This window comes from Garra rufa, chromosome 15, assembly GCF_049309525.1.
Source record: "Garra rufa chromosome 15, GarRuf1.0, whole genome shotgun sequence".
Classification (NCBI taxonomy): Eukaryota; Metazoa; Chordata; class Actinopteri; order Cypriniformes; family Cyprinidae; genus Garra; species Garra rufa.
This window is the reverse complement of record NC_133375.1, coordinates 2,101,338-2,223,770: the sequence shown is the minus strand read 5'-3', so window position 1 is coordinate 2,223,770 and position 122,433 is coordinate 2,101,338. Positions and strand designations below refer to the sequence as shown.

Genomic DNA, 122,433 nt, shown 5'->3' with positions numbered 1-122,433 from the left:
AGAAAGAAAATATAAATAAAAATGTAAAAAATATAAGAAAGAAAGAAACGGTTTTACACAGTTTTCGTGCAGCAATACAAATGTAAAATAAATATATATATATATTTACCATTTTTGGGTGAGTAAAATGTATAAAATCAAACAAATTACATATGAACACATCCCTCTGTAAAAAACTTCAGGATATAGACAGGAATAAAGAAAAGTTTGGTGTGTGTAAGTGTTACTGAAATGGAGATTTATGGCTCAGTGTAGGAGAAAAAACTCATTTTGAGAAAACAGCCTTTAAAAATATGGATTGTTATTGAAATCTATTGACACAAATAGATAAAGTGCAATAAAAGAAACACTTAACATTGTCTTTTGGGTGTTTTCTTGCCACTAGTCTGAAAAAACACTTTCACTGTTATGAAAAAGCAAAATCTTAAATTTGACAGATGCATGAAAAAACTGTGTTTTTGCCTGCAGTGTCTCCCCTTAAAAGATACGTTTTCTTATAAACTAAATAAAAAAGAAAGAATGAAAATTTAACAAGACTATCAGTACAAAGAAATATTTTTGTGCTGCTATACAAATGCAGTGGTATTCAAATCATAATGAAAGACGGGTCAAATGCCACTGTCATCTTGTGTGGCACCTTGTTTTTTGTCTTTCTGTTTTTGTACGTCCTTCTATCCCTCGACCGTGTTTCAATACACAAATGCAGCCATCCTTTGGAAGCAGGGCAGAAATGAGGTCTGGGGGTGAGGGGCATCATTACAAGGGTTTGGTTTATCTCCATCTTAACCGAGCAGAACGAGGTATGCCTTCCCAATCTGACCCACGCTGAGCCAAAGAATCCACTCTGAATGGGCGACAGGGAAACAGCATGTCGTTTGGTACAAAAGCACGGTTAGAAACAATTAGTTCCTCAGGCGGAGGTTTGATTTAGGTGGTTAATTGTGGGTGGGAAGTGGAGGCTCAGTCAGAGGTAGGCCGAGAGGCCCAGGCACGGGCGAGAGCTAAGCGACGGAGTCAGGGTTTGACAATGGCTGCCTTTCTTTCACATTCAGGTGCGACAAAGCAGGTATGTTAAAAGACTTAATCCCACATTCAGACCCCTGACAGGACAAGAGAGGCCTTTCACACAGGAAGGTGGTGCGTTTGTGTTTCAGGTATGTCCTCTCCTCCCATTCTCGCTCTGCACCTAAACTCCCATCTCGCAAGACAGAAAAACAATTTGCAAAGCATTTGCATTTCCTAAAGGAAATAGTAGTGGCTGCAAGGCAGCAATGTAATGTTGTTGTGGGTTTTGATTCCGCCGATTGTGAGTTGTTGTCGTTGTCTTGAAACTCACATGTCTTGTCTTCTGTCGGTCGTACAGGAATCAACACATAGTCTCATTTGCCATGTTAAAGTGTTTCTACAAAACATACATTTACTTACTTAAAGGAGTAGTTCACTTCCGGAACAAAAAATTACAGATAATTTAATCCCTTGTCATCCAAGATGTTCATGTCTTTCTTTCTTCAGTGGTAAAGATTTTTTTTTTTTCTTTTTTTGAGGAAAACATTTCAGGATTTCTCTCTATATAGTGGACTTCTATGGTGCCCATGAGTTTGAACTTCCAAAATGCAGTCTAAATGCAGCTTCAAAGGGCTCTAAATGATCCCAGCCGAGGAAGAAAGGTTGTATCTAGCAAAACGATCGGTTATTTTCTAAAATAAATGTACAATTTATGTACTTTTTAACCTCAAATGCTCATCTCGTCTAGCTCTGTGTGTGCATTGTATATTCCGATTCAAGACAGTTAGGGTATGTCAAAAAACTCATTTTATTTTATTTTCTCCTCCAACTTCAAAATCGTCCTACATCATGGTTTTACTTTTTTTTGTAAAAGCCATTTGACCTTCTTTGCATGTTCACTTTGTAAACACAGGGTTGGTACTTCTGCAGCGATGTAGAATGATTTTGAAGTTGGAAGAGAAAATGAGATGGAAGTTTTTTGAAATACCCTAACGGTCTTAGATAGAGCTAGAAAATCGAGCATTTGAGGTTAAAAAGTATAAAAATTATTAATTAAATATGATTGTTTTGCTCTATAAGACCTTTCTTCCTTGGCTGGGATCATTTAGAGGCCTTTAAAGCTGCATTTTGGAAGTTCAAACTCTGGGGCACCATAGAAGTCCACTATATGGAGAGAAATCCTGAAATGTTTTCTTGAAAAGCTATTTCTTTACGACTGAAGAAAGAAAGACATGAACATCTTGGATGACAAGAGGGTGAGTACATTATCTGTAAATTTTTGTTCTGAAAGTAAACTTTAAAAAAAAAAAAAGTACATTACTGATGTATTTTACAATACTAACGTATTAAAGTCACCTAAAATGTAAATTATTTACTTATAAACAACTTTACAGACTTACAAATGAATATTACATTTTATATCTTTTTATAACCACTATAAAATAAGTAGGTTTAGGTTTGGGGTTAGGTTAAGGGGTCTAAACATCTGAATAGCTCATCGACAAAATGGTAAAAATGCATTGATACAAATACACTATATTGCCCTTCTAATGAACAGGTTTGACTACTGTAGTAATTTCCATGAGTACAAATCTTAATGTTTAGGCAAATAATGGTATTCTAGGGGATTGTGTGCTTCTAATTTTACACAAACAGTTTTGACAGGACACTCTTCAATTCTAACATGACAATGTCTCTGTATAAGGGAAGGTTCAAAAAGAAATAATTGATTCAGTCAGTGTGGATGAACTTGACTGGTCTGCAGAAAGCAAAGTCCTAATCTTAGCTGAACACCTTTAAGTGTGACTTTAAATGCAAACCTTGAGCCAAAAACTCATCACCAAACACCAATGACTTTTACATACACTATATGGACAAAAGTATTGGGACACCCCATCTTTAGAACAGAAAAAGGCACTTCCAAATCTGTGGCAATTCATGCATTTATATATTGTACTTCCATCTCAGTTGCAACTGATTTGGAAGTGTCAAAAATGACTGTACCTAAAGTTACAAGTGTCAAATTGGTGTTTGGTGATGAGTTTTTTGCTCAAGGTCTGCATTTAAAGTCACTCCAGAAGTGTTCAGCTGGGATTAGGACTTTGCTTTCTGCAGACCAGTCAAATTCTTCCATATTGACAGAATCAGTCATTTCTTTTTGAACCTTGCACTGAACCACTGATGTCACATCACATGGATTATTTAACAATGTCCTTACTACCTTTCTGGGTCTTGAACATGTCAGTTGTGTTGCTGTCTATGCAGAGTCAGAAAGCTCTTGGACTCCATCAAAAATATCTTAATTTGTGTTCTGAAGATGAATGAAGGTCTTACATGTTTGAAAGAACATGAGGGTGAGTAATTAATAGCAAATTTTAAATTTTTGGGTGAACTAGCCCTTTAAATCTGTTCGCAAATCAGATGTAGATGTTCTTAAGTCAGGTCAGAGTGTGTCTTCAGCTAACAATTCACTGAATTCAAAAGTTTGATAAAAAAAAAAAAATGTTTAATTCAATGTGATACTTGCCATTTCTTTGTAATTATTTCAAGGGAAACCTAAGCTGGCTCTTCCACACTTGATCTTATCAAACTTTCTGAATGCTGTCTAAATACTTAGTCATACAGAGCTGAACACAGAAAGATGTGAATCTGTGTTGCACAGAACCTGATCTTATAGCTTTACCTGTAGCAGCAAATTCTCTCTCTCTCTCTCTCTCTCTCTTCAATTGAGTCTTTTCCTCTCTTTTTTTCCTCCAGTCAGGCTTCACATACTAAGTACCCCTTACACTGAAATATCACCTGCTCTCTGCTCCTTTAATCACTTGACTTTGCATTCCTTCATGCAATTTAGGAAAGCCTTTCGTTTACAGGTAGAAGCAAAGAATTTCCAAAACAAAAACGTGAAGCAATCCATGCAAGCCACAACTGACATCAGGTCCTCAGCAGAATCCTCTCTGCACTCAGTCATCATTTTGTCTCAAGTGTGACACTACTAGCGTTACTTTACGGTAATCAGGAATAATTAGTATAATATTTGTGTCTCCACTCCTAGTGGCACCAAATGGAACTGCAAACACAATGACTTTTATTAAACAAGTTTCCAAACTCACCTATGTCTTCCATTTTTCGTACTGACAGACAACCCTTCTTTAAAGTGATAGTTCAAGCAAAAATAAAAATTTGATGTTTATCTGCTTATCCAAGATTTAGGTGACTTTGTTTCTTCAGTAGAATACAAAGATTTTTAACTCAAACCGTTGCAGGCGGCCTCAAGACCTCAATGTATCATCATGAAGCACAGGGTTTAATTTGGTTTTGTCTGTATATGTTTTTTTACTCTTAAAGATTTGGTAACCATTGACTGCCATTATATGACTGACAGACTGCAACGGTTTGAGTTAAAAATCTTTGTTTGTGTTCTACTGAAGTCACCTCCATCTTGGATGCCCTGGGGTTAAGCAGATAAACATCAAATATTCATTTTTGGGTGAACTATCCCTTTAAAGTCACTCAGAGGCTGCATCCAAAATTGCATACTTCCCTACTATACATTAATCAACATTTGGTGGATCAAAACCTTTAATCACCCTTTCGTGGATCAACACCTATAAACCTTTAAAGTTGTCCTAAAACCTAAAACCAAAATGTGTTCTTGTCTTAGGATAATTTATTTAACATTTTTGATCCACTATATAGTACGAGAAAAACAGTATGCAAAAAGAGTAGTATGTCACAATAGTCATAAAAGGTCTTCAAGGTTAAGTGTTAAAATATAAATGATTCGAATTCTCCAAAAAGTGTAAATACAGTGGCTCTCTGGTGTTTTTAAAAGGTTATTTTACCCAAAAATGACAATTCTGTCAATAAATATCCTCCCTCATGTTGTTCCAAACCCCCAAGACCTACGTTTATCTTCGAATTACGATATTTTTTATGAAATCTGAGAGCTTTCTGACCCTGCATAGACAGCAAGGCAACTGACACGTTGAAGGCCCAGACAGGTAGCAAGGACATTGTTAAAATAGACCATGTAACATCAGTAATTCAACCTTAATTTTATGAAGCTACAAGAATACGTTTTGTGTGCAAAGAAGAAAAACATCTTTATTCAACACTTTCTTCTCCTATGTGTCAGTCTTTGACTGCCTTGAATGTTTGAGTTGCTTTTCTGTCTATGCAGGATCAGAAAGCTCTCAGATTTCATCAAAAAGTCTTAATTTGTTTACTGAAGATAAACAAACGTCTTACAGGTTTGAAACAACATGAGAGTGAGTAAATAATGACAGAATTTTCATTTTTAGATGAACTATACTTTTAAAAACACCAGAGAGCCACTGGTCGTGGCCAAAAGTTTTGAGAATTACATGAATATTGGAAATTGGAAAAGTTGCTGCTTACGTTTTTATAATAGCAATCTGCATATACTCCAGAATGTTATGAAGAGTGATCAGATGAATTGCATAGTCCTTCTTTGCCATAAAAATGAACTTAATCCCGAAAAAAACTTTCCACTGCATTTCATTGCTGTCATTAAAGGACCTGCTGAGATCATTTCAGTATCGTCTTGTTAACTCAGGTGAGAATGTTGACCAGCACAAGGCTGGAGATCATTATGTCAGGCTGATTGGGTTAGAATGGCAGACTTGACATGTTAAAAGGAGGGTGATGCTTGAAATCATTGTTTTTCCATTGTTAACCATGGTGACCTGCAAAGAAACGCGTGCAGCCATCATTGCGTTGCATAAAAATGACTTCACAGGCAAGGATATTGTGGCTACTAAGATTGCACCTAAATCAACAATTTATAGGATCATCAAGAACTTCAAGGAAAGAGGTTCAGTTCTTGTTAGGAAGGCTTCAGGGCGTCCCAAAAAGTCCAGCAAGCGCCAGGATGGTCTCCTAAAGAGGATTCAGCTGCGGGATCGGAGTGCCACCAGTGCAGAGCTTGCTCAGGAATGGCAGCAGGCAGGTGTGAGCGCATCTGAACGCACAGTGAGGCCAAGACTTTTGGAAGATGGCCTGGTGTCAAGAAGGGCAGCAAAGAAGCCACTTCTCTCCAAAAAAAAACAAACATCAGGGACAGATTGATCTTCTGCAAAAAGTATGGCGAATGGACTGCTGAGGACTGGGGCAAAGTCATATTCTCTGATGGAGCCTCTTTCCGATTATTTGGGGCATCTGGAAAAAGGCTTGTCCGGAGAAGAAAAGGTGAGCGCTACCATCAGTCCTGTGTCATGCCAACAGTAAAGCATCCTGAGACCATTCATGTGTGGGGTTGCTTCTCATCCAAGGGAGTGGGCTCACTCATAATTTTGCCCAAAAACACAGCCATGAATAAAGAATGGTACCAAAACACCCTCCAACAGCAACATCCTCCAACAATCCAGCAACAGTTTGGTGAAGAACAATGCATTTTCCAGCACGATGGAGCACCGTGCCATAAGGCAAAAGTGATAACTAAGTGGCTCGGGGACCAAAACATTGAAATTTTGGGTCCATGGCCTGGAAACTCCCCAGATCTTAATCCCATTGAGAACTTGTGGTCAATCCTCAAGAGGCGGGTGGACAAACAAAAACCCACTAATTCTGACAAACTCCAAGAAGTGATTATGAAAGAATGGGTTGCTATCAGTCAGGATTTGGCCCAGAAGTTGATTGAGAGCATGCCCAGTCGAATTGCAGAGGTCCTGAAAAAGAAGGGCCAACACTGTAAATACTTTTTTGTAAATACACTGACTCTTTGCATAAATGTCATGTAATTGTCGATAAAAGCCTTTGAAATGTATGAAGTGCTTGTAATTATATTTCAGTACATCACAGAAACAACTGAAACAAAAGCAGTTTAGTAGCAAACTTTGTGAAAACTAATATTTGAGTCATTCTCAAAACTTTTGGCCACGACTTTATCCAAACTTTACCTTGAAGAAGCTGGAATTGAATTAACCCTTGTGCGACCTTATGGACATTTTTGTCCATTTCAGTTTTATTTTTTGTTATAAGTGTGCCTGGGTTAATGCCAACTGCATAAATTTTGGCTCAAGTGTTTAATTTTATTGAAATTTTAATATTTCACCCTCATTTCATTCAAAAAAATCAGTTTTACCCTCTGTACAAAAAATACTCACACTCAGGACCTTAAGGAAAAAAATGTCCACATTGAAGCATTTTAACACAGGGCCATTTGACTATAAAACGATGCAATATTTGCTAATAGGGATTCATTCTATCAGCAAGGCTTCAAATTTTATATTTTTACCATTATTTACTAGATATAGCCATTTTTTTAAATTTGGCATATATATATATATATATATATATATATATATATATATATATATATATATATATATATATACCTATATATGTATATATATTTAAATCTAACACTGCATAACAAATATAAATGCCTCAAAATTATAGTTGTTGTTTTTCACTGACACTCCAAGAATGTAATAAGCAAAGAAATAAATTCTGCTTATCATTTAGTATATGGAAATTAACTACTATTTTAAATTTTTTCATAAAAAAAACACCTGTGGCATTATGCAAACAAACAAGCATTTAAAGGGTTACAATTCTGAAAATTAATGAATGTTTGGTATCTATGGATAGAACAGATGCTTGTTTAAAAATCGACATCAGTGAAAGTGGAGAAAAATATTAATAAATCATATTTTTATGACAGTTCTTGGGAATGGACATTTTTGTCCATTTTGCACCTATGTGTAACTTTTTTTTTAACGCACAAGGGTTAAAATGGCCACCATCTACCGGAAGTTGAACTGAATTGACAGAAAGAGGAATTTACCAAATTTCAATTTAACGAAATTCAACACAGCAGAGAAACTTTATTATTCACTAATGTTTAAAAGTTTGGAGTTGGTACAATTTCTAAATGTGTTTGAAATGTCTTTAAAGCTCACCAAGGCCCAAGACTACTTATTTTATCAAAATATAGCAAAATCCCTCTATATTAAATTTTCAGTGCCTTGTTTTTAAGTTTTTAGCCCACTGAGGCCTTCTTGAGACCCCTGGTAGGACAGAGGCCCACAGGACACCAGGCCCCATCCTTGTCACCAACTGAGACTTCAATAGGTCCAAACATCAAATGTCCTGTGACATTAATGAAGTATTTCTCCTGCGATAAGTGATGGCGTCATCAGTCATGAAAAGTTCTTAAAACGCTCATTGATCAGCGTAATGGCGTAATAACCCCATTAACATTTCTGACTGTTGATTCATGCTTTCACGGCTTATCAATCTCGCCACATCAAGCCGTGCGGCTCACCAGCTCCTATTGTGTGCACAGTCTCACGTCTGTGTTGTGGCTTCCAGTTACAAAGCGTGTGTTGGGGATGGGAGAGAGGCGTTTTCTCTGTCCTGGAATGCACCGTTCGGCAGAGCTGCCCCCCCCCACGCCCCAGTCCCTGTCGGGTCGGCCGGCTGGCAGTCCGTCCACGGACGTTGAACTGTGGGTGACACCGGAGTAGGAGAAACTCTCTGGAGGTGGGCAGGGGGGTGCAGATACACGCTTGTTTTATTGCCTGAACAGAGCGGGGGGAAGAACACAAATGGCACCGAGGTGAAGAGGTCAGGAACATAATTCTGAAATGCACAGATAAATCAGAGAATGCAAGCACAGACAGAGCTGCTTCAAACACCTGATGTTTCCTTTGCAAACAGATCGGCCCGCTGCCCCCCACCAGAGCTGGCACCTACCGCCAGCTTTCTCCGTTTCTCCGCGCGCAAAGTCACCGTCGCTCACGTAACCCCAAAACACAGAGTCGGTCAGAAAATGCACACATTCCAAAAACAGCAAACAGGCCAGTGTTACGCATCACTTGGGTCAGGGCAACATGGGGACATTCACACCTTGTTAAGTTTTACTACTTGTGCATTTGTTTGGCCCAGTTCTCTATTGCCCCCTTTGATGTAAACTGCGGCTGCTGTAGCCGCAGGGAAACGAACAGAAGATCAGTCGAGCCGGCTGCATTGAGACAAAACAAAGAGGAATGTACTGCAAAAGACTCCATTTGAACTGTAATATACTGTCCGGGGTAGACAAGGCTGTGTGACAATTAGAATTCTAGTTCCTGGATTTGAATTGAGCTTGAAACAGGCTACAGGATTTGAATTTAAGTAAAAATAATTAAAATTACATGTACATTTAGACATTTAGCAGACACTTTTATCCCAAGTGAAAAAAGAAAACAAGTAGATAGAATAGAAAAGAATAGAGAATTCTGGTGTTAGAGGGTGATTTTTTAAATAAATAAAAAATGAGTATATACAATAGAAATAGAAATAGAATAGAGAGTGCTTGTGTTAAAGGGTCATGTTTTTTTTGTAGAAACAGAACAGAAACAGAATAAAGAGTGTAGATTATCACTCTTTTAAATAAATAAAACAAAAAGTAAGTAGAATAGAAATAGAATAGAACATGTTGAGGGTCAAGTTTTAATAACAAAATAAAAAGAAAACCGAAGTTAGAATAGAAATAGAATAGAGAGTGCAAGTGTTAGAGGGTCAAGGTTTTTATAAAATATAAAGAAAAGTAAGTAGAAAAGAAATAGAATTAAGAGTGTAAAGTATGTTTTTTAATAAATAAAGCAGAGTAAGTAGAATAGAAATATACTGCACAAAAAAATAAAGGTGAACACTTTTTTGTACATCGTGTTGGTTAAGTGTTCCCTTTTTTTAGCAGTATAGAATAGTAGGTGTATGGGTCAAGTTTTTATAATAAAATAAAAAGAAAAGTAAGTAGAAAAGAAATAGAATAAAGAGTGTAGAGTATCGCTTTTTTAATAAAAAAGCAAAATTTAAGTAGAATAAAAATAGAACAAAAAGTGTTGAGGGTCAAGTTTTTATAACAAAATCAAAAGAAAACAGAAGTTAGAATAGAAATAGAATAGAGAGTGCATGTGTTAGATGGTCAAGGTTTTTATAAAATATAAAGAAAAGTAGAAAAGAAATAGAATAGAAGGTGTAGAGGGTCAAGTTTTTGTAAATAAAATAAAAAGAAACCAGTGGTTAGAATGGAAAAAGAGAGTGCAAGTGTTAGAAGGTCAGGTTTTTTTATTAAATAAAAAGAAAAGTAAGTAGAAAAGAAATAGAATAAAGAGTAGAGTATAACTTTTTTAATAAATAAAGCAAAAACAGAAATAGAATAAAAAGTGTTGAGGGTCAAGGTTTTATAATAAAATAAAATAAAACAGTAGTTAGAATAGAAATAAAATAGAGAGTGCTTGTGTTAGAGGGTCAAGGTTTTTATTAAATAAAAAAGTAAGTAGAAAAGAAATAGAATAAAGAGAGAAGAGAATAACTTTTTTAATAAATAAAGCAAAAAGTAAGTGGAATAGAAATAGAATAAAAAGTGTTGAGGGTCAAGTTTTTATATAAAAAAATAAAACAGGAGTTAGAATAGAAATAGAATAGAGAGTGCAAGTGTTAAAGGGTCAAGATTTTTATTAAATAAAAAGTAAGTGGAAAAGAAATAGAATAAAGAGTGTAAAGTATCATGTTTAAATAAATAAAGTAGAGTAAGTAGAATTGAAATAGAACAGAAGGGTCACGATTTTATAATAAAATAAAAAGAAAACAGTGGTTAGAATGGAAACAGAATAGAGAGGGCAAGTGTTAGAGAGTCAAGTTTTATTTTTAAATAAATAAAGAGAAAACGAGTAAATAGAAATTAAATAAATTAAAATACATTAATAATTAATAATAATTAAATGTAAAAAATATATATTAAATTTAAAGAAATGTGTATAACTGTTGTAAGTATTGTTTAATTATACATCAGATATTAATGTATATAAAAAGTGACAGTATAACATTTATAATTTATGAATTTTATTTCTGATAAATGGGGTTACTTAGAATAGAAAAATGTATCAGTTTCTACAAAGTTTCTTTTTTCTTTTTTTTCTTTTTTACAATTTGTTCTTTATTTTTTATATGTGACCCTCCATGGACCAAAAAAGCAGTCATAAGTAGTACAGGCATATTTGTAGCAATAGCCAACAATATATGGGTCAAAATTATCAAATATTATTTTATGCCAAAAATCAGGATATTAAGTAAAGATCATGTTCCATGAAGATATTTTGGAAATTTCCTACCTTAAACATATCAAAACTTATTTTTTTATTAGTAACATGCATTGTTAAGAACTTCATTTGGACAACTTTAAAAGTGATTTTCTCAATATTTAGATTTTTTGCACCCTTAGACTCCGGATTTTCAAATAGTTTTATATCTCAGCCAAATATTTCCCTATGCTTCAATGGAAAGCTTATTTATTCACCTTTCAGATGATAAACAAATTTCAGTTTAAAGAAATTGACCATTATGACTGGTTTTGTGGTCCAGGGTCACATGCAATTCACTTTCTTTCTTTTTTTTTTTTTTGTTATTTGGACACACTGAAATTAAAATAGAGATTTTATGTGTGACTTTCTTTTTTGTGGTCCCTGGAGTCCAACAATGTTTTGTTCTTCAAAATATCTTCTTTAACCTCCCAAAGAAAAAAGGGTGAGCAAACGATTCACAATTTTATTCTTAGATGACATACTATTGGCCTCAATTATATATGTTTCAGCACTTAACAATTGCATTACACAGCTTTGAGATATAAACTCATAACTAAAAGCTTTTATGTTGCATTAGCAGTTACTAGATACAAGAGAAAGAGAGGCTGGTGCCTAGAGGTCTTTCAAGGCCATAATTCATCTTTAACTACAAGTAACTACAAATCAAAATGTTATCTATGTAGAAGCAGCTCAGATCTTTTTTTTCTGTCCATGAAGTCATACTCAGGTCCTTGTGGTGGCCGAGGGTCTGTGAGGTTTCAAGACTGAGCTTTCTAAATCCTTGTCCTACTGAGCCCCAAATTATCTCAGAGCGACAGCACACACCCCATCCGCACACGCTGACCCCTGCAGAGAGTGTAAACACGCTCACCTGGATCACACTCAGCCCACTTCAAAAGAGAGATGCCGTCTGTCTTAAAACATGAAAACACAACGAGTAAAACAACTGTTTAGCCATCAGCCAGTTTTATAACTTTGTAATGTTTATTAATCTTTTTATCTTGTCATTTTTACTAAAAAGCACAGCAGAACTGAGTAATACTATTAGAATTTACTCACTTTTGTCTTTAATAAAGCTGCACTTTAGATCAACGACAGTGAGTAATTATAATGACATTGATTTAGCGCAAACTAATTTTATTCATCTGTGGTTGTAAATAAAAAAGGTCATGAGGTTTGGTTTCTGACTCATGTCAACTAAGTGACAAGCATCATGTAAGATGGTAAAAGAGAGCAGTTGTTCAGCAATAATGGCCTCTTGTGGACAGATCATGCATTGCAACCTAATCGATTGTCAAACTGATCCAGATCAGGTGTAGAGATAGCATTTGATCACAAAATCAAGTGCAATGCTTTTCTACTTTCTTTAGACGTGTGGTATTATCTTATCTTTTTTTTTTTTTCTTATTGTTACATTAGAGGTTTATGGGTCATTCCTGGCATTGTCACTTTAGAGAGATGAGGTCAGGGTCCAAATGCAGGGGAAGAAATAATTTAATTAAAGTGCCCCTATTATGCCTTTTCAAATATGATATTTCATGTAGTGTGTCATGTAGCTGTATGTGAACATAAACTATCTGTAAAGTTGTGACGCCGACAGTGCACGACAAATGAAGTTTTTGTCTATCAAAAAAAAGAGTCGGCTCACATTCGCCTAAACGAGTCGTCAGCAATTCGAATCTTTTTCTGTTACGGCCACACGTCACGAACTACACATTTGCGTAATTTCCGCCCACGTTCTATGTCGCGAACAACTTGCCCGCCCCGCCCGTACATTTTCACGTGGATTACATCATGTCAAGAAGACGCTGTATCCCGCGCTGTGAGAGTAAATTTGTTTTATATGCCCCTCCGAAAGAGTAATCTACAAAAGAATGAGTGGTTAACATTAATTTTTTCAACAACACCTCAGCAGTACAATTCCAATCTTGTGTTGTGTTCGCGTCATTTTACTGATGACTGCTTTTCCAATCTTGGGGAGTAACGTTACAACACGGGATTCACCAAACGCTTGGTTTTAAAAAATGGATCAGTGCCCAGTTTATTTGGACCGGCTTGCTCCTCTGAACTTCTACCTGTAAATATGATTAATAATTGATGATTGTATTTTCTAGCGATCGTTCAAAATACGTCTTTGTGTACGTTATGGTGTGTAACAACCCCGCACATGTCTTGGTAACCGGCTAACTTGCGTTTCTGTAGTTCTGTTGTTCAGCTGTGAGTGCAATGTAGTCTAAAAATTGTGATTAATGCAGCTTGACTGTCTGTCTGCCTTATTAGTTTAAGTAATGATAATGATAAACGATGGCTTAACGCAGTGTTATGCATTATACAATGTTGAAGTTCACAACGTAGAGGTGTGCCGGTTCGCTTACAAAAGCAAATTGCAAGCACTTTTAACAGGTAACATATGACACCCACTGAGAAACGTCCTGCTCCAGTTGTGCTTACGAAACAGTTTCTTGTCGATGTGCCACTTCAACCGTTTCATCGTCAGACTCCGGCTCGAATTGATAGGGTAAAATCGAGGCTATCTTTTCTATGCATTAACAGGTCTCCGCAGCTGTCATTCAGTTATGCCAATGGGCGTTTCGTTTTTGCGCTGTAGCGGTAGACCAATCTAAAAGGACTGCGCCATCTGACCAATCACAGCAGTGAGGGCTCACGGAAAGGAGGGGTTTAGAGAGACTGATTCTTCAAACTGCTTCACACGAGTCATTTACGAATCATTTAGAAACGGGGTAAAATTAAATCTAATTTTGGAGAACACTAAAGTGTTTTTTGAACTTGCATACATGTAAACCTGTTTTAAGAGACTGATACAACAATTTTAACTACCTTTAAAATGGCATAATAGGGGCACTTTAAACAAAACACAAACCAAACACAACAAAAGGCCAACACGGCACAAACACGACTTGAAGACAGGATCTGGGAAACACAGAGACAGACAGTACCGAAGACAATGCAGCCAGAATGAGGAGTGGGAGATGTGCAGCTTTATAGTCCGTAGTAATTGTGAACAGGTGTGGGTGAGATGTGTAATGATCCAAATGCAGGTGTACACAATCAGGGGAGTGAAGTGTGTGAGGAAGTAAGACAGCGACATCGTGTGGAGGAGGGAAAAGCTGCAGCCCAGAGTCATGACAGTACCCCCTCTCTACGGAACGGCTCCCAGACGTTCCATAAGTCTGGAAGGCGGTGGAAAGGGGGAACGGTGAAACAGGGGGAGGGATGGCGGGCCAGGTCCGTGCAGCAGAGGAACGTGAGCGGACACGGCCGCCAGAGGAACGTGGGCGGACATGGCCGCAAGAGGAACGTGAGCTGGCCTCGCCGCCAGAGGAACGTGAGCTGGCCTCGTCGCCAGAGGAACGTGAGCTGGCCTCGCCGCCAGAGGAACGTCAGCTGGCACCGCCGCGTCAGGAACAGAGAGAGCGGTCACCGCCTCGTCAGGAACAGAGAGAGCGGTCTCCGCCGCGTCAGGAACAGAGAGAGCGGTCACCGCCGCGTCAGGAACAGAGAGAGCGGTCGCCGCCGCTTCGGGAACCAAGATAGCGGTCACCGCCACTTCGGGAACCGAGATAGCGGACGCCGCCGCCTCGGGCACAGAGTGAGTGGTCATTGCCGCTTCGGAGATAGAGAGAGCGGACGCCGCCACTTCGGGAACAGAGAGAGCGGTCGCCGCCGCTTCAGGAACAGAGAGAGCGGCCGCCGCCGCATCAGGACCAGAGATAGCGGTTGCCGCCGTTTCGGGAACAGAGAGAGCGGTTGCCGCCGCTTCGGGAACAGAGAGAGCAGGACGCCGCCGCATCAGGAACAGAGATAGCGGTCGCCACCGCTTCGGGAACAGAGATAGCGGACGCCGCCGCATCAGGAACAGAGATAGCGGTCGCCGCCGCTTCGGGAACAGAGATAGCAGACGCCGCCACATCAGGAACAGAGATAGCGGTCGCTGCCGCTACGGGAACAGAGATAGCGGACGCCGCCACATCAGGAACAGAGATAGCGGTCGCTGCCGCTACGGGAACAGAGAGAGCGGACGCCGCCGCTTCGGGAACAGAGATAGCGGTTGCCGCCGCTTCGGGAACAGAGAGAGCAGACGCCGCCGCATCAGGAACAGAGATAGCGGTCGCCGCCGCTTCGGGAACAGAGATAGCAGACGCCGCCACATCAGGAACAGAGATAGCGGTCGCTGCCGCTACGGGAACAGAGATAGCGGACGCCGCCACATCAGGAACAGAGATAGCGGTCGCTGCCGCTACGGGAACAGAGATAGCAGACGCCGCCACATCAGGAACAGAGATAGCGGTCGCTGCCGCTACGGGAACAGAGATAGCGGACGCCGCCACATCAGGAACAGAGTGGACGGACGCCGCCGCTACGGGAACAGAGTGGGCGGACGCCGCCACATCAGGAACAGAGATAGCGGTCGCCTCCGCTTTGGGAACAGAGATAGCGGACGCCGCCACATCAGGAACAGAGATAGCGGTCGCCGCCACATCAGGAACAGAGATAGCGGTCGCCGCCACATCAGAAACAGAGATAGCGGTCGCCGCCACATCAGGAACAGAGATAGCGGACGCCGCCACATCAGGAACAGAGTGGGCGGACGCCGCCGCTACGGGAACAGAGTGGGCGGACGCCGCCACATCAGGAACAGAGATAGCGGTCGCCTCCGCTTTGGGAACAGAGATAGCGGACGCCGCCACATCAGGAACAGAGATAGCGGACGCCGCCACATCAGGAACAGAGATAGCGGTCGCCGCCACATCAGGAACAGAGATAGCGGTCGCCGCCACATCAGGAACAGAGATAGCGGTCGCCGCCACATCAGGAACAGAGATAGCGGACGCCGCCACGTCAGGAACAGAGATAGCGGTCGCCGCCGCTTCGGGAACAGAGTGGGCGGACGCCGCCGCAGGAACGTCAGCGGGCACCGCCATCGCAGGAACGCCAGCGGGCACCGCCGCCACAGGACCATGAGTTGGCATCGCCGCCAGAGGAACATCAGCGGGCCTCGCCGCCACAGGAACATGAGTTGGCATCGCCGCCAGAGGAACATCAGCGGGCACCGCCGCCACAGGAACATGAGTTGGCACCGCCGCCAGAGGAACATCAGCGGGCACCGCCGCCACAGGAACATGAGTTGGCATCGCCGCCACAGGAACATGAGTTGGCATCGCCGCCAGAGGAACATCAGCGGGCACCGCCGCCACAGGAACATGAGTTGGCATCGCCGCCAGAGGAACATGAGTTGGCATCGCCGCCAGAGGAACATCAGCGGGCACCGCCGCCACAGGAACATGAGTTGGCATCGCCGCCAGAGGAACATCAGCGGGCACCGCCGCCACAGGAACAGAGATAGCGGTCGCCGCCACATCAGGAACAGAGATAGCGGTCGCCGCCACATCAGGAACAGAGATAGCGGACGCCGCCACGTCAGGAACAGAGATAGCGGTCGCCGCCGCTTCGGGAACAGAGTGGGCGGCCGCCGCCGCAGGAACGTCAGCGGGCACCGCCATCGCAGGAACGCCAGCGGGCACCGCCGCCACAGGACCATGAGTTGGCATCGCCGCCAGAGGAACATCAGCGGGCCTCGCCGCCACAGGAACATGAGTTGGCATCACCGCCAGAGGAACATCAGCGGGCACCGCCGCCACAGGAACATGAGTTGGCACCGCCGCCAGAGGAACATCAGCGGGCACCGCCGCCACAGGAACATGAGTTGGCATCGCCGCCACAGGAACATGAGTTGGCATCGCCGCCAGAGGAACATCAGCGGGCACCGCCGCCACAGGAACATGAGTTGGCATCGCCGCCAGAGGAACATGAGTTGGCATCGCCGCCAGAGGAACATCAGCAGGCACCGCCGCCACAGGAACATGAGTTGGCATCGCCGCCACAGGAACATGAGTTGGCATCGCCGCCAGAGGAACATCAGCGGGCACCGCTGCCACAGGAACATGAGTTGGCATCGCCGCCAGAGGAACATCAGCGGCTGCAATCCCCCGAAAGTATGCCTCCCGTGCCGCCGCCGCCAAGTGAACGTCCATCGACGCCAGAGAAGTGTAAATGGTCGCCATCCATTCAGGCATAGCGTGAGCGGACGCAGCCGCATCGGGCACGGACATAGCGGTCGCCGCCGCTTCGGGAACAGAGTGAGCGTTCGCCGCCGCTTCTGGAACAGAGTGAGCGGGCATCGCCGATTTGAAAAAAAAATACTTCCCCACTGGACCCCTTTGTGCTGGCTGCATTCTGTCACGTTAGAGAGATGAGGTCAGGGTCCAAATGCAGGGGAAGAAATAATTTAATTAAACAAAACACAAACCAAACACAACAAAAGGCCAACACGGCACAAACACGACTTGAAGACAGGATCTGGGAAACACAGAGACAGACAGTACCGAAGACAATGCAGCCAGAATGAGGAGTGGGAGATGTGCAGCTTTATAGTCCGTAGTAATTGTGAACAGGTGTGGGTGAGATGTGTAATGATCCAAATGCAGGTGTACACAATCAGGGGAGTGAAGTGTGTGAGGAAGGAAGACAGCGACATCGTGTGGAGGAGGGAAAAGCTGCAGCCCAGAGTCATGACAGGCATTCGTTGCCTTTTGTGTCCCCAGAAAAGATCATAATATTATTGCCTTAAAAATTTCAACAACATTAATTTTAAAGTTGTCTTTGACATAAATAACACATTTTATTTTAAGCATATGTTTTTTTAATATGTAATTCTAAACATTTTACAGCCTTTTAAACCACTAAATATTACCATTCCCATGTCCCCAGGCATGTGTCTGCCATTTTGATGATGAATACAACACTTAATATGAGTGATTTTTTTCATGTTGTTTGGTATATCAGTAATAGTTTTCTCTGAGAGAAATAAGAGCCTCTGATTTCCAATCTGATGTAGTCAACTTACAGGTATGTGCCAAAAAAAAAATTAGAATATCGAGGGAAAGTCCATTTATTTCAACAATTTGTTTCAAATAGTGAAACTTGTTTGTTATTATATTGTTATATTAGTTCACTACACACAAAGTGAAATATTTCAAGTCTTTATTTGTTAAAATGTCGATGATTATGGATTAAAGACAAAAAAACAACAAAAACAAATCTCAAATTTCATGTGACCAATAAAAAAATTATCTTAAACACATGTTGGCCTTCTGAAAAGTGTGTTAATGTACTGTATTATGTCCTCAGTACTTTGTTGGGCCTCCTTTTGCACTAATTACAGCATCAAGGTGGCGTGGCATAGAGGCGATCAGCCTTTGACACAGTTGAGGTGTTATGGTAGCCCAAGTTGCTTTGATATTGGCCTTCAGCTCGTCTGCATTTCGGGGTCTCTGTTCCCTCATCTTCCTTTTGACAATACCCCATAGATTTTCAATGGGGTTTAAGTCAGGCGAGTTTGCCGGCCAATCAAGTACAGTTATTCCATGGCTATTAAACCAGGTACTGGTAGTTTTGCCTTTGTGGGCAGGTGCCAAATCCTGCTGGAAAATAAAACTATCATCTCCAAAATGCTTGTTGGCAGCAAATTTCCTGGTAGACAGCTGCGTTGACTGTGGACTTGATAAAAGACAATGGACCCACACCAGCAGATGACATGGCTCCCCTAACCATCACTGACTGTGGAAAATTCACACTGAACTTTAAGCAGCTTGACTTTTGTGCCTGTCCGATCTTTCTCCAGACTCTGGGACCTTGATTTCCAAATAAAATGCAAAATTTGCTTTCATCTGAAAACAGGACTTGATGCTCTGACACCAGCCTCAGTCCACTTCTTATGAAGCTCCACCAGATTTCTAAACCGCCCTTGCTTGACAATCCTCTCAAGGCTACGGTCATCCCTGTCACATGTGCACCTTTTCCGGCCACATTTTCCCTTCCTCTTAACACTCTGTTAATATACTTCGATACTGTGCTATGTGAGCATCCAGCTTCTTTGGCAATTGTCTTTTGAGACTTTTCCTCCTTATGGAGGGTGTCAATGATGGTCTTCTGCACAACCGTCAAGTCAGCAGTCTTCCCCATGATTCATTTGTTTCTTTTTGAAGCAAATTAACCCTAACCCTAAAAATTAAACATGTGAGAAATTATTTTGGTCAACTTTAGGTATAAATTAAAGGATCTATTTACTAAATGTGTCTACCCTGTTATATTTTGACGTAAAATCAGCCATTACGCTAAATCTGAGCAAAAAAAGAAAAAATGCTAAAACATAAGGTCTGTCAAATAAAAAATGTATATAGAATAATGTTTTTTTCTTAATGCTACTAAGAATATTCACCTTAACAGGTTGGACATGTTGAAGTTTACCACATAAGAATGGTGAGATAAAATAAGTAAAAACAGACAAACTTTTTTTCCCCTCCAATTGTTATAAGTTGCGTGCAGGACGGACGAGACGTAGACAGGATATCAATAACAATATATATTTAATAAAGTCTTCAGTAGATCAGACAGGATCACGGAGAACTTCCACACACACAGTGACAACGTTAAGGACCGACGATTAACTGAAAACAGAGACAGACTTTTAAAGTGTGACTAGGTGATTAAACACAGGTGACACAGATGACTAATAATTACAAGGACTGGTGCAGGGAATAACAATGACGATGGGCTAAACCAAATGACATCAAAATGACAGGGGGGAGACCAAATGGGAGAAACCAAAGACCAAAACAGACAAGAATGTAACATTACACCCCCCTCCGAATAGGCGCGTCCTCGCGCCATAGAAAACAGACTAGAGGGGCGGCAAAACAGAAAAACAGAGTCAATAAAGGAGGAGGCATGGGCTGAGGATGCAACCCCGGGAAGGGGACCAAAACAAAAGTCAACATAGTCCATGGGGGCGACGACGGAGGGAGGAGCCAGGGAGGAAACAGGAGGAATCCAGGGCAGGAGGAACCGACCCAGACCGCAGCCATGATGACGGACCACTGTGGAGCCGACGGAGGGAGGAACCATGGTGGAAGAAGGCGTGTCGACTCCATGGGGCCGACCGACAGAGGCGGAGCAGGAGCCCGAGGCGGAGACGGAGAGCCAAAGATCCAGGGTGACGCCGAGGATCCGGAGGGCCAAGGCGGAACAGGAGGCTCTGGCGGCCGAGGCGGAGGCGGAGATCCGGAGGTCCGCGGCGGAGCTGGAGCGACAGAGGATGGAGGCTGTGCCCGCAGGAAGGAGGAGTCCCAAGGAGCCGGTGGGACGGCGTGACGAGGCGCAGCCGGAGGAGCAGAGTCCTGAGGTGACGATGGGGTGACGACTGACCAGGGCGGAGCTGAAAAGACGATGGAGCCCGGTGGAGCTGGTGGACCGACGGGCGACGATGTAGACGAGGGCGCTGAGAGCCGTAGTGGAGCCGCAGGGTCGAAGGGCCGAGGCGGAGTCCTGGACTCGGAGGCTGGAGGCGGAGCAGAGGGATCCTCCAGCCGAGACGCCGATGGAAGCTGGCAGCCCCGCGGCGAGCCCACTGCACAGGTGTTGGGCTGAGGGTGAGCTGAGGGGCTGTCAGGGGACAGCGGCGGCCAGGCAGACATGGATGTAGATGACAGAGGGTGGGTGGGTGGGAATTCCAGGCAGACAGATGGTTCGGTGAAAAAGTCAATAAGATCCTCAGAGTTATTTGCTGAAACTTCTGAAAAGTCTATGAGATCCCCAGAATGATGCTCAAGCTCACCCCCAGTGGTGCAGTGGGCAGGGCTCTCTATCGCCCTCTCTTGCTCCACGTGAAAATCCACCGTCGCAGATGTTGTAGTCGGCTCTCGCACCTGGTCCGATGGGTCAGGCTCTGGCTCTGTCGCTCTCGGCTCTGGCTCCATCGTCGGTGGGCTCGGGCTGCAACTCCGCTTGTCGGGGTGATGTTTGGCTGGGTTCTGGGGCTGGTGTCATCCTCCGCGTCCAACGAAGATCTGCTGGACACCAGCACCCACACGATGTAATCAGCGATGCTCTCTCGAGGACCTTCCCCCGGACAGCTGCGCCTTGATGGTGTCGTTTAATCCGTTGCGGAAGAACGTGCATAAGCAGCTGTCCGGGTAATGTGTTGATGGGGCGAGGAACACAAAGTCTCTGATGTGGTCCTCGAGAGAGCGATCCCCCTGCTCCAGGAGAATGATTCGCACAGCGGGATCCATGATGAAAAAACAGAAAAATAAACACTGGGAAAAAACGGGAAAAAAAAGCAGGGGAAACACGCTGGGAAAACTGTATCGGTCGGTCCTTCTGTTATAAGTTGCGTGCATGACGGACGAGACGTAGACAGGATATCAAAAATAACAATATATATTTAATAAAGTCTTCAGTAGATCAGACAGGAACACGGAGAACTTCCACACACACAGTGACAACGTTAAGGACCGACGATTAACTGAAAACAGAGACAGACTTTTAAAGGGTGACTAGGTGATTAAACACAGGTGACACAGATGACTAATAATTACAAGGACTGGTGCAGAGAATAACAATGACGATGGGCTAAACCAAATGACAACAAAATGACAGGGGGGAGACCAAATGGGAGAAACCAAAGACCAAAACAGACAAGAATGTAACACCAATGAAATGATGTCAGCCAGTTGATATAATGTAATTTTTCCAACTTTCATTTAAAGGCACAGTAGTCAAATATAACAGGGTGGTTTTAATGGTTTAATACTTCAAAATATATATAGGGGAGAGTGGGGTAAGTTGAGCCAGTGGGTAAGTTAACCCACCCCCTGTAATTTGGATTAATACAGCTGAGGATGGCCCACTGGACAGTGGATGCCATCACCCTGGCTTACCAGGCACAGGGTGTGCCCTGCCCTCTCAGGTTGTGAGCTCACTCAACTAGAAGTTTTTCATCATCCTTGGCACTGACTTGTGGCACCTTGCTGACAGATATCTGTAGAGCTGTGGGCTGGGTGACCACTAACATGTTCGCTAGATTTTATAGCCTTAGAGCCAGTATCTTCCTGTGTTCTCACCTTAAACGGGTAGAAGCATTGAGTGGCCCCAGCTCGGGTCGGCTTGCTAAAACCACTTCAGAGTGTCCTTACAGTAGACCCTATCGAGCTCCTCCATCCTCTCAGCAGCCAGACATAGTGGAGCATCTGGTGCCAGGCCCTCACTTGATGAATCCTTGACAACCGATAGAGGGCTGAGTTCCATATGAGAGACCCAAGTGGATCCCATATGTGTAAAATTCCACGGTATAACCTCAGAGGCCGTGTTTCCCTAGCAGACCATCTGCCATTACAAGAGGACTCAATCACCTCCAATCTTCCATATGTTCCTGAAAAATGAGTCATATGAGTACATGCTTCCAAAACCTCCAATGAGAAAGATGGGGCTGCGCAAGTTTCCAGTGCTTCAGCCTCACTAAAGTGGGTAGTGCTGTGATACACGGTAACTGGTATTCTTGTTTGCGAGCCCCAACCTAGGCCACAAAGGGGGCACAGGATGCTCGCTCAGCACACTGGAGGGGGGCAACAGCTGTGGTGCTTTGGTAGGGATCCCAATTCGTCGGTCTCCAACATGACTCGGAGAGACCGATTGATAGGGAACGTCTCGGTTATCTATGTAACCCTCGTTCCCTGAAGAAGGGAACCTAGATGTCATGTCCCGTTGCTGCAAGGGGATGCTGTATCACCATTGAGCACCGGTCCGGCTCAGCTCCTCAGTGAAAACCTGACTATGCACCGCACCTGCTGCCTATTTATACTATGCTGTGATCAGCAGCAGTTGGATACAATCATTGCATGCCAATATGCATTGGCTCATTTAGTTTACATGCGAAGTAGATTGGTTTCTCTAAGCGAGATCCCAATTTGTTGATCTCCAACATGACGTCTCCATTCCTTCTTTCAGGGAATGAGGGTTAAGCCCCATTCACACCAAGTATGATAACGGTAACTATAACTATAAAGATAACGTTCTAAAACTTGTTTCAAATTTTTTTAAGAGAAAAGCAGTGTTTACACCACAACTATAACGATAATGGTACAGGGAAACGATATTGTTGGGATCATTTTCAGAATGATTTTTTACAGCTGATGAATGATAAAACACTGACAGCTAATCAGACTTTATTCAAATTTAAAATGTAAATGCAACAAATATAGACCGTTATCCTTACCTTTGGACGCAAATATAGTTATCATTGCATTTATAGTTATCATTATCGTTCTTCATTTTTTTGTATCTTTAGGACTAAAGTTATATAAGTAAAAATGAATTATCTTACTCCACTCTCTCCTACATTAGAGAGAACTATTACTGATATACTAAATAGCATGGATATATATACATATATATACATATATATATATATATATATATATATATATATATATATATATATATATATATGAATCACTAATATTAAGTGTTGTATTCGCCATCAAAATGGCAGACACACCAGTCTTACAAAAAGCAGCACCGTTTTTACGTACCTTACTGCATGTTTCGCGCCAGTTTAAAAAAGAAATGTCCACTGAGTGGCGCTAAAACACAGATTCAATACGTGAACCCTGGCACGTATTTATTGAGCTACATTCACATACCTATTGCGGCGGTTCAGAGTTCAAATATCCGGGGACTCTTGCCAAAAGTTAATGCTCGATCTTGTTGGAAACCCAGATAGCACACATACGTCTGCAAGAAATCTGTTTAAGATCTCTTGATCTGGAAAGCATGTACAAGCGTCTGGAAGATGTCTATAAGATGTCAGTTTTACATACATTCTAATTCATAAACATCTTAAAGAAATCTAATAGATGTCTATTTGACATCTGATAGGAAACGTCCAATAGATGTATTGCAGATGAGCAAACTACGTCTTGCAGATGTAAATGCAGACGTTAAATATACATCTCAAAGATGTACATGTGCTATCAGGGAATATGCCCTACACCAAACCCAACCCTAAACCTACCGATAGTGTTAACAAATGCAAAACCGATAAAAAAGCATTTGTTGACACCATTTGAATCTTCCCTGTGTGTAGATTTGAACACTTGTCGAACCATAGATACGAAAACAAATGCCAGTTTACAATATCAAGCAGCAAAACGGACTACTTTGGTACAGCTAAAATAACTGGAAATAACAAAAAATCGGAAGGCAGTTAAGTGTTGTTCATTTTGAATAATCATTATGATGTTAGCCAGCTATACTTTCTTTTTGTTCTATGCTTTTTACGATGACATTCATACAGTTTAAGACGTCCAAATAATTCGCTATGTTTTCTTGAAGGCAAGAGATTATGTATGCTGTTGCACTGCAGTGAGTGACCACAAGGTGTCAGCGTATCTCAGAAAGCTGCTAGCGGAAGAGAATTCAAAATTAGCTTACATATGAAAATACAAGGTATTCTTTATGCATTTTTTAAAAATGCATATTAATAATTAAAACCTGTGTTCATTTTGAGAAACATTCTTTTTTTAAATAGATTAATTAAATTTAAGCTAACATATTCTGATTACTCTCTTTACAGTTGAACACCCAGAAGACACACACACAATGAGAGCCGAAGCCGTCCCATCAAACACGTGTCCTTCCACAGGCTCATTATGACACTCTGAAGTCTGGGGTCGGTTTGGACAAATTGGTCACGTGACCATCCAAACCCTGCACACCTAACCCTCTTCAGAATTTTCTGATTGGCCTAGATTTTTTCTCTCTCTCTCACACACCTCTTTGTTTTGTCACTGACACCCTCAGCATTTATGGCAGACCTTCTGAAAGAGCGTCTCTATGGTGATTTGCTGGCCGTCAGAGGGCCGAACTGATGGCTGAGTGTGTGAGCGGTCATAAAGCGTGTCTGCTGTGGTCAGATAGGGTTTGACAAACATGCCGCACACAAAGTGTCTGATAGGAATGTTTGTACACGACAGGACATTCCATTATTTTACTATTAAAAAAGTACACACATCAGTCTAGTCAAATAATACAGTACTGTTTTTGGTCCAGTTTGTCTAAAAGTGAGGGTAGTTTGAGAAACACTTTCTCTCCTGAGGAGTTTTACGACACCAGAGGTTCTTTGCAGTGAATTATGGTTTTAATTGCTTCTCCACTGTAAAATTACCACTCCTGGTAGTTCTGTCAACCTCTACAGACAGGGCTAGACTAAAGCTAAACTAAAGTGTACTGATATTAAAAGCGGAGTAGGAGATTTGGTTCCAAAACATTTTTTGTTATGCTGGTTGCAAGTCTCTTTGTGACTTCAAAGGCAGTGATAAAGCTACCTTGCTATGGCTAGTCTCTCCAACATCACCTACCCTAATTTTTAACTAATATACAGTTTATTGCCAAAAGTATTGGGACACCCCTTCTAATGAACAGGTTTGACCACTGTAGTAATTTCCATGGGTACAAATCCTAATGTTTAGGCATATAATGGTTTTCTAGGAGACTGTGTTCTTTTAATTGGATGGCAACAGCTTTAACAGGACCATTATCTATTCTAACATGACAATGCCTCTGTGTATAAGGTATAAGGTTCAAAAAGAAATGATTGATTCAGTCAGTGTGGAAGAATTTGACTTATCTGCAGAAAGCAAAGTTCTTATCCCAGCTGAACATCTCTGGAGTGACTTTAAATGCAGACCTTGAGCCGAAAACTCGATGACACCAATGACTTGTAACTATGGGTAGTCATTTTGGATGAGATGGAAATACAATTTATAAATACATTAATTATTTCCATCTTTTTTTGGAAGTGCCTTTTTACTGTTCTAAAGAAGGGCTGTCCCAATACCCTTGTACATATAGTGTATGTACAAGTCATTGGTGTTTGGTGATGAGTTTTTGCCTCAAAGTCTGTCATACCAGAGGTGTTCAGCTAAGATTAGGACTTTGCTTTCTGCAGACCAGTCAAGTTCTTCCACACTGACTGAATCAATCATTTCTTTTTGAACCTTGCCTTCTACACATTTTAGAATTGAAGAGGGTCCTGTTAAAACTATTGCTGTAAAATTAGAAGCACACAATCCCCTAGAATATCATTATATGCTTAAAGATTAAGATCTGTACTCGAAATCAGTAAATTAGTCAAACCAGTTTATTAGAAGGGGGTGTCCCAATACTTTTGGCAATATAGTTTATGCATATATATATATATATATATTAGTGGTGGGCCGTTATCGGCGTTAACGTGCTGCGTTAACGTGAGACTCATATCGCGCGATAAAAATAATATCGCCGTTAATCTATTCTCAAAGTTGGGTTGGGAGCTGGGTCTAAACTACGCAAGCTATGATGACTTTCACTTTGATATTTTAGCGCGGATGACGTATACCTAGTCGAATTGCACTGTAGGGGGAGAGAACGAGTCTTCAACTTCTGTGAAATTACCACATCAAATGAGACGCGCAGACATGGATGCAGTTATGAAGCCGCTTCAGGGAAGGTGCGTGCGTTGCTAGACCCTTTTTACTGGGGCACGTGCCCCAGTGAAAATCTGCTGTGCCCCAGTAAAATCTCAAGTTTGAGTTATAATTTACTTTGATAATCCCGAAATAAAGACATTAAACTATATGCAACAACTGAATTGACGCTTCTAAAAGCAACGCAGTTTAAGACTATGCACGCAGATAAGCTATCCATACCCGCGCGCCTGTGTATTTTACGGCAACGCGCACGTCGTACAGCATTTTGCGCAGAAGTACTTGGTTACACAAGTTTGTATAGTTAATTGTGTTGTAAATGCACTTGTCAAGGAGTTTGTAATGCATTTTGGAAACAGGAGATGAGCGCCTGGTCTAATGCGCCACCTGGCTTGAGAAACCCGTTCTCAAAGACTTACTTTTTAGTCATTATTTGGGTAGAACACATATTCTGAATGCCTTCAAATTAGCCATTTTAATCTAGATTAATCTAGATTAATTTCAAGATTTAATCTAGATTAATCTAGATTAAAAAAATTAATCTATGCCCACCACTAATATATATATATATATACACACACATAGGTGCTGCTCATATAATTCGAATATCATCAAAAAGTTGATTTCACTAATTCCATTCAAGAAGTGAAACTTGTATAATGTATACATTCATTCCACACAGACTGATATATTTCAAGTGTTTATTTCTTTTAATTTTGATGATTATAACTGACAACTAATGAAAACCCCAATTTAGTATCTCAGAAAATTATAATATTGTGAAAGGTTCAGTACTGAAGACACCTGGTGCCACACTCTAATCAGCTAATTAACTCAAAACACCTGCAAAGACTTTTAAATGGTCTCTCAGTCTAGTTCTAGGCTACACAATCATGGGGAAGACTGCTGATTTGACAGTAGTCCAAAAGACGACCATTGACATCTTGCACAAGGAGGGCAAGACACAAAAGGTCATTGCAAAAGAGGCTGGCTGTTCACAGAGCTCTGTGTCCAAGCACATTAATAGAGAGGCGAAGGGAACAGCCTACGCAGGAACCACTACGCACAGACGTATGCAAGACATGGGTTTCAGCTGTCGCATTCCTTGTGTCAAGCCACTCTTGAACAACAGACAGCATCAGAAGCGTCTCACCTGGGCTAAAGACAAAAAGGGCTGGACTGCTGCTGAGTGGTCCAAAGTTATGTTCTCTGATGAAAGTAAATTTTGCATTTCCTTTGGAAATCAGGGTCCCATAGTCTGGAGGAAGAGAGGAGAGGCACAGAATCCACGTTGCTTGAGGACCAGTGTAAATTTTCCACAGTCAGTGATGGTTTGGGGTGCCATGTCACCTGCTGGTGTTAGAGCACTTCATGCTTCCTGCTGCTGACCAACTTTATGGAGATTCAGATTTCATTTTCCAACAGGACTTGGCACCTGCACACAACGTCAAAGCTACTAGTAGCTGGTTTAAGGACCATTACTGCAGTAATTCAGGCAAAAGGTGCCCCAACTAAGTATTGAGTGCTGTAAATGCTTATACTTTTCATGTTCATACTTTTCAGTTGGCCAAGATTTCTAAAAATCCTTTCTTTGTATTGGTCTTAAGTAATATTCTAATTTTTGGAGATACTGAATTGAGGTTTTCATTAGTTGTCAGATATAGTCAGATATAATCATCAAAATTAAAAGAAATAAACACTTGAAATATATCAGTCTGAGTGGAACAGTATACATTATACAAGTTTCACTTCTTGAATGGAATTAGTGAAATAAATCAACTTATTGAAGATATTCTAATTATATGACCAGCACCTGTAGTCAATTGTTAAATATTAAGAAAAAAATAACAAATTCCTAGAGACATCAGTAATATTGGTATCAGTGATACTCGCCTTAAAAAAATATTTAACAAATATTACAAATATAGTGTCTTTATGTTGTTTCTGCATTAATTTAAAGACTGAATGTGAATTATATATGAGTACAAAATTATTTCAAAAACTTTAATGTTAGGTGGAATTAATCGCGATTCATCAGGAGTAATTTCAGGGGGGAAAAAAGTAAGATTAATTAGTTAATTTCTTTAACTGACTGACAGGAGCGATTTTTTTTTTTAAATTATGTACGAATATACAGAATGCATTAAACAATTAAAAAGATAAAGAAGGAAATGTTTCCACAAGCTTCTGTTTAGATCAGGTGATCTTCCATGAGTTTCATTCATCACAGATCACATGACAGGGGTGTGAAACCAAAAAAAATATACGTTACACACAGTAACAAAGTGGTATACGTCCCCTAGAGTCTGTTGGGTCCTTCTGGAAAGATCTTCCTCTCTCTACATGTAGGTCATCCTTCTTTTGTCTCTCCTGTTCTGGGCCGGGATACTATTTGACGTTGTCATGCCATTGATAGAAAGCTAATGTTGCCATGGAAATGTGCAACAAGCGGTGGTGGTGGTGGGCTACAGTGGATGTGAAGGGAAGAGAAAGGGGCTTGTCAGTGAATTTAAGTGTAATGTTGAGGGAAGGAAGATAAATGCCTGTATGCTTTTGTTCGCTCTGGATGCACGATGGGTCAAGGCTGATTCAAAGGAGCAGCTGGCTGCATTCGGCATGTATGGATCCAAACGAAAAGAGGAGGGACTAACTGGAAGATGAGACGTGATTTGTTGTTCTGTTGTTTAAAGTCCCACTCAAACCTCTTGAAGTGGAATATTACAGCTAAGTGCTGTAAATAAAAATGAAAATACGAAACTCTTATTGAAAGTGAATTCATTTTTACATTCATTTTAACATTATTGTGGCCTTTTTTTTATAGATTTGTTGCTACATGTTTTGCTACTAAGTTAACGAATTTGAGATTTTTTATGAACAAGGAAATTAGACCATTTTCCCCAATGTTCAGACTTCCCAATGCGTCATTCATTTAGGTAGTATAGGCTTGGTCTTTTATTGGTCAAAAGCCAATAAAACAGAAAAACAATAACTTGGTTAACATTTCATAAATATTTGTTTTAATTATATATTTCCCCCTTTTCTCCCCAATATTCTTTCACATTTATGAGGGATTATATACAATATATATATATTATATAATATAATTTTATATATTTTCATATATTTTTAAGGCATACTAAACTTTAGTCAGAAAATAGTATTTTACATGACATACTTTCATTATTTTTTCCCAATAGTCCAATTTAGTTTTTTTGTTGCAACATGTTTTGTTATCAAGTTAATAAATCATTTCATTTAATTTATTTATTTTTTCTTTGATGAGCAGGAAATTATGGAAACCTGTTTCTGCCACTGAATCATTTTTTTTTTAAATGGTAACTTTTCTTTTTTCTCGCAATCGCAAGTTTTTTCTTAGAATTACAACAGACAAACTCGCAAATCTGACTTTAAAGATAAAGATAAAAGATATAAACTCACAATTTTCTCAGAATTGTGAATTTATCTCGCAATTCTGAGAACATATCAGTCTTTTTTCCCCTCAAAATTGGACTTTATAACTCAATTGCGAGTTTATTACTCACAATTAAGTTTTTATCATGCAATTCTGACTATTTCTTGCAATTGTCAGTTTATATCTCACAATTCTTTAAATAAAAGTCTGAATTGTGAGTTTGTATCATGCAGTTCTGAGTAAAAATATACAAATGTGAGAATCAGTGAGAGAAACTGCAATCTTAATTTGTCAGAAATTAGTATTTTACATGGCATACTTCCAGTATTTTTCTTCCAATAGTTGCGTCATATAAACTTTTTTTTTGCTTGATAAAAACTTGCAACTGTGAGAAAAAAAGTCAGATTCAAGACATAAACTCATTATTCTGAGAAATGAACTTGCAATTCTAAGAATTTATCTTCTTTTTTCCTCAGAATTGCTAATTTATCTGGCAATTGTGACTTTTTTCTCAGAATTGCGAGTTTATATTGCCCAATTCTGACTCTACAACATGCAATTGCAAGTGATAAAGTTAGAATTGCGAGATATAAACTAAAATTTTCTCAGAACTGCAAATTTATCTCACAATTGTAACTTTTTTCTCAGAATTGAGTTTATCTCTCTCTGAATTGCTCATTTATTTCGCCATTGTGACTTTTTTCAGAATTGCAAATTAATCTTGCAATTGTGACTTTTTTCTCAGAATTGTGAGTTTATATTGCCCAATTCTGACTCTACAACATGCAATTGCAAGTGATAAAGTTAGAATTGCGAGATACAAACTCACAATTTTCTCAGAAAAAAAATCTGAATTGTGAGTTTGTATCATGCAATTCTGAGTAAAAAGTCGCAATAACCTTTTTTATTTTTGTATTCAGTGGCAGAAACAGGCTTCCATAAGAAATTACCCTTTATCCCAGCGTTAAAACTTCCCAATCCTTCATTTGAACCCCTTTAGCTAGCATGGGTTCGGTCTGAGTCATTTCAGAAAAGCACTAATCAACTGTTTAGTGAATGATTGAGCATCTGCCATGACAAAGCGAGTGTTTAAAAGGTACTTCTCAGCTTTTATTCACACTGCGGTCGTCTGTTGCTCTGGGTTCCCTTTGGAAAATGCCTGAACTTCTCCTCCTTCTTCTAGGGCAGTAGTACTCATTTAAGGCCAAAGCAGTGTTGCATTTTATGACCTAGAATTCATTGCTGTAACTTAAGTTACTCTATCCAGTATGGCTGCCAGCTGTAGGTGTTATAGCTTTGAAGCAAGTTTCCAAGAGGTTCCTCATAAAGGTAAACCGAACAGTGGAACAACAACAACAAAGATACAGCTCAGTTTTCTATGGTACATAGCATTTGTATTGCTGTAGATTACCCTGACTGCATTAGTAACTAGTCCTCCTGTTTTCTCTCTGGTGTCCCAGTCCCTTGCTTGGCACATAACTCAGTCTGCTGTGTGGGAGCCAATATGGCAAGGTGGCTAAGGCAGGGAGCCCACATTCAGGGGCGAGTGTGTGGTCACTGCGGTCTGAACGCTTTTGTTGAGGCCCAGGGGAATCATACATTATGTGGAAAGGGGAATTCTGCTGGCTTTCTCAATGCCTGTCCTAAGAGATCACCAAGCTGTTTTAAGGGAAACAACTTAAAGTGAAAAATAAATAAAAATGTAAAACTTAATTACTAATTAATCTGCAAGGAGGATCAAAAGTTGAAAAAGTTTAATAAATAGACAGTTAAATGGATAAAAAAAACTTTATCACATTCTATAACAGTTAACATTTCATAAATGCTAATTTTTAATGATATATTTTCAATATTTTTTTCCAATATTTGATTTTTAGAGGCATTCTTTCACATTTAGGTGGGCATTTTTTCTAATTATATAATATACAAATCAATATGGCAGTATTCAGTATTGCCACTGAATAGAAATATATTAAAAAAAATTCTCACAATTCTGACTTTTTTCTCAGAACTACGTGATATGCAATTGCAAGATACAACTCAGAATTGCGAGAAAAATGAGGAAAAAAACATATAAAGTCAAAACTCATAATTGCGTGTTATAAAGTCAGAATTGCATGATATAAACTCGCAATTCTGAGAAGAAAGTCACAATTGCGAGATACATTTGTAATTATGAGAAAAAAAGGCAGAATTGTGAGTTTACAGTACAGACTGAGAAGGTGTATCCAAACGTTTGGTCTATACTGTAGATATGAATTCAACTGAAAAAACTTGTGAAAAATATCTTTCAGGTGGTCAAATAGCAAATAGTGGAGCTCTGCAGCCACCTACTGGTAAAAGTTATTTTTTTTTTACTTTTAAAACTGGATTTTCCAAAAGATGGGCAAAAATCTTACACAAACCATGTGAAATTATCCATGTTATCCCCATGAATTAAAGTTAGAAATGTGGGTCTTTTATAAAGTGAATTTTACATAAAAAAAAAACATTTTTTTGTATAAAAACTAATTTAAAAATATTTATTTATTAATTTATATATATTTAAAAAATATCACTAACCCACTGAAAACTGCACAAATGTAGAGTAAAAACTTTAATAAAAAGAAAAATATACAGTACAGACCAAAAGTTTGAACACACCTTCTCATTCATTTGATCCAAACTTTTGGTCTGTACTGTATGTCTTACCATTCTGACTTTATTTATCAGAAGTGCGAGCTTATTTTTCAAAATTGCAAGTTTGTCCCGCAATTCTGACTTTTTTCTTGCAATTGCCAGTTTATATCAATTGTGAGATATATACATAATTCTGAGAAAAACTCGCAATTGTGAAAAAAGTCAGAATTGTGAGATAAAAATTTCCAATTCTGAGAAAAAAAGTCACAATTGCGAGATAAACTTGCACTTCTGATAAAAAAGTCAGAATTGTAAGTTTATGTCATACCATTCTGACTTTATTTATCAGAAGTGCAAGTTTATTTTTCAAAATTACAAGTTTGTCTCGCAATTCTGACTTAAATTCACAATTTTGAGAAAAAAAGTCACTTTTTTTTATTTATCAGAATTGCGTTTATTTTTTCAGAACTGCGAGACAAATTCGCAGTTCTGAATTTTTAAAGATTATGACTTTATTTCTCAAAATTGCAAGTTTGTCTTGACTTTTTTCTTGCCATTGCAAATTTATATCAAGCAATTCTGAGAAAAAAGCCAGAGATAAAAAGTTGATATTCTGAGAAATATGTTGCAATTGTGAGATAAATTTGCACTTCTGATAAAAGAAGGTCAGAATTGTGAGTTTATGTCTTACAATTCTGACTTTATTTATCAGAAGTATGTTTATTTCTCAAAATTGCAAGTTTATCTCACTATTCTGACGTTTTTTAAATTTGCAATTTTGAGAAAAAAAAATTATTTATCAGAATTGCGAGTTTATATTTTTAATTTTTTTCCAATTTTTTCTTGCAATTGCGAGTTTATATCAAGCAGTTCTGAGAAAAAAAAGTCAGATTTACAAGTTCATATCGTAATTCTGAGAAAAACTCGTAATTTTGAAAAAAAAAAAGTCAATTTTGAAATAAAAAGCTGAAATTCTGAGGAAAAAGTCACAATTGTGAGATAAATTTGTAAAAAAAAAAGTCAGATTTGTGAGTTTATGTCTTACCATTCTGACTTTATTTATCAGAAGTGCAAATTTATTTATCCAAAAAGTCAGAATTGTCAGATAAAAAGTCACAATTGCCTATTTTTATTGTTTATTCAGTGGCAGAAACAGGCTTCTATAGATCAGAGCTAGAAATTGATCTAGAACATAGTTGACATGTCCAATTTTCTAATATTATTTTGTCTTATTTTATTTTATCTATTATATTTTAAATAGACAGATTACAACTTGGTCCCAGAAAATTGACAACTCACATTAAATATAGTTATATAATTTATTTATATATTTAAAAAATCATGTATCATTCATTTAATCTTTAAATTTATTTCTACATGTTATTCTTCATTATATATTGCTTCTATTGTCCTCTTTTTTCACATTTTTTACATTACATATTAGTTATTAATTAATGAAATATTAACTATTTATTTAAACATTAATAGCATTATAAAGGACACTTTTTACACAAGACTATTTAAATGTACAAAACAAATTACGATTTTTAAAGGTTATTGAAGTACAATGTGAATATTGGAATATTAAGTCAATGTGTTACTTGCTGTTTCTTTGTAATTATTTGAATTTACTAGACATTTTTTAACGAAAATTGTTTCTAAACCGAATTTTTCAGTGTAGGTCTGAAACTAAATTTTAAGAAATATGTAACAAATTAAAACAGTTCATAGCATTTTTCCTCACACATTTTGAACTTTAAAGGCACTTAAATGCATGATGAGACCATTACATAACATTCATTAAGACAGTTGTAGAGTTACAAACAGATCAGTCATTAGTTGTGATCTGAGAACTCTTCATGGTGTTGATGCTACACTCAATAGACTTGCGTGAGCTCCTGTCTACAGTGCATACTAATAGCAGGCTTTCTTTGGCTCGCTGGTGTACACTGTGCATTAGTGACGTCACTGCTTTTGTTGTCCTGCAGGACACTAAAGCTTAGTCTACACAAAACAAACCAGCTTCATAGAGAGACTTTCAATGCAACAAGCTAAAAAAGCTTGAACAAACATCATGGTGAAATGACTTTCACTAGTGCCATTTCATGCATGCCGACAAATTAATTTCCATGAGAGTGAGATTACAGTGTGTGATCAGTTCAATGTTTGAACAAGTGTTGTAATACTTTACATTGTGTTTGTGTGTGTGAAGTTTGCTCACTAATGGATATAAATAAGTGGCATTTAGCATTGGTAGGTGGTCCCGCAGCTCTTGATGAACTCGGTATGCCAGCTTTCACACTGCTTGCGCAAGAAGTCTACTTTAATAAATGACATGCATTAGCATTACAAAGCGTGGTGCTAAAATGACGGCTGTGCTGGTGGGCTGGACATCTACGAGGGGGTCTGTGCTCACCTCCTTTCCAAAGCCAGAGACACACACACAGCGGGATCAAGGAGGACAATCTGGATGAGATGGATTTTGGTATGGATGTTACACTTGCAAGCTGAAAGATAAAGACAGTATAAGTGCATAGATAATATGAGATACATATACAGATGCAAACAAATGTTTGGATGCTAGGACTCAAACTATTGGAGATCATCACATGACAAGCAGCACAAGGCAGTGCTACAACTACACCTGTAAGTCAAATCTCTTATATAACATTTACACTATTCATTTTAAATATGGTTATAATTATTTATGACAAGATATAATGTATCACAACTCACATTATGAGTAATTATAATGCAGTATAACCTTCAATAACTCTTTATAATGCCTTATACATTGAGGCTTTAAGTACAGTGTTACCCAAGTAGCGTTTCCACAAACTGAGATAAATCATTTCTAGAAGGCCATTCAAACAAACACAAAACACCATCATGTAAAGCACACAACACTAAAATATTAAAAATCACAATTAAACTAAATACCATTAAATGCGAAGGATTATACAGAAAATTCACTTGGGCAAACTGCACATTTCACTTTTTTACTAAAAAATACATTCGATTTTATGCATTAGATTTTTTGCAGTTTTTCAGTTTTTCACTGCATATAGTAGTAAAAAAGTCTTTATTGTAAAAACTATAAAATTACTATAAAAAGACCATTTAAAATGTAAATTAACATAAAAGTTTTTTTTATTATCTTAGAACATTATTTCTTATTTTTAATTAATTTCACAAAAAAATACACTACCAGTCAAAAGTTTTTTAACAGTAAGATTTTTAATGTTTTTTGCTCACCAAGTCTGCATTTATTTATTAAGTACAGCACAAACAGTACATTTTGAAATATTTTTACTATTTAAAATACTGCTTTCTATTTGAATATATTTTAAAATGTAATTTATTTCTGTGATCAAAGCTAAATTTTCAGCAGCATTACTCCAGTCTTCAGCATCAAATGATCCTTCAGAAGTCATTCTAATATGCTGATTTCCTTTTCAAGAAACATTTTTTATTATTATTATCAATATATTATCAATAAAGAGTTGAGTACATTTTTTTCAGGATTCTTTGTTGAATAGAAAGATCACAATATTCAGCATTTATCTGAAATAGAATATTTTTGTAGCATTATACTCTATACTATTCAAAAGTTTGGAGCCAGTAGAATTTATTTTATTAATTATATTGGAATTACTACTTTTATTTAGCAAGGATGCTTTAAATTGGTCAAAATGGATGATAAAGACATTTATTATGTTACATAAGATTTCTATTTCAGATAAATGCTGTTCTTCTGAACTCTTTATTCATAAAAGAAACCTAAAAAAGTATACTCAACTGTTTTCAACATAATAATAATACTAATAAATGTTTTTGAGCAGCAAATCAGAATATTAAAATGATTTCTGAAGGATTATGTTGCTTTTTTATTTGCTATACTTGGATCAAGTAAATGTAGGTTATATCTGGTTTTGAGTTTCATACTGCAGTTTTATCATGCTTTGACAATTACCTTAATGGTTTTACAAAAGAATAAGGAACTTACATTTGAGGAACACATGTGAGAGTGACTTAGCAAACATCTGTTTTATACTGATAGTTAGATACTCATCTCCTTTGGTTTGTATTACTTGTGTTACAATTTAAAGCTTTTATTTTGAATCATTTGTCCAGATGTGAAGATGTCTCCAGTGCTCTTTGGAGTGATTTTGGCTAATGCAGTGGTAAGGTTGAAATCAGATTTATTTGTCTGTTCCTCACATTTGAAATTCTTCAAGTATGATCATATTTTGGTGCCTTTTTTCTTTGTGTTTAACCATGAAGATTAATGGTGTGTGTGAACCAACTCAATCATGGTCAGACAGGGCAGAAAAAGGAATTTTGGGTGAGTAAATGTTGTATTTTTGCTTCTCAGACAATATTAACTATAAGACTACTGTGTCATTGGTACATACAGTTGAGGTCAAAAGTTAAAATTAATTTACCAAAACAAGATCATACAAGATGCATGTTTGTTTTAGTACTGACCTGAATAAGATATTTCACATGAAAGACATTTACATATAGTCCACGAGAGAAAATAAACGATGAATTTATAAAAAATGACCCCGTTAAAAAGTTTACATACACTTGATTCTTAATACTGTTGTTATCTGAAAGATCCACAGCTGTGTTTTTGTTTTATTTAGTGATAGTTGTGCATGAGTCCCTTGTTTGTCCTGAACAGTTAAACTGCCCGCTGTTCTTCAGAAAAATCTTTCAGGTCCCACAGATTATTTGGTTTTCAGCATTTTTTGTATTTGAACCCTTTGCAACAATGACTGTATGATTTTGAGATCCATCTTTTCACACTGATGACAACTGAGAGACTCATATGCAGCTAATACAAAAGGTTCAAACACTCACTGATGCTTCAGATGTAAACACAATGCATTAAAAGGGGGTGTAAACTTTTTGAATTGAAGATCAGGGTAAATTTAACTTATTTTGTCTTCTGTGAAACATGTAAGCATCTTCTGTATCTTCTGAATGGCAATACTAAATGAAACAAATATGATATTTAGGCAAAATAAGAAAAATGTACACATCCTTATTCTGTTCAAAAGTTTACACACCCCAGCTCTTAATGCATTGTGTTTTCTTTCTGGAGCATCAGTGAGCGTTAGAATCTTCTGTAATAGTTGCATATGAGTCCCTCAGTTGTCCTCAGTGTGAAAATATGAATCTCAAAATCATACAGTCATTGGAAAGGGTTCAAAAACACAAAAATGCTGAAAAACCAAATAATTTGTGGGACCTGAAGGATTTTTCTGAAGAACAGCAGGCAGTTTAACAAACATAAAACAGCTGTGGATCATTCAGGTAACAACAGTATATGTAAACTTTTGAATGGCGTAATTTTTATGTATTCAACTATTATTTTCTACTATAGGTTAATGTCTTTTATGTGGAATATCTTATTCAGGTCAGTACTAAACAAAAATAACATTAAATTTGTATGATCTCTCTTATTTTGGTAAAATAATTAACATTTTGCAGATTCCGCAAGCTGTATGTAAACGTTTGACCTCAATTGATTATGGATACATCCTTTTCCCTCACAATTAAAACTACATAACTTTGATCATAAAACTAAGCTAGGTTTAATAAAGAGCATACCGTTCACTCGATCCCAACCTGTTGCAGATGTGCCAGACTCGAACCTTCTGATCCAGAAGGATGCAGTGTACCATCTTGTGAACACATCGTTCACTTTCGAACAAGCTCTGCGTTACTGCCGCGGTCAGTCCAGCGCCCTCACAACCTCAGGGGTCAAAGAAGACGAGGATGGAGCCCGGCAGTTACTCTCTAAAACCAATCTGAAGAGCCCAGTTTGGTTTGAAACCGACAAAAAACAGAACCCAACAACTCATCTGACCCTCCCCAAACAAAGTAAGTTTGGTTATGATGTTTTCTAACCCTGCTGAAAAAAACGCTAAAACCAGCCTAGGCTGGTTGGCTGGTTTTAGAGGGGTTTTGACCACTTTCCCAGCCTGGTCAGGCTGGGATACCAGCTACTTCCAGCTTAACTAAGTCCAGCCAACCAGCCTAGGCTGGTTTTAGCTGTTTTTTTTCAGCAGGGAGTTCAAATTTTTTTGAGAAATTAAATTAATATCTCTGTAACTTCACAGTAACGATCCTCAGAGGATTATCTTTCAAGTCTAAGGACGGCTACGCCCGTGTGAACGCATCTTTCCCGCCACTGTCCGCGGTGACCGTTTGCGTGCGCGTACAATGGGACCCGCGGCAGCTGCATGGGAACGCGTCCACGGTGTTCTCGTACGCAGCGCGTGCTTTCATCAATGAATTCCAGCTGCGTGGAAAGCTATTCGAGTTCAAGCGAAGTCGTGACAAAACGAGAACAGTCCGCCTAGCGCTTATCATTAAAGGACTTCATCCTGCGTACAAAGCCGAGCTGCCGGTTGATGGAGACTGGCACCATGTTTGCGTCACGTGGCGCTCGAGCGATGGATATTGGGCAATTTATGTGGACGGGAAAAGAGAAGATTTTAAGCAAGAGAAAGCTCGAGGAAAGGAAAAGGAAAATGATATTCACGGAGGCGGGATATTTGTTGTAGGACAGGACCAGGATACTTTTGGTGGGAATTTTACAGATCCGTTTTTTGGAAACTTGACTGACCTGAACGTTTGGGGTGAAGCTCTGGAGCCGGAACAGGTGAAGGCGTTGAACACCTGCTCACAGCTGACCAATCACAGAGCCATATTCAGATGGCAGGACTGGAACTTCACTGTCCATCAGTCTGTCCAGAATGTGTCTGCAACACTCAGCTGTCCAGGTTAGCTTCATCTGGCTTTTTACCATCCATAATAATAATTGATGTAATGAAATACATTTCTCACATTATCACAGTTTATTTGCTATAGTTTAGAAAATGGTAATAAAACATGACAAGCAGTGTTGGGGAAAGTTACTTTTAAAAGTAATGCATTACAATATTGAGTATTGACTCCCTAAGAAAAGTAACGAATCACGTTACTTAGTTACTTTTTATGGAAAGTAATGCATTATATTACTTTTGTATTATTTTTTAAATCTCGGCAGGGTTTGCTTGTTTGTTTTTCAAATTCAAATTTTATTTGTCACATACACAGTTATACACAGTATGATATGAAGTGAAATGCTTATACGACTGATGATAACCTATAAAATATAGAAATTTAGAGAAGGAAATTTCAGTATAGAAGGAGAATAAGAGAATTATACAATTATATAAAAAAGAAATATAGAGAATATACTATATATTATTAAATGTAAATATAAATTAAATAAATTAAATAACTAAATATAGAGAATATTTTTTAATATAAAAAGTTCTATTTTTTGCAATTGTAAAAGCCTTTTCATACCAAAAGCCTCAGGCTTATAGAAAAGTAAATTCACGTCTGTACAGTAGACCGCAGAAGAAAAAATGTCAACTCTTCAGCAATAAAAAAAGGAAAACAAATGTTAGATTATCTTGAGGCAAAAATGCTTATTAGTATGGATGAATTGGATCAACGGAGGTCAGCAACAAAGACATTGGTTAATAAAACGGGATTAAATACATGATGGATATTTGTATTATTTAACATATTTAATTATTGCAGGTGTGCATTGGATTTCACTGTTTTTATTCATTTTGAGGAATACTGTATCTGTTTTTTTAGTGAGTGAGATGAATTAATGCATGTTCACATTTATTCTAGAACTAAAATAACACTCACAATTTCTCTCAAAATGGGGACAGGAGAGCTTTTAATCAAAAAATGGAGGGGGAAAGTAAGTAACTGGCGTTACTTATTTGAAAAAGTAACCCAGATATTTTCTTGTCAATTAAAAAGTAATGCGTTACTTTACTAGTTACTTGGGAAAAGTCATATTATTATGTAACTTGCGTTACTTGTAATCTGTTACCCCCAACACTGATGACAAGAACTCAGAGTTAAACTGTTTCAGAAAAAAAAATCTTGATAATCACAAATTAATTATGATCAAACCAAAATTTATTCAGACACCTTTAAAATTTCTCACATGAACACAGTTTATTCATAGTTTAGAAAATGGTAATAAAATATGACCAGAAATCACAGTTAAACTTTGTCAGGACAAATTCATCTTGATAATCACAAATGAATTACAATCAAACCATTCAGACACCTTCAAAATTTCTCACATTATAACATTCACTATAGTTTAGAAAATAACTAGAACAAGAGTTAAACTTAGTTACTTTTAAAAGTAATGCATTACAATATTGAGTTACTCCCTAAGAAAAGTAACTAATTACGTTACTTAGTTACTTTTTATGGAAAGTAATGCATTACATTACTTTTGCATTATTTTTTAAATCTGGGCAGGGCTTGCTTGTTTGTTTTTCAAATTCAAATTTTTGTGTCAGAATAAATTCATCTTGATAATGTCAAATAATGTCGATAGAAAGGTATGTAACATAACGTGGTTCACTGTATGAAGAATATTTAGTATTTTTGGTATAATATGTCACAGTTCACTTTATTCTGCTATCCTCGCTTACATAAATAAACTATAGTGTCCTGCATCCACTAGTAAAATAAATATTTCAAATTATATCTGGTGTCTGAATAATTTTTGGTTTGACTATATGTTAATAATGTTTTACCATTTGTTAAAATATATTCATGCAGTGCTGCTTAAAAGTTTGTGAACCCTTTACAATTTTCTATATTTCTCCATAAATATGACCAATCAGATTTTCATATAAGTCCTGAAAGTAGACAAAGAGAACCCAATTAAACAAGTGAGAGAAAAATATTTGCTTTGTCATTTATTTATTGAGAAAAATCATCCAGTGTTACATATCTGTGCATTGCATTCAGTGGTGTGACCCCCTTTTGCTGCAGTAAGGTAAAGTTTCTTGATCGGTCCTGCTCAATAACATGTAGGAGTTTTAGCCCATTCCTTATTGCAGAACCACTTAAACTCTGTGATGTTGGTGGTTCTCTTTAGACTCTGTTTTGGTCCTGACATTTTCCTTTTAAATTTGCTGGTATAATTCAGAATTCATTGCTCCATCAATGATGGCAGGCTGTCCGCCAAGATGCAGCAAAACAAGCCCAAGCCATGATACTACCACCACCATGTTTCACAGATGGGATAGGATTCTTAAGCTGGAATGCAGTGTGCTCTTTTTCTGAAAATAATAGCTTCTCATTTAAACCAATAAGTTCTATTTTGGTTTCATCCATCCATTAAACCATTCTCCAATAGTCCTCTGACTTGTCCACATGATCTTTAGCAAGCAATTTTCCTTTTGGAGAACAGTGGCTTTCTTCTTGCAACTCTGCCATGCACACCACTGGTTGCTCAGTGTTCTCCTGATGATGGACTCATGAACATTAATATTAGCCAATGTGAGAAAGATCTTTAGTTTAGTTAGTAGAATTTACCATGAGAACTTTTGCAAACCTTGCAGACTATTACATGTTCTGCCTTGGAGTGGTCTTTGTTGGTCGACCACTTTTCAGGAAGGTAACAGAGGTCTTGAATTATCTCCATTTGTACACAATCAGTCTGACCGTGGATTTGTGAAGTCCAAACTCTTTAGAGATGGTTTTGTAACCCTTACTAACCTGATGAGCAACATCAACTCTTTTTCCGAAGTCCTCAGTAATCTCCTTTGTTCGTGACATGATTCACTTCCACAAACATGATCAGACTTTGATGTTCTATAAATAAAAGAGGTCACATACTGACATCTGATAGTCATTGCACTGACTGAAAACACATCTGCACAGATGGACTCTAATTTCACCTTTAAATGAACTGCTAATCAGAGAGATTCACATACTTTTGCAACACACAGATATGTAACACTGGGTCATTTTTTTCCATAAATAAATGACAAAGAAAATATTTTTCTCTCACTTGTTCGATTGGGTTCTCTTTGTCTACTTTTTAGGACTTAAATGATCTGATGATGTTTTGGGTCATATTTATGCTGAAATATAGAAAATTGTAAAGGGTTCACAAACTTTTAAGCGGCACTGTATATTGTAAAATAATAATTATTTTAGTATTATTATAATTAGTTTACAGATCCTTCTTGAATCTTATGATAATATTACTTCAGTATTTAGTTCAACATTTAAAAAAAACTTGTGTGTGCGTGTTAAAATAGTTTTACCATATATTAAAATATATATTATTGTTACAAACGGGACAATAGAGAGTGGGGATCCAAATGCAAGGCTTTATTTAAACAGAATCGTGGTCGAACAGTCAGGGTCGAAAACACCAGCAAACAGCATCAACAAAGATAATCCAAGAGCGTAATCCAATAAACAGGCGTGGGTCAAAATCCAGGAGAGCAAACAAAGTAACAAAGAAACAAACAATGAAACAAAACAATGAACAAGGCTAAACTATGACTGAGACTGAAACTAGAAAACAAGACAGGAATAAACTAGGAACTAGGAAACCGGGAACAAGGGAAAACGCTTGGTAAAGTCACTAGGAGCAAATCAATACTTCGCGATGTGTGTGTGTGTGAAGCTGGCTTTTATGGAAGACAGACAGGAAGCTACCATAGAGGCAGCAGAGGGAGCAGCAACAGTCAGTGGGGGTAAGGGCTCCCTCTGCTGGCCTGGCGTAACAATTATAAAATAATAATAATTATTATTATTTGTTTACCAATTCTTCTTGGATCTTCTGATATTATTACATCAGTATTTCCTGATAATTTACTCACCCCCATGTCATCCAAGATGTTCATGACTTTCTTTCCTCAGTCGCAAAGAAATTAAGTTTTAGTGGACTTCAATGGGACCCAACTGGTTGAACATCTAAATTGCAGTCTCAATGCAGCTTCAGAGGGCTTTAGATGATCCATTCCCAGCTGAGGAATGAGTGTCTTGTCTATTAAAACGGTCTTTTTCATAAAAAATAATTTCATTCCTATACTTTTTTTTTTACCAAATGTTCAAATGTTCGTCTTGCATTAGCTCTGAGATGCGCATGTGCATCTTTACGTATAACATAATAATCACATTGGAAAGGTCATGCATGGTTAGTTATTTGTCTGTGTACTTCAGTTGTTTTATCTTTTTTTGTAAAGGGCATTTGACCTTCTTTGCATGTTTACTTTGTAAACACTGGGTCAGTACTTCTACCCTCGTCACACATGACCTTTCCAACATCATTACGTAATGCGCAAGGTTTTCTGGTGCGAGACGAGCATTTGTGGTAACAAAAGTATATACATTTTTTATTTTAAGAAAATGACAGATTGTTTAGCTAGATAAGATCCTTATTCCTCGACTGGGATCGTGTAGAGCCCTTTGAAGCTGCATTTAAACTACAATTTGGACCTTTAACCCATTGAAGTCCACTATATGGAAAAAAAATCCTGGAAGGTTTTCCCCAAAAACATTAATTTCTTTGCGACTAAAGAAAGAAAGACATGAACATCTTGGATGACATGGGGGTGAGTAAATTATCAGGAAATGTTTATTCTGGAAGTGAACTAATTCTTTAAATATGTTACATTTTACTATTAGATTTGCTGTTTAATACATTTCTTTTAAGTGTCATTGCAGATTTAAATGTTAGTTTTAATTGTATTTATTGTATATCACATATTTTTTTTTATCAATCATTTTAATTTCGATCCAAGTTTCTGTTAATGTATAGATATTATGCCTATTTTGCAGGGTCCCTAAAGACAATACAGATAAAGGAAGAGGAATGTGAGATTTTTAAAGGTTGGTCTGACATTCAGCCTCAGTACAGCACTGCCCCTTGCACACACACGCTCCCCTTCATCTGTAAAGTCAGCAAAGGTATGTAGGTTAGAGAAAGCATGTGTGGGTGTTACTAAAGCACAGTAAAGTGAATGTATTGAAGAATGTGAGCTCTCTGATCCACAGACCACTATCTGAAGATTAAAGACCTGAAAGAATCTTTGATGTCCAACCCAAGCTCCTTCATGCAAAGTCTCATGCAGTATGGCGTGGTACAGTCGATTTCTAAATAGTGCTTTCTTAGCACAAATAGTATCTATAATTACAAATAACCAAAAACAGTGACTAAAGAATTCCACTGAAAAAAAGTAAAATAAGTATATTAAAGGGGTCATATGATGTTGCTAAAAAGAGAATTATTTTGCGTATTTGTTGTAATGAAATGTGTTTATGCAGTTTGTGGTTCAAAAAACATATTATTTCCCACACACTGTACATTATTGTTGCTCCTCTCTGCCCCGCCTTTCTGAAACGCTTCAAATTTTACAAGACTCATCAGTGATGAAAAGCGAGGTGTTCTCTGATTGGCCAGCTATCCGGTGTGTTGTGATTGGCCGAATACCTCAAGCTTGTGACGGAAATGTTACGCCCATTACCATGCCATTTCTCAGCGTGACGAGACAGAAACAATAAAACCCATTATAAACAAGGCATTTGTTGCATCCAGTAGGGACATAATGTCACGTGTCTGGGCTGTGGTGTCTCCCTTCCCCACCAGAGGTCACTGTCTCCCATCCTCCCGCACCCCACTCCGCTAATTGTGTACACCTGTCTTGTCACACACACCTGTCACACTCGTCACCCACAGCTGTTCCCCATTAGCACAGTCTTTATAGTCTCCACTCTCCCTACACTCTGTCTGGTTGCATTGTTTCCTGTTTTCAGTTTGTATCTTGGATGTCTGTATTTCGTGTCTCTTGAACTCTGTGCTCTAGCCCGTCGTGTTTTGTTGTGCCGTGTTGGCCTTTTGGTTTGTTTATTCGTTTGTTTATTCGTTTGTTTATTTAATAAATTCTCTTCCCCTGCATTTGGACCCAGATCCCTTGCCTTAACGTGACAGAATGCAACCAGCAACAGTGGGTCCAGCGGGTGAGAGGTCTTTCGAGGCGGCGTCAGCCGCTCGCTTCGAGACCATCTACGCCTGTTTGGCGGCGATGGACGCCCTTAGTGCTGAGGCGGCGCGGACGCGCCCCTACTTTATGGCGAGGGCAGAGGCGTTTTTTCGAGGGAGGGCGTCCGCTCTCTCTGTTCCTGACGCGGAGGCGACTGCGCTCTCTGTTCTGGACACGGAGGCAACCGCGCTCTCTGTTCCTGACGCGACTGTGAACGCGCTCTCTGTTCCGGACGCGGCGATGACCGCTCTCTCTGTTCCGGACGCGGCGGTGACCGCTCTCTCTGTTCCGGACGCGGCGGTGACCGCTCTCTCTGTTCCTGACGCGGCGGTGACCGCTCTCTCTGTTCCGGACGCGGCGGTGACCGCTCTCTCTGTTCCTGACGCGGCGGTGACCGCTCTCTCTGTTCTGGACGCGGAGGCAACCGCGCTCTCTGTTCCTGACGCGACTGTGAACGCGCTCTCTGTTCCGGACGCGGCGATGACCGCTCTCTTTGTTCCTGACGCGGCGGTGACCGCTCTCTCTGTTCCGGACGCGGCGGTGACCGCTCTCTCTGTTCCTGACGCGGCGGTGACCGCTCTCTCTGTTCCGGACGCGGCGGTGACCGCTCTCTCTGTTCCTGACGCGGCGGTGACCGCTCTCTCTGTTCTGGACGCGGAGGCAACCGCGCTCTCTGTTCCTGACGCGGCGGCGACCGCTCTCTCTGTTCCTGACGCGGCGGCGACCGTTCTCTCTGTTCCTGACGCGGCGGTGACCGCTCTCTCTGTTCCGGACGCGGCGGTGACCGCTCTCTCTGTTCCGGACGCGGCGGTGACCGCTCTCTCTGTTCCTGACGCGGCGGTGACCGCTCTCTCTGTTCCGGACGCGGCGGTGACCGCTCTCTCTGTTCCTGACGCGGCGGTGACCGCTCTCTCTGTTCTGGACGCGGAGGCAACCGCGCTCTCTGTTCCTGACGCGACTGTGAACGCGCTCTCTGTTCCTGACGCGGCGGTGACCGCTCTCTCTGTTCCTGACGCGGCGGTGACCGCTCTCTCTGTTCCGGACGCGGTGGTGACCGCTCTCTCTGTTCCGGACGCGGCGGTGACCGCTCTCTCTGTTCCTGACGCGGCGGTGACCGCTCTCTCTGTTCCGGACGCGGCGGTGACCGCTCTCTCTGTTCCGGACGCGACGGTGACCGCTCTCTCTGTTCCGGACGCGGCGGTGACCGTTCTCTCTGTTCCGGACGCGGCAGTGACCGCTCTCTCTGTTCCGGACGCGGCAGTGACCGCTCTCTCTGTTCCTGACGCGGCGGTGACCGCTCTCTCTGTTCCTGACGCGGCGGTGACCGCTCTCTCTGTTCCGGACGCGGCGGTGACCGCTCTCTCATTTCCGGACGCGGCGGTGACCGCTCTCTCTGTTCCGGACGCGGCGGTGACCGCTTTCTCTGTGCCGGACGCGGCGGTGACCGCGCTCTCTGTTCCTGACGCGGCGGTGACCGCTTTCTCTGTGCCGGACGCGGCGGTGACTGCTGGCGTTCCTCTGGCGGCTATGCCAGCTCACGTTCCTCTGGCGGCTATGCCGGCTCGCGTTCCTCTGGCAGCGGTGCCGGCTCGCGTTCCTCTGGCAGCGGTGCCCGCTGACGTTCCTCTGGCAGCGGTGCCCGCTGACGTTCCTCTGGCAGCTATGCCAGCTCACGTTCCTCTGGCCGCTGGCGTTCCTCTGGCGGCGAGGCCGGCTTGCGTTCCTCTGGCGGCGAAGCCAACTCACGTTCCTCCGCTGCACGGGCCTGGCCCGCCATCCCTCCCCCTGGTTCACCAGTCCCCCGTTCCTCCTCCCTCCAGACTTTTGTTCGGCCTTGTGGAACGTCTGGGAGCCGTTCCGTAGAGGAGGGGTCCTGTCACGTGTCTGGGCTGTGGTGTCTCCCTTCCCCACCAGAGGTCACTGTCTCCCATCCTCCCGCACCCCACTCCACTAATTGTGTACACCTGTCTTGTCACACACACCTGTCACACTCGTCACCCACAGCTGTTCCCCATTAGCACAGTCTTTATAGTCTCCACTCTCCCTACACTCTGTCTGGTTGCATTGTTTCCTGTTTTCAGTTTGTATCTTGGATGTCTGTATTTCGTGTCTCTTGAACTCTGTGCTCTAGCCCGTCGTGTTTTGTTGTGCCGTGTTGGCCTTTTGGTTTGTTTATTCGTTTGTTTATTCGTTTGTTTATTTAATAAATTCTCTTCCCCTGCATTTGGACCCAGATCCCTTGCCTTAACGTGACAGAATGCAACCAGCAACAGTGGGTCCAGCGGGTGAGAGGTCTTTCGAGGCGGCGTCAGCCGCTCGCTTCGAGACCATCTACGCCTGTTTGGCGGCGATGGACGCCCTTAGTGCTGAGGCGGCGCGGACGCGCCCCTACTTTATGGCGAGGGCAGAGGCGTTTTTTCGAGGGAGGGCGTCCGCTCTCTCTGTTCCTGACGCGGAGGCGACTGCGCTCTCTGTTCTGGACGCGGAGGCAACCGCGCTCTCTGTTCCTGACGCGACTGTGAACGCGCTCTCTGTTCCGGACGCGGCGATGACCGCTCTCTCTGTTCCGGACGCGGCGGTGACCGCTCTCTCTGTTCCGGACGCGGCGGTGACCGCTCTCTCTGTTCCTGACGCGGCGGTGACCGCTCTCTCTGTTCCGGACGCGGCGGTGACCGCTCTCTCTGTTCCTGACGCGGCGGTGACCGCTCTCTCTGTTCTGGACGCGGAGGCAACCGCGCTCTCTGTTCCTGACGCGACTGTGAACGCGCTCTCTGTTCCGGACGCGGCGATGACCGCTCTCTTTGTTCCTGACGCGGCGGTGACCGCTCTCTCTGTTCCGGACGCGGCGGTGACCGCTCTCTCTGTTCCTGACGCGGCGGTGACCGCTCTCTCTGTTCCGGACGCGGCGGTGACCGCTCTCTCTGTTCCTGACGCGGCGGTGACCGCTCTCTCTGTTCTGGACGCGGAGGCAACCGCGCTCTCTGTTCCTGACGCGGCGGCGACCGCTCTCTCTGTTCCTGACGCGGCGGCGACCGTTCTCTCTGTTCCTGACGCGGCGGTGACCGCTCTCTCTGTTCCGGACGCGGCGGTGACCGCTCTCTCTGTTCCGGACGTGGCGGTGACCGCTCTCTCTGTTCCTGACGCGGCGGTGACCGCTCTCTCTGTTCCGGACGCGGCGGTGACCGCTCTCTCTGTTCCTGACGCGGCGGTGACCGCTCTCTCTGTTCTGGACGCGGAGGCAACCGCGCTCTCTGTTCCTGACGCGACTGTGAACGCGCTCTCTGTTCCTGACGCGGCGGTGACCGCTCTCTCTGTTCCTGACGCGGCGGTGACCGCTCTCTCTGTTCCGGACGCGGCGGTGACCGCTCTCTCTGTTCCTGACGCGGCGGTGACCGCTCTCTCTGTTCCGGACGCGGCGGTGACCGCTCTCTCTGTTCCTGACGCGGCGGTGACCGCTCTCTCTGTTCTGGACGCAGAGGCGACCGCGCTCTCTGTTCCTGACGCGGCGGCGACCGCTCTCTCTGTTCCTGACGCGGCGGCGACCGTTCTCTCTGTTCCTGACGCGGCGGCGACCGCTCTCTCTGTTCCGGACGCGGCGGTGACCGCTCTCTCTGTTCCGGACGCGGCGGTGACCGCTCTCTCTGTTCCGGACGCGGCGGTGACCGCTCTCTCTGTTCCTGACGCGGCGGTGACCGCTCTCTCTGTTCCGGACGCGGCGGTGACCGCTCTCTCTGTTCCGGACGCGACGGTGACCGCTCTCTCTGTTCCGGACGCGGCGGTGACCGTTCTCTCTGTTCCGGACGCGGCAGTGACCGCTCTCTCTGTTCCGGACGCGGCGGTGACCGCTCTCTCTGTTCCTGACGCGGCGGTGACCGCTCTCTCTGTTCCTGACGCGGCGGTGACCGCTCTCTCTGTTCCGGACGCGGCGGTGACCGCTCTCTCTGTTCCGGACGCGGCGGTGACCGCTCTCTCTGTTCCGGACGCGGCGGTGACCGCTCTCTCTGTTCCTGACGCGGCGGTGACCGCGCTCTCTGTTCCTGACGCGGCGGTGACCGCTTTCTCTGTGCCGGACGCGGCGGTGACTGCTGGCGTTCCTCTGGCGGCTATGCCAGCTCACGTTCCTCTGGCGGCTATGCCGGCTCGCGTTCCTCTGGCAGCGGTGCCGGCTCGCGTTCCTCTGGCAGCGGTGCCCGCTGACGTTCCTCTGGCAGCTATGCCAGCTCACGTTCCTCTGGCCGCTGGCGTTCCTCTGGCGGCGAGGCCGGCTTGCGTTCCTCTGGCGGCGAAGCCAACTCACGTTCCTCCGCTGCACGGGCCTGGCCCGCCATCCCTCCCCCTGGTTCACCAGTCCCCCGTTCCTCCTCCCTCCAGACTTTTGTTCGGCCTTGTGGAACGTCTGGGAGCCGTTCCGTAGAGGAGGGGTCCTGTCACGTGTCTGGGCTGTGGTGTCTCCCTTCCCCACCAGAGGTCACTGTCTCCCATCCTCCCGCACCCCACTCCGCTAATTGTGTACACCTGTCTTGTCACACACACCTGTCACACTCGTCACCCACAGCTGTTCCCCATTAGCACAGTCTTTATAGTCTCCACTCTCCCTACACTCTGTCTGGTTGCATTGTTTCCTGTTTTCAGTTTGTATCTTGGATGTCTGTATTTCGTGTCTCTTGAACTCTGTGCTCTAGCCCGTCGTGTTTTGTTGTGCCGTGTTGGCCTTTTGGTTTGTTTATTCGTTTGTTTATTCGTTTGTTTATTTAATAAATTCTCTTCCCCTGCATTTGGACCCAGATCCCTTGCCTTAACGTGACACATAACTACTGATTATAATGACTCATACTGTCTTTATACGCATTGTGTTGCGTCGCATAAACATAACGCCGTGTCTGCATTTGCGATCATAGAACAAGAAACAACAAGCACTACTCTACACTGCTTTAAAACTAGCATTTGAATAGTCAGTACTGAATTCTTTAAATATGAAAACGTACTTACAGGCCATCAGTCAAAAGCCCAGACTGTCCTTGCAACGTTGGAATTGCCCCACTTTAGAGCCTTAACCCTTTGTGTACAGCTGGCATTGTAAGCTGCTTTCCCAGGTTCAGGAAACAGTCCTCCGTGAAATGCACATCACCCACTCCAATATTTGCATTGTACTGTTTGAGAACAGTGTTGTAAATATCACCTAACCCCTGATTTCTAGTTGTGTCCTCATTTGGAAGGCCAAACAAAGTACTTTCGATTTCGCAATGAAACGCACTGTGTCTCCACAACATGGCGGCTGCAACAATACTACAGCCGGTAAAAGTTATGCCTTCTTTCTTTCCATATACATATAGGCGATGTTATGCAAATCTACTCACCCCGTGAAGTAGACATGTGGGGGCGAGTTTGAACAAGCCATTTTAGGGAGGTGTGGCTGAGTCTTAACTTTTATAATAAATGTCTCTTTGCTTTTGAGACTTTAAGCTTTTCAACTTTACAGATCTTATCTATGCACAAACAGCTTGTAATACTCCAAAAACAAAGGAAAACAAGAAACCGCATCATATGACCCCTTTAAATACCGATCTGTGTTACCATTTAACTTGTATTTTGTCCCATTTTCTCTCAGACTGCAGATGATGTGCTCTCTGATACTGTAGATGGGCAGAGTTGGACCTCAGTGTCCCATCTGTTGAACGTGTCTGAGCAGGTTGTTTTGAAGGAGCAAAAGCAGCTGGAGAACAGGGACATGGTCTCGCTGATGCATGTTCTGTCTCGGGCCGCTGACCTGCCCAGCACCGCCAACCATAGTCACCATGATGCGAAGAAGCTCAGCCAGAGCTTTATCACCATTGCAGATTCACTCATCAGCCAAGACAATGTCAGTAAATGGAACAGCATCAAAGAGGTGACCGAAGCAATCTATTTATTAACTGTTTTGTGTTGATTAATAACTAATTATTTAAAAGTGATCTTTAATAAACTCAAAGACTAGCACACGTCTTTAAATGGATAGTTCAATCAAAAATAAAAATGAACCCCGTGATTTACTCACTCTCAAGCCATCCTATGTGTATATGGCTTTCTTCTTACAGATTAATACAATCCAAATAATATAAAAAATGTCCTGGCCCTTCTACGCTTTATAATGGCAGTGAGTGGCTGTTGAGATTCAATAGTCCAAAAGAAGTCCAATAAAGTGCACCTAAATCTCGGATTCTCATGAGATGCACTTTATTGGACTTCAAATCTCAACACCCATTCACAGCCATTATAAAGCTTGGAAGAGCCAGGACATTTTATAATATAACTCTGATTGTATTTGTCTGAAAGTAGAAAGTCATATACATACATATATATGTATATATGTATATATATGTATGTATATGTGTGTGTGTGTGTGTGTGTGTGTGTGTGTGTGTGTATGAAATAGGTGTAGCGTAGTTTCTTTATAAATCTGTTCTTTGTAGGTAGTGAAGGGTCCAATGGCAGTCATACAGACTGTAGACCGCATGGTAATCAACCTTAACTCTCTGCTGATGGACGACACAGACAGTGTGCAGATACACAGCGACAATATCAGTAAGTTACACAGACATACAGAGCAAACAAGAGACTAATACACGTTAAAAATTTAAACCAAAGGCAAAAAACTGTGGTCCTGTGTTGCAGAGATGCAAGTCCAGCAAAAGTTACTGTCTGAAGATTCTCACATTTCTGCGTTTTGTGGGTTGGATGTGGGAGATCATGACTGCATTTCTGTCCCAGCTGAAAACATGAAGGAACTACAGAACAATGGTAAGGATACTAAAAAACAGATTGATTGTTTGATTGTCATTGTTTTTCTTCCCCTAATTTTTATATGTTGTGCTTTAGGTTACAAAAGGGTGACTTTGCTGAATACATGGTACAGCTCTGTGAAATGTCTCTCAGAGAGAGAGGAGAACATTACCCTTTCTCCTATAGTCAGTGATGGATCTTATAAGTAAGCCATGATACACAGTATGCCGATTTACTGAATGAATGAATTAAGAGCGTGAACACACTCTTAAAAATAAAGGTTCCATAATGAGCAACCACTTTTTTGTTTACCCAAAGAATCTCTCTGTGGACAATTCCTAAAAGAACTATTGTTTATTAGTGTGAGGAACATTTAAAAAAATGTAAAGAATTTTTTCCATTATAAAGAACCTTTTGTGAAATGGAAAGATTCCAATAAAGAACCTTTATTTTTAAATGTGTGTGATACTTTAAACTTAAATTGTTTCAATTGCAGGGAAATTATTTTCAGAAAACTTCTTTTTAATTCATATTACAGTGTAATTTCAACATTAATGTGTTGTCATATTGCTGATGTGAGTGTGTGGTTGTATAAATCAGGAACATGAAAACAGTTTTGGGCTCATCAATCATCTCCAGTACAGTGCTGGCAGATGGACAGCCGATCAGTATGGCCATAAACTTCACACTCCAGCACAGGATTCAGGTACAGGAAATAACATGTATCGTTTGTGTTGTAATAGCAAATTTTTTGTATCTGTGAACCCATTTTTGTAATTAGTTTTGGCTTAAGTCAGTGCAGAGATGTTCAGAATGCCAGTGGAAACATTGAAAAATAGTTTTAACATAGACTTTTAGAGTTTTCAGGAAACATTTAACAAAATGTGGTAACCTAGAGGCATTTAAGATCCAAAAGGACAAAAAGCAGCTTAAAGGATTAGTTCCCTTCCAGAACAAAAATGTACAGATAATTTACTCACCAATTTTGTAGTCCAAGATGTTCATGTCTTTCTTTCTTCATTTGTAAAGAAATTATGTTTCTTGAGGAAAACATTTCAGGAATTATTTCCATATAGTGGACTTTAATGGTGCCCTCAAGTTTGAACTTCCAAAATGCAGTTTCAATGGCGCTTTAAAAGGCTCTAAATGACCTCAGTCGAGGAAAAGGGGTGTCTAGCGAAACGATCTGTTATTTTTGAAACAAACTGACAATTTATATACCTCTTAACCTCAAATGCTCATCTTGTCCTGTCTCTGCGATGCGTATGCGTAGTCTGTGTAATCCGGGTCAATACAGTTAGGGTATGTTGAAAAACTTCCATCTCGTTTTTATCTTCAACTCCAAAATCGTCCTACATCGCTGTTTTACCTTTTTTTTAAAGGGCGTTTGATATTTTGTGCATGTTCCCTTTGTAAACACTAAACTAAAGTTCACACGGACATAGACAACACATGCATTTGAGGTTAAAAAGTATATAAATTGTCAGTTTGTTTAGAAAATGACCGACCGTTTTGCTCCCCTTAAATAGTTTAGAGCCCTTTAAAGCTGCATTGAAACTGCATTTTGGAAGTTCAAGCTTGGGGGCACCATTGAAGTCTATTATATAGAGAGAAATCTAAAGAGAAATGTTTTCCTCAAGAAACATAATTTCTTATCGACGTAAGAAAGAAAGACATGAACATCTTGGATGAGTAAATTACCTGTAAATTTTTGTTCTAGAACTGATCTACTCCTTTAATAGTACCTTAAAGGGATAGTTCACCCAAAAATGAAAAATTCTGTCATTAATCACTCACCCTCATGTCGTTCCAAACCAGAAAGACCTTTTTTCATCTTCAGAACACAAATTAAGATTTTTTTTATTAAATCTGAGAGCTTTCTAACCCTGCATAAACTGTAATGTAACCGACATGTTCAAGGCCCAGAAAGGTAGTAAGGACATTGAAAAAATTAACCATGTGACATCAGTGGTTGAACCGTAGTTTTCTTGTAGTACTCTCCAAAATGGCGCTACAGTTATGCAGAAGAGAAGAATTGTCGAATAAAGTTATTTTAGTTTTCTGCGCACAAAAAGTTGAACCACTGATGTCACATTGACTATATTAACAATGTCCTTTCTACCTTTCCGGGCCTTGAACATGTCAGTTGCTTTGCTGTCCATGCAGGGCCAGAAAGCTCTCAGATTTAATCAAAAATAGTTGAATTTGTGTTCTGAAGATGAACGAAGGTCTTACGAGTTTGGAACGACATGAGGGTGAGTAATTAATAACAGAATTTAGATTTTTGGGTGAACTATCCCTTTAACGGTAGTCAATATATGCTTGTTTTATTTCAAGTCTTCAGAAGAAATAGGTAGACTTATGTGAAAAACTTAAATTTGCATAACCATTCAAACTTTTGTGGTCAAAATAAGTCTCTTATGCTCACCAAAAAATACAGTAAAACAGAAATAATGTGAAATATTATTACAATTTAAGAGACCAGTTTTCTGTTTTAATGTATTTTATAATGTAATTAATTTATAGCTAAATTTTCAGCATCATTACTCCATGTCACACGTGCAGGGAGAGGAACCAGGGAAAACACAGGAAACAAGACTATAAACAAAAACACTGATTTATTCTAAATAAACGAACAAAATACAAGGGGCAAACAGAAAACACAGCGTAACGTTACAAACAAAAACCGAGGAGCATGATAAACACAGAGACATCATCGACGGACACTGGGGTGTGATCAGACACAGACTTAAATACACAACAAACAGGGCGTGGCTACAAACGAGATAGCAAGATGATGAGAGGGAAATACAAATATGGGCATGAATAAACCAATAAAGACAAAACCAGAAGGGGGAGACAAGGACTAAACCATTAGGAAACATGGGGGGGGGGGGGCACTAGGAAAAACATGACAGAACAGGCAATAATCCTGACACTCCAGGCTTCAGCGTCACATTATCCTTCAGAAATCACTATAATATGATGATTTTTTTGCTTAAGAAATATTTCTAATTATCAATTTTGAAAACAGTTTTTATTATTATTATATATATTTTTGGAAATATAAATATTTTGTAACATTATAAATGTATTTGCTGTCACTCTTGATCAATTTAATGCACTCCTATCGAACTTCTGAACAGTAGAACGATCTGTCATTTTAGGAGAGCTGTTTAAAATGAAGTTTGATCAGGACTGAATTGTGTATTGTTGGACTTTTATGACTGACTTCAACAACAATGCTTCTCTTTTTCATTCTTTAGAACAGTTCAATGAATTTAAAACCTTTATGTTCTTTTTGGGATTTTGACCTGACGTAAGCTATTTTCATGTACTTACATTTATTATATTTGTGAATTCTCTTCTTACATTTGTATAACTGATGAAATCTGGTTTTGTCTTGACACCTCAGGACGGAGGGGGGAGGATGGTCAACAAAGGGTTGCAGTGTTAATTACAAACAGAATAACTCAACTTCCTGTTCCTGTAACCACACTACCAACTTTGCCTTGCTGTTACAGATCTCAGATGCTGATGTAAGGAGGATTTTAATAAGCAGTACCTGTAATAGATACATTTATGATATGAAAACAGGATACTGCACATGGATTTGACCAATAATTATTAACTTTGCTTATGAAAAAACAGGCTTATTCAGTTGCAAACTGTGTTATTTTAGTATGTACTAATATGTGTTCATTTATGAATTATCTTTTAATTTTATATTTTTGAGAAAGCTTATTTTTATTTCAGTTTCAATTTGGTCATTTTTGTACATCACCTTAAACATACTTCAGTCAGTTGCCAAGGCAGCATTTCTAATTTTCAAGTTTAGGTTTAAAAAAAAAACCATTTATCTAATACATTACACTTTTTCACTTTTTGTCTCTTATGCTCATCAAAATTTCATTTATTTGATCAAAAATACAGAAATATTATGAAATATTATTGCAATTCAAAATAACAGTTTTTATTTTAATATACCTTAAAATATAATTTATTTCTGTGATGCCAAGCTGAATTTTGAGTGATTACGCCAGTCTTCAGTGTCACCTGATCCTTCAAAAATCATTCTAATATACTGATTTATTACTTTTATTATCAATGTTGGAAACAGTTGTGCTGCTTAATATTTTATTGGAACCTGTGATACTTTTTTAGGATTCTTTGAAGAATAAAAAGTTAATAAGAACAGTATTTATTCGAAGTATAAATATAAATTGTTTTTACTATCACTTTTATCAATTTACACATTCTTGCTGAGTATTAGAAAGTATTAGGAAAAAATTACTGACCCCAAACCTTTTGTTGTTTCAAAAGATTTCTGTTTTAAATAAATGCTCTTTTTAATGTTTTATTTATCAAAGAATCCTGAAAAAAGTATGACAGGTTCAAAAAAATACATTACTTAGAATACATTTTAGAATAATTTCTGAAGGATCATGTGACACTGAATACTGGAGTAATGATGCTGAAAATTCAGCTTTGCATCACAGGAATAAATTATACTTTAAAGTATATTAAAATAGAAAACGTCTCGGGTTACATACGTAACCCGAGACGTTCCCTTCCGGGAACTCGCACTGCGTCATTAACACTTTGGGGAACGATATGCCAACTTCCCCATGATTCCAAATTCCTGCCCAGTGGTGTTTGTCTTGGAAAGGAAAGGAAGCGTTGAGTCTGGTGGACCAGGCCAGAACAAACTCTCTGCCTGGGGGGGCCAGGGCAAGAGAGATGGTACACCTCTGTCTGGGGAACCAGCCCAGAGCAGGAGGGCAATGCAAGAAGATACTTACCTGTGGGGGCACTGATGGTTCTCCGCCTGGGAAATTTGCCAGGATGCAAGAAATATTATACCTCTGTCCGGAGAAATTGCCAGAGCAAGAGGGAATGGCATATACCTCGGCCCTCGGGCTCACGAGGAAGCGCTCCGCCTGGGAAACTGCCAGGACACGAGCGGGATCACATCTCTGCCTGGGGAGGCCCCAGCGCAAGAGGAAGAATGATGTGTACCTCGGCCCTCAGGCGCACGAGGAGAAGTAGTCCAAACCCTGTCTGGGGAACAGCCAGCACAAGAGGGACTAGATTGGCTCCGCCTGGAAAAGTTGCCAGGACGCGAGTGGAATTACATCTCTGCCTAGGAAGCTCCCAGCGAAGAGCGATATGATCCGCCTCGGCCCTCGGGCACACGAGGAGAGAGTCCACCTCTGTCTGGGGACCAGCCAGATGTAGAGGGACAGGTAGTGTCTGGGGAATTGCCAGAACACTAGGTTGCTCCGCCTGGGAAGATTGCCAGGACGCGAGCGGGATTACATCTCTGCCTGGGACGTATCCAGCGAAGAGGGATTATAAACCTCGGCCCTCAGGCCCACGAGGTTTGTGTCATACACCCCAGTCTGGTCACCAGCCAGAGAGGGGGATATCCTCCTCGGCCCTCGGGCACACGAGGACAAGATAGTCCTTTGTCGGGGCTACCCGGAACAAGAGGGACACAAGTAGTGCCTGGAGACTTGTGGCCAGGGCACTGGCTCTGCCTGGGAAGATAGCCAGGACGCGAGCGAGATTACATCTCTGCCTGGGACGTACCCAGCGAAGAGGGATTATAGACCTCGGCCCTCGGGCCCACAAGGTTTGGTCATACACCCAAGTCTGGTCACCACCCAGAGAGGGAGACATCCTCCTCTGCCCTCGGGCACACCAGGAGGGGGTAGTCCTTTGTCTGGGTGCACCCAGAACAAGAGGGACACAAGTAGCGCCTGGAAACTCTGGCCAGGGCACTGGAATAGCTCCGCTTGGGAAAACTGCCAGGACGCGAGTGGAACTACATCTCTGCCTGGGGAGCACCCAGCGCAGGAGGGAGAGTAGTGCACCTCGGCCCTCGGGCACACAAGTTGATCTTTCTCCATCTGTTGACCAGTCAGACTGGGAAGTAGAAGTCCTCCTTGGCCCTCGGGCACATGAGGAAAAGGTAGTAGTCCTTGGTGGTGAGAATAGTGTGAACCTCGGCCCTCGGGCACACGAGGTGATCTACCTCCGTCTGATGACCAGCCAGACCGGGAGGAAGAAGTCCTCCTCGGCCCTCGGGCACATGAGGAGGAGGTGGTCCTTTGTCTGGGCGCACCCAGAGCAAGAGGGACGCAAGTAGTGCCTGGAAACTCTGGCCAGGGCACTGTAATGGCTCCACCTGGGAAACTGCCAGGACAGGAGTGGTATTACATCTCTCTCTGGGGAGGCCCCAGCAGAAGAGGGAAATACATATACCTCGGCCCTCAGGCACACGATGCATAGAGTACTATTCTCTACTTAGGACGGAGCGACTCGCAGGTCTAGCTCGTAGAACCTGCAAAGGTCAGTGGTCTTTGTTTGGACCAACCCGCAGCACTGCAGATGTCCTGGTTAGGGACACCCACTAACAGAGCTCCAGAGGCAGTCAGGCCCAAGGGTAATGGCAGGCCAGAGGGCTCATAAACAGTAGAGATGATAACCACGATCCATCTACTAATGGAGCTGTTTCGAAGCCAGGTACCACCCCCCTCAGGGGGAGATACCAGACAGCAGCTGCTCTGTTGACGCATGTGTCCGGTGCTCACACTGGACACATCGCAATTAGACTTCCAAGGGTTGCCGTAGTGCACCGTGAAAGAAACGTATGACCAAGGGATTCTTACCCACTGACAGGCCACCCAGAGGGGCGTTGTAGGCCGATAAAGCCGCCACGTATACCCTCAGGGTGGAGTGGGCTAACCCTGCGGGGAAGCGAGACTGCAGCGAGGTGAAGACCTTCCATTTAAGGCCATAAAGTTTCCTTGTAGAGGGAGCTCTAGAATGAAGGATGGTCTCAACAACCTCGGTTGAGAGACCATCATCTATGAGATGTGCCCCCTCAGGGGCCACACCCATAGTTTCCACTTCTCTAGGTGGGGGTGGCAGATTGTGCCCTCGGCCTGAGAAAGGAGGTCCCTCCTGAACGGAATCTCCCATGGAGAGCCGTCTAGGAGGGAAATGATGTCCGAGAACCATACTCGGGCCAGGCCAGTATGGGGCTACTAATGGTAGGCTGACTCCATACCGACGTACTCTTTCTAGAACTCCTGGGAGCAGAGCGATCGGGGGAAAGGCGTACAGACGTAGCCTCGGCCACGTCTGTACCATCACGTACAGTCCTAGAGGAGCTGGAGGGACTAGAGAGTACCAGAGGGGACCCTGAGATGTCTGTTGAGTCGCAAAGAGGTTCACCTGAGCCTGGCCAAACACTCTCCATATCTGCTTCACCCCTCGGGGTGAAGCATCCATTCCCCGGGCCTCAGCCGGGCATCTGCTCTTGAGACCAGGTGCACTGTTGGAGGAAAACGTATGACCCAGGGGATTCTAACCACTGACTAGCACCGAAAAGGGGTTGTGGAAGGCCAATAATTCCACCAAGTACACCTTATGGGGGAAGTGGGTCAACCCTGCGTAAAGCGAGATTGCAGAGACTTCAGTACTGTACCAATCGGGCAGTAAGCTGAGTCATATTTGGTGCTGGTTAAACCACGCAGTAAACCACTTCCTCTTAAGGCCATAGGATTTCCTCGTAGAGGGAGCTCCGGAGTAAAAAGGATGGTCTCAGCAACCTCGGTTGAGAGACCGGCCTACATGAGATGTGCCCCCTCAGGGGTCACCCTCAACACTCCGGGGCGCAGAACGATCGGGGAAAGGGCGTACAGCCATAGCCTCCAGTCCTGCAGGAGCTGGAAGCACTAGAGAGCACCAGAGGGGTCATTGCGATGTCTCATGAGTCACAAATAAGTCCCCTGAATCTGGCAAGACACTCTCTCCTGGAACTGTTTTACAGTGAGTGACAGGCCTAGCTTGACCGCATTGCTGCAGTAAGGATCGACTCGATCCGAGCAGGTGACATTGTGCCTGCATCGTGGTTGGATCCCATACGACACCTAGATAAGTGGTTCTTTGTAATGGAGACAGCACACTTTCCTTGGCGTTGAGTCTCAACCCCAGTTCTTTCATGTGAGCGAGAGCAGCACCTCGATGCCGCCCGGCTTACAGTGGTCGAGTATACGGATGCTCTGGAATCACGGAGGAGCCAGAGCCACAGCCACACACTCTGTGAAAGTTTGGGGGGGGGGTGCTAGGCTGAAAGAAGAGCTCCCTGCTCTTGTTGAGGAAGGATGAAGACATTCTTAGATCTAGGAAGGGCCGCAGCCCCCCATCCTTCATGAAGAGGGACCTCCTCGATGGTCCCTGTCTAGAGCCTGCTCGGAGCCCACCTTAGATATAGGGGGGTTCTTAGATATAATAACCCTTCTTCACAATATGCAGGACCCACGTAGATACTATCGGCAGTAGTAACAACGCTGCCAGAAGTTCTACTAAGGGTACCAGCCTCTCGAGACTGGCCTCTATTTTGCCCTGAGCTTTCAGCTCGGTGCCCTGTAGCGGTGAACCGGCAGCAGACACCTGAACTGTAGCTGCAAGTGCGGGCGATTGAGGGAGTGGAACGTCTGTGACGCTCTCCGTATCCACCTCCTCAGAGGAGGATAAACGGAGCACTGTGGGTCATATGCTGGAGGAAGTACCGCACGGCGGGCTTCCAAAACCAGCAATTGACTGCCAGTTGTCCCTCCCGTCCAGCACCTGGCACGTGTACATTTGCCCGTCAGGCTTGCATTATATACATGCGGCCTGGAAAGCAAAGACGGATCTTCCAGTGATGATGCCAGGCTGGGCGACAGATAGCTCGTAAGCGTCTGTTCGACCCCCGGCACCATCTCATAACTGTGCTCATTCAGCCCCCAATATTATATAGTAAACTAAAAGGGGGGTGAAGAGCGGGCTAAAACTGGATTTTTCCCGATCTAAACAGTTCAGCGTGCAGACTGGAAAAAAACAAAAGCTCCGTTTTGGAAGTGCAGACTTAGTCCGAGGAAAACAAATAGTTTGCTTTCCTGCGGCTCATCTCTAAAGCAGTGGCCAGAAATATTTATTATATTATTGAAATTGGTTACCGCTTTAGTCAGTACTTCCAAAGCTCCTAACATTGAGGCGATCAGGGGGGCGGGGGCGGCGGCGGTTGAATACTTTTGACAACGTCTCCCAACAGATCGAGCTGCGAACCCCACGAGTGCAGCTGCCAGACCCGCGAGGAATGCTAGTGAAAATTCCCTCCTCGAAGAGAGTCTTCCGAGAACAGAGCACGTGCAGTGGAAAGCGTTTCACACTGCAAGCAGCCAGCCCCCTCGAGAGCTGACTGAGCGTGCTCCGCACCCAAACAGCCACACACAACCTGCGTGTATCCCCACCAACAGAAAGTTTTCTCCGTTGGCAGGGAGGAACACGCTGTCTGTGAGGCTGCTAAACCGCTTAAATTACTTTCCCCCCAGGTTGGTAACATACCCACTCAAATAAAAGTTGTGCAAACTGGCACAGAAAAACAGTGGAATGAAACAGACAGACAGACACAGAGCGCTTCGCTGAATGACAAAAGCTGACGCCGGTTTGAAACGCACGTGCTTATATACTTCCTGATCGCCTACGTCACCGTGCCGGTGACGTCACTCCCGTTGTTCTATTGGTTGTAGACTGATTCAGAGCCGGGTTCGCCAATGGCATTCCCCAAAGCATTGATGACGCAGTGCGAGTTCCCAGAAGGGAAACACTATTTTAAATTGCATTAACATTTCACAATATTATAGTTTTTTTCTGTATTTTTGATCAAATAAACGCAGCCTTGATGAGCAGAAAATTCTCTTCTAAAAAGATCCCAAACTTTTGAGTGCCAGTGTACAGTCGTGGCCAAAAGTTTTGAGAATGACACAAATATTAGTTTTCACAAAGTTTGCTGCTAAACTGCTTTTAGATCTTTGTTTCAGTTGTTTCTGTGATGTACTGAAATATAATTACAAGCACTTCATACGTTTCAAAGGCTTTTATCGACAATTTCATGACATTTATGCAAAGAGTCAGGACCTCTGCAATTCGACTGGGCATGCTCTCAATCAACTTCTGGGCCAAATCCTGACCAGAAGGGGTTCAGAGAAAAAATGGCAGCTGGCAGCTGGAAGTACCTGCCGTTGACAGTCGGAAGCCAGTTACTGGCGTTCGGAGGGTAGGAGAGACCTGCCACTTGGTGACAGCCAATCAGCATCGACCAACTTGGCAGCAGCCAATCATATGCAACTACAACAGACACGAATGGCAGTGTTTGTTGGAGCGGTACATTTTGAAATTAATGATCAGAGTAATGAATAATTGTTGCCTTGTATGTTTGATTTTAACTTTTATGTTAGCGAACGACAATGTAACTGTCTACTATAGTTAATCGTTAATCTTAGTATGTTAGTGGGCTACAATTAACTTAAAAAATTTCGTTTACTATTAAAAATTAACATGATCAAATAATCTGACATCATACAAAGCCCGTTACGAATTTAAAGGCTTTATTAAACAACCGCAACAATGTTGTTTCTTGAAATACTACAAATGTAAAACTGAACCTTCATAACACAGCTTAAATTATTACAAAATAAAGGTAATAAGCCCGTGTACTTTTGTAATTCTGTCTTAATCAGTTTACTGAATTTTTGAATATATATATATATTGGTCTCTCTATAATTTTTTTTTACACACACATATTACATATATATATATATATATATATATATATATATATATATATATATATATATATATATATAGCCATTTAATGATACTTTTATTTAATAGATTTAATCGTATAGTACACAGTAATGACTTCTTATATAAAAATTGGTATATATTTGTTATAAGTTTATATACGTTTTTACTAATATATATATATATATATAGAGAGAGAGAGAGAGAGAGAGTTGTTGTTGTTGTTTTCTTCTCCTCCGAGCGACAGCTGACGTCCGGTTTTTGTGGCAGGTACTGTCGGCTGCCAGTGGCAGCCACTTCCTGCTGACAACTGCCAATTTTTCACTGAACCCCCTCTCATCCTGACTGATAGCAACCCATTCTTTCATAATCACTTGGAGTTTGTCAGAATTAGTGGGTTTTTGTTTGTCCACCCGCCTCTTGAGGATTGACCACAAGTTCTCAATGGGATTAAGATCTGGGGAGTTTCCAGGCCATGGACCCAAAATTTCAACGTTTTGGTCCCCGAGCCACTTAGTTATCACTTTTGCCTTTTGGTGCTCCATCGTGCTGGAAAATGCATTGTTCTTCACCAAACTGTTGTTGGATTGTTGGAAGAAGTTGCTGTTGGAGGGTGTTTTGGTACCATTCTTTATTCATGGCTGTGTTTTTGGGCAAAATTGTGAGTGAGCCCACTCCCTTGGATGAGAAGCAACCCCACACATGAATGGTCTCAGGAAGCTTTACTGTTGGCATGACACAGGACTGATGGTAGCGCTCACCTATTCTTCTCCGGACAAGCCTTTTTCCAGATGCCCCAAACAATCGGAAAGAGCCTTCATCTGAGAATATGACTTTGCCCCAGGCCTCAGCAGTCCATTCGCCATACTTTTTGCAGTAGATCTGATGTTTTTTTGGAGAGAAGTGGCTTCTTTGCTGCCCTTCTTGACACCAGGCCATCTTCCAAAAGTCTTGGCCTCACTGTGCGTTCAGATGCGCTCACACCTGCCTGCTGCCATTCCTGAGCAAGCTCTGCACTGGTGGCACTCCGATCCCGCAGCTGAATCCTCTTTAGGAGATGATCCTGGCGCTTGCTGGACTTTCTTGGACGCCCTGAAGCCTTTTTAACAAGAATTGAACCTCTTTCCTTGAAGTTCTTGATGATCCTATAAATTGTTGATTTAGGTGCAATCATCGTAGCCACAATATCCTTGCCTGTAAAGCCATTTTTATGCAACGCAATGATGGCTGCACGCGTTTCTTTGCAGGTCACCATGGTTAACAATGGAAGAACAATGATTTCAAGCATCACCCTCCTTTTAACATGTCAAGTCTGCCATTCTAACCCAATCAGCCTGACATAATGGTCTCCAGCCTTGTGCTCGTCAACATTCTCACCTGAGTTAACAAGACAATTACTGAAATGATCTCAGCAGGTCCTTTAATGACAGGGGGGGGGGGGGGGTTAAGTTAATTTTCATGGCAAAGAAAGACTATGCAATTCATCTGATCACTCTTCATAACATTCTGGAGTATATGCAAATTGCTATTATAAAAACTTAAGCAGCAACTTTCCCAATATTTATATAATTCTCAAAACTTTTGGCCACGACTGTACATTTTTACTAACATTTATATTTTATTTATTCCACATTTCAATTGCCAAAAATTATTTTTAGTTACAATAACGACTTGTCGATAAACATAAAGAAGCAGAGTCTGACCACTATAAAAATAGAGTTCAATTAAAATAATGTGTGTATATATAGTTAAATAAGCAAAGTTCAACCAGTATATATTTAAATGCAAATTCTACAGCAATTTTGACATGTCATAATATTTTTGTGGGTAATTTGTGGGTAAACCTCTTTTTGTGTATGTTTAGACAAATCTTGAAAAACATAAGACAGGCCTGCAGATCTTCAGTTTGATTGGCTCTGGTGTGTCTCTGTGTGGTCTCATCTTTACATTTATTCTCTTCGTGGCTGTTGGGTGAGTTTCTCTGTTTATATGTGTTATTACACAAAAAATAACCACACAACTGAACTGTATAGTGCTGCTCTCACATCCAATATCTCACCTGGCGTTGCATACTTTGTTGTTCTCTGTCTCCCTCTAGTGTTCCCAAGTCGGATCGGACTACAGTTCACAAAAACCTGATAGTGGCGCTGGCTGTAGCTCAGTTACTTCTTATTTTCAGCGAATGGGCTGAGGGAAACCAGGTCTGACTTCTATATCTTTCAACATATTCTTTTTTAATGTATCATTGTATCTTACCAAGTGTCACAACACCTAAAGGATTAGTTCACTTCCAGAACAAATATTTACAGATAATGTACTCCTCCCTTTGTCATCTAAAATATTCATGTCTTTCTTTCTTCAGTCGTGAAGAAAATTATGTTTTTTGAGGAAAACATTTCAGGATTTCTATCCATGTAATGGACTTCTATGGTGCCCCCAAATTTAAACTTCCAAAATGCAGTTTTTAATGCAGCTTCGGAGGGCTCTAAATGATGAATGAAAAGGGGTCTTATCTAGTAAAACGATCAGTTATTTTCTTTAAAAAAATAAATAAATTTATATACTTTTTAACCTTAAATGCTCCTCTTGTCTGGCTCTGTGTGAACTGTTTTTTTTTTTCCCCGTCATGACAGTTAGGGTACATCTAAAAACTCCCATTTCATTTTCTCCCCCAACTTCAAAATTGTCCTACGTCACCGTTTTACCTTTTTTTTGTAAAGGGTGTTTGATCTTTTTTGCATGTTCACTTTGTAAAAGGTGGGAGTTTTTAGACATACCCTAACCAAGCCAAGACAAGTGTAGACAAGATGAGCGTTTGAGGTTAAAAAAATATATGAATGGTAATTTAAAAAAAAATTGGCTAGATATGCTAAAACAACATGGAAGCATGTTTCCATTACTGAATAAAAAAAGGTTTCTGCAACTTTTTATCTAACATTTCTGGAAAATAAATTGGCAATTTTGATAAATAAATTCGCAATAAGTCAGAATTGCAAGAAATAAAGTCAGTTCCCTCTTCATGAGTTAGGGTACATCTAAAAACTCCCATTTCATTTTCTCCCCCAACTTCAAAATCGTCCTACATCACTGTTTTACCTTTGTTTGCATGTTCCCTTTTTAAAAGGCAGGATTTTTTAGACGTACACTAACCACGCCAAGACGAGCATTTGAAGGAAAAAAATATATACATTTTAATGTTGCTAGATAAGACCCTTTCTTCCTCGGCTGGGATCGTTTAGAGCCCTTGGAAGCTATATTTAAACTGCATTTTGGAAGTGTAAATTTGGGGGCACCATAGGAGAGAAATCCTGAAATGTTTGCTCAAAAAGCATAATTTCTTTATGACTGAAGAAAGAAAGACATGAACATCTTAGATGACATTACATTATCTGTAAAGTTTTGTTCTAGAAGTGAACTAATCCTTTAACACTTGTTTGTTCAAACAAGAAAGTCACAGCTGTATTTATTTAACATGTCTAATAATACAAATCTAATAATATATTTTTGATAATGTAAGGAGAAAACCAATTTAAATGGTATTTTTGCATTCTAGTGAACATTTCTTATGTAGAGAAACATACTGATGGCAGGTATGGAAGTGTTTTTTTGTCAGCATTTGAATGAAGAATGTGTATGTTGATGTGGAGCAGGAAGCCTGTTGGTTGGTGACGGCGCTCCTGCATCTGTTTTTCCTGTCGTCTTTCTGCTGGATGCTGGTGGAGGGCTTGCTGCTCTGGAGTAAAGTGGTCTCTGTTAACATCAGCGAGGAGAGGAGAATGAAGCTGTACTATGTGCTGGGTTGGGGTGAGAACTGTCTGTCTGTGTGTGTAAATCATTATGATTCATGTTCTGTTTGATTAACCTTCCTCTCATGCATTGTGTCTGTGTTTGCTTTGTCTTTCTTAGGGCTGCCGGTTGTTATAGTCGCTGTAACCTTGGCAGCCACTTTGGATCGGTACAAAGCACCGCAGTACTGCTGGCTGAACCTTCAGTCGTATGTTATTTGGGCTTTTGCAGGGCCCGTGCTCTTTGTTTTGGCCGTAAGTATATCACAAGTGTGCAGTTCCTTGAGTGAGTATGTGTGTGTGTCAGAATTATTGTCGCAGTGGAGCTCTTGTTTGCTTTTGAGTGTATGAGCCTATGCAATTCAGTTGAGATGGTTTAAAATCAGCATTAAATCTATTTCCTAAATGCATTTTATAGATCATATTGTGAATGATTCATCTGTGCATATGTTTGCTTTTTCAATGTTTTATCAAAATGTTATTGCTCTTATGCTGAAACAACATGGAAGCCTGTTTCCATCACTGAATCAAAAATAAAAATAAAAAGGTTATTGCAACTTTTTATCTCACAATTCTGGGAAATAATTGTGCAATTCTGATAAATAAACTCACAAGTCAGAATTGCAAGAAATAAAGTCAGAATTGTAAGATATAAATTCACAATTGCGAGTTATAAAGTCTAATTTTGAAAGAGTTATAAGACTGATATGTTCTCAGAATTGCGAGTTTATATCTCACAATTCTGACTTAACTTACAATTGCATGTTATAAAGTCAGAATTGCGTGATATGAACTCACATTTCTGTAAAAAATTCACAACTAAGAAAAGAGTCAGTTTATATCTTTTAATTCTGACTTTATTTCTTAGAATTGTGACTTTAATTCTTGGAATTGTGAATATAGTTCTCAAAATTAAGTTTACATCACATAATTCTTAATTTCTCAGAATTGTGAGTTATAAAGTCCAAAAAAAAAAAAAAAAGACTGATACCCAGCTAGCAAAGTTTAATGTTTTTGGAATGTTTTCAGTTTAATTTTATTTCTTCAAGCGATGCCATAGAAGAACCATTTTTGGTTCCACAAAGAACCATTCAGTCAAAGGTTCTTTAAAGAACCATCTCTTTCTTACCTTTTTATAATCTGAAGAACCTTTTTTCACCTCAAAGAACCTTTTGTGAAACAGAAAGGTTCTTCAGATGTTTAAGGTTCTTTATGGAACCATTTAGACAAAAAAGGTTCTTCTATGGCTTTATTTTTAAGAGGGTAGTTCCCAGAATGTTCTGCTAAAAACATTCTAAAATGTTTATTGGTAACATTTTTTGAACATTATCCTCTAACATTCTAAAAAAGCTTCCCATCACACTAGATGTGGACTTTTGGTTGAAATTTTGGTTGAAATGAAAACCCAAACTTTCTTTGATGTCAAGCTCCAGCGTCATCAAATATCTCCAAAAACAGCATTACCAGCTTCACTTATTATAAACCAGACTGACTTTATTTCTGTCATACATTTGCACACGCATTTGTTGAGATTAACAGAGGTTTGGATGTTGATGTCTGTCTGAAAGTAATATTTTGGCTGGATGTCACCATTATGGTGAAAATCGTTTGCTTTAGTTGGGCAGTTTGGCTCTTGATTCAATGTTGTTCTTTAGCTGCTGTATTTATGTTTGTTATGGCAAAAACAATAAGAGAAACTGTGCCTAGATGCTGTTGGCTACTTGCTAATGTTAATGAAATCATCATGTAGTGATCAGATCAACTAATAGCATTAAGAATCTAATCTATACTATTTATTTCATATTTGTGATTGTAGTAACGCATTGCAACGGCATAAAATCCAATGGCGTTCTGACAGGATCTGTATTTTTTCCTCTAATTTTTAAAACGCATTGTTTACAAATGACTTTAAACTACTGAATGCTTAGACACACACAGATATGAAGAATCAGTGTATGAATCTCAACAATGGTGACATGCTTCATGCCGCAATGCATTCTGGGAGACCTGCATGAGTTCTGTATGATGCACCTGCAGCATGAAGTATGTCACCATTGTTGAGATTCATACACTGATTCTTCATGTTCGTGTGAACATGACATCTTTAAAGTGATCGTATTAAATTCTGGTGAATCTTAATTTATTATTATCTATTATTTCTGTAATATATCATGTGCAGCTAACACCATAAATTAAACTGAATGAAACCAGAGAATCAAATGAGGACATCTGAGCAGTCAACGCTATCTGATGACATTTTTTCTTGCTGTTTTTATCATTATTAACATACACTCTCAAAAATAAAGGCTCTTTATTGGCATTGATGATCCCACAAAGAACCTTAAACATCCATGGAACCTTTCAAACACAGAAAAGGTTCTTTATATTTTCAAAATGTCCTTCAATAGGATTCTTTTTAGAACTTTTCACTGAAAGATTCTTTGGAGAACCAAAAATGGTCCTTCTATGGCATCACTGCAAAAACACCCTTCTGGAACCTTTATTTTTAAGAGCGTAGTTACAGCAGCTAGAAAAAACATCTAAACCTCAAGAGTCAAATAGCCCAACTAAAGCAAACGCTTCCCACCATAATGGTGACATCAAATCAAACTATTAATTTAAAACAGACATCAACATCTAAACCTCTGTTAATCTCAATAAGCCCTTTTGTAAATGTATAACAGAAAAAAAATCCATCTGGTTTATAATAAGTGAAGCTGGTAATGCTATTTTTTTATTAAATGAAGTTGGAGCTTCATAAAACTAAAGTTGGGTTTTTTCTTTCAACCATAATTTGACATTTGAGACATTTTGAGTAACATTAGAGTCCACATCCAATGTCCACTGGGAAACTTCCCGATTAAATCTTTATTAGAATGTTAGAGGATAGTGTTCTAACAATGTTATCAATAAACATTTGTAGAATGTTTTAAGAGAACGTTATCCTACCTTTTATGAGAATATTCATAATTCATAGCATAATGTTCTCGGCACATTCTTAGAACCTATTTCCAAAACAAAACAAAAAGCTTTATAAAATGACAGTGAGGCATTACTGATGTATTTTATTTCATGAATTTATTCTGAGCTTGTGTTCACCACAGACCATATTTCAGGGATTTAAACAAAAACTATAAGACAGTTACGAAGACAATTTATACAAATTATAAGACGGTTTCGAAGTTCTTCTTTCTTTGGTATTCCTTGTAGTAGTGTCTGATGGGAGATGTGGTTCTCTGTTCTTAGGTGAACTCTGTGGTGCTTTTTCGGGTTGTTATGGTCACGATGGCCAGTGCACGTCGCAGAGCTAAAATGCTGACGCCCAGTTCTGATTCGAAACTTCACACGCTGGATCTTACCTGGTAAATGTTTTCATTTTTCAACTTACTCCTTTGTAAAACAGGCCAGAGTTAAGAAACAGAGAGGTGTATCAGCCAGTCATTGCTTGTTATGGTACATTTCTAGTTTTTGTCTTATCTTGTTGAAAAGAGGAAGCAGCGAGAAAATACCTCTCCGCCAGTAACTCATTTCTTCCTATCAGCCACCTGGAGTTGAGAAGATACCATACAAATAGCCACAGAAACTTGTTTGTCCTGTTATATGGATATTTCCTACAATGAAAGAGCAGAAATGAATCAGAAGTGTCTGTATAATTAGCTAGTTAAGCAAAGACCTGAAGGTGTCCTTGAAGTAGAGTTTCAGTTGTACTGAAGTAAAACTGAGCAGCCTAGCCAATGCATTCAGCTTTACTGGATATTAGTAATAAGAAGGTTTAATATTGTGTTTGTGTGCACATGCAGGGCAGCGACACGGCCAGTATTGATCTTGCTACCAGTTTTAGGTCTGACCTGGCTGTGTGGAGTGCTGGTACACTTGTCTGTCGTCGTGGCCTATTTGTTCATCGCACTCAATGCTTTTCAGGTAAAACAGGACACTTATACTATGTCTGGGTGAATTTGCATTAGTTTTATTTTCAGCTGAATTATGTTTAAATATTCACGGAAAACACTGTTAAAAAAAGTTTACAATTCAATAAATCCATGATGTCCATGACGGCTTTAATACAAAAATGCACACAATAATTGGCGACTGTAGAAAGCACAAGCCGAATTCCTGACATTTAGGGCGATTTAGAAATCCCGACCAGATGTATTTTATTAGGTACAAAAAGAGGGGAAAAGAGGACGTATTGTCACCCTACATAAACTCGAAATTGTGAGTTACAAAGTCAGAATCGCAAGATATAAACTCGCATTTCTAAGAAATAAACTCACAGTTCTGAGAAGAAAAAGTCAGAATTGCAAGTTATAAATTTTAAGTTCTGACTTTTTTTCTTGCAATTGAGTTTATATCTCACAATTTTGACTTTTTTTCTGTGATTCTTTTTTTCTTAGAATTGTAAGATATAAACAATTTTGAGAAAAAAGTCACAATTGCAAAATATTAACTCGCAATTCTGAGAAAAAGTCAACTGCAAGATATAAACAAGCAATTCTGAGAAAAAAGTCACAACTGCAAGATATTAACTCAAAATTATGACAAAAAAGTCACAATTACAAGATAAAAATTTGCAATTCAACTGCGAGACAAACTAGTAATTCCGAGAAAAATTGTCACAATTGTGAGATATAAACTAGCAATTCTGAATAAAAAAAAGTAAACTGCAAAAAAAATCAGTATTGCAAGATATAAACAAAATTCTGACAAAAAAAGTCTACTGCAAGATATAAACAAGCAATTCTGAGAAAAAAGTTACAACTGCAAGATATTAACTCAAAATTATGACAAAAGTCACAATTGCAAGATAACAATTTCCAATTCAACTGCGAGACAAACTAGTAATTCTGAGAAAAATAGTCACACTTGTGAGATATAAGCTAGCAATTCTGAGGAAAAAAAAGTAAACTGTAAAAAAATCTGAATTGCAAGATATAAACAAAATTCTGACAAAAAAAGTCAACTGCAAGATATAAACAAACAATTCTGAGAAAAAATGTAAACTGCAAAAAAGTCAGAATTGCAAGATATAAACAAAATTCTAATAAAAAAAAGGTCACAATTGTGAGATATAAACTCACAATGGAGGGGGGGAAAATGCAGTTCAGAAAGTTTCACAATTGTGAGAAATAAACTCACAATTCTGAGTAAAAAAGTCAACTGCAACATATAAATTCAAAATTCTGACAAAAAAAGTCACATTTCAAGACATAAACTCGCAATGGAGAAAAAACTCTCAGTTGAGAAAAAAAGTCACAATTGTGAGATATGAACTCACAATTCTGAAGAAAATAATTCACAATTTCAAGATATAAACTTGCAATTCTGAGAAAAATAGTCACAACTGGGAGATATGAACTCAAAATTCTGACAAAAATAGTCACAATTGTGAGATATGAACTCGCAATAGAGAAAAAAACAATTAAGAAAGAAAAGTCACAATTGTGAGATATAAACTCACAATTCTGAGTAAAAGGCACAACTGTGAGATATAAACTTGCAAAAGTAAACTGTGAAAAAGTCAGAATTGCAAGATATGAACAAAATTCTGACAAAAAAAGTCACAGTTGCGAGATATAAATTCTCAATGGAGAAAAAGAAAAGTCACAATTGTAAGATATAAACTAGCAATTCTAAGAAAAAAGTCAACTGTGATATATAAACTCACAAAAATAGTGACAATTGCGAGATATAAAGGAGCATTTCTGAGAAAAAAGTCACAATTTAGAAAGAAAAGTCACAATTGTGAGAAATAAACTCAAAATTCTGACAAAGAAAGTCACAATTGCAAGATTTAAACTCACAGTGGAGAAAAAACTCTCAGTTGAGAAAAAAATGGAGATAAAAGCTTGCGATTGACAAAAAAACTCACAATTGAAAAAGAAATGTCACAATTGTCATATATAAACTTGCAATTCTAAGAAAAAAGTCAACTTCAAGATATAAACTGACAAACTTCACAATTGTGAATAATAAGTTTATAATTCAATAAATCCATGATGTTTCCAAAGTCTATAAGTAACCATGTTAAATATGATTTCAATATTGACAAAAATAGTTGTGTTTATAATTTTTGTCAATATCGGCCAGCTCCAACTCATCCATGCATGTTTCGCCTTCCTCTTAATCTGACTCCAGTCTGTCAACACATTTGAAATGAACTTCCTCTCTCGGTTTTCAGCTTCATGTAGCTCTTTTGGAGTGTTTCTTTCTTCCTCCCATGTCTATAATGAATGAGAGCTGAATTCCCTCCCAGAGCTTGTTAATGTAGATTTACTGAGCATCTCTAAGAAAAAGATAAAAGAAGCAGGAGACAGATAGAGAAAGTGGGGGAGGCACACAGAGAGGAGGAGACACATGAGCAGAGTCTATCACTGGAAGGAAACTCTTCTGATATAATTAGCCAGTGCACATCTGTCTTGAATGTTTTATGTAGCAGAGGTCTAGGAGAACAGCAAGTGCAAAGAAGCAGGAAGTATATGTTCCTGTTAGCTGTAATATATGGCTGGTTCAATGCTAACAAGAGCTGAAAATAAAACATCTATGATTTCAACTAAACCTACAAAAACAAAAAAGTTTCTCCTGGATATTTTTTAAGATTTTTTGTTTTGTTTTTAATTATGTATTAGACCACAGATGCCGAATCTTAAGACAACAAAAATAATATATAGATAATATATATAATATAATATAAAATATATAGAAAAATATCTTAAACGCTTAAGATATTTTTCTTTTCTTTTTTAAGATTATTTATAACTCATCATTTATAACTTTGATATTTTGGCCCAGAAAATGATTTTTTATTTTAATTATTTAAAACAGCTTCTTAATCTCAGTCGCTTAATCTTAAAACACAGTAATTTATTAAAATTCACAAAACCATATTTTCTATATTATACCCATAGGATTATACCCCAAAATCGAAAAGAAAAACAAAAATTTATTTTGCATATACCACTATGAATTTCCATTATATTTCACATTAAAAAACTGCACTGTGACATTATTTTCATTGCAATGCAACATATTTCCTGAAAAAAAAAATTGCTGAAATACAAAAAAATAATGTAATTAATGAAAAGGAAATATTTATTATTTGTATTAATTAAATGAATCCTTGTGCCTAGATGATTTATGGTCCAAAAATAGGCTTCATTTTCTTTATACACAACATAATTTTTATTTTAAATAATTTGCAGATGAAAAATGCCCTATGAAATTATGAGATTGACGAAATCAGTATTTTACATTTTGTTTTTATTCATGTATTACTGCTTAGACATGGTTGCAAAACGTCTTGAAATAAAAAAATTCCCACAAATTTAGTATGTATGCCAATTGTATGAACATTTCTAGTAATTGTGGAGTTAATTCTCATTGTGTTTTCAGAAAGTTTCTGAACATTTGTTCTCTCCCCAAATTTGTCACTACCGAAACACAGTAATATTTCATTTAATAAGAAGGGTTATATTGACCTATTAAGACTTTGCTTACATTTTTATTGTAAATATATATATTTTTTCTATTTTATTAAAAAGTTTTCAGAGGTAAAACAATAAAAGTGACAATTTTAACAATATTGCAAGTGTAATTTGTTGCATTTTGAATCCAATTTTTTTAACTGATTTCAAAGCAAGGATTTATTAGATGAATATACAATGAACCAAATGCCATAATAACATCTTAGTTGATAAGTAATGTTTTGGTAGCGACCACATCACATTACAGAATTTAACCCACATACTAAAATACTAAAACTGTACTAGAATTTTGTACTAAAATTTCCCAAAAATTAATGATTGTGTTCTCTTTTCTCACTACCAAAACAATGATGACATGTTTAGGTCGTGATTGTTACGGTGGTGATCGTTTTATGGGATAACAAACAAAAGGAAGCAGTATCTGCCGATCCGATCATCGATACAATATTTTTAAAGCCTTCTTTTTATCATGTAGAATTATTTATTTTTAAGTATTTAATCTTTTTTTTTTTTTTGAGGGGTGGAGCGAAGCATTTTTCAGACATTTTTCAAGAATATATATTTATCTCAGCTAAATGTTTGATCATGCAGTGCTTTTTTGCACAATAGCTTACACACAGCACACGTTTATCCGTTATTTTGATTTCAAATCCAAACATTATTGAAAATGTTTTTCAGCATTGTGATTCATTTTTTTAAACAGTACAGTAAACTTTCATTGACAAGTTTTAAAAAATATTAAATATAAGCAGCACATTATTCAATGCTTTTTACTTTTGCATTTACTTCTAGATTTATATATACACACATTCTAAATTAAAAAATACTATTGACAGAAACAGTCAGTTCTACTAGGTTTGCATTTTTGCATTTTAAATCTTTATTACAAGCAGTCCTGTTGTTAATAAAGAACTTTGTTTTCCTACCTCCGCCATTTATTATTGCCTTGTTTATCTAAAAATGCTCTTTTCCTTTAAACCTAGCCAAAAACCCATATCCATTGATTGTGAAACACAGTAGACCTTAATTATATGTATTTATAATGTAATTATGAGATTTTCGTATCAATCCTTGTTCATATTTACCGCAAACAATGCACTGTCACTTTAATTCTACGCGTGCTACAGACACATTGCTCCTGGAACGCACTGCCAGACCGCAACTGTGCACAGCTTGAATGCTTTAATTCGTTAAATGAACACTCCGCTTTTTTTTTTTTGGAGATAGGCTCATTCTCCAACTCCCCCCGAGTTAATAAGTTGAGTTTTACCGTTTTGAAATCCATTCAGCCGTTTTCCTGTTCTGGCGATATCACTTTTAGCATAGCTTAGCATAGATCATTGAATCCAATTAGACCAATAGCATCGCGTTCAAAAATGACCAACGAGTTTCGATATTTGTCCTATTAAAACTGGTCTCTTCTGTAGTTATATCGTGTACTAATACCGGCGGAAAATGTAAAGCTGCGATTTTCTAGGCTGATAAGATTAGGAACTACACTTCCATTCCGGCGTAATAATCAAGGAAGTTTGCTGCCGTAATATGGACGAAGCAGGAGCAGTAATACCACACAGCACATGTGCAAATGCTAACCTAGCTGGGAACTAATTTCAGGCGCTGTGTGATATTACTCCGCATGCTTCGGCCATATTACGGCAGCAAACTTCCTTGACCGTTATTATGCTGGAATGGGAGTGTAGTTCCCAATTTATAATGCAATTTATAAACTTTAGCGACGATGCGACACTGCCTCTATTGTGCAAGTCACAATCCCTGTGTCAACTGTGCAGCTCACTTATAGTCAGACGCGATGTGGTGAATGGAAGTCATTTGTGCACTTTGAAAGAGAAAGAGAGAGAGCACTGTCATTCACTCGCACTGTATTCGAAATTTCGTCTCACATAAGGTTTTCAAATTACTTTACAGAGACTGACGCCTGTTTCACACATACTCCGTCTGCAGTGCGTATGCAGTCCGTGTGTGTTACTTATGCGATGCAGAAGCAGCACGGACTCGTTTTGCTTTCACAAAGGAACACGTTTGCAGTCCGTTCCTGATCCGTGGCTGTTTACCACAAACACACCATTTATCCGTTATTTTGATTTCAAATACAAACGTGCTTTTTCAGCATTGTGATACTCTTTTATCACAGTACACTAATACAATAATACTAGATATATTCACGTTTAAACTCAACGTATTATAAACAACGTATTATTCAATTCATTGGCTTCTAGATTTCTATAGCCTATTAAGTTGCTCAAGCAAGTTGCAACACATTTAAACAGCATAGGTAGGCTATAGCTTCCTTTTCTTATTGAAATTGGGCTATCAGAAATATTTTAAATTAAAACTTACCACAGACAGAAACAGTCGGCTCTCTGTGCCTTTCTTTCGCATTAAATCTGTATTAAAAACAATCTTTTAAAGAACTTTTCTACCTGGAGAAGTGCATCTATTATGTTGCCTTGTTTATTTAAAACTGCACTATTTTAAACCTAGCCAAAAAGCCACGTGTTGACTGTGAAACACAGTAGACTGCATTTATATGCATTTATGGTACATTTCCGTGTCAATCCATGTTCATTTTTACAGCGAACAATGCGCGGTCACTTTAATTCAGCGCATGCAGCGCAATGCAGCACAGCAAAAAATAGACTCTGTGCCGAAACGATCGCTGCACTGCTGAAAACGCACCGCTTCTGGGACGTACTGCCGGACAGCAACCGCGTGCAGTGTGAACGCTCTGATCCAGAGGTCTCAAACTTAATTCCCGGAGGGCCGCAGCTCTGCAGAGTTTAGCTCCAACCAACTCCAACTGACACCTGATTGGAAGATTCTAGTTATCCTAAAGACCTTGATTAGCGAGAGGGTGCTCGCTGCAGAGCCATATGGGAGGAGCTGGAGCTCCAGCTCCCCCTCGCTGGAGGTAAGGGGTTGAGATAGACACCTAACCACACCCTAACCCTACCCCTTACCCTATCCCTAACCTTAACTCCACCCATTTGTTCACTCAGAGGTGGAGCTGGACATCAAGAGAGGTGGAGCTGGAGGCCATTTGGCTCTGCAGTGAGCAGTACTTGTGATTAGCTGGATCAGGTGTGTTTGATTAGGGTTGGAGCTAAACTGTGCAGAGCTGTGGCCCTGAGACTAATCCGTTAACATGGGTGGGGAAAAAAATATGCAACGCATACGCACTGCAGACGGAGTATGTGTGAAACAGGCGTGAGACGGTGCCGCTGCATGTCATGTCAAACCTCTCACGGCAGGTGCGTCATCAGCTTCAGATCGGTTTATGAGATCGGCCTTTTTAGAGACTGCCAATCAAACATCCTAAAGCGATTATCGGCCGAAAGTGATCGGTAGCCTATCAATCAGAGCACCCCTAAATTTATGGAATAACTCCCAAAAAAGTGTTTAATTAGAAAAATGGTGTTTGGTAGTGATGTTCCTTAAAGCTACACATAGATTTTTCATATTTTGAACACATTTACCTCAAAATGATGGGACCTATCTACTCACCATGTAGCTATAAGAGAGAGGGACACATGAATATTTCCTGACCATAAATGTAGGGGTGTAGTTAAAATCAGTCTCAGCCAGTGGTCTAAAACATACAGTGTTTTGGTAGTGACATGAGAATGCGGGACGTTTTTTTTTTTTAAATGTTTCATAATTTACAAAAAAAAAATTAACTTCACTTTTTAAAAAAAATCAAAAAGATATTCTTTAAAACAACCAAGAAATAAAATGCAAAAATTAATTCAGTATCATTTCCAGAAGTTGAAATGTAGGGTCAATTGCAAGTACCTACTAAATGATGATTTTATATATATTACGCTTACTGATATTATAAATATTATTGTGGGTTTTAATAGATAATAAACTTAATAAGAGGATCTTAGTAAACATGGCAGATTTTAATACTTAAATGCTTTTTGAAATGTGTTTTTTGGTTGTGAGACAGAGGTTTGCACCATTTTTATCACTAGCATGAGTGAGCATTCCTCTTACTTTATTAAATGTCTCTCATTCTAGGGCCTGTATATTTTTCTGGTGTATGCGGTTTACAACAGTGAGGTATGACTTCTTCAATTACATCTAACAGTTAGTATTAACATCTTATATTTCAGTAGGAGTTGCAACTTAATAATTTTTCTGAATGTTTTATGATAATGTAGGTGCGAAATGCTATAAGAAGAATTCAGGACAAGCGAAAAGCTTTGTCATTTACGGTAAGACCTTATTTTGACTGATTTAAAGAGTCTGTTTCTCTGTTATTGTACTCACTTTTGATGTCACTTTCTCTGTCAGAACTGCTCACAGCCTATCAGCTTCTTGCCCTCCCAAAAATCTCCCAGTGCTTCATGGGTACACAGCCTTCCGACTCATTCCAGCCCAGAGAGCAGCGAGAGCTCGACGCCCATCACCACTTCCACAGCCAACTCGCTCGTCTTTAAGAACGGTGCGTGAAACTCATGCATATCCACCATCTGCAGCTCAGTTTGTCTTTCTTTTAATCAAAATGAGACTATAAAAGCAGATTTGCTTGCATGTAACATCTCTGTCCTTTCCTCTTGGTATGTTAGAACGGTTTAAAGAGGACAATACTGTGAGTTTCCCATTAAAACCAGCCAACAGAAGTCAGGTAAGCTGCAAAACCACATATGTGACCCTGGACCACAAAACCAGTCTTAAGTCGCTGGGGGGAAATTTGTAGCAATAGCCAAAAATACATTGTATGGGTCAAAATTATTGATTTTTCTTTTATTCCAAAAAGCATTAGAAAAATTAAGTAAAGATCATGTTTCATGAAGATTTTTTGTAAAATTCCTACTATAAATATATCAAAATGTAATTTTTGATTAGTAATATGCATTGTTAAGAACTTATTTTAGATTTTCTCAATATTTAGATTTTTTTGCACGCTCAGATTCCAGATATTCAAATAGATGTATCTCGGCCAAATATTGTCCTCTTCTGACAAACCATATATCAATATAAAGCTTTTTTATTGAGCTTTCATATGACGTTCATATATTCGAACAAGAATGGAAATAATTCTTATATGCTCATCAAGGCTGTATTTATTTGATCAAAAATACAGAAAAAAAATTATATTGTGAAATATTATTACAGTTTAAAATAATGGTGTTTTATATAAATCTATTTTAAAATATAATTTATTCCTGTGATGCAAAGCTGATTTGTTATCAGCCATTACTTCAGTTTTCAGTGTCATATGATTCTTCATAAATAATTCTAATATGCTGATTAATGACTGTTATTATCAATGTTGGAAACAGATGTGCTGCTTAATATTTTTTGGAACCTGTCATTCTTTTTTTCATGATTCTTGATTAATAAAAGGTTAAAAAGAATGCCATTTATTCAAAATATAAAACTTTTTCTAACAACATAAGTCTTTGTTATCACTTTTAATCAATTTAACACATCCTTGGTGAATAAAAGTATTAATTTCTTTCAAAAAACGATTAACTGACCTTCAACTTTTAGATGGTAGTTTATATTTTTTACAAAAGATTCATATTCTATAAAGGCTCTCCTTTTCAACTTTTTATTTGTTAAAAAAATCACAGGTTCCAACAAAATATTAAGGAGCACAACTGTTTTCAACGTTGATAATAAATCAGCATATTAGAATGATTTCCGAAGGATCATGTGACACTGAAAACTGGAGTAATGATGCTGAAAATTCAGCTTTGTATCACAGAAATAAATTACATTTTTAAAATATATTCACATAGAAAACTGTTATTTTACATTCAAAAAATATTTCACAACATTAACTTTTTTTCTGTATTTTTGATCAAATAAATGCAGCCTTGATGAGCAGAAGAATTGTCTTTAAAAATCATTAAAAATCTTACTGATCCCAAACTTTTGAGTGCCATTGTATATGACCCTGGATCACAATACTTATTTTGTACATCAATTTATACATCATCTGAAAGCTGAATAAATATGCTTTTTCATTGATGTATGGTTTGTTAGGATAGGCCAAAATATAACTACTTTGTAAATCTGGCATCTAAGGGTGCAAAGTTGTCCAAATGAAGTTCTTAGCAATGCATATTACTAATCAAGAATGAAGTTTTGAAATATTTATGGTGGAAAATTTCTAAAGTATATTCATGGAACTTGATCTTTACTTAATATCCTAATGATTGTTGGCATAAAAGAAAAATTATCATTTTGACCCATACAATGTTTTGTTGGCTATTGCTACAAATATGACTGGTTTTGTGACATATTATACTTGTCACATATTATACATAATACATATTATATTTGTATCCACATGCTGTATACTCCTGTTAATGGATATATACTATATAGCCAATCTCAATTGCCTTATTTTTTCATCGCAAAATGTTACTATCATTATCGAGTTCTTTAAAAAAAAGTTGAATATGCAACTAGTAGGGTGATATATACTAAACAGAGAATCTCCGCTTCGTGCTTATGTAGTCAAAAAAAGTACACTATATTATCGCACAGCTGAATGCAACTTTAAGACATGAAGATATTAAAGAGATAGTTCACACAAAAATGAAAAATTACCCTTTTGATTTACTCACCCTCAAGCCATCTTAGGTGTATATGACTTTCTTCTTTCAGAGTCAAACCAATACAATCAGAGTTATAGTAAAAAATGTCCTGGCTCTTCCAAGCTTTATAATGGCAGTGAATGGGTGTTGAGATTTTGAAGTCCAATAAATTGCATCCATCCATCACAAAAATACTCCACACGGCCCCAGGCGTTAATAAAGGCCTTCTGAAGTAAATCTTGCATTTTTGTAAGAAAAATGTCAATTTTTAAAACTTTATAAACCATAATTTCTAGCTTCCACTAACTGTCGGTGAGAATAAGCTAGTCTCGCGCGAACCAAGTTTTGTTTACAGCAAAGGAAAACCAGTCTCCTCTTGGCTTATATTGAAATCCTCCAACATTTTTCTTTACAAATTCTCATTTTGTACTTCTAATTTGCAACCATTGTTTGTTTTGCTGTCTCCACTGCACTTGCACATTTGTCACTGCTTTCGCCAATGTCCAACAGTCAGCGGAATCTAGAGATCACTGTTTATGAAGTTTTAAATATGGATATTTTTCTTACACAAACGCATCGATTCACTTCAGAATGCCTTTATTAACCCCTGGAGCCATGCGGAGCACTTTTATGATGGATGGACATACTATATTGGACTTCAAAATCTCAACACCCATTCACTGCCATTATAAAGCTTGGAAGAGCCAGGACATTTTTTAATATAACTCTGATTGTATTTGTCTGAAAGTAGACAGTCATATACACTTAGGATGGCTTGAGGGTGAGTAAAATTTTTGGTGAACTATCCCTTTAAGACATTACATACAATAGCACTATGATTTTCTGTAAAGCTGTTTTGAAACAATGAGTATTGTGAAAAGTGCTATACAAATAAAATTGACTTAATATAACAGCGTTATCTTTTGTTTCAGGTGGTTCAGCTGACAGCCTTCAAGCCCTCAGGTAAAGAACTGTTTCATATGAACCTGTTGCATGTAAGATAATGCGTATCCACACTGAAGCTCTAGGGGGCGCACTAGTTCTTCACTAGCAGTGCACTTTTCAACAAATCATACTATTTGAATCCATCAAGAACTGAGCTTTAAAAATGTTTGCCTGCTGTTTGTCTTTTTGTTTCACCACAGGCTGTTGAGAGCAAAACTACTCTACAGTTCTGCATGGACTCGTGACTTACCCTGGGATGAAGACGTAGCTCATTCTGTGGAGGAGCACACAATGCCTCCTCCGCAATCCTGCAAGCCGTCTCATTCCCAGAGCTCAGTCTGTGTTGAGTGAGTAAACGTTACTTGATAAACATGAAACGACTCTTTCAGCGAATGTTCAATGAGACCGTGCTCAGCCTGGAGCATGAAGACTTCTCAATGTTGTGTATTCGGTCATCATTTTATAATGTATAGATGTTGTCAGAAGCTCATAGGAATAAAATGGACAACATGAGCATCATCACACCATTAATCATGACCAGACAACAAAATGAGTTGTTAGTGATTTTTGACATCCATAGACATCGCACTCTCAGTATTTTGGAGAATCAGAAAACTGTGGACAGTGAAACCTATCAGCTGGTTGATCTTTCTGAAGAGATCAATATAACATTATTTAATTTTTTTTATAAAAAGTCTTTAGTGCTCAAATAGCAAGTATGTGAAGATTATCTTATCGTAATTATCTTATTCATGCTGTAATTCTACTACCCAATTGAAATATCACGGAAATGTAAATAATTATTTTATTGTAATAGGCATTCCCTATTTTTATACAACGCATATAAAATGCAGTATTATTTTTTACTCTCACTATTAAAACTAATGTTTGTTTTGATGTGGAAAGTGTGTATCTCTGTAGTAATTTTGAAACACTTAATTCTTAAACGATACACTTGATTAGAATAAAAATGAATAGAAAAATAATTGGTTCCAGCGGATTTCAAAAGAAGCACTCTCTCTTTATACGCTCACAAAGGTGGCAACATGTGCGAATGTTTTCTGACCTTCCCATAACCTCTTTTTATTGGCTCACTGAAGAGACACTCAGAGCGGAGCAGCATGTCTGTCTTTAGAAAAAGGCTTATTCAAAGTAAGATTGCTTTTAGACTGCCACACACACACACAGTCCTCCAACAACTGCAACGTGTCGTTTATTTTATTTTATTGCGACCAAATTTTTCACTTAAATGGAAAGACAAATAAATGTGTAATCTATGTAAAAATGTGCTTTAAATAGTTTCATTGATACTGTTAATAACATTATTTCAATAAATACCTTCTTTTGTTTCATTTGATTCATTTTTGGACAGGCCCTTCTGGAATGCTTTTTAAATACCAACCAAATAAATGTATTTGAAAACAAAGAAATCACAATACTCAAGCGCAGGAGCATTAAGATAAAATAACATAGAAATATCGCTCTTAGACTACAGTATTCACGCTTTGCAATTACCTTCATAGCCTAGAGAATAACGTAAACCGAATAGCACGAAGAAGAAGAATAAAACACTATAAAAATGCCTCCACGTCCACCGATGATTGTCATGCTTAAGTGACTTAAAAAGAATACAAATGAAAATATTCTGTACATTCATCACATAAGGTAAGAAAGAATTGGCTTTGGAAATCTGTTCGCTGTCCAATTTTGCACATATGGCTTAAACTTTCGAAACGAGTGTCACTTTCACACATTGGTGGACCTCTTGGCGTGAAGCATTTCTATGAGCAGATTGTTGCATGGCACTTCTCCGCACAGGTGCTTGTAGCACAGGAAGTCCTCGGCCTGTGCGCTGAGCGACCGCACCTCAGGCAGCCGCAGGATGAGCTGGCTGAAGCGGTCCAGACACTGAGGATACGAGTAGAGCGTGTACTCGAGCAGAGCGCTGTTTACCTGCTCCTGAATGCTCTCCACAAACTGCTGGTTCTCCAGGAGCTTCACATCTGCAGACAAAAGATAAATTATTACAGATCACGTAGGCTGTTCACATCTATGGCACCGAAATGCTACAATTTGCATTTAACGCTTGCAAATTTGGACACAGGTAAAGGAAAGGAAAAGAAAAGCTTTGCTAGTTTTCAGTTTTCACTCAAGTTTTGCTTGAATAGACTAGTCTTCTAGTGACGGGAGAGATTAACCTTTTTAAAGCTTGCTTGGCAAAAGGATTCACTGTTACGAAGCACTCAAAAGACCTCATACTGGTTGATGCCTGCTGGTTAAAACTGTGTGAATACATCAAAAACTCAGGCCAAACATGCATAAACAGCTTTTAACCCACTAAACAAAAAAATAGTTATCCTAATACTGTTAAAGGGATAGTTCACCCCCAAAAATGTAATTCCTGTTATTAATTACTCAACCTCATGTTGTTCTAAACCTGTAAGATCTTCATTTGACTTTGGAACACAAATTAAGATATTTTCCATTAAACCCGGCATAGACAGCAGTGCAACTGACAAGTTCAAAGCCAGGAAGGGTAGTTTTGAGACGTTTCAATTTGAAAAGTTTTGAGAATAAAAAGTTGAAAGGTTTCGAGAATTAGAGGTTGAAAAGTTTTGAGAATAAATAGACAAAGCGTTTCGAAAATGAAGTCGAAATATTTAGGGAATAAAAAATCAAATGTTTTTATGTTAAATAAAGTCGAAATGTTTTGAGAATAAAGTCAAAAGGTTTTGAGAATAAAAAGTCAAAAGGTTTTGAGAATAAAAAGTTGAAAGGTTTCAAGAATAAAAAGTTGAAAGGTTTTGAAAATAAGAAGTTTAAAAGTTTCGAGAATAAGAAGTCAAAAGGTTTCGAGAATAAAAAGTTGAACGTTTTCAAGAATAAGAAGTCGAAAGTTTTTGAGAATAAAAAGTTTAAAGGTTTTGAGAATAAAAAGTCGAGAGGTTTTGAGAATAAAAAGTTTAAAAGTTTCGAGAATAAAGTAGAATTGTTTTGTGAAAAAAGTCAAAAGGTATCGGGAATAAAAAGTTGAAAGGTTTCCAGAATAAGAAGCCGCAAAATTTTGAGAAGAAAAAGTCGGAATATTTCGAGAATAAAGTTTAAATGTTTTGAGGATAAAGTCAAAAGGTTTAGAGAATAAAAAGGTATATTCTCGTAATGTAAACTTTATTCTCAAAACATTTAGACTTTATTCTCGTAATTTCGACTTTATCCTCGTAATTTTGACTTTATTCTCGTAATTTTGACTTTATTCTCGTAATTTTGACTTTATTCTCGTAATTTCGACTTTATTCTCAAAATATTTAGACTTTATTCTCATAATTTTGACTTTTTTCTCAAAACATTTAGACTTTAATCTCGAAAAACACACTTATTCTCAAAATATTTCGACTTTAATGTCTTTTTTAAACTTTTTTACGTGGTACTAAAATGCTGTCGCTATAGACACTGGTCATTCCGCGGCAACGAACCGTTGCAATTTTTAAAACAGTTGTGATGTAACAAAGCCACATTTACTGTTATCAAGTGACTTTGGCAGTTTGATATGTTCTCTGAACTTCTGGTTAAATACAAATGATTCACAAACAATTCAAAGCTTTCTAAGCAAAACGTCCATCACCATAATACTTTCTCCACACTCTCCCTCCACTGACTACTATCATGGCCATCTTACATATTAACTGAGTGACAAAATTGTGACTAATAAAGTGGTGTAAAAGTTGGATGAATACTGAAATGACTGTTCAGAATTATCTTAAAATTAGTTTAGTATCGCTTATGGAAGTGGCCCAATCCAGAATCAGAAAAATCAGAGTTCATGTGGGTCATGCTGTTATGAAACACATATGAGAGAAAAATCTGATTTGGGCAGTCTAAACATATAGTCCCAGCGGAGATGTATGTGTGTGTGTGTGTGTGTACCTGGTATTCATCACGTTGTGGGGACCAAATGTCCCCACAAGGATAGGAATACCAGTAGATTTTGACCTTGTGGGGACATTTCTCAGGTCCCCATGAGGAAACAGGCTTATAAATCATGCCCAATGAGTTTTTTTGATGAAGTAAAAGTGTGCACAATCTCCTGTGAGGGCTAGATTTAGGTGTAGGGCCATAGAAAGTACAGTTTGTACAGTATAAAAACCATTACGCCTATGGAATGTCCCCATAAAACATGTAAACCCAACGTGTGTGTGTGTGTGTGTGTGTGTGTGTGTGTGTGTGTGTGTGTGTGTGTGTGTGTGTGTGTGTGTGTGTGTGTGTGTGTGTGTGTGTGTGTGTGTGTGTGTGTGTGTGTGTGTGTGTGTGTGTTTTGGTGACAATAGCCTGACCCATTAATGGAGCACTTTAAAGCATTAGCAGAGCTCATCAGAAGAGCTATTCACACAGTAATTAAATTGTTGAATAATCTTTTCAGTACATTTGAAGGACACAAATTACTCAATAAAGCTGCTTCCATTTAGGCAAAGAATGAAAAAAATCAATGTGACAGAGTGAGAGGAGACGACAAATTCTTTCGATTTCACATCCAGTTTTCTCCTTTCAGCTGTTTGTTTATGGTGCCTAATCAAATTGAAAGTGGACGTTTCTAGGAAAAGGTTTGTTGCTAGGTACAAGTTAGAGGACCTGCATTTATTTAATACATTTGCGGTTTACTATATTTCTTAAACTGTACTGTATTGAGGCTATATTGATTAAGTCATGCCTCTGAAATCAAAATATGTTTAAAATATTGTAAAATGTGCTTAAATGATTAAGGGGAGACCAAGATTTCATACAAGATTTCTGTAACTAGAAGGTCAAATGCAACTAATTTTGGTCAAAAGAGTAACTAAATAACTGATGTTATTTTTTTCAGGAATGTTTTAAGGTCTATGATGCAAAATGTTTCATTAAAACATAAACCTACTTTACATTCAGTGGAACTTGCCTCAGAATTGCTAGAGTATTTTGTAAAATATAATATAAAATTTGCAACCAAATCTGTTTTTGGCTTCATACTTTCCAAAACCCTTTGTGTTATGCGTAATTGTTTTTTCAGTTACCGTCTGTCACTCTGTAGACTGTCATTGTGTCTCTGCATGTGCTAAAAATGAAGTTCAGAAGCTTGTGAAACTGCACACAGTCGTACTCACTGGGGTTGAAGAGGATGAGGAACTTCAGACAGGCCATCTCTCTTCTGTCCACCTGCAGCAGCTGCAGTCTCCTGGCCAGCTCCTGTCCTCTCTGCACCATAGTGGCCAGAGGAGGTCCCGCGTCAGACATCGCCGACAGATCCACCTACAGCACACAGCATCTTCACTACTCTCTTCCTACTAACATGTTCTGCTTTTCTTCAAACATTGAAGCTTTTACATATGATGACGGTTGAAAACACTCACCTCCTGTCCTGTAATGAGTAGCAGACTGTTGTCTCTCCCATGATGCACCTGTCTGCAGATATGATCGAGAAGCAGCAGTTCGCTCCAGCAGTTATGCAGCAGTCGCATCTGATCTCCAACCTAAATAAGGAGAAATTGTTACAGTATGATACTGATTTAAGACAAATTATTGAAATTTAAGCAGATACTACTGCCAATATTACAAAATAAAACATTAAAAACTATAAATAACTTGTTTTCTAAAAAAAAACCTCGTCCAACAGTGACACCAGCAGCTAGAGTTACAGCATCGAGTTAAAGGCATAGCAAGTTTTAATATCTTTTTAGTCTATATTTATATCTTGTATTTCTGCTGTTTTTGGTAATTATGAGTAATTATTATTTGGAAGAGAGTAGACAATGACTGTTTTTAATGTTTATGTCCTAATTTAGCGAGATGGCAGACGATGAAAACTGCTAGCGTCATGTGCACTTCAGTATATTAAACAAAATCTTGCATCTGTGCCATTCATTCATAAAGAGACAAGCGGGATTATTCATATTTAAATGGTATTTTTGCATCTTAAAGGAACACTCCACTTTTTTTGGAAATAGGCTTATTCTCCAACTCCAACTCCAACTTAATAAGTTGAGTTTTACAGTTTTGAAATCTATTCAGCCGTTTTCCTGTTCTGGCGAAATCACTTTTAGCATAGCTTAGCATAGATCATTGAATCCTATTAGACCAATAGCATCGCGTTCAAAAATGACTAACAGTTTCCATTATTTGTCCTGTTTAAAACATGACTCTTGTGTAGCAGTGTTGTTTTTGACAACCATCTTAGATTTAGTCTTAGTCTTAGTCTTTTGGACTAAAATGCTTATTAGTTTTAGTCAAATTTTAGTCACTTCTATATGTGATAGTTTTAGTCCAATTTTAGTCGACGAAAAGTCAAAAAGGTTTTAGTCTAATTTTAGTCAAAAAAGGGGAAAAAGTAGTCTTTTAACAAATTAATGTTGGTCAGTAAGTATTTTGCTGTTTGGTAGTGTCACTTATAAGTTGTGAAAATAGCAGATCTATAGTTCAACACATTGTGAGCTTCCGGATCGACTATTTTCACCAATAATTACAATAATGAAGGAATGGTTTTAGACATAAAAGACATATATTTGAAATACACCCATAGGTCCTCTCGCCGTTTGCGACCACACTGTGTGCAAACTGCCGCCATCATGGTTAATCGTCTGTCTGTCTGAGTGACAACAATGTGACGTGTTGAGCACGTTGTGCGCTGCACACCAGGTGGTGGGCGTAACCAAACAAGAATAGAATGCTAAAACACTTGCCATACTAGTATGGCAAAGAGTATTTAATGTTAAAACGGCTTGCCATGGCGGCAGATACTTTTTAGGTTTTAATTGGCATGCACAATAAGCAGAAATGTCATGCATTTTAAACGTCTGACGGACCACCCACTAACATTTTCGTCTATTCTCGTCTCGTCAACGAAAAAACACACACGTCTCGTCATGTTTTAGTCATCAACGAGCCATTTTTATCTCGTCATCGTCTCGTTATCGTCATGAAAAAAAGTGCCGTCAACGAAATGATTTCGTCATCGTCATCGTTGACGAAAACAACACTGTTGTGTAGTTATATCGTGTACTAATACCATCAGAAAATGTAAAGCTGTGATTTTCTAGGCCAAGTTTTAAATAGGACAAATATCGAAACTCGTTGGTTATTTTTGAACGCAATGCTATTGGTCTAATAGGATTCAATGATACATGCTAAGCTATGCTAAAAGTTATATCGTCAGAACAGGAGAACGGCTGAATGGATTTCAAAATGGTAAAACTCAACTTATTAACTCGGGGGGAGTTGGAGAATGAGTCTATTTCAAAAAAAGTGGAGTGTTCCTTTAAAGGAGTAGTTCACTTTCAGAACAGTAATTTACAGATAATGTACTCACCCCCTTATCATCCAAGATGTTCACATCTTTCTTTCTTTAGTCATAAGGAAATTATGTTTTTTGAGGAAAACATTCAGGGATTTCTCTCCATATAATGGACTTCTATGCTGCCCCCGAGTTTAAACTTCCAAAATGCAGCTTCAAAGGGCTCTAAATGATCCCAGCCGAGGAAAGAAGGGTCTTATCTAGCAAAACGATCAGTTATTTTCTAAATAAGTTACAATTTATATATTTTTTAACCTCTAATGCTTGTCTTGTCTAGCTCTGTGTAGAGATTAAAAAGTATATAAATTGTAAATGTTTTTAGAAAATAACTGATTGTTTTGCTAGATAAGACCTTCTTCCTTGGCTGGGATCATTTAGAGCCTTTGAATCTGCATTTTGGAAGTTCAAACTCGGGGGCACCATAGAAGTCCATTATATGGAGAGAAATCCTGAAATGTTTTCCTCAAAAAACATCATTTTTTCACGACTGAAGAAAGAAAGACATGAACATCTTGGATGACAAGGGGGTGAGTACATTATCTGTAAATTTTGGTTCTGAAATTGAACTACTATAAATTTGGTGGGGGGTAATTGAGAATGAATGGGGAATGTCACATGAGAAGAGGCCAGCATCGTTTTGGATATGATTGGATATGACTGGTAATGTTCAGCTTTGTGAGTAATCAGCTTGGTGAATTTTAAAGTAAAATTCGGTTTCTGTGACAAGTATTTACAGAGCTTTGATGACTGATGATTCGAAAAATTCAATAATAGTTAAAAGTTAACTATTAAAAACAATAGCTGAACATGCATTCACAATTAAAACATGTTGTTTAAAATGATTACTGCCTTGAGTTATGACATTTACATTTGGAATAAATGTTAAATGCTTCAAAGTACTAACATGGTTAGATTCATACTTGGCTTTAATGAATGGATTATTGATTACATTTGTTAATGTAAAAATATAAAATAGATTTTTTTTTGTGTAAATAATAATTTATTTAACCAAGAAATGTCCCAGTCCAATTGTCTTGATTAAATACACATTACTTACACTATCAGAAAAAGAAAATTATATATTTTTTACATTAACTGTGCAATCAAAATTTTATTTATTAAACCCAAGTATGAATCTAATCAAGTTATTGTTACATTTTAGATTTCAATATAAGGCAGTAACGATTCAAACAATATATTTTATTTGTGAACTTGTGTTCAGCTATTCTTTAATAGTTAACTATTTTTGAATTTTTGGATCATCAGTCATCAAATACAGTAAATACTAGAAATTTACCTTAAATTTCACCAAGCTGATTACTCACTAAAAACTCCCACAGATTATGTTTTCAGGCCATTTTGACATAACAAAGGGGTTTTATCTAAGTGTGCAAGTTGTTTATTTACTTTTTTATTAGTCTTCCCATCAACGTCAGTATATTGTTCATTTAGACTGATTCGCAAATGCAAAACACGCACAAACCAGTCATATCCAATCATATTGTGATGCATTGCCTTCTTTCATTCTCAATTACCCCCCACCAATCTCACAGCAAGCTTTAGGGAGTCTGTTAAAACTCAATGGGCTCAGGAGAGGTGAGAAATACGTGACCACCCACGGCAACTCTACCTGCTGGTGTCGCTGTTGGACAATGCTTCTTTAGAAAAACATGTGATTTATACACTTTGTAATATTGGCGTTGTTTTATTTTTGTGCTATGAATGTTTGTTCTCATCCAATATTTTAAGGAGACACTGCCTCCCTTGCTTCCTCAGAGGAAACACCCCTGATGTTATCATATATCTTTAATACTGTTTCAAAGCATCCCATACAAAAATAATTAAGTAAAAACTGAATATATAAATCTGAAATAATAATAATGTTATAATAGTATACGAAAAATAACACTGAATGGTGTCCAACAATGTTGAGATTTTGGCCTTTTTGTTTTTTCAGACTAGGGTAAAGAAAACACCCAAAAAACACTGTTAAGTGTTTATTTTATAGCACTTCATCTATTTGTGTCAATAGATTTCAATTACAATCCATACTTTTAAAGGCCGTTTTCTCAAAATGAGTTTTTTCTCCTACGCTGAGCCATAAATCTCTACTTCAGTAGCACTTACACACACCAAACTTTACATTTTTATTCCTGTCTATATCCTGAAGGTTTTTACAGAGGGTTTTGTTCAGATATAATTTGCTTGATTTTATACATCATTTTATTTTTCCCCAGAAAATGGTAAAAAATATAGTGTTTCCTGTCTGTTCTAAGTTTTTTCTGAATTATGCAGTGACGAAATGAGATGCACAAAATTCCCTCTATAAAAACATTTTACTCTAATATGTCAAAAAAAACAAGAATTTTGAAACTGCCTTCATCCAGTGTTTAGATTTTTGTACTAGAAATGTGTGCAAACTAGTGCATATTTTACTAAATAATGACTAATTTGCATATTTAAACCTAACATTTTAGAAAACTTGTAATGCAAAATATGTTTGCAATTATCAATGTAATCAATCAACTGGGTAAGTAAAGTGATAACTATTAGTTAATTTTTTACCCTGTTCACCTGCAGTGTCTCGCCTTAACTGAACGGACAAAAAGTTGAGCACAAAAGATATTTTGAAAAAAAAATTCTGTCCATACAGTGAAAGTCAAGGGATCTAAACTATCATTTAATATCTTTGACAGTACGGACAAAAACAGAGATGTGTTTCAGAAGATCTTATTTTGTGTTCCACAGGAGAAAGAATTGGAAATGGAATAACATGAGGATTGTAAATATAGTCGGGTGAATGATTGGTTTAGTTTTGGTTTCGTTGAGAGAAAGCCTGGCTTCCATAAAAGCTTCAGAAACTGCATAGAGACTACATCGCAATAGCCTGAACAGGAAATTGATAACTCTTTGTAAAAAGCAAAAGATGATCTAAAATATGTTTAATCACTAATATCTCAAAGCATTGTCACCAATTCCATAAAAAGTCTCAAACAATTTTGACTCCAATCATAGTACACGGCACAAGCTCAAGCACACCACCTCTGACTCTAAAACCCAAAGAAATACCCTTGCATAGAGATGAACAGCTAAGCGGATAGAGATCATAAAAGAGGGAATGAGAGACCTTGTGACGATCACACATCGAATGCGCTGTATTTACGAGCGCCAGACGATGACCTCTCGCAGCCTCTCCATCTCCGTCCATGTCTTCCTCCCCCACTAACACACTATACAGTACACCGCATTTTGAAGGCCACGTTGTGTCAGTATTTTGACGCACAATATGAAGCGTAGCGCTACATATATCAAACGCAGCCCAGACACAATTACTCAAACCGTACATCCACATCTAATCCACAGCCTCGAGACCCGGAAACTTGACCTCTCTCGCGTCCGTAGATACAAAGTGTCAGACTTATCATTCACAAACCCTCCCTAGTATGTACACAAACATGCACTAATCAATCTTTTCAATCGAAATGCACATTTTCCACATCGCACGATACCTTTCATCAGCCAGGAACAACTATGTGGCTGCGATTCCTGAACTATTGCTGCGTGGAATGTAATTAAGTGTTTCTGAAAGAGAGTCAGTCGCTGGCATGCGTTTTCAAACTCTGACACATTTTATGCTCGCAATCGCAGAACGCCAGTTGCCATGGCTGCGGAATGGAATGAACTGTACGAAAAATATGCGACGGCCATGCAGGTGCGAATGGGCAAAAACAAAGTTTGACATTCTACATTATTTGCTTGAATTCATTGGATGAATGCCGTCACTTATCGCCCGAATATTCTGTTTAATATGAGTTGTGACCCATGATTAAGAGGTAAGAGCTTTGTGAGACATTCTGTGTATGTCAACAGTGTATCTGTTTCAGAATTACAGCAACAACACATCTTTTGTGATTTGCAACACTCCCTTATGCCAACAGTGTCCAAATAAGAGATACCAAATTCACATCGGATGCCTTTTTGCCAAAATTCCTGTTAACATCCATTCAAAAACTTTTGGAAACCGAGCAAGAATTTTTGACTTTGACGCACTTCAGATACTACCACTAAAATCTAAACATTAAAATGCAATCTTAGTTTTAAAGCTGCTTCACAAACAGGCTACAACAGTATCTGAATGCCCTGGCGTCCCTAAATGTTATCTTTCGGTAAGATACGTGGTTTGGCGACAAAATAGCAGACTTTCTCCAAAATAGCATTAGACAAAACACTCCAGATGATCAGAGAAGTGTCCACATGTATAAACGCACACACACAGTTTGTCTTAATCTCAAAAGATGTACCTTTAGTTCCTTGAAGAAGACACAGCTTCTTGCCCACTCGACTATTGAGAATAACGTCTGATCCGCCATGACACACAACAGGCTGAACGGCCGCGGTTTGTCCAGTTTCCCCTTGCCGCTTTGCTCCTGGTGAAGGTATGCACAGATCTTCTCTCTTACCTGGAAACAAGAAGTAAATTGAGAAATGAATGTCTATGGTTACATGTACATACTGTAATCTGTTACAGCTACTGAGAAACAATGTGTGATTAATTTACAGGTACTTGTGAAAAAAAAAAGAATTACAAAGGGGGTTACATCTGAATATTCTCACACACATACAGATTTAATTGATTTCTGTCTGCACTAAAATATGAGACAATAGTATTTCAGGAGTTTAGGATACAGAATAGAACATATACTTATTTTATAACTGTTTTATTTTCTATTTGTTATTTTTTTAAGATTAACTTTTTTCCCCAGTGTCATAGCTATGCAAATATTTGATTTCAAAAACAGTATCATAGCTATTAAACTATATGTGACCCTGGAACACAAAACCAGGCTGAAGTAGCACTGGGATATTTGCAGCAATATCCAAAAATACATTGTATGGGTCATAAATTCTTTTATGCCAATTAGGATATTAAGTAAAGATCATGTTCGATGAAGATATTTTGTAAATGTCCTACCATAAATATAAAAAAATGCTATTTTTAATTAGTAATATGCACTTTAAAGGTGATTTTCTCAGTGTTTTGACTTTTTTTTGCACTCTCAGAATGCAGATTTTCAAATATCGTCCTATCCTAACAAGTCATATTTCAATGAAAAGCTTATTTATTCAATATCCTTCTTTCTTTCTTTTTTTTAATTACCCTTATGACTGGTTTTGTGGTCCAGGGTCACATATCTTTTGATTCTAAATCTGTATTTAACATCATAACAATCTCAGAGTAAAAAAAGATACTAAAGTCAGATTTTTTAATGGTTGTGCTTTAAAATTAAAATTTTATGATCTTAATTCAAATGTTTTTGAAGGGTTTTTTATAGCCTGACAAGAATTAGTGTTGATTATATTGTAAGGTTAACAGTGCCTTAAAGGAGTAGTCCACTTTCAGAACAACAATTTACAGATAATTTACTCACCCCCCTGTCAGCCAAGATATTTATGTCTTTTTTTCTTCAGTCGTCAAGAAATTATGTTTTTTGAGATAAACATTTCTGGAAATTTCTCCATATAATGGACTTAAATGGTGCCCCGATTTTTGAATCTTCGAAATGCCGTTCAAACGGTTGTAAACAATCCCAGCCGACGAAGAAGGGTCTTGTCTACCGAAACGTTCGGTCATTTTCTTAGAAAAATATATTTTTACTTAAGCACTGAAACTCGTCCAGCACTAGGGCTTGTAGTGCGCGTTCTCGACTCCACGTAAGTTACTACGTCCACTGTGCTCTGCAACGCAGCGAATGCTTGAAGCAGTCCCATCACCGGACTCGCCGATTGTTTGTAACAGTGGAACAGATGTGGTCCAGACGTGACAGCACTGGGATTCCTGCTCCGCTGGAAATGGCTGGCATTTTCCACACTTGCACCACCATCTCGTCTCGTTTGAACGCGGTCTGCCTGAGGCTTGTGTCGCCGCCGCGGCTGTCGCAGTTTTCTCTCTCTGACAGAGTTCATCGTCTGTGTATTCCGGCTCAAAAAGGTAGGAAACGGTCAAAAACTCCATCTCATGTGCTCCTTCAGCTTCAAAGTCGTCCGACATCGTTGTACTTTATGTTGTACCTTGTTGCTAAAGAGTATTTGATTGCGTTGGACTTCTCTCTTCTCAAGTTCGCTTTGTAAACACTGGGTCTGTAGTTTCACATACGTCACGCGTGACCTTTCGACGTGAGTACGTGGAGTCGGGAACATGCACTACAAGCCCTAGTGCTGGACGAGTTTCAGTGCCTAAAAGGTATATAAAAATATATTTTTCTAAGAAAATGACCGAATGTTTCGGTAGACAAGGCCCTTCTTCGTCGGCTGGGATCGTTTACAGCCATTTGAAGCTGCATTTAAACTGCATTTAAACGGCATTTTGAAGATTCAAAAATCGGGGCACCATTTAAGTCCATTATATGGAGAAATTTCCAGAAATGTTTATCTCAAAAAACATAATTTCTTGACGACTGAAGAAAAAAAGACATAAACATCTTGGATGACAAGGGGGTGAGTAAATTATCTGTAAATTGTTGTTCTGAAAGTGAACTACTCCTTTAAAGGAGTTCACTTTCAGAACAGTAATTTACAGATAATGTACTCACTTGTCATCCAAGATGTTCATGTCTTTCTTTCTTCAGTCGTAAGAAAATTATGTTTTTCAGTAAAACATTTCAGGATTTCTCTCCATATAGTGGACTTCTGTGGTGCCCAAGAGTTTGAACTTCCAAAATGCAGCTTCAAAGGGCTCTAAACAATCACAGCTGAGGAAAGAAGTATCTTATCTAGCAAAATTATGGGTTAAATTACAATTTATATACTTTTTAACCTCAAATGCTTGTCTTGTCTAGCTTGGCAAATTGAGCATTTGAGATTAAAAAGTATATAAGTTGTAAATGCTTTTAGAAAATAACTGATCGTTTCGCTAGATAAGAACCTTCTTCCTCGGCTGGGATCATTTAGAGCCCTTTGAAGCTGGATTTAAACTGCATTTTGAAAGTTCAAACTGGGGGGCACCATAGAAGTCCATTATATGGAGAGAAATCCTGAAATGTTTTCCTCAAAAAACACCCTTTCTTTACGACAAGAAAGACATGAACATCTTGGATGACAAGGGAGTGAGAACATTATCTGTAAATTTTTGTTCTGAAAGTGAACTACTCCTTTAAGTGTTTAAAAATGCGTAATGAAAATTTTGGAAAAGTAATCAAATGTAATCAGTTACATTACTTTAAGGAAGTAACTGAAATAGTTACACTACTTTTTACATTTCAAATATAGTAACTTGAGGTCTCTAGTCACAACCTTCCCAACTCTGCTGATATTAAACATATTTGCTCTGTTTTTAACTTAAACACTGTATTAATGAAAAAAAAAAACAGTACAGCGTGTTTTTTAATTAAATTATTTTAAATAGAAATAAATTTTGCTTAATTTAGAGGTTAATATTGTTTGGTACCCTCAAAATACAAAATGTTAAAGAAAAAGTGGTAATACTTTACAATACTGCATTAACTAACGAATAAAGAGTAATAAATCTTTGTTAATGTTAGTCAATAAAAATACAGTTCTTCATTGTTAGTTTATGTTTGTTCACAGCGCATTAATTAATTAATGTTAAGAAACACAACTTGTGATTTTAATAATGCATTAGTAAATGCTGAAAATTTCTTCTACATTTAATAATCTTAGCTGATGTTTTGTTCATTCTTAGTTCATGTTAACTAATGTAGCTAACTAATGTTAACTAATGAACCTTACTGTAAAGTGTTACCAAAAAAGTACCAAAAAGTTAATGCATTAACTAACATTAACTTAAAATGACCAATACATTTGTTATAATATTTATTATTTTTTGTTCATGTTAGATCATTGTTAGTCTATTATAGCTCAGGTCCATTAAATATTATTAACAGATAAAACTTTTGATTGTAACGTTGTATTAGTAAATATTGAAATTACCTAATATTAGCAAATGCAAAGAAGTATGTTCATTGTTAGTTCATGTTAACTAATGGATACAAAAATAGAATAATATTAAACTAAAAAAACAGAACATCAGTTTCATAAAAAAATACAAATGTTACACTTGTCTTTGGTCTGTTTTGACCACCTCAGTTAGAAATACCATAAGTTTATGAACACTTTGAATTCTTACAAAATCAATGGGATCTTATTTTGCATTCAGAAGAAAATAATACAGGCTTGTAAAGATTTATTTTTCATTAACTTCATAAAGACACAATATTTAAAATATTGGTCAATCAATACTAGATTTCTTTTTCATTTCTAGAAAACGTGATATTTCAAGTAAGCAAAAATATAAAGGTGCTTCACGATGCCATAGAAGAACCTTTTTTGTCTAAATGGTTCTATAAAGAACCTTTAACATCTAAAGAACCTTTCTGTTTCACCAAAAGGTTCTTTTTGGCAAAAGAAGGTTCTTCAGATTATAAAAAGGTAAGAAAGAGATGGTTCTTTAAAGAACCTTTGACTGAATGGTACTTTGTGGAACCAAAAATGGTTCTTCTATGGCATCGCTGTAAAGAACCTTTTAAAGCACCTTTATTATTAAGAGTTTAGTTGAAACAATGAAAAAAATGTATTTTACAGGCTAAATAAAGTACAATTTTCGCACTTTTTTTGTATCAGCTTATTAATTTCTTTCTCCAGATGATTTAACTCATACCTGCTCCTCATCTGGATCACATCTGGCCAGGTCTGTCACCAGCGGGGGCAAACCAGGGTTCATGGGGCTGGTGTGTGGGGACGCCGGCATGCAGCCATCAGGGTACGGGTAACCTAGTGAGGAATCTGGTGAGCTGGAGTATGCATCTGGGTATTCAGCTTTAATCAATCTGCTCGGTAAGGATGGAGCAGTGTATTGGTACTGAGCCGGGAATGAACCGTAGCTCTGCAGCGCTACACCCAGGGCCGGAGGGCAGAGAGGAGGGCAGTCGTACTCCGGAGAGGACAGAGAAGGGTGATGGAGACCTGAGAGTGATCCGGGAAGCTGGTACTCAGTCTGGGTGCCGGAGAGAAGGGATGGGTTGGCCTCTATTTTAAAGCCGCTGGCTCTGATTAAAGCTCTCTTCTGCTGTTTCAAAGCCCGGTCCCGCTTGTACATGGGCCCAAACTTGTTCCTTCCCCCTCTCATTCGATCTGCACGGACAGCTGGGAGGAAAAGAGGGTGAGAGAATGCATATCAGGCTTATCAAATATTATTTGCATTTTGCAGATGTGCTGTTTGTCTGATACAGTTGGCAGTGTAAGCCTATTTTCGGAGCACAGTGGATGAAAAGCCAAATAAAGCAAGGAATGCTTGGCACGGTTTCGCTTTAGTAAGTCAGGGCGAAAGCAAATGGATATTTCTCTTCATATGGACATTTTCCGGACTGGTTTTTGTGAACTCTCAACATGAATCCGCGAGTCTTATCAGCGCGTGAGGAATGTGTCACAGGCGCGCGCGGAAACAGGTGCTTCTCTGCACTCAGCCTGGGAATCGCAAGGAAAAATAAGAGACTGACAAGGATGTTTTCCATCCCAGAAACGTTTAAATAATATAATTGAATAATGAATAATAATTCTGAATCAAATTTAAATAAAATTTTAATGAAACATAATGAAAACATTAAATAAAACATATTTGTAACAAGATTTAACTGATTTAAATATACATACAGTGTGTCAAAACACATGGTTTTCATTACTTTTAGGTTAATCAAAAATAATTTAGATATTAGATATTTAGAGGTCCCCAATGAGTGTCAGTGAATATGACACAAGTTATTCTTTAATTAAATTATCTTAAATTTTTATATTTTAGATTTATTAAATTTTACTAAATGCCTTGAGTCTAAATTGCATAAACACATACATGATTTAATATCATACTAAGCATTATATTCTCTCAGCTTTAATTTTTCAAGAGAACAGCAATATATTCACGACTTTCAGCGTGGCTTTTTAAATAAGACATTTTATATATTTATTTTGGCTCCTTTAAAGCAAAAGTGCAAAGGTTTTCTAATGAGAAACACGGCTCACCCTCGAGTCTCATGCCGACGCTGAGGCACTTCTGGAAGCGACAGAAGGGGCATCTCTTCCTCTGGGTTTTGTCAATGCCACAGTCCTGGTTCTGCGTGCACGTGTATCTCTTGTTATTCTGAACAGTCCTCTTGAAAAAACCCTGTCATGGTAAGATATAATAAGGATTTAATTCTGTCAGGCTCTGTCAACTGTTAAAAAAAAAAAAAAGAAAAAAAAAAGATATTTTGTACATTTCCTAATGCAAATATATCAAAACTTTTTTTTTATTAGTAATATGCATTGCTAAGAATTTCATTCTGACAACTTTAAAGGCGATTTTCTCAATGTTTCGATTTTTGCACCCTCACATTCCAGATTTTTGTATCTCGGTCAAATATTGTCCTACCCCAACAAACCATCAATGGAAAGCTTATTTATGATGCATAAAACTTATGACTGGTTTAATGGATATCTGTTACATGATGAAACCAAAAAGATATTAGGTTACACTTTATTTTAAGGTGTCCAACTGTTACAGTGTGATTATTCATTTAAGTAATAAATATTAACAACACATGCTTAAGGTTTTATTTAGGGTTATTTGCATGCATTTATTTATGATATAGCCTACTGTTATTACTAAGTATTTTACCATGACACTGTTGTTACTTAAAAACTACTAAATAATAACACATAAATTACTAAATAAATGTCATGAACAACATTAACGAAGACAGTTGATGTTTATAACATTAGCTCCATTGTAGAACTCTTCACTGTAAATAAACGTTTTCGTTTATAATTATTAAGCGTTTCAGAGTTAATAACAAGAGATGAACTGGCTCGTACCTTACAGCTTTCGCAGGTAAGAAGGCCGTAATGATATCCGGACACTTTATCTCCACATACCGGACACAACTCCTCCAGCTCCTCATCTGCTGTGAAGTCCATCACCCTCACAGATGCGTCTGAGGCAACAAATCAAGCGCTTCTGTTAAAAATGTTACGATCGTTTGCAAAAAAAAAAAAAAAAAAAAAAAAAAGTTTCTTTTACAAAACTATATTTCGCTTTTTTAATGATTATTGAAAAATATTTAAAATAGTTAAATCTCTTAAAAGACTTGTGGACGTGCATTCTAACCACAGTATAATGCTATGATGATCCAAACATCACATCAATTCCACAAGACAACTTTATCAGTAAAGCTTGCACTGTAAAATACCTTATAGCGTCTTCCTGAACAGTGATCAGCGATAAAATAAAACAACGATAAAAGTGTCAAATCAAAAGTATGTTAATGAAAAAATAATGAATAATGCTAGAGATCTAGAGCTCTCGATTCATCTGTTTAGTCGTGCATCTGGACACGCAGAGGAGAGGATGAATTTGATCATATTGGCTCCTGTCATGCCTCCTATATGGACGTGACCACCCACCCGACCGACGCCCACTTCACGACACACACACACACACACACACACACACACACACACACACACACACACACACACACACACACACACACACACACATGTTGTGTTTACATGTTTTATGGGGACATTCCATAGGCGTAATGATTTTAATACTGTACAAACCGTACACCCTACACCTACCCTACACCTAAACCTAGCCCTCACAGGAGATTGTGCACACTTCTACTTCCTGAAAAAAACTCATTGTGCATGATTTATAAGCCTGTTTCCTCATGAGGACCTATGAAATGTCCCCAGAAGGTCAAAATTTACTGGTATTACTATCCTTGGGGACATTTGGTCCCCATAACGTGATAAATACCAGGTACACACATACACACATCACGAGTTAAATGCGATGTTTAGCTCATTAATTTCATACTAAACAGAATGAGATGGGAGTTATCAAAAACAATTGTACTTTACATAATAATTATTTGATTATCCCAACTTCTATTATAGGCTAATTTTAGCCTATTATTAATTCAAATTTACTGATGAATGAATAGTTACGTTGAATACTAATGATCATTCGTATATGAAAATTCACAGATTAGATAGTCATATTGTTAAATTAGCCTAATACAAGTGGTGGAATTAATAATCGTTATTTACTTTTTATCAAATTAGTTTTAGTGTTTTGGGGAAACCATTGGTAAGCTACATGAAATAAAATAAAAACATGTTTTGAGTTTCAACACTTCAGTATGTTAAAATAATAACAATATATTAATCTGATCCAAAAAGATACGCTCGATGAAAGGCTTGAAAAGCTTGAAGAAATGTTACACGGATTTTAACTGAAGGGTTACTTGAAGATTTATTTTCGATGTTATTTAATATTTATTTAACCACAATTTAACTGTACACCTTAATGCATAAATTAATAGAATAGCCTATATCTTAAATCCCATGTTTAATTGAACATTTAGGCTTTATCAAATGAAACACATTATAGATTTATTTCTGGGCTTTTCCCCACTGCCTGCCAGACAATTCACCGGCAGAACATTATATATATTAATCTTATGATCACATTTCAGAGAAATCAGGTGTGAGCCGCATGTGCGCCGTTTAAAACAATTTTATTTTATAGACGCGACGCTTAGATATCTAGCCTATTTGTAATATATTTCGATTTTTTTATTAACATAAAATTGTCTGCGCTTCACAGCGTCAGAACTGAAACTTAAAATGCTTGACAAGGAGGAATGAGCCAAAAATTAAGCGCATTGTCGAATTATTGTTTTCCAAACCTAATGTAGAGACTTACCATTAATATGCGCGTCCAGCAAGTGTGAGTCGCTTCAAACGAGCTTTATAATTCAGCTAAAGGTCCGTGTTCAGTCATTCAGAAACTTCGGGAGCGAATCTTACAGGTCTGAGGTCTTCCTCGGTGTCTGAACGTCTTCCTCCGTCTCGGATCAGTGTGTTGGAGAGGTCTTCATTGGATAGTGCGCTCATGTGACAGCTCTCGTGAAGATGATGCGCGCCAGTCGTTACAGCAGCGGCATTTTATTATCAGACCAGCAAAAAAAAAAAAAAAAAAAAAAAAAAACACAGAAAGAAAGGTTTGGCCATTCACACAATTACTGATTGGTACATTAACAAGTATCCAAATATAACGCAAAAACAAAAGCGTTTATTCTATATAGTTGTTTTATTTTGTTTGAATAAGTTTGTTATTATCCAATTATATTGGCTAATGATTACCCAATATTTTAGCTGATATATTATTTTGGCATTCAAACTGTTATAGACTTCTTCCTCTGAAATATGCAAAAGAAATGTAGGGGTCAATGACAAAGTCTGAATTTGTGAAGTTATTCAAAAATACATTAAAAAGGTAATTCACGTGACGCATATATGTTCTATTAACAAAAACTAAACAGAATGTTATTAATATTAATAATTAGTTAATAAAACAGGTCTATTAGAGACCCTGTTTATTATCGTTAGATTTATTAGCCTATGTATTCACACATTGTGAATAGGCACGCTTTGTTGAGGTGAAATAGAGCAAACGTTAAAAACGTAAAGGTATGAATTACCTTGAGAACAAGGATTGTGTAAAAATGAAATCTCAGAATCTCAGACATTTTGGATTCATTAAATCCAAATAGAGTTAATGCGTTGTACAAGCCAACTTGATTACAAAGACTACATTTGAACTCGCTTGCGCTTTAAAAAAGGGATTTGTAAAATATTTATCCATTTATCATCTCACACGTCTTTTATTTGTCACAGACCCATCATATCCATGAGCTATAGTGGACAAAAAGAATTGCTCTCAGAATGTGAGGGGATTTAATAAACGGTCTGTTGCGAAGTAGGCCTGCTCTTATATGCAACTCTACAAAAGCAAGTATGTTATTTTATGCTATATATGTGTTTCTTCATAATGCAGAGTAAAGCTTACATTGATTTATAGCCTATTTAACACCGAGGCTGGTTGAATGGAGTTACTGAAGAAGATAAGGCCCTGTAGAGTCAAATCTAGGCTATAGTTTAAATTGTGTTCGTTGTATAGTGAAGTGGCCGTCGCTTCATGACTGTGTCGCGGTGAGAGACGTGATAGTGTATCAGTTACCGCTGTCAAGGTTAGCAGTGTTATGCCTGGCTGCTGTGGCTCACTGCTCGGGTTTGGCGTTCTGTTCCTGATATGAAGCGCTTCACCGCGATGCTTTGACTCCGGAGAGACTATTTTTGCTTGGCGAGCATTCCTCCGTCTTCTGCTAAAATATCAATGTCTGATAGTGAATGAATACAATAAGGACGAGGAGCCACATCTCGTGCTTTGCATGGAAATAAAGTGCTGATTTGGCGAGCGGTACATTTGTTAAGAGAAAAGCGAAGGGGTATTGGTAACCTGTGTGAAGAAGTGCGCTTAACTGCTTTGACTGGAGATTACTTCACATTTTAGAAGTATATTTAAAAAATAAAACTCTACTTGCAGATAACATAATTTTGATGAAATAAAAGGCACTTAAGGCTACTTACTGAGAGCAAGCTTTTATGACTGTTTCTTGACAGGCTAATTACACTTCAAAATGTTAAAATAACGTCAAGTTTTAGCTAAATCATTGTTTTAATCTCGCCTTAAGTATACACTTATTTTAATGTGTTGACAAACATACTGAAGCACAAGTAAAGTGTTTGATTGTAATTTAAACTCAAGTGTTTTCATTATTACTTTTAAAACTAATGTATTATAACTTATAACTTATAAGTTGCAGCTTCATCACGACATAGACGTTTCAATAGAAATTACAATAAAGTATATTTAAATTGACTATAATGCTTGTCAGCTCAACTTGCACTTTAACCATGTTTCTAAGACAATCTAAGTAATTTTAAAATTGCATATAAAGAAGTGGTCGATAGTTCGAAGGTTCGATTATTGGCATTTTATATAGATCTAAATTTAAATTATGCATTTTTATTTAATTGCAAATATAAGATTAAGTAGCATCTGCACACAAACAGCTAACGAACTTCACTTTTCTGAGCCATTTCCCAAGAACTTTTAATCAGTTGATCCCATTCCCATGTCAGTTTTGGTCAAGTTCAAACCGGTGTCTTATCAGAGAAACTACAGGTATAGTTCATCACATTAACTATCCACTTTCCTTAGGCTCAGCCATTTGTTAATTTTATTGGTCCGCGTTATTTTTAGCTGTACAAAATGGCTCCTTTTGTCACGGTAGATAGAATGGGTCTGGGTCCAAATGCAGGGTAAGTAAAGAATTTAAAAACAAATAAACAAACCAAGACAAAAGGCCAACACGGCACAAAACTAATAACTAGAACACAAAATAACAAAACCGAGAACAAGATCAAAGGCCAGGGATATCATGAACACAAAAGTACATCAAAGACACAAGACAATGCAGACATGAATGCGGAGTGAGTAGTGGGATCTCTTATAGTCCAGATAGTGATAGGTGTGCGTGTAATCAGTGATAACGACAAGGACAGGTGAATGTTATCAGAAGTGCAGTGCAGGAAAGGGAAAACAGCGACCTCAGGTGGCTGAGGGAAGCCCCACAGCCCAGATCATGACAGTACCCCCTCTCAAGGGAACGGCTTCCAGACGTTCCCAAAACAAAAAAAAATCTGGAGGGAGGAGGAACGGTGTAAGGTGCATCAGGGGGAGGGATGGCGGGCCAGGCCCGTGCAGCGGAGGAACGTGAGTGGACACTGCCGCCAGAGGAACGTGAGCTGACCTCGCCGCCAATGGAACAAGAGCTGGCCTGGCCGCCAGTGGAACGTCCGCGGGCCCCGCAGCCAGAGGAATGCGAGTTGGCCCTGCAGCCAGGGGAACAGGAACAGAGAGCGCGGTCACCGGCGCGTCAGGAACAGAGGGAACGGTCACCGCCGCGTCATGAACAGAGAGAGCGGTCACCGCCGCGTCCGGAACAGAGAGAGCGGTCACCGCCGCGTCCGGAACAGAGAGAGCGGTCACCGCCGCGTCCGGAACAGAGAGAGCAGTCACCGCCGCGTCAGGAACAGAGAGAACGGTCACCGCCGCGTCCGGAACAGAGAGAACGGTCACCGCCGCGTCAGGAACAGAGAGAACGGTCACCGCCGCGTCAGGAACAGAGAGAACGGTCACCGCCGCATCCGGAACAGAGAGAGCGATCACCGCCGCGTCCGGAACAGAGAGCGCGGTCACCGCCGCGTCCGGAACAGAGAGAGCGGTCACCGCCGCGTCCGGAACAGAGAGCGCGGTCACCGCCACGTCAGGAACAGAGAGAGCGGTCACCGCCGCGTCAGGAACAGAGAGCGGTCACCGCCGCGTCAGGAACAGGACGCGCAGCCGCCTCAGCGCCAGGAACAGGAGGTGCGGTCACAGGAACGGAGACAACGGACCCCTCCGCCTTCTCACGGAAGAGCCACTCCGCCCCCACCGCAAAGCGGGAACGCCGTTGCGCCATCTCGGCCAGTTGGAGGTAGATTATCTCCTCGAACCGAGCAGCCGACGCCGCCTCAAAAGATGCCGCCTCCTCTGAAAGGAAAAAATTACTCCCCGCTGGACCCATCTGTGGAGTCTGCATTCTGTCACGGTAGATAGAATGGGTCTGGGTCCAAATGCAGGGTAAGTAAAGAATTTAAAAAGAAATAAACAAACCAAGACAAAAGGCCAACACGGCACAAAACTAATAACTAGAACACAAAATAACAAAACCGAGAACAAGATCAAAGGCCAGGGATATCATGAACACAAAAGTACATCAAAGACACAAGACAATGCAGACATGAATGCGGAGTGAGTAGTGGGATCTCTTATAGTCCAGATAGTGATTGTGAACAGGTGTGCGTGTAATCAGTGATAACGACAAGGACAGGTGAATGCTATCAGAAGTGCAGTGCAGGAAAGGGAAAACAGCGACCTCAGGTGGCTGAGGGAAGCCCCACAGCCCAGATCATGACACCTTTTGCTGCATGATATTGCAAATTGATGTGTCTTACCATATTATTTTAATGTACTCTCTTAACTATGAACAGGCTGGGTTGTACAGTTTTACAAGTTATTCTTCTTATTATTCCCCTATAGTGTTTTCAAGATGCGTTCTCAATCGGCCATATTAGCAACACTTACCATAAAAAACGCCACTGAACTGAATGAAATTTATTGCATATTTTCCTGATTATTGCTGCTGAAAATGGTCAATATTATCATGTTTTGGACTGTACTAACCGGTTGGACCAGGAAAACATTTGGAGTACTATAAACTGGCAAAAGTTTTAACAAATCAAGGAGAAGAGTGCAAAAAAACTGTCAGAGGGGCAAAATGCGTTTGTGGTTGGCCAAACTGAACCAGGATTTCCAGGGCAAAAACCTTGACAACATTCAAGTTTGTTCTTATCATTTCCAGGTGAAATATTAGGCTAATTTCTTAATTAATACTGCTCGTGTGCAGGGGCGCCGCTGGGGGGGGGGATAAGTTAAGACGATTCTAAGGGCCCATGCCCTTTAGGGGCCCCCAGAGATCTGCTTTGGTGTGGTAGGGGGGGCCCAAACTCATATTTTGTCATAGGGCCCAAAATTGCGAGCGGCGCCCCTGCTCGTATGTATCTTTACCACCTAGTTGTTGCATTTCCTGCTTACTAAGTCCTTCTCTATATGATTTAGCAGCTTCCACACGTTTTTTCCGTGGTTTAAACAGCACAAAATGTATTCAGTAGTACATTAACCGTGCAGTCCATGCTGCTGTTTACATCCGAATATCGCCAATATGGCCACGCATACGGGTAACTGCTGAAGGTAAACCCTTTATAGTTGCTAATGAACCGGAAGTCTCATCAATAGACTTTAGACTTAAAGAATTGGGTGGATGTGACAACCATGAACTGTCACAATAATTTTGTCTTTATTTAAAACTGTATATCTATTGTTTTAGCATTTGAGACCTAACGAAGGTCTGCTTATATTTCTATTATATGAAAATAACTGACAGTTACAATGATATCTTGTTAGATTTAATTACATTCATACATTTTTAAATGTGGCTTGAGTGTCCAATACAGGGCAAGTATATTATTTTATAGTTTATAGGGATTTTTCCAATCCCTCCGTCATGTAATTGGTTACTTTTCTTGATAATACTGTATAATATCTTGTAATGATAACACTTCATAAACCCCTCGCAGTTCCGTCATAGATTTAGATTTGAGCAGATGAATAGTAAATGTGCTTAAAGTTTGTCCCCTTTTTATTATGTAGAAACCATTTTCTAAAAACATTACTCCAATCCATGAAATTGTATGCATTTAGGCCTAGTCACAGCCTTTTACGCCTTGAAAAAACATCAAATAATAGGCTTTTTGTATTAAAAATACAATACATAGATATTATTATCATAAAGAGTGTGCGCATTTTAAACTTCCTCCAAACAGCTGTCACATCTTCAATCTTAAATGCACCACACGTCACCCTTTGTCCTTTGCAGGGTTGAAAACACAAAAAAGGCCTCAACAATAGTTCACAACAAGCTGAGATGTTCTGGTAAGGGGTCGGGGTATTCTTGAGAAATTTCTTGCCCTTGAAGGGTTTCTAAAACTACAACGCAGTCTTTTCCCGTTGGTGCCCGTTTGAGAGATTTACTTTGTCCATAAACAACAATGCCGTGTGCACGTTTTGACAGTCACAAGGCCAATTCCATAGGCAGCCTTGGACACATACGGTATAAATATATTTACCGAAGTAGTAGGGCAGTCTATCTTGACAGGATGTTCATTTCAACAAGGCACACGGAGTATGTCTCAATATAGAAACAATCCTCGTCATAGTACTGTAATCCTGCTTTGAGAGCAATATCAGATTCTGGTAACACCAAAAACAACTCATATGTTCTAATTACCTATAAAACTATTTCATTATTGGCACTATCTATGTAATGCCTATGTCCTCAAAAGGAGCTTAGAAGTCCATGCCTGTCAGCCTTTGGATATGAATAGTATCTTGAATAGATGAATCAAAATTTTGAGCAAAACATGGCCCTTTGCGGACAGAGTCTCTACACATGAGATATCTGGACTCCAGCAGCTGGTAAGATCCACTGCCAGAAAAGCCTCCTTATCCCCCACGTTGTCAAGGCCACAGCGAGCCTGTAGGTACAGTACACACAGTTGCAAGCACACACATTCACTCTCTATTTCTCTCCTCATCTCAATGAGTGACCTGACATGCCACATAAGAGGATCCCTTTAGAAAATACAGTTATGGCCAAATTAGTGCAGTCTGACAATAAACATCTTTCTTGGCATTGGTGGTTGTGTTAAGTTGTTTAAAACACTGCTTTTGTATTATTTCTGTCATTCTGTTCAGTCTAAAACTATCTATCTGTCTATATCCATGTCTGTCTGTCTATATGTCTATCTATATCTGTCTATCTATCTATCTTTCTATATCTATCTGTCTGTATATATATTTATCTATACTGTATATGTCTATTTATATCTGTATGTCTATATCTAGTCTACATCTGTCTATCTATCTATCTATCTATCTATCTATCTATCTATCTATCTATCTATCTATCTATCTATCTATCTATCTATCTATCTATCTATCTATCTATCTGTCTGTCTGTCTGTCTGTCTGTCTGTCTGTCTGTCTGTCTGTCTGTCTGTCTGTCTATCTATCTATCTAATGTCTATCTGTCTATCTATATAACTATCTAGTCTACTCTATTTGTATACTATTTCTATATCTTTATGTCTACATCTATCTATCTATCATCTTTATATATATATATATGTCTATCTATATATCTATACATCTTTATATCTATCTTTCTATATCTATCTGTCTATCTATATAACTATCTAGTCTACTCTATTTGTGTACTATTTCTATATCTATATATAAGTCTACATCTGTCTGTCTATCTATCTATCTATCTATCTATCTATCTATCTATCTATCTATCTATCTATCTATCTATCTATCTATCTATCTATCTATCTATCTATCTATCTATCTATCTATCTATCTATCTATCTATCATCTATCTATCTAATGTCTATCTGTCTATCTATATAACTATCTAGTCTACTCTATTTGTATACTATTTCTATATCTTTATGTCTACATCTATCTATCTATCTATCTATCTATCTATCTATCTATCTATCTATCTATCTATCTATCTATCTATCTATCTATCTATCTATCTATCTATCTATCTATCTATCTATCTATCTATCTATCTATCTATCTATCTATCTAATGTCTATCTGTCTATCTATATAACTATCTAGTCTACTCTATTTGTATACTATTTCTATATCTTTATGTCTACATCTATCTATCTATCTATCTATCTATCTATCTATCTATCTATCTATCTATCTATCTATCTATCTATCTATCTATCTATCTATCTATCTATCTATCTATCTATCTATCTATCTATCTATTTAAAGTCTATCTGTCTATATATATAACTATCTAGTCTACTCTATTTGTATACTATTTCTATATCTTTATGTCTACATCTATCTATCTATCTATCTATCTATCTATCTATCTATCTATCTATCTATCTATCTATCTATCTATCTATCTATCTATCTATCTATCTATCTATCTATATATTTAAAGTCTATCTCTCTATATATATAACTATCTAGTCTACTCTATTTGTATACTATTTCTATATCTTTATGTCTACATCTATCTATCTATCTATCTATCTATCTATCTATCTATCTATCTATCTATCTATCTATCTATCTATCTATCTATCTATCTATCTATCTATCTATCTATCTATCTATCTATCTATCTATCTATCTATCTATCTATCTAATGTCTATCTGTCTATCTATATAACTATCTAGTCTACTCTATTTGTATACTATTTCTATATCTTTATGTCTACATCTATCTATCTATCTATCTATCTATCTATCTATCTATCTATCTATCTATCTATCTATCTATCTATCTATCTATCTATCTATCTATCTATCTATCTATCTATCTATCTATCTATCTATCTATCTATCTATCTATTTAAAGTCTATCTGTCTATATATATAACTATCTAGTCTACTCTATTTGTATACTATTTCTATATCTTTATGTCTACATCTATCTATCTATCTATCTATCTATCTATCTATCTATCTATCTATCTATCTATCTATCTATCTATCTATCTATCTATATATTTAAAGTCTATCTCTCTATATATATAACTATCTAGTCTACTCTATTTGTATACTATTTCTATATCTTTATGTCTACATCTACCTATCTATCTATCTATCTATCTATCTATCTATCTATCTATCTATCTATCTATCTATCTATCTATCTATCTATCTATCTATCTATCTGTCTGTCTGTCTGTCTGTCTGTCTGTCTGTCTGTCTGTCTATCTATCTATCTATCTATCTATCTATCTATCTATCTATCTATCTAACTTCATTAATAAACAATATACAGCATAACCCTATACATTTCCAACAGGGATGAGTTCAATCAAAAACATAAAAAGATGGCTCATTTTTGGCCTACGGTAATGAAGTGTTTTTCTGGCATCTAACAGGCCTATCGCAGACATCTGCTGTGTCCTTACAGACACGCTCCTGGAGTGCGCCAGCTACAGGTGTGGTCCTCTCCTCCTCTATATCTCTTTCTTATTTCTTCCCTCTCAACTAATTCCCTTCAACCCTGACACACGCCAAACGCCTGCCATCTAACCGCCACACACACCGTTCACACACAGGCACGCTTGAACTGAAACCGCACACATGCATGTCCTTACCCCTCGACCCTGACACACGCCAAACCGCCTAACTGATAGCAGCCAGCCTCACCATTCCCCACCTAAATCCACCAGACCAACACACACACACACACACACACACACACACACACACTCTTCATCAAACTGACATGCATTCCGACAGATGCAACCTTGTACGCAAACATTCCTCTAACATCTCCTCCTATTGCTCCTCGCATTGCATAAATGACATAAAAACTCCTTTACGTGACTTTTTATACAAAAAGTATTTAGACATGAAATTGTTTGAATGTCATTGCATTAGATACTAAAATATCAAAGAAACGATGCCAGGGCTTTTCTCAGAACTTTGACTGCATTCTTCCCGGCCATTTTGTTGCAGTGATGACATTAACATGAGACACTAATTTGACAGATATAAATACTTTTTAATAAATACTCTTTTTGTGAAATGTTTTTCTTGAAAAGTGACTTTGTTTAATATTAAGATCACTTGGTTTGATACGTTCAGAGTTTTAAGTGGAGCTGAATTGTACAACTGTCAACAGGTCAGTAATGTGACATTCCCTTTCTTTCTCCAGATTTAAATTATATATAAAAATATGTTTCATGCATACAATGGTTTGGATAACTACTTTGACATAAGTAGTTTGACACAGGTTTTTATTGTTTCTTTGAAAAATAATCAATTTAAAAATCCTTTGTCCTCCAGAAGTCCAACACGAAGGAGTTATTATGTGAAAATTATACATAAAAAGTAAATTTTATCCCTCTTACACCCACAGGGTCACTACCCTCAGGTTTTGTTTCTTTTTTAAATTATTAAATATTTAACCTTGAAAAGGCACGTTTTGTTTAAGTTAAATGGACGGTAGAGTCCAATTTATTAAATTAAATTCATTCAAATGAGTTCATTTTGCTCAAACATTAGTGAAAGTTCATAGCACTTCATAAAAAAGTTATGTGAACGCAGTTATAGTAAACAGAATTGAAACGGCTTTGTTTTGTTGTATTAGCACATTTTTCTTTTAGCTAGCAGGTGACTTTAAAAGAGTAGCGTCAATGTGATTAAATGATTTCTGAAGGATCATGTGACATTGAAGACTGGAGTAATGATGCATCACAGGGATAAATTACATTGTACAATATATTCAAATAGAAAACAGTTCATCCAAATTGTAATGTTATTTCACAATATTGCTGTTTTACTGTATGTGATCAAATGCAGCCTTGGTGAACAGAAGATGCTTCATTAAAAACATTTAAAAATCATTATGTTTCCAAACCTTTGACAAGTACACTATGAAAATCTGTGAAAAACCATGTGTAAATTATTGATGCCATTGTCTACAACAGCGAGGGAGGATGTGTGTGCAGAAGGCAGTATAATTAGAAATTAAATGAAATTGAACACAACTTACACTGCCAAATCATACTGGTGCCTACAACCAAAAAGGCAAGAAAAGAAAATGTCAAAGTTTAATCTCCCATCAAAAACATTCAAATGTCATTCCTTATACTTACAATTGAGTGCAAGGTCTTTACCAGTTTTGAAAGTAACACATTACAAGTAACGCAAGTTATGTAATCAGATTACTTTTTCAAATAACTAGTAAAGTTTTTACTTTGGGTTTTACTTTTATATGTTTTTTAGAAAATAATTCTTAAGATGTGAAAATAATACTTAGGAATACTTAAGATGATTTTTTACTTCATTCATACCTGAAAGTAATACACTATTGTTCAACTTTACGTTTTTTTTTTCCTTTAACAAAGTTAATACTTTTATTCAGGAAAAATGCATTATATATACAGTCAAGCCAAAATGTACTCAGACACCTTCAACAGTTCTTACGTTATTGCATAAAATGGTAATAAAATATGACAAGAACTCTATGACAAGTTAAACTAACTATGACAAGTTAAACTTTGTCAGAACAAATTCATCTTCATAATCGCAAATTAATTAGAGTCAAACCAAAATTCATTCAGACATTTCAAAATTCCTCACATTATCACAGTTTATTCGCAATAGTTTAGACTTTGATAGAAAGGTATGTAACAAAACATGGTCAGTTCAAAGTGCCAGATTACATTTTTGGTCCCAAATTTTTATAATTTTTACTGGTAGTCCACTGTATGAAGAACTTGTGACTATAATATGTCACAGTTTGCTTTATTTTTCTATCCTCATTTACATGAATGAACTATTGTGTCCTGCACCCACTAGTAAAAAAAATATATCAAAAATTATATCTGGTGTCTGTATAATTTTTACATTTTACTGTATATCTGAAGTGGCATCTTGTTATAAAAGATTTTAAATAAATGCTTACTAATGTGTGTGTGTGTATATATATATATATATATATATATATATATATATATATTTTTTTTTTTTTTTTTTTTATTAATATATTCAAATATTATCTTAACATTTAAAAATACAGCCTTGCTGAGCATAAGAGACTTATTTCAAAAACAAAAACAAAAAAATGTACTGACCTAGTCCTTCAAATATTGTAGTTTAGTTAAAACGTTTTAAACTAGATTTCAAGTGAATTTTTTTATCATCTCCCATACACTTTTAAAAATAAAGGTGCTTCGCAATGCCATAGAAGAACCTTTCTTGTCTAAATGATTCCTTAAAGAACCTTTAACATCTGAAGAACCTTTCTGTAAGAATCGGTAAGTAAGAGATGGTTCTTAAAAGATCCTTTGACTGAATGGTTCTTTGTGGAAACAAAAACGGTTCTTCTATGGCATCGCTGTGAAGAACCTGTTAAAGCACCTTTATTTTTAAGAGTGTATGTTTTTTTACTTTAAAAAGACTTTACATTTCTAAGTTTTCCTGCTCTGAGGCATTAGCACTGGAGCTCTGAAGTCATGCAGATACTCAAAGCACAAGGCTTTTTTTTTTTTTTTTTTTTTTTTTAATAATAATAATTTTATGTTATGACAGATAAGGACCAGTAGAAGAACAGCTGTGGCTCGGACCCCTGCGACCTGATGCTCCCACTACAAGCTGAACCCACTAAACCTGTTCAAACTGAGTTTCAAGAATGTTTCATTTGCTTTGTGGAGCACTCGGCTTTCATGCTGAAGTTTCTAAAGCTAACAACATTATTCAGGTCATTATTCAGCAATGAATGGTAAACATATTGCAAATGATCTGGTAATAGTGCTTTAAGTTTTGCATAGTCTGACCTTGAGCGTGAAAACATAAGACAAAGGACAAATGCACTAATTTAAAGGCTACTTTCCTACACACTACATGATTATGATTGCATGTGCAACATTATACACACACACACACACACTTGACAGAACAGTAATACATTACATGTGTGCTGTATAGGAGCTGGAAGTGGGAGCTGAGTGTGGGCTGCACATCCTCAGCCTTGAGGAAGGGTGTAGTTGTGAAGGCCAGATATGAGAGGGGCTCATCTACAAAACAGAGGAGGAGGGAGATGAGGAAGAGGGATGACGTTTGGCCAGAGCTTGTCAATTGGCCTTGAGAAACAAGTTACGTGCCCTGCACCCCCGACAACGAACACAACCGTGATGCAAACGCTGACAACCAAGAATTAGTCCCATGATAACCCAAACAGGACATGGTCAGAAAGGTCAGAAGTGAAAAAACTCTCTTTTACTCTTGGTCTTACCACAACTGTCCTTGTCAAAGTTAGAAGATGCAGAGATTGATTTTCTTAACCTTGTAAAAAAACTATAAAATGAAATAGTAGTTAAAAAAAAACTAATTTTATTGAACTGATTATCATATTTGATACATCAGGCTTTTACAGCTTATATAGTATTATACACCTCGAGTTTATTCAGAGGCCCAAGAAGAGAAAAAAATTGCAATTTAATGCAGTTCATATTTTTATGACCAAAATTCTGATGGCTTGTGATGTTGTGATACATTGATATGTGTTAGTAAGATGGTACACTACCATCAAGCCTACATTTATTTGATCCAAAGTGCAGCAAAAACAGTAAACTTGTGAAATATATTTACTATTTAAAATAACTCTTTTCTATTTTAATATATTTCATTTTAAAATATAGTTTATTCCTGTGATTTTAAAGCTACTTTTTTGCACCATTACTCCAGTCAGTGTAATACTATGCTGATTGAGAGGTCTATAATCAATACAGTATCAATCAGATGACAGAAAGCATGCAGTTTTGATATATTGATATTTTAGAGGCTTTAGAAATGTACATATCAAATATGATACAGACGAGGCTTTATTTAGGGTTAAAAATGTCCACCAGAGCAGCAATGATGCATGAAGCTATGTAAATGTGTGTGTGTGTGTGTGTGTGTGTGTGTATGTATATATATATATATATATATATATATAAAGATAAACTTAAAGTTATTTACATATATTTTGTGTGTGTGTGTGTGTGTGTGAGTGTAAATAATAGGGTCAATCTACAGAAATGTCCACTTTTCTGTCCCTAGACTTTACAGAAATATTACAGTTGAAATACTCATTAGGGTTAATTTTTTTATTTTTAAGATGAAACAATATGTTACTTGAACAAGTATACCTTCCTGAGCCATCAACGTGGCATTTTTTTTAAAATTATTATTAATTATATAGAATTCAAAGTACCACAAAACTGCTTGTCCCCACAGCCATGTACAGAGGGAAAGTGCTTTATTTTAAGGTCAAAACCAGGATTTTCGACCATTTAAAATACAAATGTATATTCATAACTATCAAATATATCATGTAAATGGCATAATAAACAAAATACCAAATAATTATTAAAAATATATAACAGTGGTCTCCTGAAGCTGTCACTGGTGTTACCATTTGACAAATGTCTAAAATCACAATAATGACATCACTCCACTTCCTCCTTCCTATTTCCTGAAGATCTATTATGGCAGGCACATGTTAAGTCCACTGTCTCTTTTCAATTATCAGAAATTTTCTCATTTATGTCCTGATTTCATATGAAGCTTTTAGTTGACGTCACTGGTGTGACCTACTTTATTGTTAGGGAATTGTAAAAAACTAGAGTACAAATGGATAAAACTACTTAATTTGGTAAGTATACCATGATCGACAACATGTGGCTTGATAACTAGCAGCAGCCATTTTGTAAAATGCAATTTTTCATGAAAATTGTCACTGGTGTTACCTTCCTTATGGATAAATAAATGTACAAAAATTTAAAAAATCATTAAGCGGTCATTTATGTGTATTCATAATGTCAAAAAGTAATCTAATAATGTGATCTAAGTTAAAAAAAGAAATACATTAAGACATCCTGCCATACCAAAAGTGGACGTTTCTGTAGAATGACCCAATAACAGTATGACAGGCTGTGCTGTATTGTGAAAAAGTATTTTAGCCGTGACTTCTAGTACCTCATTGCTTTTATGAAATGGTTACCACACAAAAAATATTAAAATGAAAAATGTATGTATTGATATGTTACTTAAAGTAAATTCAATAAATGGTATCCTTAAGCTAATAAGACAGTTATTCAGTCATTTACGTTTTTTAAACACCATACATATTTTATATGAAAAATATAATATATAATATACATGAAAAGTTTCGACGCTATATTTAGAGGTTCATGCGTGTAGTGATGAAACCCTATTGTAATTGTTAGAATAGCCAAGGATCAGCGATTTTCAGCTGATCAGGCAGACCAAACCATAAGTCGTAAATACTTGAAGATTGGAGGGATGGTAGTAACCAGTAACCTTCCTGCAGAGTTCAGCTCCAACCCTGATCAAACACAACTGAACCAACTAATTAGGATCTGAAGGAGCCCTGAAGGAGCCCACAGACAGATGTGTTTTATCAGGGTTGGAACTGAACTCTGCAGGAAGGTAGATCTCCAGGAACAGGGTTGAGCACCCCTGATCTACAACATTACCCTGACTCGCCCTAATCGGCCTCACAGGGGTGCTACGGTGATCAAAAGTGTAAAATCACTCATAACTCCTAAACAGTTCATCACGTCGTGTGTCTTATGTTGTTGAAATCTTTGGCTTACACTGAGCGAAACACACAAAAACTGCTTTTGTAAACTAGTCCAAGGTTTTTTGCATGATCAGAAACAAACCAGTGCAGGAAAATATATATATATATATATATAAACTTTCAACTTTAATCTGTCGCAACGGGATGCCAAAATGTCTGAAAGGGGCCAGGCTGCCTTTACTAAATTGGCTATAACTTTTGAACATAATGAGATATTTTCACCAAACTCACAATGTGAATAAGAGCTAAATCTGAGGTCACATGAAAGAAATTGCAAAGCCGTTTGTCCTATCGACATGAAAATCTTCAAGCACAATTTTGGTTCAAAGTGCCACAAGTGTCTGTAAGGACATTTACATATCTCAAAAAACATGGCTGCCATAGGCAAACTTTGAGCACCTATTAGACAAGCTTAACGAAGGTTGATCGGAACTAAAATTGGTGGGCCTGGTTGACTCATAGCCCTAAAGGTTTGTGAGAAATTTGAAAGAAATCAGCCACTGGGTGATTATCGAATAGCAAATTTTTCAAGGGTGTAAACGATTGTATATTTGTCAGTTTTTCACACATATAAACAGTATTCATGTCATAAAAAATAGACCTCCTCTTTCCGAATGACTTTGCCTCTAGAACCACTGCTGTTAGTCGAATCGTTTGTTAAATAATTGAGAAAATGTGAAAAAAACCCTGACTTTTGCGAACTAATCCTAGGTTTTCACTCAATCTGGAAAAAAAAAACACTGCAGTACAATTCTCTGGACTCTCTAGTCTAGGTCAATAATTATAAAAAAAATGTAAATTTACCCTTTGGGAAGCTATAGCATGGTTGTTTAGAAAAGGGGCCTGTCCAAATGTACCCAAAAGCCTATAAAGCCTAAACAAAAACAAAACCTGGTAAGCACATGTGGCAGATGATTCTAAATGAGCATGCAAAGTTTTACGGATATAAATGTTTAAACATCATATTTCTTTGGTAAATGATCAGGATTTGTTGTTATAATTGATTTAGGTGGCTACAGACTTGCTAAATAATATATAATGTCTTTTTTCATATGTGCTTAAATGTATGTACTGGTACAGTAGAAGAAGAAAGAAAGAAAGTCTATCCATCTTATTTTTCATTGCAGAAGTAGGCCATGCAAGACTTCTGGTTCATTAGCTACTATAAGGAAATATAGTAAAACTTTTTACACTACAATCCAAAGTATTCATAATTAAGACAATACATTAAAATAATATGTGACCCTGGACCACAAAACCAGTCTTAAGTCGCTGGGGTATATTTGTAGCAATAGCCAAAAATACATTGCATGGGTCAAAATTTTAGATTTTTCTTTTATGCCAAAAATCATTAGGAAATTTAGTAAAGATCATGTTCCATGATGATTCTTTGTAAAATTCCTACTGTAAATATATCAAAATGTAATTTATGATTAGTGATATGCCTTGTTAACAACCTAATTTGCACAACTTTAAAGGTGATTTTCTCAGTATTTTTATTTTTTTGCACCCTCAGATTCCTGATTTTCAAATAGATGAATCTCGGCCAAATATTGTCCTATCATAACAAACCATACATCAATAGAAAGCTTATTTATTGAGTGAGTATTCACATGATGTATACATCTCAGTTTTGTAAAATTTAACCTTATGACTGGTTTTGTGGTCCAGGGTCACATATGGCAAGACACACCAATGTCCAATATTAAGCAGCAAAACAAACTGTTGTGTACAGCTAAAAATAGCTGGATGTGGAACAGACCGAAAGCCAGACCCATAAAAGTTACAAATGGCCGTGCCCACTCTTACCGGAAGAAAAAAGTGGATACAGGTTTTTGAATGTCAGGCGAGTAACTGTTGAACAGCTTTCTTGGATTATGTCTTGCTTTAATAGCCCATGAGTTTACCAGGCAGGTCAGAAGGATTTGTTCATGTAGTCAGCATGAATGAAGATGTGTTGGGACATTAAAGTTGTTTTGTCTTTACAGCAGGATGACTATTGTCACGTCTCTACCCAAATGATAAGATTCATTAGAAAAAACACTCATATCAAAGCTCAGCGCTCCATGTGATTCATAAACATACTCGCACTGAATGGAGCATGTCGACTTCAAAAACAAAAAAGCATCATGCAACATTCTGAACAACTTTCTAAACATTTATTGGATATGCTTAATATGTATTTTTTATTTCCAATGAATATTTATTTCTAAACATCAAGGTAAAGGTTATAGTATTCAGACCTGACAAGAAAATTGATATTTTTAATATAAAGCATGATTTATACCCATAACCTTTCTAAGAGATGATACATTATTAAATGAGCTAATTCTCCCTCTGCTGTGTTGTGAAAGGATATCTAAACATTATGGGAGATCAAACACCTGCTCTCTGCATATTAAACCTGGCAGACAGTTATTTTAATGACATATGTCTTTCTATTCAGCATCTTGGGAAAAATCGTCTGCTTTGTTGGAAACGTCTAAGAAATTAAATTACAAATCTCTACTAATTCCCCTTTACTATTGTAACAAAAACTGTCCTTCAGAGCTGAAAACCATTATGCGATGGATGAAAATTCTCACTAAAGATTCAGCATCCCACAAATGATACATTTTTATAATTTAATTATTTGCTTTTCTTCAAATCACACATTGCCTGCCATTCCCAGTTTGGCAAACCCTGATCCAAAATATCAACTTAACCACAACTGATATATACAGTCAAGTCCGAAATTATTCATACCCCTGGCAAATTCTGACTTATAGCTACTTTTATTCAACCAGCAAGTTTAGTTTTTTTTTTTTTTTTTTTTCCCCAAAAAATGACAAAGGCCTCTCCCAAAAGATAATAAGATGATGTACAAGAGGCATCATTGTGGAAAAAAATATTTCTCAGCTTTTATTAACATTTGAGTAAATAAAACAAAAAGTGGCATGTCTAAAATTATTCATAACCTTTGCAAACTGTCACAGTCTATGGGAAAATCCAAAGTTCTATACCATTCCAAATAGTCCAAGCTGTTCTAATGCATCCTAATTACCCTGAACCATTGGGAACAGCTGTTTTAATCAACTCAACAGGTGAAAAACAGAAGCTCTCTGCTGTTGGTTTGTGGACAGTCATGGCTAAGAGAAAGGGCTATAAGACCATATCTAAATGTTTTGACATTCCAGTGGCTATAGTGCAAAGTATTATTAAAAAATACAAGACGTTCCGCACTGTGAAAAATCTCAGAGGACGTGGTCGGAAGCCAAAAGTGACACCTGTGCTGGCCAGGAGGATAGTGAGAGTAAAAAAAATCCAAGGATCACCACCAAGACCATCCTGATGAAACTGGGCTCTGCTGGTGGCAACATCTCAAGGCAGACAGTCCAACGGACACTGAACACCTCTGAGTTCCATGGACGCAGACCAAGGAGGACACAACTTCTTCAGATAAGGCACACAAAAGCCCGCTTGGCCTTTGCAAATGCTCATTTGAACAAAGAAGAAGACTTCTGATCTTCTGTTTTATGAAGCGATGAAACAAAATTGAATTGTTTTGCCACAATGATGTAGCCTTCATTTGGCATAAAAACGGAGAAGCCTTCAACTCTAAGAACACCATCCCCACTGTCAAACATGGTGGTGGGAACATAATGTTTTGGGGGTGGTTTTAGCCGGTGGACCAGGGAACCTAATCGCAGTAAATGGCACCATGAAAAAGGAGCAATACATCAAAATTCTCAACCAAGGCCGTAACCAGGGTTTGAAAATTAGTGAGGTCCGAAGTAAGGTGTTAAGAATTGTGCTATAATAACACACAAGGTCTGTTACCATGGTAAACTTGCGCGTGTAATTGAATAGTGCGTGCATCGAGAACAGTATGACTGACAGGACTGGAAAGTTCGTTTTTTTTTTAGGTAAGGGAATTTTTATTTTATAACAAGTTACAAAAAGAAAGAAAAAGATGTCCGAAATAAGTTCAAAGCTTGTGTTTTATAAATAAGATTAATATATCACTAACACTAACGTTCAACTTTCCACTTTATAAACGTCCCAAAGTGTCACACTAAATTGGAAAAACGAGTCAAAAAACACGTAATAGGTGGATCTGGCAGCAAACGGAGGCTGCACCCGCGCTCTCACTCAACGTGCTCTCAAGACCTGTTTACTGCGCTAGCTTCTCGCAGCAACTATGAGGTGGTATAAACGGCTAAATAATCATTCAGAGAGCTTGACATTTTATTTTTTAATATAAAAAATGACCTCTGTGACCTCATAGCTGGCTACGGCCGTGTTCTCAACAACAACATCAGGCAGTCTGCAGAGAAACTTGGCCTTGGGCACCAGTGGACATTTCAGCACGACAACGACCCAAAACACAGCAAAAGTGGTGAAGAAATGGTTAGCAGACAAAAACATTAACGTTTAGCAGTGGCCCAGCCAGAGTCCTGACTTAAATCCAGTTGAGAATCTGTGGAGGGAGCTAAAGATCAGGGTGATGGCAAGGAGACCCTCCAACCTGAAAGAGTTGGAGCTCATCGCTAAAGATGAATGGGCAAAAATACCAGTGGAGACATGCAAAAAGCTGGTCAGCAGTTATAGGAAGATTTTGATTGCTGTAATAGCCAATAAAGGCTTTTTTTTGATTATTGAGAAGGGTATGAATAATTTTGCACATGCCACTTTTTGTTCAAAATTAAATAGATGATGAGTAATGATTTTTGCCACAACAATGCCCCTTGTGCATCATCTTATTATCTTCTGGGAGACGTCTGTGTCTTTTCTAATAATAATAAAAAAAAAAACTTGCTGGTTGAATAAAAGTAACTTTAAGTCAAAATTTGCCAGGGGTATGAATAATTTTGGGCTTGACTGTATCTGTGAGCATTATTTGCAAACTTAAAAATCAGCTGAGTCAGTGGGGCAATGGGGCAGTGAGGTCTGTTATTCGTCTCTCTCTGTCACGTGTGTTTACACAACCTGGACAAGCCTGAGCTCAGTGAGGCGGCACTATCAGTGCATAAATATTGTTCATTCTGCAGTGATGGACTCTCTGTGCAACTCATGCAGAGTTTAGTTTGGGCTGGATTGATGAGAACCCTTCATGGAGGTGCCATTGGTCTTTTTGTGTCTGTTTGTGTTTAAATGATGAAACTCCAGTGTCTTTGGCACAAGCAAACTGGGCAAGCCGCTGACTGGATGGGGTCAAGCTCATCTCTATTAACAGAATTTGCTGACTTGTAAGGACAGGTCAAAATGATATCAGTTCAACCTGAAGGGAGGAGATAAAAAAATACAGAAAAATGACATCAATCCTGAAAATATCTGATTGTTATCATAGCATGCACAGTACATGGATAGTATAAAACAGGGCCTAAAATTCTTTAAAAAGTTTTTTTTTTTTAAATGGAGACCCTCGTCGTCCATCTATAAAGCCAAAGTGTATATTACATGAGGTGTTTTTTGTTCCTTTTATGTCAAATGAAGTCCAAGCTTTGCTAATCTAAACAGCATGAAACACTTACTTTTGTGATTTTAATTTAATGCAATACATGTTATAAACACTGATCTATAATATAGGTCAGTGGTTATAAACATTACTTAAACAACAAAATTGACCAAAATGAGCAATTTGATCAAATTTGTATTAAAATCTTGTTTAAAAAAATAAAATACAAAACTATACGAGAAGTTAAGAACAGGTAACGTGGTTGCAAGTAAGATGATCGAAACTTATGCCTAAATTAAGCTGTCATTCGGTTAGTTTGGGGACAAAT

The 122,433-nt window shown here is 38.4% G+C and overlaps 2 protein-coding genes across 2 annotated transcripts; one reads left to right on the top strand and one right to left on the bottom strand.

The window, feature by feature from the left end:
* The first annotated feature begins 34,975 nt into the window (after positions 1-34,975).
* adgrd2 (adhesion G protein-coupled receptor D2) lies at positions 34,976-82,752 on the top strand. Its single transcript, XM_073819481.1, has 26 exons — positions 34,976-35,156; positions 36,645-36,694; positions 36,795-36,855; positions 38,157-38,402; positions 38,642-39,307; positions 44,199-44,327; positions 44,415-44,500; positions 51,009-51,287; positions 51,850-51,961; positions 52,052-52,177; positions 52,256-52,364; positions 52,760-52,865; positions 55,426-55,478; positions 55,575-55,698; positions 64,663-64,769; positions 64,897-64,999; positions 66,449-66,602; positions 66,705-66,838; positions 69,830-69,945; positions 70,384-70,504; positions 78,103-78,144; positions 78,246-78,299; positions 78,379-78,529; positions 78,654-78,712; positions 81,569-81,599; positions 81,782-82,752. Exons 1-26 carry the CDS (start codon positions 35,120-35,122, stop codon positions 81,787-81,789), a joined length of 3,264 nt encoding a protein of 1,087 aa, XP_073675582.1. The 5' UTR covers positions 34,976-35,119; the 3' UTR covers positions 81,790-82,752.
* Positions 82,753-83,001: 249 nt separating this feature from the next.
* Positions 83,002-99,870, bottom strand: nr5a1a (nuclear receptor subfamily 5, group A, member 1a). Its single transcript, XM_073818895.1, has 7 exons — positions 99,763-99,870; positions 98,932-99,073; positions 97,574-98,058; positions 93,201-93,359; positions 86,963-87,082; positions 86,717-86,861; positions 83,002-83,584 (listed from the first exon to the last, which is right to left on the bottom strand). The coding sequence occupies exons 1-7, from the start codon at positions 99,862-99,864 to the stop codon at positions 83,328-83,330; spliced, it is 1,410 nt and encodes a 469-aa protein (XP_073674996.1). The 5' UTR covers positions 99,865-99,870; the 3' UTR covers positions 83,002-83,327.
* Between the last annotated feature and the right edge of the window lie 22,563 nt (positions 99,871-122,433).

Bases quoted from the DNA above. Each gene is read 5' to 3' on its own strand.
- adgrd2 (XM_073819481.1), top strand. From the start codon at position 35,120: ATGACAAGCAGCACAAGGCAGTGCTACAACTACACCT. The intron at 44,501-51,008 runs GTACAGTCGATT...ATTTTCTCTCAG, and splicing joins GTCTCATGCAGTATGGCGTG to ACTGCAGATGATGTGCTCTC. The intron at 70,505-78,102 runs GTAAAACAGGAC...CTCTCATTCTAG, and splicing joins TCGCACTCAATGCTTTTCAG to GGCCTGTATATTTTTCTGGT.
- nr5a1a (XM_073818895.1), bottom strand. From the start codon at position 99,864: ATGGACTTCACAGCAGATGAGGAGCTGGAGGAGTTGTGTCCGGTATGT. The intron at 99,074-99,762 runs GTACGAGCCAGT...TTACCATGACAG, and splicing joins TTACCTGCGAAAGCTGTAAG to GGTTTTTTCAAGAGGACTGT. The intron at 87,083-93,200 runs GTACATCTTTTG...CTCCTTATTTAG, and splicing joins TCTTCTTCAAGGAACTAAAG to GTTGGAGATCAGATGCGACT.